Here is a 114,663-nt window from a genome sequence, read left to right as displayed (position 1 = left end):
AATTTTCTCAAACCATATTTATATATTGAAATCAAATTAATAATGAGAAAAATTCTTTTATTTTTATATTACAAAATGAAATTTAATATGAAAATCTTATATTTTAATATAAAATTATAATTAAATAGATGTCTTGATGACAAATATATTTATAAATAAATTGTAACCTAATTAGATTGATAAACATGTAAATATACATAGTACTTATTTAAATCAATATTTATTTACCAACAACATTCTTACAGTATTTGACCAGGTCAAATACTCCTTCGGACAATTGACCTATTTGCCAATCCTGCCTAGAGGTATCCATTTAAAGTTTCTTGCCCTGGTTCTAAATTTATTTTAGCTTGGATCAGGCCAAGGCCCAAGTATATTTAAAATAAATTTTTAGGCCCGGTCTGGGTATTTTTTAAAAAAAAATTCAGCCCCTGCCAAGATATATTTTAAAAAAAATCCCGGGTGAATAAAATTTAAAATCAATATTTTAAAGTGAAAAATTTATTTAAAGATGAAAATTATGTATTAAAATCATATTTTTTTTTTTTGGGTCTCTCAGCTGTTACATTGTGAATAAAAATCTTTTTCTATCAATTAGTTATTCTTAAATAATTTTATTGCCTCTTCGTTAAAATCCTCATGACAAATTAAGTCTCAAATCTTAAACAAGTATGAGATAAGATATTAATTAAATCACCGAAAAAATAATTTCCTTTTAATTACTAATGATTTATCAAAAATTTATTGATAAAACATTTATAATTTTGTTTTTTGAGTAGATGGCCATAATTTTATACCAAAATTGGCAAACATATAATGTGTGCTATTATTAATTTCATTATGATTATTTAATATAAGCACATATTTCTACAATTTCATCTTTTTTGTTACTATAGGCTTTAGACTAGGATGCTCGCTTACACATTCACACTCTTGTCACCTATGCAACCTACCCATTCAACCTAACGCCAGACACGGTCTAAACTGCACCAGCAGCCAAGAACGCTATATCTGCCATAAAGCAATTAATAAAATCATACAACGCTTTTAATAAGGCTAAAACACCCAACATCCTTGAACCTACCAACCGCTCATTACAAGATGGCTTAACTTGCACCACCTGGTCCAATGGGAAATCCCTTATTTGGGATGCAACCTGGGTATCATCCTTTCCTTCATCAATTAACACAAACCCTCTTACTTGTGGGGAAGATAAAAAAATTAATAAATATTCAAAATTAAATAACTTTATTTGGAAATTTTTAACCACAATTATACATGCTTTTTAGGAACATTTTTATTATTAAATTAAGCTCTTTTTAAAGCCTTCGATACTATTAATATATATTTTTATTTAGTCATTTTATAAATATTTACATATTTTTATAGTGTTGTTTTAATATTTTAGTGTTTTATCATTTCTTTTTAAAATTATATCAATAACAATATGATATAATTTGTGTAAAATAATACATAGCGTTAAAATACTAAATTAAAATAATATAAAATAAAATAAATAAAATATTATATAAAAACCGAGGTGGGACTACAAGTTCCCAAAAAACATGTGTAGTTATATTTTAAAATTATGATTTGGAGGTTTTGTTTTAAGAAATAAAATTCTTTAGGTTCTGATGTAAGGGCTCTTATCTTATCCCCTATATTTTTTAAAAACTTTAAAGTTCCACTTGGCATATGTCCAAGGGAAGAGATGACAATCGGTGTAAAAATATAATTTGTGAATTTGGAATATTTCATTGTTTTTTTTTTCTCGGCTATATCAACCGGATTAGAATTTAAATTTTTTGGGAAAGAAGATACGCATGTGAAGTCCCAAATTAAGGATTTCCCTAAAGACCAAGGCACGGAAGTTAAACCATCTGGTCTTAAGCCATCATCTAACGATAAATTTGTAGGCTCCAGGATGTTTGGTATTCGGGCCCTGGTAAGAGAACGGCTAATAGCTAAATTAATTGCTGCATGCCTTGCATGCCTGCCTTGACTATATATACAATTTAGACCATGTCTCCCTTTGGAGTCAACTAATGTTTTACATTTGATGCATGTATGTGGTTGAACAATGTTACATCCAAGTCGATGGCCTATGGCAACTCTTAGTTGTTCATCTGATAAGAGGTTACCTAGGTTACGACTTGGTAATGCTTCCAACCATTCATAGCCACTAGTACAGTCAGCATTCTGTAATAGTTGAATATACTCCAAAGGGGGGTTTGATGAGATTATTTTAAAAAATTTTTTAATTAAAGGTTCGAAAAGAGATTGGTGTGTTAAGATCGTGGGTAAGACAGCTTCAGGTGGAGCTAAAGATGTCCAGGCTGTCAAGGCTGAGTTTAAAAGGTTATCTTTAGGAGAGATAAAAGAAGATATCATGGCGTTATTCATCAAACGCGATGCCAAAAATGAGGAAAGAGATAGAAGGTTTAAAGGATATAAATCTAAACCACCCATTTTCGAGGGTAATTGTGAGAAACCCCAATTAAAATCTTCCAATTTAATATTTAAAATATTTTCTAATAAACTTCTAAAAAATTCATGAACACGATTAATAATTTCATTATTTAAAAAAAAGGAAGAAGATCTAAAAATATGTACTATCTTTGGTAAAAATAAATATTTTTTTAAAAGAAAAAAGCTCTGGTGTGAAGGAATTTCGTTTAAAATAGTTTCGAGTCCTGATAAGCCTTCGAAAAATTTTTCCACGAACACCTCACAGTTGGAAAAACTGCTTAAAGGTGAACCTAGAAGATTAATTTCACTTTTTTTGATGATTTTAAACCCTTGGACTTTGAGAGTATTTGAATTTAAAAAGCATATTTCCGATTTAGCTTTATTTAGAGTAAGGCCTATGTTTAGAGAATTTTTCTCTATATAATCTATCGCTGCAAGAATATTTTTAGAAGGTCCGCAAATGGTACCATCATCTAGATACCATATGTTTAAATCTAAATTAAAAGAGGATTTTAGACAATGAACTAGGTTATGTATACCTAAACTAAAGATCAGAGGGCCCAAAGGGTCTCCTTGTTGAATACCCTCGTCAGAAGGAATTGTATATTCCCCGAATTTGAGAGGGGTTCTACAGCCATAAGACTGTTCAATAAATCTTGCATAAACTGGGAATTTTTAATAAAAAATGTTTTTCTGGATAAAGAATTAAAAGCATTTTTAAAATCAAGCTTACAGACTACGGCGTCTGGAGGAGGATCTTCGATATATATGCGAAGAGAGTGAGCGGCTATTTCGCATCCCCCTTTAGTACCAAAGCCTAGTTGATATGTTTGGAACATTTTTGAAGCATCAGGTTTGATGCGCTCAACGATTATCTTAGCTAATAGTCTCCTAAAAAAAGACCCTATTGCGATTGGCCGAACTCCACCATCAGGCTTAGTAAAAGCAATTAATCTAAATATATCTTTATGAGGATTTTTAGGGTTCGTTTTATAATATTTTTTCAATAACAATATTATCAAAATTAAATTTTTATTTTTGAAATATATTTATAGTTGTATGGTCGTTAGAAAAGAGATTCAAAATATTGCATTTAACACATTCAATAATTGTCGTTCAAAACATATATATATATATATCTATGTTAAATTTAAAAAACATCTTTTCTTTTATATACCTCAATATATCGATATATATAAATCCAAAAAATTATCGGGGAGAGGGTAGTTCATCTCCGAACGAAATACACCTCTGTATATTATAAATAAAATTTCATTTTATTCTAGTGCATTATTTGGGAAGGAATTTGTTAAAAATTTAAGAAATAATTTATGTTCATTAGCTTATTCTATTTTTGAATAATATTTGATTTACAAAATTATCTTCAAATATATCAAAATTTAAAAACAAAACCCCAACCATAAAATTAAATGATTTCAAAAACCCACCGTAAACGGCAGAATTAAGAAAATCTCTGATTAAAAAATTGGTCGGGAGTATAACCAAAATTCGATTCGAATAACGAGGAATACGAATAGCAAAATAAATTATCGTTTTGTTCAAACGAATTATGCGATTTGAATAAAACAAATATTAAAGCAATAGTTCGAAAAACAATCGACACATTTTAGTAAGAATCATTTTATATTTTTAAAACCAACTATTCAAATCGAATACTATTAATATCCGTTCGAATAAATAGGGCAAATTATTCGACCAATATATTTTTGAGTAGGCCTAGCAAGGAAGTTAAAATTTTTTTTGTTGGAGTTATAAATGAATGATGTTTAAATATCTAAACTTTATAAGCAAAAAATAATAAATGGTTGATAATTTAGGCATTCGATTGATTATATATTAAAAAAAAATTTTAACCAAAATTAATGTTATAAGAAATTAACACATATAAACCTAACCTACATATAAAAATAGAAAAGATAAAAGAAAATAGGAAAAAAAATAAGAGTAGACTGCTGATATAAAAGATAAGGGAATCTTTTAGGCGTGAAAACTTATGGACAAAAGCCCGGAGTGAAGAACACGGTCAGGATCAAGGATCATTAAAAAAATATCTGTTCATTCCAAAGATCGTAAATACCTATTTGAGACATGTTTTTGCTATATTATAAAAAAACTCTTCTGGTTTTTACACCTAATTTAACCTGAGTTTATAATTTTAAATAATTATTGACGATTTATTTTAAATGATAAATGCTAATATCCTTGTTCATAACCAGAGGAACTTAGGGTAGGCATATCGATTCGGTTTCTTAATCAAGAATTTATAAAGAACATGAACACTTGTTTGCCTTATTATAAAGTCTGTTTTTTTTTGGTTTTGACATTTCCTGCTTGGAGAATATTGGTTTACAAGGGATAAATGTTGATCGTTTTAGAAATGTTAATAGTGTTTTCTAGATAAACTAATTAGGTTTCGGAAAATGAATAAAAGCTACCAAATAAAATGATACTTGTTATCAATTTAATAAAATAATTATATAAAAGAAGGAGTGTTATTAGAAAACGACCGGGACTAAATACCGTATAAAAAAAAGAGTGGTCCATAACCGATATGACAGCTTCACTACATGGGAGAGCCGGATCAAGATTTCACATTAATACAGAGTCCGATCCAAATTAGAATCCTGTCACAATATGGCACATATCCAGAATGGAAAAAAAAATAGGCATTTGTTAAACAAAAAGATCAAGAAAGGTGTAGAACTAAAAAAATTCCTGGAAATTTGGTAATAGATCAGAGTCGGTAATTTCGCTAAAGTGGAATAGTTACAATTGAGTTATATTTAAAAAAAAAATAACGATAAATATAGTTTAGTTACTTTCCAAAAATAACTTTCTGATAACATTACATTGTTATTTATCAAAAAAAATTAGCTTTTGCAATTTTAATCGATTTAGATATGTTGAGAACCATATTAATCTGAATGCTTCTAAAAGACACCCTTGCACAATATTTATTACAATAATATATTATGAATAAATATTAATTTTATGATATTTCCAAATTGATTAATTATATTAATAAATTTTACATATTTAGCACAGAGTTAAGTATTTGTAAGGTTAAATGGACTTTCAGTCAATTGACTAACTTTTCCCTATATATGCGAAAATAAAAATTAATTTACAAATTACATATTGTATAATGAGATATTTATTTATATAGATCATTTTATTAATGATTGTTTCGTTTCATGATTTTTGAGTGAATTGTAAAGAAGATTATTTTATCCATGGCCGAATTCTTCATATAACGCTTTTGTTGTCAATCAATTCCGAAATCTCTTCATCTTTTTGAATCAATCTACTCGTCATTTTTTCCCTTTTTATTTTTATATCATAATTATTTAGGGGGAGTAAGACAGAGGGCGGTGATAGAAGGTAAGTTAAAATTTTACAGAACATGTGTGAGGGGTAGTGTTGTTAAACGGCTCAATTTGAGCCGATTTTTAAAAACCGTCTAACTCAATATTTTATTAGGAAAAATCAGAGTTGTTAAAGGATCTAGATATAAAAATGTGGTATCTGTATCTGTATCTAGATAGATTTTTGATTAAGATATCGGTATCTAGACGATGTATCTGTATCTAGATCCATTTAAAAAGTATCTTTTAACAACTCTGGGAAAAATATTATGCAAGCCTAAAGATTTTGCTCACAGATGGCACGTAGGATTGAACATCTGTTGACGAAATCTGGACGCTTAGGCAAATTTCCTGGCTATAATGTTGAGTTAGTCGTTTTAAAAAAATACTAGTGAAAGATATAGAAATTAGCGAAAACAATTTATTTATCTTTTGAACGTTCGGAAAATATTTGATTGGTTTTCGATTTTAATCCCTAAATTTTTTTTTTATATAGATATAGGATGATAGGTTGACTTACTCGAATTTGGGATTCCACACATGGTACACCAGCACTACGGCTCCCAGAATAGAGAAGAACAAAAATCCGGCCACCAAAGGAACGAGCCAAAAAGCGTAAGTGTAGTATGTTTTGATTGGATTCACTATCTTCATTTTGTTCAAAAAAAAAATGGAATATTTAGATATGACATTAGGTAAATGCTACTTTTTCTTGCAGTTATTCTCATGAGAAATTCTTGAAATTAATTTTTTTTTATCCCATGTGTCACTATAGTTTTTTAGGTAAGCGGAAAATCATTCCCTGGAAAAAAAGATCTCCAGTAATAATTCTTAGAAAATAATTCCACGGATGAGGATTTTCTATTTGAATATTGTAATAAAATGGTATGCTCTCATTATTTATATGTCATAGGCTGCGCTGCAAACGCTTTACATTTCTACCGTTAATTAAAATGAGCATATCGGATTGGTGTAATATGGGTAGAAATACTATTGATAAACTCACTGGAGCAAAAAAATAAATTGCGAATTTCAAAATATTTACAGCCTTGGGTCGCTTTACTTGTTTTTTTTTTAAATTATATTGATACTGTTCCATTTTGGTATTTTGGGCAAAGTCCAATCCAACCATAATTATCCCATGCAGACATAACCTCTAACTAGATCCAAATCAATAAGAGAGGGCAAGAGAAAAACATTTATTTTTGACTAAATAGGTTAATTTAAAGAAACGGAAATCTCTCCTTACCAAAATCGTTTTAAATTATGGATCTGTAAGTCCGCGACCATAAATTCGGGTTGGGAAATTTTTTTTTAAAAAAATTTACCTTGAATTAGAATAAAATAATAATTAGTGATTTTCTATATATTTAAATCTCAATTTCCGCCTTATTTTGAAACCGATAATTTATGTAGCGATTTTTTTATCTTTGCGCATAACTGAGTATTTTTTAATGTCGGGCGGCGCTCGCGTTTAAAAGGCCGGCAGTGTTAAAAGATAGGGGATAAAATTATTACTTTTAACATTGCAAGCTAAAGCAGTGCTATAAAAGTGAACCAGGCAGGACTTCGAGAAATTCGTTACAAACAATTATTATTAGTTTTTCATAGTTTTTTTTATTGAAATTTCTTAGATCATCAAGGAAAATCCTAAAGAATATAAATAAAATGTCATTAAAATAAAACATCGATAATTACTAATTTTAATCATTGTAAAAAAAGTCTAGTTGAGTAATGGCAAGAAATTGGAAAATTTGACTAAATCTACGTGCAGAGTCAGGTCAAGGATTCAAGAGATTTCACCAACGAAAGCTCAAGCAAGATGAGGTCAGGTCATAATTTCTGGCAGAAATCTTAACCAATATCAATGAATCTAATTCCAATTATAGTTTTGAATAGTGTTGTTAAATTACCTAACTTTAACCATCTCTATTGTGGCTTCGTCAAGCTTTTAGCCTAAAAAATCAACTTGAAGATTGCTTCGAATAATTTTGGTTATAAACATGGCTATGCGGTTTTATGGTTGACTAAAGTTAGGTAGTTTAACAACACTAGTTTTGAAAAAAATAAGGATCTGGTTTCCACCTGAACAAGATACGCCTTCATACTTCTATTATAAATATTATAACAAAATCTAGAATGATTTGAAATTTATCAAACCTTGCACCGCAATTTAGCTTCAATGATATCCTGAGAACGTGATATACAAGTTTGAATAGCCCTGGTAGGAATATAGGAGTCGGAATTGGCAGAATCACTGGATTGATTGCCATTGAGTCTTATCACAAATTTCAAGTAAATTTTATTGACACCTACAGGGAACCATTTCCATAAGACGTCTTGGATTCTTTGTTAATTAATCATAATTGTCCCTATTATTTTATAACTCGTGTATAAATGATTTGGAAATTGATAATTACTTAAGATTTTTGATATTTTAAAAAATAAGTATATTTACATTTTATGGTGATTAGTAATAATTATTTTTATATAGGTATTTTATGGTAATCTTTTAATTTTGTACAAATTATTTTAAGAACGCGTGTTGGAAATCCTCATAGTTTAACATTATTTTGAACATTAAATGTGTAAGCAATATGTTGTTTCAAATTTTATCTAAAATTCCTAGGAGAGAATCAAAAAATCTTTAAAAAAAAGAAATCTTTGCTCAAAATTTTGGATACTTAATTACACAACGAAAAATATTATCGGTAGATGTTAAATCAAATTGGTGTTAAAGTCTAAACAATTTTACTAAAATTTAAATTTCCCTTATAGTGCGCGAACAAATTGAGCGTTTCAAAAGCCGCGTTGCAAGCGCCAATAAAGCCTTTCAGTAAAATTACCGTTTGGCGTTAATTAGCAACCATTTTAAAAAAAATGGCAAACATCTTTTCTTTATCATTTTATCTTTTTTCATTCTCCGCTTCGTAATATCATATAAAAATGTAAACATAAACAACTTACTTATAATCCTAAAAAATGGAAGAATATATTTAGAAAATTAAAGAAATAAGAATGCAGACGATAATATAATTTTCAAAGACAAATCCTTTTTTTGTTAGAATTTGATTGAAATTTCGAATCGACGGATATTGATAAAAATGACAACCTCAATTTAAACAAGGAATGCGATATTATATATAATAATAAGGGGGCAAGCCAAAAGTGAACATTCAAAAAATTTGAATAACCTGATGGGTTGAGGGTAAGTGATAGGTGACAGCTGATGATTGAAAGGTTCGGGTCGACAAAAATCAGGGATAATACAATAGAGATTCATGAGGGACGTCATTATTCCAACGAACGTTTCAGGATTACAGGTCGAGTTATTGTCCTGCGTAAATATAAAAATACATAAATATTTTTAATCATTGTATTTTTCTTTATATTCCTTCGATTTTTATTGCTTCATTTATCTTCAATCTATTGAATGATTTCTTTCCCCTAATATATCGATCATTTGATTAACCATTTTCAATACCAACATCTATGAAATTTTTTAAAACAAATTAGGGAAAATCAAACGATATCGATAATCGGCAGTTATCATAATCGAATCGGATTCTAAAAGGTTGTATGGGTACATTATCACCAAAACGGTATTTATAAAAATTAAGTTGATATCGGCTGAAAAATCTTGGAGTTCCGCATCTTAAAAGAAAATCGAATAAGATGATATTTGATTCGCGACTAATTCATAACTCACTAGAGAATCATGTAGTGGATAAAAGGTCGATTCCCCTTTTTCCAGAATAAGGATTGCCATGCTTTAAATCAATTATTTTTTTATCAATATAAATCACGATTTAAATCAATTATTTTTTGTTGTAACTTAAATAATTATTAATTTTTTTTTTTAAATCAAAATATTTTTATTATATTGTAAACGATTGTATATTAAAAACGCCCAACTCAATATTTTATCCAGAAATGAATTACAATTAAGCCCGAAGATTTTTCCCGTAGATGGCACAGAGGTTTGGACATCTGTTAGCGAAATTCCAAGACTTCGGCAATATTTTTGTGGCCAAAATCTTGAGTCAGCTGTTTTTAAAAAAAATCGACTAAAATCGTGCCATTTAACAACACTAGGTAGAACAGTGACGATGCGGGTCTAGTTTATGACTAGGACAGCGATTATTTATTTATTTAGACACAATTTTTGTGATTCGATTTATCCATAGAGCTTTGAGATCAGCTCGAATTCCATCTATTCTTGAACTTTCTGGTCTTTATAGATCTGATGGGAAAGGTCCTGATGAGATTTTTCAAATTCCTTGGAAGCGAGGTCAATTCCTGGTCCGGGATTACTCGTGCTCTGATCCTCAAAATATTGAGATTTATAAATTAGCAGAATTCGTTACTTGTTTTTTTTCCTAGTGAAATTCTTAATTATAAAACGTTTTATATGAAAAAAAAATTGGGATTGAATGAAATTGATAGATATTGAATAATCACACTTTAAATTTATTCTGTTTCCATGATAAGCCTTTTATTCTTCTTAAAATTCACGATCTACAATTACGGTTGTTAGAGCCTAAAGTTGTGGTTTGTTGCACAGCTCTAATAATCAACCATTTCTTTATGCCAACGTTAAAATTAAGTTCATATCATTTTATCTTTACTTAATAAAATAAATTAACAATTTTATATATTTGGTTTCCCAATGGTTATTTTATATGATAATAAAAAATAATTTATCTTAAATTTTTTTAAATTTTCTTCCTGAATATATTAAATTTCTAAACGAAAATATTACGTGATTAAATTATACTAATTTTTATATGATATTTGAAAATAAAATTGACATATCCAAATCAACTGTTTAAATTTAATAATATAGCTTACTCCTAAAATCAATTCTTGTTTAATTGACCAAACAACAATACCATAATATAAGCAATTTAGATGAAAATTAATTATTGATATAAAATTTTATATTATAGCTTAATTATTCATAGCCAATGATGCTGACACTATCTCAAGAAAACTTATTAAATTATACAAATCAACTCGATTCATAACCTGTTTCTATACCATTTATTTAATATTAAAATCTTTCACGAAATGTGTCGACTTGTTAGTTTTACTCATATCATATTTTTTTAAAGTAAAGTTTAGATTTGGTTCATTTAATTAAATCATACAAGTCATTCCACCTTTTATCAGCAATGGAACATTAATTTATTATTTTATCATGTTATAAAAAAAAACTAAACAATTATTTAAAGAAAGAAAGAGGAAAGAAGGAGGGAGAAAGAAAGAAAGAAAGAAAGAGGGGGGGGGGGGGGGGGTTTCTTTCTTTTCCTTCCCCCTTTGAGATACAAAAAAATTCGTTCTTATATGTATAAAAATATAGTATCGTTACATATTTATAATAAACTTCAATATATAATTATTTGAGAAGTCCAGCTTTATAAGCTAGGGAAAAATCATTATATTATTATTATTGTTTAAATTTATAAGAAAATCTCAAATAAAATAAATATCAATGTTAATTTGATACCAGGAAAAATGAATTCCCAGAGTTTATCTAAAAAATGTTGGTTCTAATCCTAATGCTAGCTTATAAAAAATTTTCCTTCCATTCTAGATTTATTACCAAATTAAATAAAAATAATCAGATTGTTGTTAGATAAATTATTTTCGTAATTATAATGTATTTAAATTAAAATAAATAATTGAAAAATATATTAAGCCTTTTTTTTAGCAAATCCAATAGAGTTAACAATAGGTCTAAAAATTTAAACAAAAAAAAATATGTTTGATGCAACGACATATAATAATACCTAGAATGATGATGCATTTCGTTTAAAGTGTACATCAATTAAAAACAGCTGGGGACGCCATTTTGATTACCCCTATCATTATTAAAAATTTTTAAACGAGAGGCCAACTTATTTCCTATGTCGGACGCAACCTTTATTAAAGAATTGTCTGATCGTCGAGATAATAAGGAAGCTACAATCTAAGTAGTTTTTAACACGAGAATAAATTACTATACGGGTTACCAAAATGGCGACTCCAGCTGATTGGCATTCAACGACGCTTTCGTATGCATTATTTATGAATGCATAGTCCGTCTAGGCATTATTGTATGTGATTGGTTTGATGTGACAAAATAAATGTGTCTTCAATTACATACATATATTATGGTATGTATGAAATGTCAATATTATGACATGTATGAAATGTCAATCAAAAGTGATCTTTTGAAGGAATTGGGTTGTAGTTAAAATCAGATGATCTTTTGTTCAAGAGTTTATACTTAATATGTTTATATTATGATTATGATTGTTCAGGGATCATTTATTTTTCCATGACATATAAAATATTTTTATTATATTTAAAAAAAAATCATGATTTAATCAAAAAAAAAATGATTTTTTTTAAATTAAAAATGTGTATATTACTAACCCCAAGAATAGACTTTTTATTTTGTTTATAATAATTAATGATATATTTAATTTTTTAGCATATTATAAATCTGAAAAGTCATTACTGATGAATCGATAGAGCGTTGAGATTTGTCCAACATCACGATGCACGGCGGCGATTCGCCGAAGGCCGAGGTGGCGTTATCGGGAATGTCCATCTTTTGGGACAAAAGAAAAAGCTCCATGTCGCGGAGAGTATCGTTAGTTGAGCCAGCAACCTTTTGAGAAGCTTTAACAGAATAAAAACACTCGTATATATTTATTCTGGTTACCTTCTAGCCTAGATCTAGACAGTTATCCATTACTAAGGCTAGGCTAGGCCCATGTTAGTTTAGACAGATATCTTAAAATTAACATCGAAACGATAAACATTAATTCATGATATAATCATGGAAGTCACGCTTTAGAGACATATAAAGAAAAATTCAAATGGATGATTGAATAGAGTCACCCTTAAAAATTGAACCCAAATACTGGCTATAAACTACCCTCCTCGCTATTAGGGTTGTAAAAAGTCTCGATTTGAAGAGATTTATAAAAACGGCTGGCTCATTTTATCCATAGATGGCTATAAGGTTTAGGCATCTATTAGCGAAATCTCCAGGCATAGGCAATATTTTTCTAGGCTAAAATATTTAGTTATCCGTTTTTAAAAAAATCGGTTCAAACCGAGCCGTTCAACGACACTATTCGCAATAAAATCCGGTGGACTTGGGCCCACGATCACCAATTACTCCTATCAAATAAAAAAAAATTTATTTCCTCTTTACAATCAAGAATCTCATTTTCCTATTAATTAAATTTTTTGATGATTATCATTTAAATAATTTCTAAGCTGGTCTGCGGACTCATTCAGGCTCAAATTTATCTACTTCCTGGATTTGGGTGTGTCGTGCCACGCTCTCGATAGTCTACTCTCGAGCAATGACATCCAGCAGTATACTACTAACTTTAGTAAACTGGTATTGGATAAATCGGGTCATGAATGGGTTAAAAGCTTATCCAAGTTCGTTCGATAAATATCATTTAACAACCAAGTAAATTCATGTTATAGCCATCAGGTTTGTTTTGGGCATATCCCTACCTTATAACTGTCAAAGATGTGGATTAATGATTGATGCTAAAGCTAGACATCCATTCCATTGTCTCGTTTCAACAGATACAAATATATAAGGGACGAATCAGTTATGAATAAGGTTTGACGGGCATACTTCAAATCCCGATGATCCATTAGGAATCAGAGGAAAGGAAATCCTTTAAATATCAGTATTTCGTCTAAAACAATATTTCAAAACCTGTCGTAGTTTCAACAAAGTTTATCCGAAAAATAGGCAAAATCCCTAATAAAACTTATACGCCAAAAGTGCAATAAAACAATAATTTGCTTTGACTACGCTACCATTTTAAATTACTCAAATATTCCTGGCCATCAACTGAGGAGGATGTCTATTCATTTTAAATTATTAAAATGTATAATTGACGTTTGTGGCCCTGTCACATTTGTTAAATCATATAATTTGCTCATATGTTCATTTAAATTTTTTGCTTCCAATAAAAATTGCATTTCTTAATTTTAAAGGACTGGGAGAGATAAATTATTTCACCGGAAGTTGGGCCCCAGATGGCCAGATACCCCTAAATTGGGAAATACTATTAAAAGCTTAGTAACTTTTTTTCATAAAGTGAATACGAATTTTAAGTCGGCTGACTAAAATAAAGGGAAACATAAGTATAATCCGTTGTTAAGATGGCGAAATAAGGGTAAAAATATAAACGTGGCGTGGTAAATGTATATGTGGGCTTATGGTTCAGAGTTTGGGTTCTTAGAATAAAAAGGATTTTACTTCCGGTTCCTATGGAATTTTTTTTAAAAAAAAATTCCAGTTCCAAAATCTTTTAGCAGGTCTAGCAATGAGATAGAGATATGGTTTCCATCAAATATACCAGCTGTCATTTTAATAAGGTATTTTAAATCATTAATTTTTTTGTATTTTAAATCAGTTTTTTGTAAAAATATGAAAAAAAGGTATCATTATAAAATACAAAAAATTAATTCAATGGTTACAAGGTGTAGTTAGGTATAATGAGCAAAACATATTGAAGAAAATGGATATTATTTGGTATAAATTCTTATGTTGGGAATGCTTTATGGATTACAAAGTGTAGTTATTAGGGATAATGCGCAAAACATATTGAATAAGATGGATATTATTGGTATAAATTCTTATTTTGGAAATGATTAAAACTCATGTATGGATTTAACATATATTTAATAAACTCTAATGTTTTATAAGTAAGTCGAACAATTATTACCATTCTTATTACTTCCGCTTTATCAAAACGAATCGTAGTGACGGTAAGATATAACATACTAACAGATAGTATGTGCAGAAATCCTAAAGTATCGACAAAGCAATTTATCCAAAAGTTCTAAATATCAGCCTCAAATAATCTTTCTAAAGATATACTGCTTTAAATAATAAAAATCCTTGGGAGGTATTTAAAAGAATCATCAAGCATATCAGATTGTGAAACCAACTCAGAAGCTCTTAGTAATTCCATCTTAAATGTCTAGATACTAGGTTGGTTAATCCATCTTTGGGTCAAATTCTACAGAAAGATGGTCTTCCCCCCCCTTCCTCTTTTAGCCTAGATCGATCCAAATTTAGAAATAGGCTTAGAATTTTAAATATTTTAATGATAAAAATCTTATACTTTACAATATATATAATTTTTTTTTTATAGTTGAAATTTGCGTTTAAAAATAAATTGCTAATTATATATTTGAAGTATTGTTTATTAGTAGTGTTGTTAATTGGTTGGTCGTGTAAAACCCAGACCCGGGGATTGGTTCTAAAAATCGACTAATCCAGCTCTGAGCACGAACCCTGAGCAGACACGTGGTTTATACATATGGTTTAAATTTATTAGTACATTACAAAATGACTGCATTTTTCGATATAATTTTCATAAAGCTTAGAAAAAAACCACGGAATAATTCATACTTTTTATTTTGGGATGATCTATTGGAGGCGACATAGATACTGACTGACAAATGAAGAGGGGGGGGGGTCATCTTAAATGGTGATCTGATTAGGTGGCATGTGGGAGCAAGTAGTGGAGAGTTATGAGGGAGTACATGGGGGATTTAGTTTATGCGCGAGAAATCCTGAAAGGAGGGAGAGAAGTTTGGGAAAAGTGATAACAATGTTTAAGAAAGAAGCTGAGACGCTGGAGACTTACAAGGGTAGTGCTAAAAGTTCGGTAAATTATTTATTAGTAAGGAGATGTGATTAGGGCATGTCACTACTCAAGACCCTCAAAAATGGAGAGAAGGAAAATTACCTAGGTAAACCTAGAAATCGCTATTAAACGAAGAAGAAGAAATCGCTAATTTATTTCATGTAAAATATAAATGCGATAAGAGGTATAGGAATGGTTATTATATAATACAAATATATAATAATAAAACAATAATATTTTTAAAAATTGTAGCCGGAAACGCGAGGGAAGGCGTTGATCCTTCTATCCCCGCGGGTAATACTCCTGTTACTGGTTGTAAGACTCGCATAAGTTTGGGCAATATTCAAAAGGTATTTGTAGCAAAATGTCAAATGATTTATAAGTGACGAATTTTGACAAATTATTATTAAGCCTGATTTGGTTGGATCAAAACGACCTGATTGAAATTTTAGCCAAAATCATATTATGCAATCCTGGAGATTTTGCTCGCATATGGCAGAAAAGGTTTGGACATTTGTGTGCCAAGATCTCGATTCCTACAATAATGTTATTTTGGCTAAAATCTTAATCAGGAATCGGACTTTTCAAACGACACTAAAACTATAAAATTATTATGTTCAATTGAAAAAAAAGTTGCCACATGTAGTTTTGTTAGGTTCGCTTGGAAATATTAACGCTCAAAATATAATGTTCGGTTCGCTGGAAAATATTAACGCTCACATGTTGTGCTATTCGGTTTGCTAAACCGTTTTTTATGCGTTTCGATGATGTTCGATTCAAAAGCCGCTCTTAAATGTCCAAATGGAGAAACCGATTTTTAAACCGAAAGAAAGTGTAACATTGAGAAAGAAAAAAAAAAGCAAAAGACGCTCTCATTACATTGGTTAAAAAAATGGTCCAATAAGAAAGCGAGTCAATTTAAAGACGATAAATATAAAGTTATTTATATGATAAAAAAAGGTATGGAATACCCGTTAAGAGAATCCTAGCGCATAGAAAGGCAGTGAGGACGAGGTACCAAAGCATAACTCTAATGTGATCCCTATAAAATATCATAAGGTAAATAAATAAATAAAACGGAAATGAGGTTTTGTATACATTGATTGTTGTTACTTATGTAACAGTGCTCCACATTTGCACTGAGGGTCACTATGCCCCAGTCCGAACAATGCCCTCAAAGATTTTTACCGACTCGTAAGTTAATTTTATCTATAATTTGTCCGGCGAAGCCAAGTAAAAGATTTTAATTTTTTTACCCACGTGTAAAAAATTTGTCCAAAGTTGTTCAGCCCGTTCCAAAAATGGCGAGGGCCGACTTCTAATAAATATCATCTGTTAGGAATCCGAAATCGAACATGAATTTTTAATTAACAGTAATATATTAGTTCTGCAAGCATCTATTCTGATAAGCTCCCATTCTAATTTGGATCTGTCAGACATTTTCTCGGACTCGGTCGGGCCGGATGTAAAAACTGGCCCGAGATGCGGGGTTCCACTTTAATGTTTAATAAAGAAATGTTTCTCTATTCTAAGGCCATCTTGTTTACAGACAAAAAAATAAATAAATTGTCGGGAGAGGAAAAAAAATCCTTAATTTTTAAGTTCTAAATATGGCGTGCATAAAATATGGGCCATAAAATAAATTATTCATTCTGAAAGTTAACGGTCACGTGATCGATCTAAACTAATCACAAACAGCTTAAATTTTTTTAAAAATTGAAAATAAGGCAGGAATAAAATAAAAAAAAATACATTAAAATACAAATAAAAAAAGAGAATCGATTTAAATCTAAAGATTTATCGATTTAAATCAATTTGATTTAAATAGTGCCTGCCAACTAGTGTTGTTAAATTGCTCGATCTGAGCCGATTTTCAAAAACGGCCAACTCAACATTTTAGCCAGATAAATAGTGCCTAAGCCTCAGGTCCAACCTTTGTACCATCTATGATAAAAATTTTCAGGCTTGCGTAATAATTTTCTGATTCGAGTTAGCCGTTTTTAAAAACCGACTCGAGTTTTTAAAAACCGGCTCGAATCGAGGCTGTTTAACAACACCACTGCCTGCCAACCCTATAGATATGAGTGAATTTTTAATAAAAATAAATTTTCCTCACGTACCTATATTATTATTTTTTTAAATTAAATTAAAATACCTTATCTTTGATATAGGTAGTTTAATTCGTAAAAAACCTTGAATCAAACGATTAATTATTTTTTAATCGAAAATTGGCTCGAAGGCTTTAAAGGGGTTGGGCTTGGCGAAAAAACAATTTAAAATTATCAATCGATTAATATAAAAAATAATATAGATTGATCTATATTACTCATTTCGTTTCGTTATACAAAAAAAAATATATTATGCGTAGAAGTCATACGCCGCCATTTATTTTATTTTTCATTCGTTTCTCAGCTGTACAATTTGCATGAATATGGAATTCGAATTTATAAGATGCAGAATCAAATTTCATAGAGTCATAAAAATAATATGTATATATATAATATATCGAGTGATGATCAGAGTCATGACACAAATCTTGACAGCCGCCAAAAAAAAAAAATTAAATCGGATATCTGTTGCGTCACTGGGATTATTATTCACTTAAAAATGACCCGTATCTGTTCATTAATTTTAATATACTTTTTTTAACTTAGCAACTAATGCGCTGGAGCGATTGCTGAATCCAAAAAAAATCAATTTTAAAAACAAAGGGAATAATATATATCGTTTTCTTAAATTATCATCTTTGATATCTTAGCCATGATACACCACATATCCCATTAAAGGGGAATAATATATATCGTTTTCTTAAATTATCATCTTTGATATCTTAGCCATGATACACCACATATCCCATTAAATTTTAATAAAGAAAGTGACTCGTCATTATCTAGAAAGAAAGAAAGAAAGAAAGAAAGAAAGAAAGAAAGAAAGAAAGAAAGAAAGAAAGAAAGAAAGAAAGAAAGAAAGAAAGAAAGAAAGAAAGAAAGAAAGAAAGAAAGAAAGAAAGAAAGAAAGATTTTTATAAAAGTTGTTCAGACTAAATATTAATTCTAAATGATGAAAAAAAAATCTCCATTTTATAGTATATAAAAATATTGACAATATTTATGATAATTTAATATCTTCAAAATTAAATTTTAATTTAATTGTGAAGACCTGGGGCAGGTTTTGGCGGGGTACATATTAGCTATTTTTTAAGCAGGGATTATTTTGAATATAAAAAAAATTCAACTAAATTATATAAAAATATTAGAAGGCCACTAGTTTCTCTAGGGCCACAAATGATAATATGAAAATGATTGACATATTTTAGGCAAATTATATGACAGGTTTTTGTCAGTGACGTGAATATTGAAAAAGAAAAGTTATTTATAATATTAGAGATAACACAGTTAATTTGAATATAAAATTTGTAAAAGTAATTGAAATGTTTAAATTTGTAATTAAATTAAATGACAATTATATGAAATAATTATCGATGGTGTGTAAAATTTTTAGTAGTATTAAATAGCGAAATCGAAAATGTATTGAGGAAGGGAAGACAAAGAGAAGAGAAAGTTTTATTAATTTTTACTTTATATTTTTACGTTTTTAATTTTATTTATTTTATGTTATTTTAGAAAAAATTTTAATTAACTATATATATTTTAATAAATTAATTTGTCATCTTCAATTCTTGATTTCAATGACTTAGTAATTGAATTAAACAGTTTTAAATGATAACAAGTTCTTGGCGGTGATATATATAATATAAATGAACCTAATAAATTTAACATGTTAGACAATTTATTTTCATTTATTTACTTTGAATTAACACTTTTATATAATTTTTTTTGTTTTAAAAAAAACCTACAAATAAAGAAGGTCATTAGTTATGACACGTAACGCGAAAGGATAATAGAGACCCCGGGTATCTTTCATAATTCTTAAATTTCACCTTATTTTTAAAAAAAAACTAAAAGATTTTATTTCTTAAATATTAATTTATACCGTAATATTATGTAAAGAATAAAACTACGTTTTTAAACATTTTGGTATGGACCATATAACCCCGGTCTCTCCTACAATATTTTTTTTTAAATTAAATATAATTAAGGTTAATACTATAAGCAATGAAAATATTTTTATGGAAAATCGTCTGCTTTTTTTTAAATGAAAGAAAACAAGGAATATTTTAAACATATTTTTTAACTTTAAAGCAGACGATATATAATTTAAGGAATCATGTGATTAGATGCTAATAATTGCAAGAAAACATTTCTAATTCTTATAATATTAAAATTAAATTTAATATAATTAGACAATTAGAAGGATTTTAGGTGAAGACACCATTTTATTCTAATCTGGATTAAGGATCATTCCATGCCAAATCCATCAAAGAAGCACGATTCTCTACCAACTCTGAAAAAAATAGAATGAAAAAAGATATTGGGAAAGAAAGAAAGACCATAAAATTAAATATAAAATTTTTTAGGTCAAATTGCAAAATCAGCATATTATAATAAAATTTTAATAATATTATAATAGAATTAAGAATGGTGTATGCTAAATGAAGTAATTCAAATTTATATTTCAATAATTCTTGCTGACACAGCCCTTTTTGCGTTGGATACAGTGACGTGAATTGACAAGAAATTCGAACGGCAACTTTCTAAGCCAATGTTTTGGCGAATATGGAAATATTCTTTAAGATAGCTCGTGAGATGGGTAATTTTTTTTCCTATCTCCTTCGGGAAGGAAAGTGCCTCGAGGCCAAAATTTCCTAGGGTGACAACAGGAAGGAAATTAAAATTATTCAGCCCTGAATATTTGTTTGTTTTTCATTTCCGCCGGATGTTAAATTTCGCTGATATGTTTATATACAAGTGTAATTCCGGATACCCCTTTCCTTGGAATTAGAGTTAAACCATTTGGTCCCTTACTATCTAAGTTATTAAGACCTAATGAATAGAGTGCATGGTGTGTTGGCTCCTCTTAGAGCTTTGGATATTATATTGTTGGCTGCGCTATACCTAGGATGGTGGCCTTTAGAGAATGGGCAATTTCTTATCATTTCACGCTCCATAGCCTATTACCTCCCATCGTTTATAATTAGTATGGGAATTTAACTGATAAGTATTCACGCAAAAATAGATCCATGTCTCAACAAAAATTATTTAAATATAAACTTGAATTATAAATATTTGATTTACACAACTTTTATTGTATTATAAAAATATACATTTTAATGTCATATTTAAAATCTGGTAACTAACATGCATGCTGTTAATTGTTATTTTATTTTTTTTATGTCAAAAATAAATTAGTATTGATTAAGAAAATATTTTATTAAAGAATGGTACTTAATTTATTACTTAAAACTCGGCCCGAAACGTCCCCGGTCTATCATGGGCCAAAAATATTTTTATAAAAAATATATCGGGCGAGGCCGGGTCGAACTGGACAAAAAAAATCTAACGGGCCAGGAAACTATTTGGGCGGATAATTAATATATAAAATGGCAGGTAGCACTTCACAAATCTTTGATTATTCCTAAAATTTTGATAGGTCATCCTGGCCATTAAAGTTTTGATATTTTTGTAAAAAATACTAAATCTATGAATAATATAGTTAAATTCACAAAAAAAAAATACGCAATTTATTTATACGAGACAATTACTAATGCGCAAAATCGATTTTTTAATGGTTGTCGTAGAAATAAATACCCATAGAGGAAGAGATACGAGAGCTGTAATTGATATTGTAAATAATAAATTAAACATATACACTAAAAAATGTGCAAGAAAATTCGTGTAAAAAAATTTTACCCGAGGAAGGCCTTTGGTCGGGCCTGATCTTCAGTTAAATTTTTATAGAAAAAAAACTATAACAGGCCAGGGCTAGAAAAAACATCGAGCAGGGAGGGCAACCTGCGTAAAAAATTAATAATGGGGCTAATACGGACCGGGCATTGAAGAACTCTATAAATTTGATTTATTGTTTAAATAAACATATACTAACGGCCCTTTTTGATGATATATTAAAATAACAAAAATCTCTACAAAATTCTAATTATTAATTTATTTTTCCCGGCCTTACAATATAATTATTTTGAACTCGATGTTAATAAGTGTTGAATTGAACTATTCGTCCTCTAGTTCATAATATTCGGGTTCAACGATGACATCTCGAGTTCGTGACTTGTCGAGTTAATATTGTTTGAGCAAAAATATACAATATTTGTTAATTAAGAAGGGAACAGTAAGAATAAATAATATATCAATGTTAATATTGAACTATTCGTCCTCTATGCATAAAAATATTAAATGAACAAAAAAATATTATATATTTTCTCCCAATCAACATATTCATTTTTAAAAATTTTAGCACGTAAAATTTTTAACATAACAAACGAAAAACGCGAGTTAATCTTCCCAAAACAAAAAAATACAATTAGAAATTTTTAAACATAATTATACATGTTTTTTAGGTACATTTTTACTATAAGCTTTTTTTTAGAGCCATCGATATTTTTAAAATTTACACTCATTTTTAATATATGACTTGTTTTGCTATTTGTTTATTAGGTTTATACTTTATTTAGGCTTATACTTGCATAATTTATATATTATTATATAATATCACTATCATATATAATGAATAAAATGATCAAATATTATAAGTTGATTGATTTTGGGTTAATACTTAGATCGTTACTCGTATCTATAGGTTCGGGTCGACCAGTTCGACCCATTTGGTTGGGTTAGGTCTGGTTAGTTTTTCGACCAAACCCCAGGGTCGTGGTCATGTAAAACCAATCATTTAACAACAATAACAATGGACATCATTGGATTTGGGTAAGTTGTCGGCTGAAAAAATATTCAAACAATGGGTGGTGGAATTTAAAATACTTTTTAGGTGAAAATAAAGTAGAAGATTTTTTATTTTCACAATACTCTGCATATTTTTCAAGTATTCGAATAAATTAAATAAGGAGGCACCCAACCAATAGAATAATTTTTAAAAACATGGGTGGAGGGGGGAGATTGACATATTTTTCTAAAACCTCAGAAGGGTCTGGTTAATTTTTTTTTTAAATAATAGGCAGGCAGGTGTTGGGTTAAGACTGGTCCATTGCAGACATATAGGCCAAACAAATTTTTTAAAAAAAAAACATTTAAATCGTATAACTAATATTTATTCAAAACTAGTGCTCAATAAACTTGAAAAATTGACTGATAGCAAAAAGAATTAGAATAATTATTTTCAGGGATGTGAACCCTCCTTCTAAAAAATGGGTTCGGTTTCAGTGAAAAACCTTTGAACCGGGTTGGGGTTCAGGGTTCGAAGTCCAGAAAAAATAATGACTCATTAAACTTAGTCAAAAATAACAGAATTTCTTTCAAAATTTATTTTAATTAGTATTGCCATAAAAATAATTTATCATTATTATAATATAAAGAAAGAAAGATAGAAAGAAAGAAAGAAAGAAAGATAGAAAGAAAGAAAGAAAGAAAGAAAGAAAGAAAGAAAGAAAGAAAGAAAGAAAGAAAGAAAGAAAGAAAGAAAGAAAGAAAGAAAGAAAGAAAGAAAGAAAGAAAGAAAGAAAGAAAGAAAGAAAGAAAGAAAGAAAGAAAGAAAGAAAGAAAGAAAGAAAGAAAGAAAGAAAGAAAGCTCTTTGTCTTACTATCAATTAACAAACAACAATATCCTAAAATAGATATTATTATATATTATCATCATTTATAAAAAAAATAAACTTTTAAAATCTGGTTTGCTGGGTAAAATTTAAAATTTTTTACGCAAAATAGCCGACTTTTAAATAAAACAAAGATTTGACAAAAAAAATGTTTTTTAAATTAATATTTTTATTTTGAATAAAAAAAAACAATTCTTTTAAATAGGAAATCTTTTATGAATGAAAATTGTAAATTAGATATTTTTTAACATATAATTTAAAAATAAATAAAATGAAGGTTTAAAATAAAAAGAATAAATTTTTTTTTAAAAAAAAAAGAAGCTTGCCCTGAACCCTAAATTTTAAAAAGTGGTTCGGCAAAATATTGAGGATTCTGGTTCTGGGTTCTCATACCTGATTATAGATGACTCATTTTTTATGAGATAAATATATATATATAAAACTAGTGATCAGTATAGAGGAGATGGGTTTCTCTCATAGTATTGAAGGGTGTTAGACCTACCATTAGAAAACCTTTGTTTACATATTTTTTGTTGTAGAGATGAAAAGATTTGAATAAAATAAATGAAGAAAATAGAGAAGAACGTATATTTTTTTGAATTGAAAAATATATTATTTTATAAAGGTTAATTTTTGTTATATTCATTGAAAGTTTAATTTTTTTATAATAGTTTACATATCGGACATTCTAATTTTTTTAGATATAAAAATAAAAATTTTATAAAAATGATATTAATTCTTTTCACTGATGAAATAAATTTTTAATAAATATATTGTATAAATTAATTGATTTAAAAGTAAATCTAATTATTAAACTATTAGATTTAATTTATATGGCATTTTTTTTCTTTATTAATAAATAATATTTTTAAAAATAATTTTGTATTTAAATTTTTTTTTCTTCCAATTCTATCATTTTTAACTTATACTTAAAAAAAATTGTCAGGAGAGAATGCCAGCACTGCCTTAATTATGGTCAAAAAAGATTGTTTAATTTATTGAGATTGCTGACATATAATTTTGCTAGCGTTGTTCATTTTTTCTCTCAAAAGGTTAACCTTAATTCACTAATCCATGGTTTAATAACGTTATTACTTATCACGAGTAAGACCTACATTTCATTTATTAATTTTAAAGATAATAATTGGATTTAAAGTTTGTATTTGATAATCATTATAAGGATAATTATATAAACCACAAAAAATAAAAGAATTATTAAAATCTACTTATATTAAAGTTGGCAAAACAAATTGCTTGATGTCTTTATGCAGGGGTTTCTGTCATAGATGATGGAAAATTGTCATTTATGCCTTGTCTTAAGGTTACTTGACATTTGCAGAGAATGAATTATTGACATGCATTGGTTATTGTTGTAATTGTGGTTATATCCAAATTTATAGATTAAGAAAAACGGAAGATAGTCAAATTACTTTTAAACAAAATTACGAAGCTGAAAGATATTCAAATCTACTCAAGAAAAGAGAATTAAATCTCGATGCAAATTAGACTATGTAAATGTTGATAATGGAGAAATTATGATTATTTTTGTATAACTTAGATTTTAATTTTTACTTTTTAATTTTTTACTTTTATTTTTCTTATATTAATTTAATTTTCTTTTATTTTGATTATGTTTTTCACTTTGTATTTGATTATAGTTATTTAATAAAGATTAATAATCAGATTTTAGTATATATATTTTTTATTTCTATTTGATTAGGTTATGATTCCCAAACAAAAAAACTCCCATTTGAGACAGTTATCTTTGATTTAAAAAGAAATATCTTGCTATTCATGCAATTTTTGCAATAATTTAACCAAGGTAGAGTCCATTTTTCAGATAAAATTAAGCTAAACTCATGTCTTGAAATTTGATTTGATGCCATTTTCTTTATATATTACAAGAATTCCTGAGTGTTATTTATTAATGCAAAAAACACTCATAAGCACCATCTATGTTTTGGGTGATCTACAACACACTTGGTTGAATTATAAATTATTTGAAATATTTCATCATAGAACAATCCATCATGGGTTGTTGACTATAGCACAATTTACCTCTAAATTCTCCCTTTAGACCTTGTACCAGATGAATTATATTTTGAAATCTTTTCTGAAATGAAGAAAATGACCAGCTCTCTGGCATATATATTTTTACTTTACTTATTTGGGGGGGGGGGGGAATACTCTAATTTATAGCTCAAATCATCCTCCTTTTAATCAAATTTAAAAAAATTTAAAATTCCCAAATAGAAAATTCATATCATTCTCAATAGAATTTCAAGTAAAATATTATTATAAATATGCAATTTTTTTTCAAAATAAAAATAATTGTTACTAAACATGGGCATAATGGCCTCAAAAAAAATTTTGCTCATTTTAATAACAATAAAAATGATAGTATATTTTAAAATTGGTCCATGTTCCTAGTGAGAAATAGTTAAAATAAAAACTTTTGAAGATTATATATTTAAAAAATCCATGTTTAGTGAATTAGGGTTATATAAAGATTTTGCTCAAGTTGACAGAGAGTGTTGGAGATCATGGACAAAATACCAAAGTTTAGGCAAATTATTTTGTAAAACATTAAAATTTCACTAATAGGCCAAATTAATAATTTAATCACTTATATTCTTATTAAGATTGTAATCAATTATTTTAATGCTCATGCACAAGATTTCCAAAAAATTATTTTTGTGATAATTTAATGAATGTTAGATAGCGAAAAATAAATTAATGTGATCAATTATATATTAATATTTTAAAAACAAAATTTAAATCATTGAAAATGTATTTTCTATACGTGACAAAATCTATAGTTCAAAGTATAAAAAAAATTTCAACATACTTTTTAAAAATAAATCCTTTATATATTTGAGTTAAATTTATGATTATAATAAAAAAAAATTTTTTACTTTCTTTCGGGCAATGCTGCTTTCAAAAAAAAATTTTTTTAAATTAATTAAAATAAGATAATCCATTTTATATAGAAAATAAAATATCGAACATCTGTAATTATTAACAATACATTTATCATTTATTATTTATAAAGAATATATATTGTTGAATTTTTTTATTATATATTAATATATAATAATATAGGCCAATTTTTGTCAAATCTTATAATTATATTTTAAAGCTCATATTTTAATGCCATAGATGGGCGCGGAAGAGTATGGGAGTCACTCAAGACTCCAGCCTTCTTAGATATATAATTTACATATTTTTATTTATGGTGATATGTGATTGCGTCAGCGTCTACATGACAGGATTTTTACTGGATGCAAACCCCCTTCAAAAACCTTTGCCTACCCCCCTAAAAAAAATCTCTGACTTCGGCGACGGTGTCTCCCTATTATTATTTTTACCTTTTAAATATATTGATACTCTTTTCAGAGAATTTATAAAGGATAACTTAAATTAATCTTTCTCTACTACCAACTATCGATATTTTGTGAATGTAAAGAATTTATTTTTTAGATAATAAATTCAATTAAAACCTCCATTATTTACAATGAATTAATTATTATGGCATTATGAGCTTGCTGAAATGATAGCAAAAAGTTTTACTTGGAAAACAATGTGTATGATTGTTTGCAATATCTAGATTTGGTCGATGAATTGCATTATAATAATTCTATTATAAAAATAGTCATTTTTACAGCAATAAATTTTGTCCTATTTCATCTAAAATTTAATAGATAACCAAGAAATTAATCTTACCACCATTAAAGCAGCCTACCTCTTACCCCCATTAAAGAGCCTACCCCCTTCAAATAAATAGGATGCGAACTGTTCCTACCCCTCCCGCTCATGTAGACGCTGGATTGCGTTTTAATTTATTTTAGTTTCTTCCAAATTTGATCTGCTATCTTTTTGAAAAACCCAAAGGCCAAAGTTAGTTTTCGGCTAAAAACTTGATCCAGATATTCTTTGACCTGCTATTTCTAGTAATTCTCATATTTTTTGATTAAGCCGTGTTTTTCCCTAATTTCAGGCTTTTCAAAATTTTATTTTACAAAAAAATTCTATCTCTAGATATAAATAATCATATTCTAAGATTTGTCCGGATCTTAACCTTTGTAAATAACATTTGTATAGATGATATAAATATTAAATTACATCACATTAATAAAACATTTAGTAAACAATTTTATATATTTTATCGGTTACTATAAATTTATATTTAAATTTATTTATTTGTATATCCAAATTATATTAACCAATTTGTTTTAATTCAATTTAACTCGCTTACATTATAACCTATTTTTATATATATTTATAGAACAAATTTTTATATTTGAAAGCAGTTTTAAAAATGTAGTTTTATATTAGTTTTCATATTATAAGAAAATGATAAATCTTACTCTATTGCTGATAAAGAAAAAACATTTATTAAATATATAATTCAATTGGCATTAAATTAAGACATAACCCAAAATCACATTAAATCGATTTAAATAAAACTTTAAACTATATAATTCACACATTTGTTTATTATACTTATAAAAATCTTGAGGATATTAATCATTTATTGCAAATTTTCGAAAAAAAAGACAATTTAACTCTTAATATTGGGCAAATAATTTGTCGATATTACAACCAATATATTTTATATAGTAATTCGTCGAAATAAAATTAATTACGCATATATAATTTTAAATATAAGCGTTTGATGAGCGAAGTTCAATTTTATATAATCTTATTTCTATTCATTTAAAAATAAAATTATCAATTTTATAATAATCCAAATTTTTTTTAAAAAAATGGTTATTTTTTTAATCAGCTGTTACCTTTATCACATTTGAATTTTTTTTAACCAGTCACTACTACTGTCCTATATAGAATACTTTATTAACTTGAATATTATTATTTATAAATAGAGTAAGCATAATGTTGTTATTCATCATCATCATCTTATTCTTAATTAACATTACTATATCAAATATAATAAATCTTTTACAGCAACATTCAATTCTATCCTTATCAAATGTAAAATGTGTCCAAAAACGTATTATATCTATTTAAAATCTTTAACTTCTAATTTAATGGGATACTTGCTTGTAATATATATTATTTTATATAATCTAATATAATTATAAATCTAATAATTTATTTTAGATTGTTGTATTTCATAGGTTTGTTAAATTATTATGATTATAGATTAGATACAAAAAGTAAAAATCATCAAATATTATACATTATATACATAGATATAAAATATTTAATATCTTTTTAAATTTATTGATTTTAATGTGATTATTTGAAGTTTATTTTAGCTTTATAATTTTTTTAGTTTAACACAATTAATTGATTATTTAATTATTTACAAAAGTTTTTATATATTAAAAATTAATAATAAATTTTTTTTTAAACAAATATAAATATTTTTTTATTCACTTAAAACCATTAATTATAAACAAGGCTAAATATATTGTGTTAAAAAATATATAATATTTATTTAAATATTAAATGAAATTTTAAAAAAAAATTATTCGTAAAGTTTTGAAACGTGAACGCGTTCAATTTTTGTCGATGAACGTTTAACGCGAATGCGTTTGATTTTTTTTAGAAATGTTTAGCACAACGCCTACTTATATCCTCATTTAAGGATTACACCCAAATTCCTAACAAATACCGCATTTAAAAAATTGCTGAACGAAAATGTATAAAATTTTGGAACACCTTCGAGGTTCATAATAGTTTTTCAAAGTGTGGTTAACAGAGTATGCTTAGTTAATTGACAATATAAACTCTTTTCCCATAAATTACTTAATAGATATAGCAGACTGAAAAATAATTCCAAGAAAAGACTTAATGATACTATGTCCACACTCATAAATGCTCCCAAAGAGAATTTAAAATGATAAAGACTCCCATTAATTGGAGTAGATAAATCAATTAATGATGCATCCACTGTAAGCAAATATTAAAAAAAATAGAATTCTCGCAAACAAGTGTTATTATGAAGACTGATTTTCCAATAGGATAAAAAGATACCATTAACGGCGTTTATTTATTATAACATTCAAAGCCCGATCTCCTCTAGATATCTATACAGGGGCGAGATAGGAAATATTTGAGATGTTTTAAAACTGTATTTGAGTGTAAATTAGGTAGGAATGTATACAATAGTAAAATAGGAATTAGAAGACTTATGATCATGCCTAAATGGATAATTTGGCAGAATTATGAAAAAGTAGACGAATAGATCATTTTTTAAATGAACGAAAACCCCGTTAGAAAAAGTAAATAATTTTTCCAGTTTCGGGACAGAATAAATAATTTACAAGATATTTATTTAATTTATTCATTGTCAAGTAACACAAAGTAATTATAATTAGTTGCTAATAATTCGAATTGTTTTGATTAAAGTTTTTATAAAATCATCTAGACGTAAATATTAGATTAGTTAATGTTAAAATTTGATAAACTAAGTCATTTTCCAATGTAATTCGTTGAGAGTTGTTGGCCTTCGTTGGGATGCAAATCTCTATAAACTCCTGAATTATTCAATCTGGCTCGATACAGAAAATAAGCTAAAATTGTAGAGAACATAAAAAGAATCGGCAAAGTTACCAATAAGATAATTTCTGCTTGTTTATTTCTGTAAATATTCTGGTCACTACTATCATTTCTATAAGCGAGCGTTGACATTTTAGTGGTATCTGACTGTTGAGGGATCAAGGGAGTGCTAATGTTGGTGTTTATTGCGCCATCCATGAACCATTTATTGGTAATGTTGCCTATAAAGTGTTTGATGGATAGGATGCGCTCCGTCGGAGCGCTTATGTTCCCCTTATTTGTTAAATTTATCATTCGAAATGGAATAGAAGGGGCTGTAGGAATAATCCTCTTTTTTATAACAGGTACAGCTATAGGTATCAAATCGGAATAATTGTTCCTAATTGCGACACAATGGCCTCTAAAACAATACTTTTTTATTGTTACGTATTTTTCTTTTCCATTTTCCGTCGCGTTCAATTTTGACGTATTAGTGTAGCATACAATGCCATTAGGCATATTAAATTTAACTTGAGCTTGTTCAGAATCATTAATACTTTTACAATAGCCATAGCATTGTTTGGTTTCGTAATATCTTTGCCCCGTTAGTCCTGGCTTATGTTTCACGTTGATTTGATTGACACAATACGAGGGGTTGTAATCGAAATATGACGTGTACTTTCGACATTTCTTATAAGATTTGTTATAAATTTTTAAATAATATATATTAATCGTTAAAATTTAAAATCGATAATTATTAGCTGTCTAACAGGATAGTTGTCACATTGAACTGCCACTATTATTAGATCAAGACTGTAATCCACTTTGTTGAGCGTTGAGTTTTGTGGTTCTGATTCGCCGCAATACCTGCCACCGAATGAGGAGTAAGGATTTGAACAGGTCCTTATCCATTTTTGCAAAGGTATGCTGCCATAAACACAAGAGGATTCGCAAGATTTGTACATTTTCCAAACACTCCATTCTCCATTTATAGGTCTCGGAATGACTGAAAAAAAATTATTATTTCTTATAGGATAAAAACTGTAATTCCTAAATGACAACCAACTTGCTTAAGAAGATATTTTCCGAAATATTAAATTATATGGTATTGAATAGGTTATCCTTATTCTCGCAGAATCTTTACAATTTAATTTGTGTTTTTTATCAATATATATGCATTAGATATATGTTTCTAAAAAGTAAATATGAACGACAAATTTCTAGTCTAATGTTCTAGCAAATATAGAAATCTACTTTAGGATCATCCGTAAGATGAGTAATTTATCTTCTTCAGGGAGGTAAATGCCTCTCCGAATTCTCCAAACATTGATATGACATAAGGAAATTCTATTTCTTTTTAAGAGTGCGCTCAAATGTCAAAATTGAGATTTAGGAAATCGAGTTTAATGTGTAAATGGGTACCCACCCAATTCTCTATAATCTACTTAGAGTTAAATTGGAAGACAAAATTTATAATAAGCATGGCACGTAAAATTAATAATTTTTACATCTATCTTTTATGAAGAGTGTATCGTTCAAAACATCTCCCCCCATATCCTTGTTGTCGTAAGAGGTACAAATACCCTTTTTGCACCAACTATTATTACCGCAATAGCTGTATTCCAAAGCCGAACCAATCGGTGTGTAAGTATAATATAGTGGGTTGTCATTGAAATTAACTTGAAGGCAGTATAAAATTTGGCAACTTTGGCCTACCATTGCCCGGTCGTAAACGGATAAAGGCCCGTTCGCTGCTTGGCATTGTTGGTCCAAAGATAGGATGTTGGATGGATCTATAATTTCGATTTCGCTCCTTAGGTATGATTCGTATAAATAGAATGAGTCTAACATGCAATGAAACTTGGGATAACGCTTCAGAGATGTTAATTCTATAATTTATGCCAATTAATATAAAATTTTTAAAAAAATAGATAGACTCAAATAAGATTGGAATTGGTTATTTAAAATATATACACACATTCCGTACTGCATTAAATATTTTTACAAACTTTTATGCTGTTGTGTAAATGCGATCAAGGGTTTAAACTCTTCTTCAAAAAAGATGCGACTGCAAGGCGACCAATAATGTAGCGAAAACGAGGGTGAAGTGTTCATTATGTATTGATAAACCGAACATTCCTTTTTATTAAAAGTTTGATCATGATCTAATCCTATTCTAATTAAATTACAATTGTAAGTATTATATTGTTTATTTTTCAAATAAACTATTAAACCAATTATAAATTTTTTTAAGAAACTAAATAACATTCATTTTAAAAAAAGATAATTTTTACGTGAAAATTTATAAATTCATAAATGTGAAGTATTACACGTGGGATATTTCGTGGACACCAGTTATATACATGTTGTAACCCTTATCTCCCCCGGCTTCTACAATAGAGCATGCGCGATTGTTATTACAAATACTGTTTTGCCAGGAAGCTCCAGTTATGAATGGTTCATTGTCGTTCCATATATCCACGCTTTTTTATATTATTATTTGTTTTTTGTCAAAAGATTTACAACGTGTTATATGATTTAAATGGCACTATACTTATCATATTGTGGCATGTTCTCTTAATATTTATTTATCATTTGAATAACTAGTCTTGGATTAATAATGACATTAATTCATATATTTTCTTAATTTATTATATTTCGGATATCTTAATTTAATTCTGTAAAACTCAAAATGGGGTTTTGACTAAACTGCAAATGCCGAGGTAAAAAAAAATCTTTGTTAAATACTTTATTAATTGGAGTAAGATTCATTAGTGATATAAATAACTTATAAAAATTAAATTAATAATACTTGTATTTATTATATTAAAATAAATAAATATTTATTCATTTTTATTATAATAATGAATAATTGATAGAAAAAATAATATTGGATATTCTTTATTATTAATTTATTTTTGTTTTGGAATCTGAAAAAATAAAATATTTTAATTCAAGTGTGTCAATGGTGTCTATTTTATTTAATAAATTAAAAATAAAATCAAGTCATAAAGGTAAAGTTAGTTAGTCAACAAATTAAAAAGTATTACAGTTAATTAAATCCTCAAAAAAATCCGTAATTCCATTAATAAGCACAGTTTTAATAAGGAAATTAAGGGCTTATTACAAGTATATCCTCTTTTATCTCACAATTTTTAAATCCTTAATCTAATTATATTAAAGATATAATTTTTAAATTTTATATAATATTAAATCTCAAGTTAACATATTATGAAATAATTTAAAATGTAATTGTAATTATTATTAATATAATTATATTTAAACTATTTATTACGAGATAAAAGGAAATGCAACTATTAATGCATGTTCCTTTATTATTGAATATATCTAATAATTAAATTTTTATAAGTTATTTAAAGGTAAAGTTAGTCAACAAATGAAGAAGTATTACAGTTAAATATATCCTGAAAAAAATCCATATTTCTATTCATTAAGCAGTTTTAATAAACAAACTAAGAGCTTATTACAAGTATATTCTCTTTTATCTCACAAGTTTTAAATCCTTTAATCTAATTATATTAAAGATTTAATTTTTAAATTTTAAATAATATTAAATCTCAAGGTAACATAATATGAAATAATTTAAAATATAATTGTAATTATTTATATAATTATATTTAAACTAGTGTTGTTATACTTTGATTAATTCCAAAATGGATGTGTCAAGTTTATATCCAATAGAATTCATTCCAATATCTGGCTAAGCTCTATTGGAATTCGCTAAAGTTATGCGACATAACAACATTACTATTTATTATGAGGTAAAAGGAAATGCAACTATTAATGTATGTTCCTATATTATTGAGTATATCTAATAATTAAATTTTTATAAATTATTTAAATCGTATGAAAATGAATCTCACATCAATTAATAGAGTATATTAGTGATCTGCATCGGGCCTAATTTTTTAAGCCCGGCCAGGCCCGAATATTTAAATTTAGAAATTAATTTTTATAATCACTAACGATATATGTTATTTGGCGTCTACTTTCTCCAAATAAAATCACATATTTTAATTTTACATAAAAAATTTAATATTATATTGATAAATTTAGGATATATTTTAAAAAATTTCTAAGGCCTGAACCGACCCGGCCCAAATCTTCTTAACGGCCCTGACCGAAGCCCGTTCGGGTCGAGTTCGGGCCGCCGGGTTCGAGTCGCCGGATTTGGGCCGGGCCTATTTTTGCAGATCTCTAAAGTATATATCTAAAATTACCTAAGCAGCTGCAGTTTACCTAGGCATTTTGTAGTTTAGTTCAAACCGCTCAATTAATATCGATTTTTATTTCCCAATTATTTAGAGAGAATTATTTTAATTTTATAATTGTAATTCATAATATATATATATCAGAGACCTTCAGGTCTTGCCGGGCCGTATTTTTATTTTTTAAATATATCCGGCCTAGTTGAGCCTTTTTTTTTTTAAATACACAGGCTGGGCGGAAATCTTAAATCGCCATTCTTAGCTAAAAAAGATGGTTAAAAATAAACAAAAACATACTTAAAAATAATTGAGTATCACATAGAACTATATATCATATTCATTTTACTTAGCATATTTTCCATTCACACTTTTTTTTTAGATTTCTCAAGAAAATATTTCTAGTAAAATATCATTCAAATCAAATAATTATTTTGGTTGGTGATATTAAATCAAATTGAAAAGGAATAGAGATGCACTCAATATTCAAAATACAAAAAATTTTTTCACTTAAAATGGCTATCATTTTATCTCTCTTTTCCTCTATCCCAAATTCAGGCAATTACTCATGTTGCCTATGGAAAGAGCGCAAAATGGTGGATACTTATTACAAAGTGACAGGATATAAGGGAATTATTATTATCTAGTCGAATACGAAGTGTCATGAATCAAACTCCCTCCTTTACGACAAATGGGGAGATAAAATCATTTAAAAAGTTGTTATGTATGGATTGTGTATTTCGTTGAAAAACCAGCCATAAAATTCCGGTTAGGTATATTACAATTTGTTTTAAAAAGTAAGGCAGTAGGAAAAGAATTTGTACACCCTGGGCGGAAATTTGTTCTCTAAAGAAATCTTGGAGGAGTGGGCTGTGCTAATGGCATCCCTGCAGGTCTCTCATATTTATATCGAATTCTAATCATAATTTTTACCCTGTATAAAGAAAAGCAATATTCCATCTAGGTGATTCGGGCTCAGCTTTAGCGAGATTATCGTAAACAGATTTTTGAAAAGTACAAAATTTGGTAAGATAATCCGAAAATTGACCATTGGTCTCAGGTTCCATAATATCGGTAAGTGCTTTCATCAAAACTATGCGCAACATTATGGTCACCGCGTTACCCATGGATTCATGCTTGAACAAATGATTCATCATGTTAACGGTAGTGGTCATATAATGACCTGCCCGATTGATATCCATTTCCATATCAGAGGCGCTAAAACGATACGCGTCCATGAATAACGCCAAATCAACTTTTAGTCTCAACTTCTTACTGGCATTAAATGGGTTGATCATATCGACAACTTTGTTAACTGGAGTCATTCTCTTTTTAATTTTTTTATCTTTTAACATATAAGAGTAAAATATAATAGTGTATATATGTATATGTATGTAAGTTAGTATTATAAACAGTAAAGTCTTGTTATTAGGAACCAGAGGGGACAAAATTTTGAAAATTGTATTGTATATAGTTCTCAGATTGCATTAAAAAATAATATGTATATTTGTATACATAAGCATAGACAATTATGGGCATAAAAATTAACCCCTCTTAATTGATTGGGAAAGAAGATTAGAATATTATAACAAAATAATAATAAGAAAATTACGATAATAAGTTTTCTTGATCCATTCTTACCGCTTTCAGCAGCAAATCTCAACGCTTTTTTTTAAAGAATAAAGGAACGGATTTGCGAAAAGACCGATCAGCCCAAGGAATCCCTATTTCTTACGACAAAGACTTACTTCTGCGATTATTCGTTCTAAACTATCTAAGTTTTATTTTTTCCACAATCTTAAATGCCTCCTCATACTATATTTCCTTCTTTCTTTCTTTCTTTCTTTCTTTCTTTCTTTCTTTCTTTCTTTCTTCTCTTCTCTTCTCTTCTCTTCTCTTCTCTCTTCTTCTCTCTTCTCTTCTTTCTTTCTTCTCTTTCTTTCTTTCTTTCCTTTATTAATAAAAAAATTCTGTATACAGATTCATCATTACAACCAGGTATGTATTATATAACAATTTCAAAAAATAATTTTCTTGAACAAACATAACTCAATTACAAATTTTTATTTATCTCAAAAAACTATAAATTTGTAAATGGGAAATTGTGGCGAATAAAAAAAAATAAGATATAAAAACAAATTTATTTACTGCGCATGCTCGGGGGATTCCTGTATTAGAAAAAAAAATTTATTAAAAAAGAGATTAGAAAAAGAAAATAAAATATTTACCTACATGAGTTTATCTCCATTTAAGATTTTAGTGGGTGAATAAAAAAAGACTGAAGATTCGTTGCTAACAATATTTAAGTGATGTGTCCAGGGAACCTCTATGAATGTCAATAGATCGCCTGACAGGAATATTATGTGAATTATCTAAATATATATTATTATTATTATCAACTTTGTCAATATTTCATTATATAGTGCTATTTATATATATATATTTATTGCGAAAATGACGATTTGTTCTTAAATATGGTATCTACAAAATCATAAATATAATCAATTCTTGACAATTACAATCATATTATATCCTTTAGTTGGAGAATTAATCTTAATGTGATATTTTGTCGCGATAAAAATATATATATATTAATATTAGTATTGTATTTTTTTTTTATCTAAAAGGATTTTTAATTGGCATTTGTTTCTAATATTATATAACAAGCTTTAATCATAAGCCTAATTAAATAATAACCTCATTTCACCTGCAGCATTCATAAATAAAATATAAAACGCATGAGAGATGAAAATCCTGATAAATTACTAATATATCTTTCATCTTGCTAGTTTACTCAAAATTAAACATTAATCACATGAAAAGCCAGAAAAACTTAAGATTGAAAGAAAGAAAGTTGTTGTTTTAATTTTTTGATAAAAATTCATCGCATATTTTTAACACGTGATAACCCATCCTCTTTATACAATTATCATTTATTGATATACTGTGACAGTTATATTAAATTCTTAAATAAGGGAGTAGAGGTGTAAGGATATAACCCTTTTCCAGAAATTGATGGGAAGAGAAGAGAAGAGAAGAGAAGAGAAGAGAAGAGAAGAGAAGAGAAGAGAAGAGAAGGTGCACCGTCCTCCCTCTTATCAAAATCCTGGCGATGTATTATAATCTATCAAAGGCATAGTAGAAACTCTTAAATTCGGAAAAGAATTTATATTTTCAGGAACTCAAGTTTATGATGATACATAATTAATAATTTTTTTTACGCTCTCAAAATTTGACGATATGCCCATTAAAATACTATTAGTCGGAATTTCATATGAATGATTGGTTTCGTAGAAACATGGGAAATCAATATCGTTAGCCGAGTATCTTTGATTTGAAAATTTGGACATTACTTCAATTTCAGTGGCTTTCATTAAATTAGGAACGAGTGTCAAGTTCTGAGCCAAAAATAATTTGTCAACTCCAATACTCAATTCCAACATCATATGAGAAGGACAAGCTCGAGCTGCTTGTGACGCCTTCAGTATTTTGAAAGGAGGGTATGTGGTTATATTTGCGAATTGAAAAGCTTTAAATAAATATGTAATTTTATTAAATTAGCATTGTAGGGTATGTTTATTTGTATAAAAATTTTTATTTAAAAATACTTATCTTTATATACATGATAGGGGCAACGTGTTTTTACCGGAAATCTGTTATACTTTCAACTTTAAATCTCAGCATGTTAAGAATACCCATATTAGGAATTGTAGATAATTTTATTTTACCGTTAAATTTTGAGTCATTTTAATAATTTATGGGAAAAATCCATGGAAAATAGTGTATAAATTATATTGAGCTCAAAAGTTGATGGCAAAATTGTACGAAATTCATAGGGTAGGTATTCGAGCATACATTTCCGCCGGTAAAATCAGATTTTTAAATTTAAAAACACGCGCTCAAAAAATGATTGAAAGTTGAAAAAATAACACACTGCCGCGAAAATATATATATCCTGAAATGTTATTAAATATAATCTTTCTATTTGGAAATTATTTTTTAAAATTAGAATTAAATTATAATCAAGTTTACAACAAAAAAAAATATATTTATGTTTTACATTGATGATGAAAAATTTACAATTTGAATCCTTCGCGCCATTTTTAACTAGAGTTAAATTGATATAATGTCCCAAGTGATTAATTTGTTGAAACTAAATTGATTTGTTAAATCGTATCATAAGGTGTATAATATATAATTTTACTGTTATTAGATTAAGAATAGAAATTTGATAAATAACGATTTTTAACAATAAAGACATATTTTAAGCGTTATTAAATATTATTTAATAGAATATTCTAGAATTTATTTAGTTTTATGTTATTTGATAACATGTGTTATTGCTGTGAGGAATACCCTAAAAATTCAGAATTAAACCATTATCAAGTAATTTTAAAAATGATCGAGGGCATGAGCTCGTATTGGAAAACATATGTTATTAACTGGTCATACCCCCGCCCCCCCCCCTTATATTTGTTAATAGCTAGTCATAACCCCTTACCTATATATTATATTAAATTATATTGTTTTTAAAATTGGCAAAATGTGTTTATTTATGTCTTACACCCATAGACCTATATTAACATAGACTACCCAACGCACAATTCTATAATGTTTAAAAAACATCTTTCTTTTGAATGTCATTTGCAAAACTAGGGTTGTTAAACGACTCAGTCGAGTCGGCTTAACCCCGACTCATAGTGGACTTGTTTTTATAACTCGAGTTCTGTACTTGAGTCGTGAAATCAATAAATTAACTTAAATTTTATGAAACTAGATTGTTTATATTAGTGTTGTTGTGCTCGAATATGAGTAACCGTATTAGATATTTATATTTAACCCCCCCCCCCTGCCAGGTCGTACTCATTTTACTATATATTAAGGTAGAACAACTAGGGCTTATTTGACATCCATCCATCATCATATCAGTTATTTGGTGCTGATATCTTTAAATTAAATTTCCTTTTACAAGTTTAAAAATATCCATATCAATACATGCCCTGAGTGCTTATTTTATTGGATAAAAAAAATACGTCCGTTTAAATGGACGTCAAGTTTTGATTGATTTACATTTTTCCACATTATTTTTATAATTCAAATGGCTTTAAAAATGATAAATAAAAAGATTTGACAGATTAAGAAAAACAAATATTTAAGATAATAAAGTTTTATGAAAACGAGAATTTGAATTAAAGGAATTTTCTTGAGATTATATGAATTAAATTTAAAAAAACCACTTATAATTGGCTATTTTTAGGAGGCAAAAATGGAAAGGAGAAACTGAAACTTTCCGAAAAATCAAAATCCGAGGAAAAGAGATTCTCGAATAACTTTGTTATCAAAGACAACCGCCATTTAACTTATTGAATATGCTCTAGGTAACATTAGTAATTTAAATTTTTTTAAAAAATACAAGATATGTGGTAAACCAATTAGTTTGAAAATATATGGTACACAAGACAATTGCAGATTTTGACGAATCAAATAAAAGAATGGATGCTGCTTTATCCTTCTAAATAATCCACCTAGTCAAAGTAAACTGCAAAAGTTCCAAAAATGGGTTAGGCATGGTGGTGTGAATATGAAAAAGACTTTGTATGGTTATATGATGAAGAGAGCTTACTCCCGACCACTATAAGTGCAGAGTTGGGCAGTACCGCGAATACTTCTAAGATACAAGATCCTTTATTCCGAAAAGATTCTCGACAGATACTTTTTAATATTCATGTCTAAAAAATTTACACATCACAACATAACCTTATTTTCTTCGTGTAATCTTGTATTAATATCTTTATTTTTTTTTCGCCATATATAAAATATATTGAACAACCAAAGTCAGCTGGAAAATTTACAACTCACATTGAAGATAGATAGATAATAATAACCGCATCAAAACGAAATAAAGTAACTAGATAGAATATCATTACCAATTTTATGTAATATTTATAATTTATAGAATGATTGACACTCATGATAGTGAAGAAGGTAGTAAAAAATGGAAATATTGAAATAAGTTCCCCTGTATCAAATCAGTCCGCTTAAAATTTTAGATGGAAAATAAGAAAAAATGGCAATGCACGAATGTCAGACCTGTACAAACAAAAAAATGATAAAGGGTTGAACTCTATGAATTTTGTTAAACATATTTAAAGTGTATTATTTATATAATAATTTTGTATTATAATAGTATATATTATTTATTTATTTTTAAAAAATAGATGTCATTTAAGCATTTATAATCAATATAATAAATCATATCTAAAAGAAGCAGAAAAGAAAACCAACAAACTCCACCACCATAGAAAAAAAAATGATTCAACTCAGTATATCAGCTTCATATAATGCCATTAATAACAGAAATTTATTACCATGATGGAAAGTTATATAATTTATATATAGACAAATAAAAATATTATGCAAGCCTAAAGATTTTGCTAATAGATGTCACATAGGATTGAGCATCTATTGGCGAAATCTTCATGCTTATAGGCAATATTTTCCTGGCTATAATGGTTGAGTTAGCCAATTTTAAAAAAATCAGCTCAAATTGTGTCGTTTAACAACACTAGTGTAATGAATCCTTCTTCCTAAAATAACCCATTTGGCTAATTATCTCTCATGTTTTTTATAATGATAAATTTTTTTTAAAATATGTATGTAATTGTTCTCAAATTATTATCATAATACTTACGATACCAATAATAAGGTTTTAAATGTATAAAAAAAATTTATTTCGCAATTACTATAATATAAATGATGCAATATATATATATATACTAGTCTATTTAAAAAAAAAAAATTAAATACATTTCTATAATCGTATAGTTGGAATGTTGAATTTTTTTTTGGCTAAAGATAAATAAAATTTATTTTTAAAAAAAAATTCGAGAGTAAAACATTGATTCCTTGGGGATATAAAATATGTTTCAGAATAAATAAAAATAATGATTTTGAGCTCATTTAAAAAAATATATATATAATTTATAAGAGTTGAACAGTTGCTGACCAAAAGAATCTCATTCCATTTTATAGTTTTAAAATTGCCATCGGAAAATTAAATAGAATGTGGACAATAGTAATACGATTGAGGAGAAAAAATAAATTTAGCTAATTTTCTCTGCTGGCACAATATTTTCGTACATATTTTCGCGAAATTTTTCGACATTGGGGGGCCTCTTATCGTTTTGATTGGACAAATTTATGTTGTCGAGATTCAGCTCCTTCGGATAGTAAGAACTGTAAGGGCGGCGTCTTTTAATTTTTTTATTACATAATAATATATATGTATGGTAACATCGTCAGCTATATTCATCGTTTTATTAGAGTTTGGGAAAAAAAAAACATTTCTAATTCCTAATGTTATAAGTGGGTTCTGGTTCTTAAACTTGGAGCGATTCCGAGGATTCCAAGTAGAGTTCAAATTTTGTCAAAGCAATTAAAATTTTTTTTAGCAAAATGAATATATATGTCGCATCGGAATGTGGAATCTAAGTGCATCGATTTTAATTCATTTACCAGGACACTAATTATTTAAATTACAATTTAATAGAAAATATTCCAGCATGCGTAGAGTACAACTCCTACGAATTTCAGACAATTTTATCCCGTTAACCTTTGTAAATTTTTTGTTAAAACTTTTATGAAAAATTATTCGTAATACAAATCCTATCAATAAAAACTATTCTAAATTTTGTTTTGAAATTCGGTGTAAGTATCTATACATGAAATACATTTCCGATCAAGTCCGATTTTTTTAAATTTTAAAAATCAACCGGTAAATGTCGATAAATTTCCAAATCCTCATCGATTCCATATCCCATTACGATATATAAATATATTAATTGCACCTTTGTTGGGACCGGTTCCTAAAAAAAACTGTATTCAACCTTATTCTATATTAAACATTTACGCTTTTATATATAAAAAAAATGTCAAAATATTATTCATCTTTATATTCGCGCCAATAATTGGGCGCCATATTTACTTTCTTTCGCACATTAAATTTCCGTTATTATTGGTTTTAGAGATATCGTCGCGAAGTCGAGATTCGGTAGATACGGGATACGATTTGGTTCCTGGGAAAACTATAATTTATATTTTTGTTACATAATATCAGAGTTGTTAAAGGATCTAGATATAAAAATGTTGTATCTGTATCTGTATCTAGATAGATTTTTGATTAAAATTGATTAAAATATCGGTATCTAGATATTATTTTAGACAATGTATCTGTATCTAGATCCATTTAAAAAGTATCTTTTAACAACTCTGCATAATATGTTATATTTGAATGTTTATATATATTTTAAAAGGTTACGCTATTTGAATTATATATTTCTTACATTTTATATTATCTTATGGAGGTCAATGTAATTGCATATTGGTAGAAGTTAAATGACATAATTATAAAAGACTATATATAGGAAACAATTTTAAAGAATCTATTGTTTTGACTATAAAATAATACATAACTTCTTTTTATCTTAGTGTATACAAATTCATAGAGAGTGCTAAGCTTCATCGTTGAAATGAAGCGTAGGAGTTAAACGAAGTGTGTAAAATAAGGCATGATTACCATTATTCTCAATGTGTAAATGGCCCAGTTAAACCTAGCCGACATCAGAGTTCAAAATAAGTTAAATTTGAAATCATCCAACATTTGTTTAACATTAAGATTAGTATAAATATTACAAATATACACCGTTGATTATCTAATCAATTCTGGTATATTAATATATTTCTCGAGACTTATTTTTTTTTCTAGGGCAAATAATCGTATTTTTTATTTTATTATATAAATGCAAAAAAAAATGTCAATTTTTCATTTGTACCAAAAAAAACGACAATTCTTGCCCAATTTTGGGTAAAGAAACAGAGCGAAAAATTGGGAATCTGGCTTATATCTCCTAGAAAATTTTCAACGTAAATTTGAAATTGATATTAATAGATGCTAGGGAAATAAACTTATCATCTATTTTAAATCAGAAATCTGCAAGCCCGGCCCTAAGCCTAGCCGGGGTAGACGGGCCGATACCCTATATTAATTTTTTTAAAATATACCCGGGTTGGTTTAGACTTGAAAATATTTTATAAAAAAATAACCGGGCCGGGCCGTATATTTTGAAACCAAATATTTGAAATCGCCATTATTAGCTATAAAAATCAATATTTTTTAAAAAATTCGGGCCAGTTCTGAATTTATAAAACCCGGGAAAAAAATTCTAAAAATGGAGGAAATATCATCTTTGTCCCCCAATCTGATTTCCCGAATAAAATTTCCTGTAGAGATGTGAGCGAGATTCCCAATTTTGCGCTGTTCCTTTCTTCGCTATACCGCGCTCTTACTAAATTTTTTTTGCCAATCAACTCTAACCTTGAATTCGCAGTGGCGCGGAGATCGCGATTTAACAGCTGATCGATTTTTTTTTTAAAAATCTGTTTATGAGGATCAGTTTTTTTATTTGTCAATATTAATTTTAATCTTCAATTCCAATTCGATTCAAAAAATAATAATCTAAGAAATAATGATTTTAATAAAGAAGAATTGGATCTCATAAACAGTTTTTTTTTTTAAAATCAGCTGTTAGATCGTTATCGCCGAGCCACTATGGATTCAAGGTAAAGTAATTTTTAAAAAAGAACTATCAGCTGTTAGATGGCTATCGCCGAGCCACTATGGACAAGGTAAAGTAATTTTTTTTAAAAACTGTCAGCTGTTAGATCGCTATCGCCGAGCCACTATGGATTCAAGGTAAAGTAAATTTTTTTTAAAAACTATCAGCTGTTAGATCGCTATCGCCGAGCCACTATGGACAAGGTAAAGTAATTTTTTTAAAAAAACTGTCAGCTGTTAGATCGCTATCGCAATCGAGCCACTATGAATACAAGGTAAAGTAATTTTTAAAAAAGAACTATCAGCTGTTAGATGGCTATCGCCGAGCCACTATGGACAAGGTAAAGTAATTTTTTAAAAGGAACTATCAGCTGTTCGATCGCTATCGCAATCGAGCCACTATAAATACAAGGTAAAGTAATTATTTTAAAAAAACTGTCAGCTGTTAGATCGCTATCGCCGAGCCACTATGGATTCAAGGCAAAGTAAATTTTTTTTAAAACTGTCAGCTGCTAGATCGCTATCACCGAGCCACTATGGACAAGGTAAAGTAATTTTTTTAAAAAAACTGTCAGCTGTCGCTATCACCGAGCCCCTATGAATCCAAGGTAAAGCAAATTTTTAAAAAAGAACTGTCAGCTGTTAGATCGCTATAGCAATCGAGCCACTATGAATAGTAATCTTGAAAAAAAAACTGTCAGCTGTTAGATGGCTATAGCCGAGCCACTATGAATTAAGGGTAAGGTAAATACAACATTTCTTTCCGTACGTTATTTATTATACGACAAAATTTTAATTTGATTTTGAAAAAACTTTTATCGTCGAAATGAACCGATTCGATGGAATGGGCTAGGGCCTTTTTCCGGATAAATAAGATGGAATTTTTGCTTCTTTCCGATTCGCCACATTTTTTGTCCGCGTTGTTATCCACTTTTATTTTTCTAAATAAAAAAAATGGGCATTTACAAAAATAAAAATAAGGAATCAAGAGAAAGAGATGCACGCCTTCTTTAGCCGATATGGGTACCCGCGGATAGCGGTTAAAATCGAAAGTATCAGCTGATCATCTCTCTTACAAACAGTTAAATAAACAATTTGCCACCCCCCACCCAAGAAAAAAATTTATTGCGAACAAAAGTATATCGTAAGTATTGATTAAATTTTTTATCAATTAATTTATTATAGGTTATGTCAATCATTATATTTTTTTTCTGAAATTATTATAAGTTTAAAATTTTTGTACTATTTTTTTTTAAAAAATATTAAAAAGACATATTTAAAATGTGTTACTTGAGAACGGACCCGATACTTTTAAAGGAAAACTTGGAGTTAGATTTTTTGACGATATTCGTTTTATTTATTCGCGTTTCGCTCCTCCATTTGTCGCCTCTTAACCCTTTTAGGTGGGAAATGAGGAGGAAAATTAATTTATATTTTTAGAAATTTCCTATTTATATTAATTTCCTCTCCTTAAAAAAATTTTACCCGTGTATATGGATGGAAGCGTAGGCCTATTGGTAGTAGGCCATAAGGGACTGTTAATTTGTGCGTTTTTTAGTTCGAAACGTTTATCCTTGACGTTGGACGAGAATATCGAATCGGCGGGATTAGGTATTTTGTCGGCGATGGGGAGCGAACTGGCTTTACCTTCTTGGCACGCTTTGTATCGCACAACAATAGAGAAAACAATAAAGCTCATTGTTCTTGTATAAATTTTGTCAAAATTTATGCAGTCATTTGGAAAAGATGTCAATCAGTCAAAGTCAATATGAAAAAAAAAGATTTGCTAAAATTATTTAAAACCGAACCCAATGCAGGTACCTTCGGGAATAATCATTTTATTAAAATTTAGAATATATCTAATAAAATAAATTTGAGTTGGGTGACAAATGCCCTTTACTCTCAACCCTTCCCTCACAACAATATAACTTATCAATCCAAAATAATGCCTTTGATAATATTAAATAAATATAATAAACATTACTACAATTCCACTTTATTCATGTATATATAACATATAAACATATTAAATCTTCCCCAATCAATCCCGTCTTCATCCAATATCTTCACTCCATATAGCAAACAAAGAAACTTTTTAAAAACAACCCATGTCATAATTTCGTTTTCCTCCCATCCACCAGGAAAACTAATTTCCCTGTCAGAAAACAACTGACATTTGATGTATTATATTAAATTTATTTCTTCTTTTTTTCAACAGCTACAACAGTTCTTATATAAATTTTGTTAAATTTTATGCAGTCATCTGGAAAAGATGTCAATTAGTCAAAGTCAATATGAAAAAAAAGAGATTTGCTAAAATTATTCAAAACCGAACCCAATGCAGGTACCTTCGGTATAATCATTTTACTAAAATTTAGATATATATAATAAAATAAAGGTGTATAAATTTGGTTGGGTGAAAAATTATGAATATGATCACGAGATGTTTCAATATTTAAAGAAAGAAAGAAAGAAAGAAAGAAATTGAAACTGAAAATCAGATACCCCAGATAAGACCGAAAGATCATTAAAAGAAAAATATTTTATTTTTATTACACAATCATACCCCATACCCCCAAAAAACAAGCTTAATTATATTTCAAACTAATTTGTAAGGGAAAGGAGAAGAGAGGATACGTGAAATATAAAATAAAGGATTTTAAAGATGAAGGTGTTTAAATTTAGAAATCGGGCCTAATTAGCAGACTCCAGGATGTTTGATAATCGGGACATCGTGAGACTACAACTATATTAAATTAATAACCACATAGCGTGAGGCATTTAGACAAGGTGTCATTTATATGACAATGAATCGTCAATCTAGGTTAGTATTACTGTTATCAAGGTTAGATACCATTTTTTAAAATTTTAAATACAAATGTTTCTAATTGTCATTCTCTCTCTCTATGTTACCCGTGAATTACAAATAAGGGTACTATGCCATACCTCGAAATTTGTTGATGTCAAAATTGAGATCAATGGCGGCCCGAAAACTTTCGTTGCACAACTTCGTCCTCCTGAGCTTTTGATTGGTGGAAGCGGTATGATTTACGGCTGTTTCGTCGGAAGAATCGTTGTCTTTAGAATCGTTTTCGCCATTTATATCTGGAGGAGTTAATGCCTATTTTAAAAAAAAAGATTATATACGAAATATTTATTAATGAGTGGCACAAATCACTTTGACATCGGCGGGATCCTCACGTTTGAGACAATTAACATCCACTCCCGTCTTCCTGAACACGCGCACATCGACCATTCGGTATTTTATGGGAGGTGCATCCGGGAATGATTCGTGATGAGCGGCCATTTTCATGGTGGCCGTAAGTCTGTGCATAGCCTCTACATTACTCAATCCGATCAGACCTTCGCCGTTAACCGAAACTATTCGGTCTTCCGCCTTCAGTCGATTGTCCTGAAAAATATGTTTTATTTAAATGGCCAAATTTAGCATTATTATAGTATATAGAAAGATGCTTATTACAAAGAGAGCTGTTATCTTTGGCTGCTAAATGAGTGACTATTCAACAATCGCACAATCGCCTCAACTTTCCCAAAGTATATATTTTAATGTATGGATGTTCAAAAGATTTTTTTTTAACTAACATTTTTAAATTTATTGTAAATTTCAAATTTATTTAAAAAAGATGGTAAAAATGAGGTAAATTATGCATATTTTACAATAAGGATTTTAGTGTATAAAAAAATTAATCTTTTCACATGAGTATTTCCTTAGGTTTTTGAGGGCAAGAAAATAAATGAAATTAGAAAATATAGATGGATTGATAACGCCTAGACCCGCGCGCCGCCGATTACGCCGCCGTCAATTTTTGATTTGAGCCGCGTTGACAGGCTCGCAGGCCAATTTTTTATATGATGGCGGAATATTTGTTTTTATAAATGCTATTTCATTATATTTTTATATTTATTTTTTTTATTATATTAAATTTATTATTTTTAACATTTTTAATATATTTAAAAAAAAAAAAAAAAATTAAATATGAATTTTTTAATTGATATCAAATCATTTATATAATAAATTTTAATGAATTCTCAAAGCGATTTAAAACACCTTGTTTGTAAAACTATGAAATAATTCCTTGTTAAAAATGAACGAACTAAAACAGCAATGACATAGGAATTGTAGACAAGGCTCAAACATAATCATAAAATTGCAAAAACAGCTGGAAAGCATTCATCCTAAATAAAAGATTCTTAATAGACTAAACAATAATGGTTTTCCTTAGTCAACATCCACTGTATCAGAAACAAGATGCAGCGCTATTCCTTTTACCTAGAAAAAAAGCGACTGGAATTCTAAGAAACTAGCTATGTGGATTAGTAGTTTCTTTAAATACCCGCCATAAAATAAGCTAGCGAAAAAAAATCTTTTCTATAACTGGATTAATAACGTCAAAACATCTCCTATAATATTATAAATTTGTCTTAAACATCAAGCTTATAAATCGAAAAAAAAATATAATTGACGTGGAAAAAAAATACATAAATTTATAAGAGTTCCACGAGGAAAAAGAGTGCACCGCCAATTGATTAAGCGGCGAGGCCGACGATAACCGTCTATAAAAAAAAATAGACAAAGAGTCATGGCGGACTTATGTCTCGGGTGCCCTGGTCTAATAACGACCAGTGTTTGTAAAAAGGCTTACTTTTTGAGCCGATTATTTAAAAAAAACGGTCAACTCATATTTTATCCAGCAAAAATATCACGCCACGCTTGAAGATTTTCTTCGTAGAAGGAACAGAGGTCCCTAGACATATATCATCGAAATTTCGAGGCTCAGGCAATTTTTACTTTCCTGGCCAAAATCATTGAGTTTTAAAAACGTTTTTAAAAATTCGGCTCAACCCGTGGCTGTTTAACAACACTTAGAATCGACTATTAAAAGATAAAACTTATTATTTAAAACCTGAAATCTTAAAATGAAACATTATTAATAGTATATATATATAATCTGCATCATAAAACGATCGAACTTCTTATACATTACATTATTATTTCACTACACGAATACGTATTTGAAGACAAACCTTTCTCGAACATATGATATTTCTTTTTCGTTAATATCTAACTAAGAAAAAAAACTCATTCAAAAGATCACTTTCGATTGACATGTCACTACAACAATGACTAACATAATAAGCTGCTCCGTTTAGAATGACCGATTTGACAAAAATCCCTAAATCTCGCTCTTGCAATAATTTGCCTTCGTCGTTTCCGCCGATTTTATGATTTTTTGTTTCAGGATTTTTACTTTGTTGCTGTCGCAAAATGGCCGTCTTACCTTGTATTTTTTTAAAAAAATTTATTTGGAAAAATAATTTTTCTTTTTTTTTATATATTACTAAATTAAATTTAACAAAAAACAATTTCTTTCCCTTCTATGAAATCATAGGTTTTTGAAAATCTTTCTATTTCTCAACTTTTAACTATCATACACAACAGTTCTATGAAACCAAATGTGCCTAATTTTCCTCGTGGAATGAGAATAGATTAGCTGTGTAAATTTAATATTAGTTCCCAATGGTTTTGGTACATTTTTCTTCTGAATAAAGCCAGGGATGTGAACCCTAACCCGTGTTCAAGAATTTTAGATTTCATTTAATATAAATTTTGATAACAGGAACTTAATCGTACCAATTTCCTAAGTGGGCCGAACCTGCCCCAGGTCCATTTTACCCCGGGATGAGTTGTCCTTTAATCGGTTTCTATTTGTCCTGTGGTTTCAAAATGCCCAACCAAACAATTTTAAATTTCCTGAACCTGGGGTTTGTTTGGGTTCACATCCCTGGAATAAACAATATAAAATGTAAAAAAATTATCATTCTGTTTTTTATCTGTAAGGGAATGTTTTTTTTTAAAAAAAAATCAAATATTAAATATTTAAATTTTATTTTCTGGATCCATTCGTTTGTTTTTAATTGTTAAAGAAATAAACTGTTCCTTCCTATTCCCATTCCAGTTAGATTCAGGAGTAAGGGGGTGGCTGCGAATTGGTTTCTCACGTTGCGCATATTATTTTATAAATTACTGAGTCCGATAAGGGTTTCTTTATAGTCGGACTTCGGAATTGGCCTTTGAGCATTCATAGGAGTTCGTTCCTGCTCGACAAATCGAAAATGTCGAGTTGGAGGCCTTTAAAATTAGCCCTTAACATCAACAAAATGGGAGATATCCCAGATTTTAAAACTTTTCTCCCTGAGGAATTATATAAGTTTTAGGTTCTACTACCGGTTATTCGACATCTTTTTTGTCAATTTTTTTCTTGGCAACTTGGTCCCATCACTTTTTTTTATTCCCTAAACAATCTTCTTCTTCACCTACCCACTTAAAAAATACTTTAAATCTTCCCCATCCTTCCAAAATAATTCCCTTCTAAAATCCTTTAAAATTAGCATTTAAACATTTCGTCCAATCACTTTTAGTCTTAGCGTTCTCTGATTTTAATTTGTTGTCATTTGTCCTCTTCGCCGTAGCCACCTGCGAGTGTCAGTTTTCAGAAACAAAAAAAATCATCCCACCTGTCCTTAATAAGGATTAACGACGTTATCTAAAACTCCGATAACGTTCAACGTAGTAATATCATTTATTGACTACCCTCACTTTTGAAATGACAATCTTTTTATATATAAATAATCGATCAAAAAAATGTTGTATCTGTCTATTTATAACTGACGTTTATGGACGTTTTTCCATTGATTTCGGAAAAGAGATATATTACATTTTTTTTTTAGAATTGTTGTGTTGTTTAAACGGGTCATTTTGAGCCGATTTTTTAAAACGGCTAACTCAGTACTTTATCCAGAAGAATATTACGCAAGTTTGAAGATCTCGCTCATTTTTTTTTTGCGAAAAAGAGCCATCATTTCGCGAATTTTTCTATCATATAAAATAATTGAAAGTTTTTGTTTTGAGTTTTAATTTCAGTCAAATTTTAGCATTTCTAAGAGTAACGATTAGATCTAATTCTGAAAAAAAAACCAATTTGTACAATATAAAAATTGTATTTATGAAACGTCTAAACATCTATTAGCGAAATCTGGAGTCTAAAGCAATTTTTTTTTCTGGCGGAAATAGAGAGTTAGCCGTTTTCCAAAAGCGGCTCAAAACCAAGCCGTTCAGGCAACGCTATAAAATTGTATCACGTGACATTATCATTATGGTGACCGCGGAATTATTGTCGGAAAGTATCAGGCGTAGTTATAAATTTGCAGAGTTGTTAAAGGATCTAGATACAAGTGTCTAGATCCTGTATCTAGATATAAAAATGTGGTATCTGTATCTGTATCTAGATAGATTTTTGATTAAATAATCTGTATCTAGATTTTATTTTAGACGTTGTATCTGTATCTAGATCCATTTAAAAAGTATCTTTTAACAACTCTGTAAATTTGTAAATAATTTTTTAAAATTTTAATAAATATTAAATGGCAAAAATAATAATTAATATGCTCAAATTTAAATTTTAAGCTTCGACACCCCCCAAAAAGATAATGTTTGAAATATTTCGTGGTATATTGCGAAATAGATAAGTTTTATTTTTTAAAAAATGTGTGAATAACCTTTAACGCTGACTCCCAAGGAGTTGAAGAATTGTGTGTTGCCATTGAGAGGGGATTGATGGAATAAGGGGATCCTGAAAGCGAGCAATGACATTTGGCTACCATTTTTATGGCTCCTCTTGTCTTGGTTCACTTCCGCCTTAGGGTCGTCTTCTAATGGTATTTCCTTTATTTTTTTTGAAAAAAATATAATTAAACTAATGTGCGTGATAGGGAAGGGTCCATCTCGACACTTCGCATTACATTATTGTAAAATACAGTTATAACGTTAAGGATGGGGGAGCGGGTGTGACTCGTAGTACGCGTCAATAGATTCTGGTCTGGGTTCGGTTTAAGATGGATAGGATCGGACCGTTGGCATCCAATAGTTCTATCTACCGTACATTTTAATCTACGATGATTAACATCTAGTCTTCTTTTATCTCCCTTATTTTCCCAAAATATTTCGTAAACTATTAATTATTTTCTTGATTTAATACAAACTTTGATGTCGTCATTCTTGTAAGGGGGGCAAGTGAGTGTTCCCGTACAATGGTCCTCCGCATCTGGGTAAATATAAACATATGTTTTTAATTTAAAAAAAAAGACAAATGAATGAAAAAAAAAGGTCGTAAGATTATTTATGGACCGAACCCTTAGAAGTGCTTATAAATTATAACTGATGATTTAATAATATGATAAATAATCGGATAGGATTTTTTTAGTATTAAACGTTTAGCAAAAAATAAAACTAGTGGAATATTTTGAATCCACGATATCCGGCGACAGAATTCTACGTTCGCGTCTTCGATATTCGAGCGTGATTTGTCCTGAAGATATTCCTTCCTTAAAAATTCCCAGGCACCTAAGCAAATATTTCGTAAAATAATAATTTATATTTAGATTATTTTAAATGCTGATATTAAAATTGCATGCTAGATTTAAAGAGCTCAAAGATGTTATATTGTTTCTTTTCCTTCTTTTTTTCTTAAACTATTTTAATTTTTTTTAAAACTAAGTTTGGAATGGAATGGGAAGAGAACGTTATAATTTTTGGCGGGTTTTTTTTCCGAATCGAAAATGGATGAAAAATATTATGATATAATCCTAATTAGTGATCTGCATCGGGTCTAATTTTTCAAGCCTGGCCCGAATTTTTTTAAAAATAGAAATTTGTTTTTATAATTATTCAAAATTGTATATCACATGGCGTCCAGTTTCTATAAATAAAATCACATTTTTTTTATTTTACATAAAAAATTCAACATAAAATTGATAAAATTAGATATATTTTAAAAAAAAATTCCAAGGCCCGACTGGATCCGGTGCGAATTTTTTTTAAAAATATTCGGCCCGACCCAGCACCAACCGAAGCCCGTTCGAACCGGGTCGGTAATTTTGCAGATCTCTCATCCTGATCACATTTTGACCGAAATCTGTATTGAAACATCGTAATAAATAGAGAGACTTTATAATCGAATATAGTGAAAATTGGGTAATGAAAATAAAGAAACAAATAAAATGAAAGAAAGAAAGTTAAAAACAAAAAAGAAAAGACATAAAATGGCACTCTTAACTCTTTAAAGCTTTTCCCCTCGAGAGAAGCGCCATTGATAGCGGATATGACGTCACCGATTTTTATCGGGATTTCATCTCTATACACTAGCCCGCCATTTTCTATTTTGTGTATCATAAGACCACCACCGCCGCCGCCTCCTATTCCGACCTTAGTGCGAAAGGATGGGGGAGGGATCACGTGGATTCCGAGATGGCGGCCACCGTTGCTTCGAGTGTCGGTATTTTGGATCGTCACTGTCAGAGGATCGTTTTGCTATTTAAAAAGACAAAATACTCTTTTTAAAAAATTCATAGCAACTGAGTCTCGCTAATTTGAACATGATTAAGTCATGTTTTATGAGCGAAAAACTATTATAGTTGGGATATACCCTAAATCAGTAGAAACCCGTTTAGAAACCCGTTCGCTAAGCGTTAAGGCACAATTAATATATTTCCCATTTGTTAAAAGTTGACCGAGGCTGGGGTCATTTTTCGGCTAAAAATCGGTTTAGTCATTTTTTAGCCGGATAAAAATGAAGCATTTACCCAACATGTTTTCCTTTTTAAGTCATGTCATATATTTTCTTCAAACATATGATACTCTTCTTTGGTCTGATTAACCTCGAAAGAAAGGAATAAATAAAAAACATATGTTTTTTCCCAAAATGGGGGCTCTTATACTAAATAATCAAGATATTATTTATCTAAGGTTTTATGCCTGGTTGAAACTATTCTTTAAGAAAGAAAGAAAGATGAATTCTTAACGTAATTTTGCCTTTTATGTTTGCGCCGTACTAGCGGAAACCGGGTTCATTTGGCTTACTCTGAGGCGGACCTAACGCTTCGCCTTTAAAACGTCGCTATAACTGAACAAAACCATCGATAAAATGGAGCAGCCAGCCATACATTTTATTATTTTTTATTTATCTCGACCAATAAAAAATTCATTTTACGTAATATTCGCATTGGTTGTTCAATGAGAGATTATCGTAAGACGAATTTTGATAGACGCTTCCTCCATTATTCGAACAAAGGTCGAATAAATTTTCGTAGAAATTCGGATGGAAATGTCTGGAGGAACGGCGAGCGCTCAATATAAACGTAGAGGACGAACGTTTTCCCATAGTCGGAGCTTTAGATTAAAAAAGAATTCGAAATATATTGTCATTAACATTTATAGGCTCGGTTTCATTTTATATAGCGCGCACAAATTTAGCGTTTCGACGCGACGTTTCAAAAAACGCAAATAATAAATTTTTAAATGGACAGCATTTTTTTTTTGTGTGGGGGGGGGGGGGGGTTTAAAGGTTCCAATTATAAACTTAGCCGTGTTTACGCTTTTTTTATACGCGTTTTGAACAGCTGCGTTGAAACGCGTGTTGTTAAACGGCTCGTTTTGCGCCGATCTTTAAAAGCGGCTGCCTCGATACTTCTTCCAGGATAATATTAAGCTAGCCTGAAGATTTTGTTTGCAGAAGGAACATAGGTTTTGGACATCTATTAGCGGAAAGGCAATATTTCTTTGGCCAAAATATTTGAGTCAGCCGTTTTTAAAAATCGGCTCGAAACGCGACGTCTAACAACACTAGTTGAAGCGTTCAATTTGTGAGCACAATTACTCCTCTATTTTGCGTATTGAATTCCGACGGAAATTTAAAATGAGTTCTAAAAGTTCACGGCAAAATTGGCTCAAATTTCTAGGGTGAATACTCTACACATGCCAGAATCCATTTCCGTTTTTTTTAAACGGCTCTCGGTAAAGGATTTAAAATCCAGAGATTCGGAATCCCCGCCGGGTGTAAAAAATATTTGTATCATGTTTGGAATACCTACCCTATGAATTCCAGACAATTTTGCTGGTTAACATTTGGAAATCGTTTATAATTTATAATAAAAAAAATATGTATGGGAAAAATCTAACATAAATTACAATCGACTTCAAAGGTTTGCCGTGAAATTGTCTAGAATTTATAGGGTAGGAATTCCGATGGGAAATCCATTTCCGGAAAAATAAAAATTTTAAAATTTTTTTTAAAAAAAAACACGCGCTCAAAATAAAAAACGATTTAAAGTTGAAAAAAAAAAATAACGCAATGACATAAACAATCACATAATATATAACTTATCTTTAAGGAGATATAAAAAAAATCTCTACATATCAATTTCGGGCCGGCCCGGCTAGAAACCGGCCCGATCCGGGCTTAAGGTCGGGCCTGCAGGTCTCTGAAATATATTAATCAACATTATGATTTATGGGTTATCGATCCTTGTTCGTCATTAGGTTTTAACATTACGAGTGGCCGACAAGATTCATCTCCGATTATTAAAATGTTTTTTTTTTATATAAAGCGTAATTTATAGTAAGATTTCATGAATACTTTGGGTTTTAAGAGTGGAAGGATGCGAAGATATTATAGTGTAATCTGCAAACGGGTCGCTATTCCTTCGTAGGTACAATTCTAAAAGCAAAAAGAGGATGTTCATTAGATTCTCAGTCAATTATATCATTTTATAAATGTTCTTTCTTTCTTTTTCTATCTCTTACGTAATTTCTTTATTCTCTTTCGTTGCCGAACTTATATAGGTGAATCTCGACACTAAAGATCAATAAATCCCGAAATGATAATTAAATTCCAGGCCGCTTTAACTTTAGGAATCAATAGAATCGATGATATCGTAATCATCGATATCTATATTCTTGTTCGGCCCTAACAAAGCACTAAAAAGAATTTGGGACCCTATTAATAATCACGTGACAGGCGGTTATGCATAATAGAAGGGCTGACGTGCCGTATTATAATTTACCTTTATTAGTGGAAGAGGAAAGGGTGTCTGTGTCGTCTTTGATCTCAATTTCGGACACGTAACTAGGGAACGCGTATATCATCTCCGCTTCGTCCTCCGCTCCCTTCCCCTCGATTCTGGGGTATAATGAATCAGGTGTTTCACCTACTTTTTGGGGTAATAGGAAGCTTGCTGTTTCACCTTGTTCCACGTGATTCATGGCGAGGGGGGACTTCCTTTTCACCACCTGGGAATACAGGTAATCGAGGTCGTCGTCAAAAAGAGTTTGATTGTCCATTATCGATTTCCTGTCAATATGATGATCGGCGTTATTGTTAATTATTGGAAGAGGAGTCGCCACGCGAATTATTGATCGATTGTCGATTCGGTTTGCATCAACATGATTGGTTACGGGATGGGGGAGGAGGGCCCCATTAATCGGTTGATTGTCGATTATTGGTATCTGAATTATTGATTGATGATCGATTTTTGGACGCAGCGATTGATCATTGGTGGCGGACCGGAAGGAGGAGGAGAAGGAGGAAAAAGTGGACGACGAACTTTCGTCAAAAAACTCGCTGAAAAATGGGTTGTTTTTGTTGAAAGTGTTTTTGACGACGTTCGCACTACTACCTTCATTTTGATTGGCCGTAATTTTGGAAGATGAATCTCGAGTTTCCGGTTGGGTTGTGAATGTGACGAATACCTTTGGATTATAAATTAAGGTGTTTTATTTAAATGAGAATACTAGAATTTCGAAAAAAAATTGGCATAAATTTGAATTTATCGTTTGGGGGATGGGGGGAAGAGGAGGGTATTTTCTACATTTTTTTAAAGATATAGTATATTGAATTTATATAAAAAAATACGAGGTAGATATCGCTTAGGCTATTTCTAATCTGGAAATTCAATCTGATTTGAATATCGGATACTAACAGATATTTATTCGAAAAAAAAATGGTGGTCGAATCAGAAATTTTTGCTTTATTTGTCGATAACTAGTGTTGTAAAATGGCTCGTTTTCAGCCGATTTTTCAAAATGGCTAACTCACTATTTAGGCCAGAAAAATATTATTTAAGCCTCGAGATTTCGAATGTCTAGAACCTTCGTTCCTTCTACGAGCAAAATCTTCAGGCTTGCGTAATATTTTTGCTGGATGAAATATTGAGTTAGCCCTTTTAAAACTAGTGATAACAGATGAATCAAAAAATTTGTCTTGTGATAATCAGGAATGTACCCTCCTCTAGTGTTGTTGATTTGGATTAGATTTTTCAAAACCGGCCCGATTAAGATTTTACCCTAAAAAAAAGTATTATAGCATCGAGATTTAGCGAACAGATGTCCAAGCATTTCCGCCAGCTATGGGCAATGTTATTTCGGTTATAATCTAAATCCGGCCGGTTTTTAAAACCGACCCGAATCGGGCTTTTTACCAATTCTAGTACCCTTCCCCCGCCCCCAACACATTTCGATGAGTGAGAGGTCATTCATAATAATACTTCTTTCATTTTAAACAATTTGTATTGGCATTTGGGATCCAAAAATAAAAATTTACCCCGCTAGGGGTGAGAGGGTTAAGTGTTACATTATTTTCAAATACTTCCTCTACAGAACCCTAATCTCATCTAGCGTGATTAAAATGAATTCTTAGCGGACCGAAGCGGGATGCGTTTCGCGGACCATGTACTATTTAAATCGCGTGGGAAATAGGCGCGAAAATATTTTTTAAAAAATTTTTATCGATCGCTATTATTCGAACACGTGATTTTTTTTTAAATTAACCTATCATAAAACCTTTTAAATATACGGCGCCTAGCTTGTAGATGACTTAACTAACGTAAATAATTTAAGGCAATATACATGATCGTTGTCATCCATGACGTCGAGCACCATATCGTCCAGGTCGAAAAGTGCGCCATCCGCATCCGTCAAACTTTCGATCTCCGGCCGCTTCCCATTTTGAGGCGCCAAACCGTTTATTTTGTTCGGATGCTTCGTGGCGTTCCATCGAATCGAATTAAATTTTTAAAAAAAATAAAATTATAATAAATTTCAATCGGTTAATTTTTTTAAAAAAAAATTATTTCGGTGAATTAAAAAAAAAAAAATCTAACTAGGTGTTTTTTAAAAAAAAATAAAAAACTGTTTTTTTTTCATCGGGAAAAAAACAAATATTATTACATCACTACTACAATATTTATGAAAAATCGTAAAACATTCATGGAAATAAATTCGAAAACAATCGAAACCAAAATAGAGTCCTTAATTATTTCGTAGCGGTTTGTGGGGTAGTCTGAACCGGGGGAGTGTTGACCGTTGACCAAATCACGATCAATTCTTTTTTCATCTTGTTATAAAAAGTAACTTTTATTTTATTTTTTGCCAACTTTCTTTCCCGTTTTTTAATGTTTTAAACGATGTTTTTTTTGATTATTTTTTTTTACATTCAAGTAGATATAGAGCAGCAAGTTTTTCTTTTTAAAAAGATGATAATTTTTTAAAAGATAAGATAAAAAACTTTAAAAAAACTTTTCAAAAACTATTCAGGTAAATCTAAATGTAATACATGTATATGTGATTTATATCTCATTTGGAAATAGCTATATATATTTTCAATTATAAAGGCTCCTTAAAGATAAGATTTAAAAGTGTAAAAAAAAACTTTAAAAAACTTTAAATAAAACTATAACGAACAAATCTAAATGCAAATCATGTGAGATTATATTTCATTGATAAAATTTAGAAAACTATAAAAACTTTAAAAAACTTTTAAAAAACTATTACGGTAATTCTAAATGTAATACATGATATGAGATTATATTTCATTTGAAAATAGCTATATATATTTCCAATTATATAAAGCTCCTAAAAATTTAAAAGATAAGATTTAAAAGTGTAGAAAAAAAACTTTAAATAAAACTATAACGACAAATCTAAATGCGAATCATTTGAGATTATATTTCATTGATAAGATTCAGAAAAAAAAACTATTAAAAACTTTAAAAAACTTTAAAAAACTTTAAAAAAAACTATTACGGTAAATCTAAATGCAAATCATGATGAGATTATATTTCTTCATTGATAAGATTTAAAAAAACTTTAAAAAAACTATAAAAAACTTTAAAAAAACTATGGTAGATGGGATTATATTTCATTTTTTTTTATTTTCCATTAAACAAAGCTCCTTAAAAAATGAATACTCGCCTTTTTCGATGATAAAACGTACTATCCATTTCAAACTCAAAATAAAATTTTATATGTAATCGATTATTATTTTCCTCGCGGAGTTTTAAAAAAAATTTTTTTATTTTATTTTATCTCTTCTTCCTAATCAGGTTTGGTTTAGTTTGGTTTACAAAATTAAAAAAATAAATTTATAATCTACGTTTCATAATCACATTCTTATCATCTTTTCTTTACATTATTTTTTTTTTATTATTATTATTTTTCTTTCTTCGTTTTTTTCTTTTCTTTTCATTTTACAAGTATTATCATTGAGCGCATGCGCTAATTACGAAATGTTTTATCTTTAAAAATATCGAGCCAAAAATACTATCACCCACTCATCATCATCAATAACATATTTTTTTTATAAAAAAAATATATAAGAAATATTGATAGGTAACTTATTGATTGATTGATTGATTGATTATTGGCAATCAACAATTGCAAATTTTTTTATTATAGATGCAATCGAAGATGCCATCCGTTTAAATCAGAAACCGGCAGTTGATAAACCAGGTCAAATAGGTCGCAAAATTATCCGGGTCTTATAATTGAAGAATAAGAAAAAATGAGAACCCTGGGTGGCCCTAAGAATATTTTGTACTCTTAAATTATAGGAATCAACCGGAGAATCATAGATTCAGTGCTCATATTCTCCATTTCCCTTTATAAACAATTTATAAAAAATTATGCAATATCTTATAGACCCACCCAAAAAAACCGGTCTCGAGTATAAAAATAAAACGGGTCGAGTCAAATAAACAAATCCGGGCTTGGGTAAGGGGTATCTAAGCGGATAATTTTTAGACCGTTTTCTCTCGAGAAATTTTATATTTTGGGAAAAATTCACTTTTAAAAATAAACGTGTAGAAAAGATTTTAAATAAAATAAGAAATGATATAATTTTTTTTTTAAAAAAAAAGAATGGAAAAGATGAACATAAAAAAAATATCACCCATTCGCTAAATAGCGAATAGTGTTGTTAAACGGCTCGGATAAAAGCCGATTTTTGAAAACCGGCTACTCGAGATTTCGTTAACAGATGTTCAAACTGTTGTGCCACCTATGAACAAAATCTGAGACTTGCCATAATATTTTTCTCATTAAAAATCTAGCTATTCGCCGTTTTTAAAAATTGGCTCAAAATGAGCGGTTATAACAACACTATACAAATTACTAATATCTCTCTCGCGCCAAAAAAAAAATTCGAATTGATGTATTTATAAATTATGATTAAGGTTCCTTTTTAGGATTTTTGATTAATATAAATAGTATTTAGGGGGGGAAGGGGCTATATAATGAATTAAATATAAAGGATGGAATAAGAATAGAAAAGAATGGAAAAGAATAGAGAGATGGGGATAAAAAAAAAGATATCACCGTTCGCTAAATCGAGATGTTACGAATTACTAAATTCTCTTAGCCGCAAAACAAAATAAAAATATTTTTTTTTGAAACAATAATTATGGTTCCCTTTTGGGAACTCAATTATAAAATAATTGTATTTTTTAAATTTACAATATTTTTTTTTATAAATTTTTTTATTAGTAATTAGACTCAAGGGGGGCTTCTTAAATTTTCAAATCATTTAAAAATTAATTTTAAAAAATGACAATAAAATTTATTTTGAAGATGATAAAGAGAAAGAAAGAAATATTTAAAAAGTGGGTCAAAAAAAAATTACAAAATAAATTACAGGTGTGTGTGAAAGTACAGATATTTATTTGTAAAGTTATTCTTTATTTTCTTACAAATTTTCTCATTCGATTTTTCCGCCTTTCCATTTTCGAACTTCGTTTCTCCAAATTTTAAATAAAGTTTTTTTTTCTTCTTTCCCGACAAATCTACTAATTTTTCTACTTTTCCATTTTCGAACTTCGTTTCTCCAAAGTTTTAAATAAGGTATTTTTTTCTTTCCCGACAAATCTACTAATTTTTCTACTTTTCCATTTTCGAACTTCGTTTCTCCAAAGTTTTAAATAAAGTTTTTTTTTTCTTTCCCGACAAATCTACTAATTTTTCTACTTTTCCATTTTCGAACTTCGTTTCTCCAAAGTTTTAAATAAAGTTTTTTTTTCTTCTTTCGCGACAAATTTTCTCATTCGATTTTTTCGCCTTTCCATTTTCGAACATCGTTTCTCCAAAGTTTTAAATAAATCAATTTTTTTTAATTTTATTTTCTATATCAAAAATTTTTTAAATTGTTTTCTTTTTTTAAAAAAATTCGTTCGTACACATGAAAGAGAGATAATTATAAAATAATTGTTAATTAGAGTAAAGTTGTAAAAAAATATATATTTTATTAATAATTATAATTTTGACCAAATACCCTAACCATCTGAAACAGGTCCACTTAACCCCGTCCGATGAGAAAAGACCGGATGGGCTCACCTTGGTTTAGAGGGAAACCCCCTTATTCGGAATTTCAATTTTCCTTTAACCCAAACATTGATCCAATTTTAACAGCTGAAAGATCAAAAATTAGAAAATATACCACCATTTTTCTGGTTTTCACCCTATCCCAACAAGTTATTTCTACCAACGGGTCCCCTAGACTATCATTTTTTTATAAAATTTTCTCAAATTAATGGTTGATCATGGATCCTTTGTTAAAATGTTACAATCAGCTGTGTTTCTAGACAACTATCTTAGTTTCCTCGGGTCTCAATAATAGCCCCCTTTTTTGACCCCCCTTCCCACCACTCGTGTTCTTTAAAAAAAACATGTTTTGTTTTATTTTGTTTTTTTTAAATTGTTTAATATTATATTCTTGTTAGTTTATTTTAATATAAATATAAAAAAAATGGATTTTATGGGGAAAGTATAAAAAAAATTAAGAAAATAAAATAATATTCAATTACAAAAATAAAAAAAATTAAATAAATATTCAATTACAAAAATAAAAAAATCAATTAAAAGGACTAAAATTTAAGTTTTAAGTTTAAAACAAAAATATCATTTACTTAGGTTTATAAAAATGCAGAGTTGTTAAAAGATACTTTTTAAATGGATCTAGATACAGATACATCGTTTCAAATAATAATCTAGATACAGATATTTTAATCAAAAATTTATCTAGATACAGATATATTAATCAAAAATCTATCTAGATACAGATATCTTAATCAAAAATCTATCTAGATACAGATACAGATATTTTAATCAAAAATCTATCTAGATACAGATACAGATATTTTAATCAAAAATCTATCTAGATACAGATACAGATATTTTAATCAAAAATCTATCTAGATACAGATACAGATATTTTAATCAAAAATGTATCTAGATACAGATACAGATATTTTAATCAAAAATCTATCTAGATACAGATACCACATTTTTGTATCTCGATACAGGATCTAGATACTTAGATCCTTTAACAACTCTGTAAAAATGTATTAGATTGGATCGATATCATTTAATTAATTTCTTCGGCGGCATTTTTTAAAAAAAATCATTTTTATAAATTTAAAAATTACAAAATTCTTAATAAAAAACCAATGACGTCATACAATAAAACCGAGGGCCGACGTTGCATTCATAATAATGCATATGGAAGCGTCGTCGAATACAAATCAGCTGGATCCGCCATTTTGGTAACTCGTTTAGCGATTATTCTTCACGTTAAAAACAACTATTAAATAGATAACTTTGCTTCCCTATCATCTCGATGATCAGACATTTCTTTGATAAAGCTTGCGTCGAGACATAGGAAATAAATTGGCCTCTCGTTTAAAAATTTTTAAATAATGATACGAGCAATCAAAATGGCGTCCCCAGCTGTTTTCATTGATGTACACTTTTAATGAATGCATCGTTCGTTAGTCTAGGTATTATAATATGTCATTGATAAAAAAACGGAATTTGGACTTAAAGTTCCCCCAAAAAAATAGTAATTTAAATTTTTTTTGTTTATTTTTTTTAAAAAAAATAAAAATCCTTGGATTTTTGATGTAAGGAGCTCCTATTTTGCCGCCAATATTTTTTTTAAAAAAAATTTAAAGTTCCGCCATATGTTCCAAGCGGAAGAGATGACGATTGGTTAAAAAAAACATAAATTGTTTAATTTAGAAATATTTTTATTTTCTCAACTATATTCGACAAAATTAGAATTTACATTTTTTTTGGGAAATTAAGAGACGCACGTGAAGTCACAAAGGATTTACCTAAAGACCAAGGTATAGAAATTTAATCATCTGGTGATACATTATCGAGGCTCTAGCAGGCGCATAACCAAGTGAGGGTGGAAGGGAGAAATCCCACCTCTGTTCTCGTAAATAGCATTTTGAGCTAATAAAAATGTCACCCAACACGCCCTCCCTATCTCCTCAAATATCATTGTAAGGAAGAATTTGAAAGAAAAATTAGTATAAAAGTTAATAACTTTAAAAAAAAAAATAACGACTATAAATATATAGCCAAAAGGGCACCAGGCCTGGTTTATGGGTCACACTGGTTTGTTTGTTTCTGATACGAATATAGTATTCAGAGTTGTTAAAGGATCTAGATACAATACAAGTATCTAGATTCTGTATCTAGATATAAAAATGTGGTATCTGTATCTAGAAAGATTTTTGGTTAAATAATTTGTATCTAGATATCATTTTTGTCATTGTATCTGTATCTCGATCCATTTAAAAAGTATCTCTTAACAACTCTGATATTATTATTGAATAGCTATTTCGTAGACTTGCAGAGTTACCATTTAGGCCGCATTCATAGTGGGATCTGATCCTACACGATTTAACAGCTGATCGATTTTTAAAAATCTGTTTATGAGATCAATTTTTTTGTGATAATATTAATTTTGTCTTTAATTCTATACATGATAATAACCTAAGAAATATTAGTTTTAATAAAGAAAAATTGATTCTCATAAACCGATTTTAAAAATCGATCAGCTGTTAAATCGTATCGGATCAGATCCACTATGAATGTGGCCTTACATGGCACGACTGGGCCCGAATTTTTCGTCTCAGCCCGGGCTTTATATATTTAGGCCTAGCCAGGTCTGAATTTTTTTTAAAAATATATTATATTTATTTTTAATTTTTTCATATCTAATAATGACGATTTAAAATATTTGGTTTTAAAAATATACGACCAAGCCCAGATATTTTTTTTTAATTTTTAGACCTGGCCTGGGTAATTTTTTAATTAAATTTTTGGCCCGACCCAAGTATATTTAAAATACAGCCCAGCCCATGTACTTGGGTCAGGCGTCACCAGCAACAAAAATAGAAATGGAGATATGTATAAACCAAACCAAGATAAACACTATATTGTTGATTATATCAACTAGCTGAATGTTAAATTCTAAATATAAAAAATAAAATTATTCTTTAATCTATTTTCCCAAAGGAACTATCCCAAAATTTTTCAAATTATTTAGAAATTTTTATTAAATTATTTCAAAATACACACCAAACACATCATATTATAACTAGAAAATATGCTTACAATATCATTTATATAAATATGAAAACTAAAAAAGACATTTAAAAAAATTTTAAAAATCAGAATGACATAAATATTTCCCTACCCAAATGGCAATCCAAAATGTTGGACAGTATATAAAATTAAAATAAGATTAATATTTTTATATACTGATTAATATAAAAATATAAATATGAACAATAAATTAGAGGTCTGCAAACCCGCCATGGTCCATTAAGATTTTTTGCATAATTTACTTGGTCCACTATGTTAAATTTTTCCTGGTCAAACTCATTACATTTTTTATTAAAAATTTTAATGGGTTAACCCATTATAACTGATTTAAATCTACCATGCCCCATTAAATTTTTGTAAATTTTCTGGCCAAGCCTGCAAAGGCTTTTGGATGAGCCAAGCTCTGCAGATCTCTACATGAAATGTTTAGATTGAATTATCTAATTTGCATATAACAGTTGCTAGGATGTATATATAATTACTGAATATTAATTTTAAATATAAAGATAGAAGTATAACAACTAAAATTAATGAATATTAATTTTAAATATAAAGATAGAAGTAAAACAACAAAATTAATGCAAGAATCCATGTGTTAAGTGAATGTTTAATTTTTTAAAGACATATAAAAAAGTATCCATATCTATATCTTTTGTCAAGAAAATAAAGATTATTTTATATCTTGTAATATATTTTTAACATTTTAAATAAGATAGATAATATATCTTAAATTATGATGATTTAATTTAACCTAATATGATTTAAAGATATTTTTAGAAATTTATGCAATATAGTAATAAATGTATGATGAAAATTTATATAGAAGCTTGATAAAAGTTAAATTAAATATATAATAAATTTACAATGAATGATAGCTTTTGATATTTTTGAATTGATTTTTCAATTAACTGAGAAATAGTTATTTGACCATCTCCACAAGGTACTATCAAGCTCATTGATCCAAAATTCACACTTATTTTCATCCTATAAATTTGAAATTTTTAAAGCATATTTTATCGTCATAGTCCAAAACCAAAGTTTTTTTCTAAGCGTTGTTTCAAAAAAAAACATAATTACATGCTCGAGGAACACATATATTTTAACCGTCAACCAAGCAGACTTTGATTTTTTTTTAAAGAAAAAACAATAAAAAATTACATGTTTCCAACTAATATTGGGCAATATAAAATAGGTAAACTTAGTAGATTATGGATTTAAAGTAATAATATTACAACGCATAAATTTAATAATATTTTATATAATATTGAGGTGCCTAAATAGTGTTGTTAAAAAGCCCAATTTGGCTAAAAACGGCTCAATTAAGATTATTAACAAAACAATATTGTGTAAGTGGTGATTTTGCTCATAGATGGCAGAAAGGTTTAGGTTTCTAATCATATGAACTTTCGGACCAAATAGTCGAATCGATCAGATAAATTTATTTGGATCAGAATTAAATACATTAGCCAACTGCGGGGTTTCAGTTAAAATAAAATCTTGACACAAGTGTAGTAGTTTGATCTAAGATTCTTATTTTTTTAGAACTAAATAATAGAGAAACAACAATTATTTTCTTTTCTAAATAATTAGAAGGGCTAAAGTATTTTATTTACTTTTTAAAATAAATAGATTGGACGTATATAATAATTAAAATCATTTAGGATTCATTCTTTAAATATTGTTTATATAATTTCTATTATATTATTTACTAAATTATATATTTTTCTCCTAATTTGAAAAAAATTATGTTTTATATAATTTAAAAATACATTTAGTCATCTAGTTGATAATCCTCTATTATATAGAATTATTTCGAAAATATTAAAATGCCACGTTTACAGGCAATTGACAGTTATAGAATATATTTCAGATAATATTTTAATTAGACTTTACTAATCAATTTTGATAATAAACATTAACAATGTCCATTCAATTCTTTAACGCCATCTATATATTTTTAATAAAAATATTATTGTATAATTAAATATCTTATTATTTCATCGATATCTTTTTTTGTCTTTTTTTACTTGTTTTTAGGAAAGAGTTATATTGATTCTTCTTTGAAAAACAGCTTTAAGTTAACTTTTTAATACGAGTATACTTTTGATATTATTACAAATTACTATTATTTTAAAATATAATATACCAACTAGAGGCGGTGGGACAATAATATATAAAATCTTAATTGTTTTCATTAAAACTCTAGTCCATATTTTCTAGTTACATTTCTAATATGGCATCCTTGCCGTGTAAATAACTCAAGGCTTCAATATATTTGCATAATTATTTCTTATAAAGATTTTTAGTGTTTTTGTTTTATCAATATATCAAACATAATAAATTCTGATATGAGTTTACATCATGAATGTCATGGCTATGACTGCAAATTCACCAGCATTATTTATTGGTGTGGCTATTTAATTTAAGATTAACTCCTGCTGCTTAGAGCATTTGATTTCATAATTTAGATGAGCAATAATTGCCATGTCTAGTCGTTTATATACCATTAAAAATGGAAGATAATATTTTAGGAATTTAATATATCACAATAATTTTCTCGATTACTTATCCAGCTTCCATAACGATTAGTCGTTTATATTCTCTTCTTCAAGAATTGTTGATTTTTTATGCTTACAAATTTTTCCTTATAAAATGGCAACACAACGTTATATTAGTTTTATGACCATTTGTCAATTTAGGTTGCTAAGATTTATATTTACTTTTGCTGTTTGTAAAAACCATTATCAATTGATGTAGAGTATAAATTAATTGACCTTTTTTATCACTTGTTATTCTTTAGACGCAAATAATTTTATATCCGCAAGCGAAAATATTTAATATTAAAACAATCGGCTTAGCCTTAGCTAATTATTTTCAACCAAATTTTATTGTCTAATTAAGTTTAAGTCAATTTGTTTTTTTAGGTAAGCCTATTATTTTCATAATTATAACCAAGGTTGCCAGGTCTCCCCCCATCTGTGGGAGACTCCCGCAATTATTTAGTTTACACGCAGACTACCGCAATTAGAAATCTTCTACAAAAATCTGCCGCAAATTTTTTTTAAAGTATTTTAATTTTTTTAATATATAAATAATAATTTTGAGAGACAGTATTTGATTATTTTTATATTTTTAAAATAAATTTTAAATATATATTCAAAAAATATATCTAATGTGTAAATTTCTTTCTGTCATGTTTTATGTATTTTATATTTACTAGTTTGCTTTAAAAATTATCAAAAAAGTTGAAAAATAAATATTATTACAATTGTCACTTTCTATGGTGCATCTTCACTGAAATTTAAACTTAACATGTTTAATTTAATATTATATTATTGTACTTATATCGTTAGTTAATATTTTGGGATTTTTTATTTGAAGTTTACATTAAAATTGATTCAATTTTTAAAATTTATTGAGAAAATCTAATATATAAATTGAATCAATCAAGGCTAAATTTGTGCGTTAATTAAATCATTTAATTAGATGGAATACGATAAAATTAAATCGCGCGATAATTAATGAACTCTCGGATGCGTAAACGGAATAAGAGACCTATTGATGGGGAAATTCGCTCAACATTGTCAGGTTTTGTAAGAAACAATTTTTATAAAAATTTAAGAGAAATATATAAATAAATCTTTTAGAAAAACAAGCATTATTTCCTTCTCCAAACAATTAGAAAAGTCAAAGTATTAATTTTCATTTTTTTTAACCCTTCAATACTCTGGTGGGGTATTTGAAACCCAGGCATGCTAGAAATGATATTACATAAAAACAGTTATTATGATCTGGATTCTTCAGTTGCTTCATCAAATATATCTAAGAATTTTTATTACCAAATTTCATATATCTCGGTTGATTAGTTTTTAAGATATAAGCATTTTGTGACAGATTGAAGTTTGTGAGACCCCACCAGAGTAGATTTGTAATTTTTTAAGAAATTATAAATATATACTAATATAATTATAAAATTTATTAAAACAAAATTTAAATACCTTTTATTTTGATTGAGATATATGAAAAGACTTAAACATTTTTTTTGGTGGAGCTATTGTAATCTTATTTTCACCATCTGGCTCATTTCTCAAATTATTTTTATCGTATACTATGATTTTTATAGATTCTTGATAGTGAATAAAAAATTATTTAAGTAAAAAAGTAAAATATTGTTCATATTAAAATTAATCATTGATATATATTTTTATATTTATAAATTAAATATTATTTTATAATGTGCAATTAATAAAAATGAAGGTTTTATATATATGTTTTTAATTAATAGTAAAATCATTACATTCTAATTATTTTAAAGATTATCATCAATCACATTTGATTGTGATAAGTGTCGGTAATAATTTTTATAAACTTTAGTATATTGTCATTTTACAACATTTTTTTAAAAGATTTTAAACTTGTAAATTATAATGCCTAGAGAAAAATTTAATCCAAAATATTATTATACATGACACATCAAATCTGATATCATATTGGCAGTGCTATCTACCCAAGTCAGTGTGGAAAGATGCTTTTCAATAATTTAATTTATACTATATCCTTATAGTGTAACTTGAGTGAGACGAATTTAGAAAATATATTAATTGTGCGGCTTAATAAAAAGAATTTAAGTAAAAAAAGTAAAATATTGTTCATATTAAAATTAATCATTAAAACATATTCTTATTTTTTTATTTATAAATTAAATATTATTTTGTAATGTGCAATTAATAAAAATAAAGGTTTATACATGTGTTTTTTTAAATTAATGATAAAATAAAAAAAAATATTTTCCCTATACATAATTCGAATGTAGGTTTGGATACAAAAGTGTTCAAACCGGTTCTTAGAGGTTAGAACCGAACCGATAACCTTAAACCGTTATTTTATCCGAACCCGAACCGATATTCGTTTCGGTTTGGATCCCAGATTTTGATAGTGAATAAAAAATTATTTAAGATGTAATATCATCTTATTTTAGTTGATTATGACAATGTAATTGGAAGAATTTATTTATGATGGTGATATTTTGTATTTTAAAATTATTTTAGACATATAGTTGATAATCCTCTATTATATAGAATTGGTTACAAAATATTTGGTAAAATAGCACTTTTACAGGCACAATTGGCAGTTATAGGATAAAACAGTTAATGTCTTTAATACAATTCAGTAATCAATGCTTTTTATAATAGATATAAGGAACAATTATCATTCAAATCTTTATCGCCATCTATTTATTTAAAATAAATATAATATTATAAAAAATTAAATATTTTATTATTTCATGGATATTTTTTTTTTCTTCACCATTTACGAGCTACCTTTTTGTTATTTGAAAAACAGTAAATTTTTAATACGTATATAAAATCTTAATTGCTTTCATCATATCACTCTGTCCTTATTTTCTAGTTATTACATAATTCACTTCTAATATGGCATTCTTACCTTGTAAATTAACTCAAGGCTTCAATATATTTGCATAATTATTTCTTCAAAAATTTTTAGTGTTTACGTTCTATCAGTTTATCTAACATAATAAATTCAGATATGAGGTTACATCGTGAAACCAGAATCTATTATATGAGTGGCTATGTAACTTAAAATTATTACTCCTGTTGCTGAGTGTATTTGATTGCATTATTCAGATGAGCAATAATGGTCAAGTGTCTAGTCGTTTATATACCATTAGAAATGAAAGATAATCTTTTAGAAATTTAATAAGTAATTTACTTGATTATTTCTCTAGCTTATGATACATCTAGGTCCCACGACCATATAGTCTTATGATTTGGATTAGTCGTATATATTATCCTCTTCAAGAATTATTGATTAGGTCATGCCTTCAAAATTTTCCTAATTAGTCAATTCCATAAAACATTTTCTAAAATGGTTATATTAGTTTAATGACTTTTTGTCAATGTAGGTTGCTAAGAATTATATTCCTGTGTGTTTTTCAAAAACTATTAGTGTTATAAATGAGATTTATATTATATATTATCAATGTCATAAATGTCATACATATATTATCAATGTTATAAATGTCATAGATACAAATCAATCATATTAATATATATCATTTGCTAATACCAGACTTATTAGTATAATTAGCAATTGAGGTTAACCTCTTTTATCACTCGCTATTCTTTAGACAAATTTTTTTAAACATATTTATTCGAAAAAAAATATAAATACATTTATTTTGAATTTAGATAAATACCATAATATCTTTATTAGTAGGCTCGACTAATTCCTGAAATTGAGAATCTTCTTCCATGCATTATCCGAACCACATATCGATGACATGAAAGAAAGAAAGAAAGAAAGAAAGAGAGAAAGAAAATTTTGGGAAATATTTCTAATTAAATATATACCAGGGTCTCTAGGGTCACTATTCATAATGTAGGTAATTTCTCCCCCACTATCTTTAGATTAGCCAAATTAGTTTTTTAAAAAAAAGTATTATTAAAGGTGGGATATCATGAAGTCGTGCATCAAACTAAGATTATCATCAAAAGCATTTGCAAAATAATATATATTTTCGAAATGCATTTTAATAAATAAATTATAAACCAATAATTAATGTATCTATATTATTAAAAACCAGGTTTTCATTAAAACTCAGATCGTCATCCAAATATTATTCTTCGATACAACAGTTAGATATAATGTCATTTGAATTAACTACCCTACAAAATATGATCCATAAAAAAATCCCTGATTCGGAAAATTATGGATGCAACTATCTACCACTTACCTATTAATCACATTTCCACAGCCTTTCGAATGATGATAAGGATAAAAATAAGAATCACAAAAATAACCATCTCATAGGGGCTAATCTAATATTTATAAAACTAGATATGTTAAATCCGCCATATGCCTGGCAACCTCTTACAATAAGCTGGCTTTACGAGTAAGTAATTTATCAAGCCCTGCTCCTAAGACATTGCTCACATAAACTTACATCATGATATGATTTGTGATTGGAATAATAAAAAAATTTTACCAGAAATGAAAGCAGAGAATATAATATTTTATATCAATAATTTTACCATTTCTTGGTTCCGCTATAGTGGTAACTTAAAAAAATTGTAATATGTAAGTTAATAATGTTACAATGCACAATTAAAATTTTTTATCAAATTTAAGAATAATTTTTAAAATAATATTTATCTTCTGAAATATAATAAAAAAGATGAACAGGTTAGCAAAAATTTGGCTTGATACATAAAGAAAAGGGGAAAGGGGGGAAGGGATTTTTTAATTTTTCTTATTGCAAATAATTTTATTTAAAAAATGGCTTCAATTTATAAATAAAAATTATATACGATATGAAAATGAAATATATTTTAAAATAATTCAAATAAGAATTTTTTAATTTTAAATGAGATAACATTGGTTTAAAAAATTATAAATTAAAAATTATTAACAATAAAAATAGATTGTAAATTTTTTCTCGCACAGTTAAATTAAATATTTATTAATTTAATAATAAAATTTATAATGTTAAACTAATTAGTTAGTTTTAAAAATCTTTTATTAATTTTTTATGATTCTTAAATAAAAGAAAAATAATTTAATTTTATTAAATTTAATGAATGAGATAGTAAAGGTGATCGCTAATATGTTTGAGATTAAAAATTAAAAACTTTCGAGATAGTCCAGTTTCTTAAATATTGACGCATCTACGATTGAGGATTTTTATAAAATAAATACTTTTACTCTCATTATCGATACATTAAATGAAAGATTTATCAGTCACAATTTTATTCTAAACAGCTTTTATTTTCTTTTGCGGGCTGAGTCTAAACTGTTGATTACACTTGGAACACGAGAGGATATTAAAAAATCTCACTGATGATTTAGTAGGTTCATATGATAAGTTACTTTGTGATGTCGAATTTTGGTATAAAAATCTTAACAGAATAGGGTATTCTTTGAGACCAAAAAATGCTCTGCAGGCCCTTTCCATGTGTAATTGCATTTTAGATTCCCTGCCTAATATCAAAACATTATTAATTATTTTAGCTACCTTGCCAACTAGCACCTGCACTAATGAAAGGTATTTTTCAACTTTAAAAAGGTTAAAAACCTATTTAAGAAACATAACCGGTAAAAAACGTTTAAATGGATTAGCCCTATTGAATATTTATGAGATTATTTTAGATAAAAATTTGATTCTAGATGAACTAGCAAAATCTCAGAGATAAGTAGATCTCTCTTTTAAAATTCAAATCAAAAAATAGCAATAAAATTTTTATTAGTTTTAATATATTATCAATATTTTTTTGAAAAAATGTATTATTTATAAGATAATATCATCATATTTTTTAAATACCATTATTTGCTTAAGAATTACACAAATTTTATATAATTGTAAAAAAATACTTTTTTTTAAAATAGAGTCTTTATACATTATAATTTTTAATATTAAAATCTGTATTATATAAAATATCAACATTTTGAAAATATTTTAATTAATAAAAATATATACATGATTAAATAAAGGAATGTAAAATATATAATAAAATACCCTAAAATTTTGTTTTATGAAAATGTAAAACAATTTTATATAACCTCCCCCATGATAAAATCTTGGCTAACGCCACTGATTACTTACAAATAATTTTTGAAAAAGATGTATAGTAAATGCTTTGTTTTGTTTGATAATTAATCGGATTAACTCTGAAAAACCATTTATCAGTGTGATGAATTTTAAATTAAATCGGAGAACGATGATGATTGAAAATATTGAAACATTCATTTTTTATTAACATTGTTGAAAAAAAAAATTTCATTGTGTGACCATTAATTATTTGAAATGTGGATTAATTAAGTTTCTCTTTTTATCATACTTTTTATACTTTATTAACACAAAGATTCATTAATTTTTCAGTTTCTGCCTTGCACCTTAATATTAATTTATATATAATTTAATATTGATAAAAGTTGTAAAATAAGAAAGAAGAAAAGAAATAATCGTATTAAAAAATTATAAACCAACAAATTCAATTTTATTTTATATTATCAATATACAAAATTTTTTATTCGTAAATTTCACCTTATTTTTTATACAATTTAAAAGAACAAATGTATTTTATGTATCTAAAATATGTATTAATTCTTTATGTGTTAATTATTAATTGATAAAAAGATAAACAAATAAATAGTTTTAGGAATATATTCAAACTGAATTCCATGTTTAATTTCTCCAACAGTTATAGACACTATTGGTGATAGCCTTTAAAGGATATCTATTATATATCAAACATATTTCTTCATTAAATTTTGTATATTTTTTATTTATATAAAACCAGTTAAAATTTAAATTTGTTCTAAGAGAAAAATTCCTTTTAAATTTATATTGGTGTAAATGTCGGAATAATATATTTTTGATAGAACAGATAACCTTTAACTGATTTGTTTGAGAGATTCCTATCCTATGGATTCCATATCCAAATACGAAATATAATTTAATTTTAATATCCTTTATGTCCAAATAATTATAGAATTAAAACCATTTGAAATTGATTAATGAAGCTTATTATTAAAATTACATTCTTATTTGTTGATAATTGATACAGCTAATTTCGTGAGATGTGTAAGCATATATAATTTGTTTATATTTTAATTTGCCACTTTTTATAAAACCGAAAAAAACATCAATCCATGAATTATCACTAGTGGAAAATTTATTTATTGATATATAATATGTGAAAAAATAGATATTTACAATGGTAAGAGTCAGTTGGCAGGATTTTTGTGAAATATTCTTAATCAAAATGTACAAGTTGGAAAGTATTCATTTAATAAAAATTTAAATATACTAATTAATTTCTAAATAATAAAATTAAATCTATATATTACTTAATGGAATTATAAAAGAAATGATCAAATTTTTCAGGGAGCTATAGCCCCTAGCGACGCCATATCTATTATTTCATGGATATCTTTTTTTTTCTTCTCCTTTTACGTGTTCTTAGTAAAATGTTATTTTTTTCTTCTTTGAAAAACTTGAATTAAATTTTTAATACAAGTTATTTTTGTTATTATTACAAACTATTATTTCAAGACATAATATATCAACTAGAGGTGATTGCCTTCAACATATCATTCTGTTGTTTTATTTCTAGTCACTAAACGTATCATTTCTAATATGTCCTTGCCATGTAAATAACTCCTGGCTTCAATATATTTGCATGATTGTTTCTTCTAAAGATTTTTAGTGTTTTTGTTTTATCAATTTATTTAACATCATAAATTCTGATATGAGGTTACATCGTGAAATCAGCATCTGTTACTTGTTGTGCATGTTCTTGAATATTATCGTCTTCGGTAGCCATATAAAATATTTGAATAATTTTACAAAATTAAAACATGGCTTTATACTGGCTATAAAAATATAATTAATGTAAAAAAAAGAAATTGAATCGTAATGCAGGAATTTTAAAAGAAAGAAAAGAAAGAAAAGAAAGAAAGAAAAAGAAAGAAAGAAAGAAAGAAAGAAAGAAAGAAAGAAAGAAAGAAAGAAAGAAAGAAAGAAAGAAAGAAAGAAAGAAAGAAAGAAAGAAAGAAAGAAAGAAAGAAAGAAAGAAAGAAAGAAAGAAAGAAAGAAAGAAAGAAAGAAAGAAAGAAATTTTCTCTTCACATAAAATAACTAATGGGAATATAATATTTTATTTAGTATATATATAATATTAATAACTGAAATAACCAAAATATTAATTTATATTTTCAAATTATCATCTAAAAAATAATATATTATCAACAATTTCATTGTTGAAATTTATCCTTCTCTCTTCCACAACTCTTGCAATAATGCTGAAATTTCGTTCACTCGAAGCTTTTGATGCAATTGCATGAATTTTTTTGGCTAATCTTGCTAATTTTGGCAAATATTTTTTCATGCTACTTCCACCAATCTAGGATATGATCATCATAATTGATATCCTTATAATTACATAATGACCATAATATAAAAGAAAACCCATCTGTTATTTCAGAGAAAAGAGTGGTATGTTACATATTAACAGCTTTCGTAGCCTTCAATCTCATTAGTGTAATACACCAAGGAAATACATAGAAAGCCAACTGAATTTATAAATGATGTAAAATCCTTATTACAATTATTGTAAAGATCATTACCATGAATCATTTTAAATATCTTCTTCATAGCCATATATTAAATTTCTAATTAATATTGGATTTGTCACACTAAAGAAGTAACAGTGTGATCCAGTTTTATAAAAATGAAATAAAAAGTGATTTTTAAAAAATATCATGATATTTTATATAAATAAGTGTAGGAATTACCTATAATAGTCTTACACTTTAAATCAGTTATGTCAAGAATATGTATATATACCAATTTCCGATTTTAAAGAAAAAACAAAATTAAAACTCTCCCCAAGGTGTCTAGGAAATGGAATAAATGATTAGTTATATTTGTCCAATTAAATATCCTTAAAATATTCTAAATTTGAAAAAAAAAAATTTAGGCCCAAGCCTGGCCCTAGTAAAAAATTTCCAACTAATGATATTGCAAGTTACTAATCATTTTTTAATGTAATTATTTTTTTTATTTTGCGTGTTCCAAATTATAATTTTAGGAAATTTAAATGAAATTAATATTTATTTGCATTTAATAATATATATAAATTTCTTGATCAAAAAGCCAGCGTCTGATTTGGTTACATTGATTTAAAATAACCAGCAAACCACAACATTCCGCACTCACGGAAGATTAGCAAATATACGGTTTCTAATTCATATCGTTTGCTCCACTCTAAACCTCTTACGGTAGGAACGTTTCAAACTTTTTAAAGGACTATATGAAGACAGATCCAAGACAAGGCCGATTGCAAGAATTTATCTTATTTTACGACTAATTCTTTCTCTGAACTATTATATAAAAAAATAATTATATTTAAATTCGCACAAAAATATTATATCCATTTATTTTAAAAATATAAATATTGATTGAAAAAAGGAAAAACGTAAAAATTTTTGGAATAAAGGCGATAAAATTGTTGATAATAGTTATATAGACTTTTTATAAGTTATTTGTATTTCAGTGAGAGCGAAATAATTCAAAGATGTTAAATTAAAGTATTTCTGATTTGCCTAGTGAATGGCGCACTTCGATCCAATTTCGAGATTTTAAATACCGGAACCAAATTGTGATCCACATATAAAGAACGATTCGGACCTAGATTCAGAATCGATTATATTTGGTTTTTAATATACCTATCCGAAAAATTTCATTCTAAATACTGACCCAGTCCTCCCTTGATACATTTGGCAGTCATTTCAAAATACTAGTTACAGTTATTTTTTATGAAAAATTTGTAACTAGTTACTTTAACAACACTATGTAATGGGTCAGTGACTATGGTAATTTTTATAATGAAATATAAAATAATTTTTCCAAAAATGATTTAAATCATGAATTAGTCACATATTGATTATATGCAATGGTAGTTAGACATGTAGTTATTTTTTTTTAAAAAAAAATTCAATGGCTAAAACCTTTCTGCGAAATGGTAAAAACGTTATTTTTCTAAAGAACCTATATAAGAGATTATTGTCATAATAACCAGCTGTGTCAGAGACAATAAAAATTTTATTAAGAATTTTTTAATTATTAATTTTCCTATATTCACATTAAAAATTGAGAGTGTCTATATTGAATGACAGGATTATATATAGGTGTAGTAGTTGAAACGATTAGAAAATTATTATATTTATGCAATTAGATGTGCCATCACATCTGACCTTCGTTATTTGTCTTTTTAAGAGTTTTAGATTTTTTAAGTCTAAAAGAACTAAAGTGCTTAGAACTTTTTATTATGCCTAGGATTAACAGCTTTTGATCCAGGACACCCTGTTTTGGTTTGTTATAAGTCGTGATGGCATTGTTACCTTTCGTATTTTTTTCTCTTTTACTTTTGTTTCTTTTTCTATTTTTTTTATTATTGTCTCACTTTTTAGGCTGTTTAATAGTTCTGTTTGGTAATAAGTTACATGGGGATGCAGCTTATAAATTGAACAGTATGAAAGGTTTCGTTTTAGTGAAACTTTTGGATGATAAAAAATGAAATTTAACTTCTAATATCACTCCTTGTGTGTGTAAGTAACAAGGATTTGTCTACTCATTTATAGATATAGAAAACTAAATTCCCATATTATACATATTTCAAAGTTGGGTCAGTTATTAATTTCGATTGATAATTCGATTTTTAAGTTTAAATGAATTGAATATTGATTTAAATTAAAATCAATCAGTCATGAATTTTCTGGAGAAGGGTACACTGGGGAAAAATTTAAAATATTTATTTTCCAAAAGGATGTTAAGATCTCGAAATTATATTTCTACTTTTGGATATTGATTTGTTATAAAAACTTTCAAATTATTTAGTAAATAGAATGCACGAATCAACCTCTTTTATTTGAAAAGTTCGATAAATGAATTAGAATTATTATACCATAAATTAATCATAATATTGTTATAAAAAATATTCAATTGGTTTAGTAACAGAAACATAACTTCCAAATCCAGGATACTCACCATAGAAACCATATCCAGGGTAAGTAAAGATATAATTTATAAAAAAAATTGGTGAAGATATAAAATCCCAAAATTTAGTCACCTAAATTATTTCACTGAATATTACAGATTTTTATTTTATTAAAGATTAGCCGTTTTCTATTATAAAATACGTAATGGCCTTTAAATAAATTAATATGATTTAAATTTTTCCTATTCTTTGCATATCAATTTTTCGGCTATTAACTCATGCTTATTGATTGGAGGTAAATATAATTTTTAAAATATCGGTCCAGTAAACGCTAGACTTCTAATCAGTACTACCCTATAACTAATGATAAAAATACCTTCCTCAATATTGTAGAATTCTAATTTTAATAATACTACTCAATTTCTGCGGCATACAACTTTTCACTTTATATTTGATATTAACTATTGATATCCATTTATTTTATTTAAATCCTTTGTTATCTTTAAAAAATATTAGCAAAAAATTTTTAAATAGATTCATCTCAAAATATCATAGCTATTTATCCGTAATAAGGATATCTGACATAACCTCCCATACACACCATCATATGGGAAACCGTTATTTTTTTATTCTTCTTTCTTTCTTTCTTTCTTTCTTTCTTTCTTTCTTTCTTTCCTTTTCAGAACTTAGGATTTTAAATATTAACAATTGAAAAATTTTTAAAAACCTCCAAATTAAATACTAATTATTATGCATGAATCTACTTTTTTTTTATTAAAAAACTATGATAAATTAATGATTATTATACGATAAATTAATCACAAAATTGTTATAATTATATAAGAATGAACAAATCTTCAAACAGCGGGATATTTGTCAGGGAAATTATTAAGTTCTTTGATAGATCCCCAACCAGATATATAAATGGTATAACTCCACACCGCGGCCTTCAAAACCTATTAAACAAAAAAATGATGTAAAATTTATCTTTAATTAAGTTATATTTGGCCAATAATTTATGTTTAAAAAAAAGTAAAACTTACCACCACAAGGAGTAAGAGTATCGAAGTGAAATATTTCATTCTTATCGCGAGTGTGTCTAAATTTTATTTATGAAAAATAGAAATAAAGAGATAACTACACATGATAAAACTACTCCATGATAACAACTAAAATGTGAATATCATAAAAGTAGGGCTGTGCCGATCCACGCATATTTCACTGATCCGATCGATATTGGCTCAAAACCGATCCGATATTTATATTGATTTTTCACCACCTCCCTTTGAACCAAATGTAAATTAAGAAATCACTATTTATTTATGTAACAAATTGAATTATGCATTTATTTTAATTTTTATTCATTTCTAAAATTAAGAATATAATTTAAAAATAAAATAATATTATTATATATTTTAATAATATATCAGAATTGTTAAATGGCTCGTTTCGAACTTGATAAATTAAGATTTACATAGGGGTATACGTGCTGACCCTAAACTGTAACAGAATTAACAAGTGATTATGCTAAAATTGCAAGAGGCCTTAATATAATAGGATAACAAATGGAAGGAATAATATTTTATTTTACACTATATTTTTACAAATTATTTTGGTGTCTATTGTATTTAATTCATTAATATAAAAAATGGAAAGATATTCAAATAAACGGCTAACTCAATGTTTCAGCCAGAAAAATATTCTAAGCCTAAAGATTTCGATAATATATGTCTAGAACCTTTGTTCCTTCTATCAGCAAAATCTTCAGGGTTGCGTAATATTGTTCTGGATGAAATATCGAGTTAGACGCTACATTTTATGTTGGTGTGAATTATAAAATTGTAATATTTAATATATAAAATTGTAATATATTCTATTTTTATTTAAATAAATATGAGAAACTCTAGATTTTCTGGCAATAAAAGAATAAAATTGGTGTTAATTATTTAAAAAGATTTAAAATAAATAAAACTTTGGGTGTTTCTTTCTAATTTTATTAAAAAAAACTTTTAAAATACTATAAATCTTTTTAAAAAAATTAATGATATTTAGGGGAGGTGTTGTGCATTTGCATTGTTTAAAAAAAAAATATTGAATTTTAATTTCTTAATGCCAAGATAAAAGACGTCTAGATAAAAAAAAATACTAAATTGTTCAGGGATAAAACTGAAACGTTTAGATTAAAAAAAATGATCGACTCAGAAATCGGTCTTCGATTTTAAGGAAAAATATCTGTGGAAGCAAAGTAAATTCTGAGATTTTTAGTATTTTTTTGTAAAAATTCTGATCAAGTGTTTATTTAATTCTGAGCGAGATAATATAACCATAAAATATTTCTTATTTTTTAAATTGTAATAAATGAAAAAAATGTAATAAAATAATTGCATTTAACAAATCCACTAGTTCTAATTATATACATAATGTAAGGTAAAATAACCAAAATGATATATTAATTATTTTTTTTATATAATTAACCTAAAAGTAACGAAGTCTATTTTAAATCTAGTTGCTTAAATGCTCCTTTTTTGAAAAGTAACGATAGTGCGTTACTCTTAAGTAAGTAACGGTAGAGCGCTTCTCTTAAAGAAATAGCGAAGAGGTAGCTGTAGAGCGCTACTTTGGAAAGTTTAACCAAAATACTGCCCTTTTAAAAGGTATAAAATGCTATAAGTGTTATAATAATAATTCAGGTTAAAAGAGGAATGGTATGAACCATGGATATGCGAGTAAGAGCAAAATAATCTAGCTTAAAAAAATTTGGGTAGGCAGAGACTCGGGTCGAGTTTAAAAATAATTAAATATATATATATCAGAGTTGTTTAAAGATACTTTTTAAATAGATCTAGATAAAGATACATCGTCAAAAATAATATCTAGATACAGATATTTTAATCAAAAATCTATCTAGATACAGATACCACATTTTTATATCTAGATACAAGTATCTAGATCCTCTGATATATATATATATATAACCAGGGTCCGATTTAAAATTAAGACTACAGTGCCTCCGCTATAAATAATACATAATTTATTTTTCTTTACCTTCTTGAGAAAAAGAGAATTGATAGATATTCCTTTTAATAAATTTTGAAATAATATATTATCTTCTTAAATAGTTTTAAATGAAAATGTTTGCCTTAATGAAGAGAGTGATAAAAAATATTATAAATACTAAAAAATATTGTTTGTTAGTAAATATATAATTAGTTAATAAAACATTTATTTTATGCCAACTAATGTATATTAGTTGTTTTTTTTGTAATTTTAATAAATAATAACAAAAAATAATCATAAATATTATCTTAGAATATAGAAAGACATGTCACTGAAAGAACGGAGGAATTCAATTTTACAAAGGGAATAATATATTCCTATTTGCCTGTGCAAAGGGTAAATATATAGGATCACTTCTCGTTTAAAGTGTTTAGATCAAATAATTGTGATAAAAAAATTTTTTAATCACGCGATACGATTAGTGAAGGCCCACGGTCCTGCCTTCGGTCCAAACAGGGACGAAACACGCGGACCAGGTTATGGTACTCAAATAAAAGACCAGTTCAACCCGTAGTTTTAAATTAAAAGTCATGGCTGGTTTTTAATTATTTTTAGTTATATTTTTAAAAAAATAAATTTACATTTTCCCATAATAAATAATACAAATATTCAATTTAAAAGTAAAATCGCTCTTTTTTTTGACAAACTGAATCATAAAAACAAATAAGTTAGCTCCTCTAAAATAGTAATATATAAAATATAAAAAAATAATACTAAAAAAATTATATGAATCTTTCTTTCTTTATTTCTTTCTAAAAAGATCGGTCATTCGACCTTCTAAATATGACCCATTTTTATTTTAGTCGCTTCATCCATTTTATAAATTATTACCCCGTATCAGAACCAAGTTGGTTTCAGAAGAAGAAGAAAAATATTGTCCTTGTTGGATTGGGACTCAGATAGATGTCTGTAAAGTGATTTCTCACTCAACGTCTATAGCAACTGAGCCACCGGCGCTGCTAGGAAATTACGACGCGATCTAATATTTTAATAAAACAGATAATTAAAATAAAAAATTAATAAGGTTCAAAAGCTATACATCACCCTAAATACAGTGTTGAAAAAAAAAATTAGGTAAAAAAAAGGGTGGAGCTGAGGGAGTGGATGGGGCAGGCTTAAATGCCATTTATGATTTTATATACTGTATGAATGTGTTAAAACTTTGTATGTTTTCTTTTTTAAATTAACTTTCAAGTATATGTCCCTTTGGAGGTACGCTTAGACTTGGGCAGGAATTTATTTTATGATCATTTTAAGAAAATGGGATTTATCGGGGGGGGGGGGGGTTGGAATTATCCGAATCTTTGAAAGAATCTTAAAAAAAAACTCTGTTAAAAAAATTTTTTTTTCTTATAGAAATGCACAGCCAATAAACTTAATATGACTATTCAATCACTCAATAATAATATCCCCAATGCTGACAACTGGGAAAAATTCTTCGACTTTTGTTTTACCCACTTGAAGGCTCCATCAACAAAATTGAACTAAACAAAACAAATTAAGTGTCATTAAACAACCCAATCCCTAACAGCAATGCCTCTTGCTCTTCAAGACCTAACTATAATCATAACATCCCAAATTTAAAGGCTAAAATTATCAGCCGTAAAATTAACGCATGTAATATTAAAGCAGCTTTAAATTTAGCAGTGTCCAAAGGCACCATATCCCCTGACAATTTGGACACTATACTCTTATTACAATCTATACATCCCCAAGATTTTAATAAATTACCACCACCTCTATCCATTCCTACTCCACCTTTAACTGTCATAGAAGTTACTAAGGCAATAGTCTCTTTCAGAAAAGACTCCTCAGGAGGATGACGGTTTTAGAGCTATATATCTTCAGGACCTTACCAAATCAACAACCACCAACATTGAACTTATACACAATATAACAACTCTACTTAATCATATTTTAAACGACAACATACCTTCTATAGTACAACCTCTTATTCACGGTGAACGCTTAATAGCCTTAAACAAAAAAGATGGCGGAATACGCCCAATCGCCGTTGGCTCTATTTTCCGTCGAATTATATCTAAAACTATTTATTAAAAGCAAGCTCATCGAGCGATTAGCTCCCCATCAGCTTGGCTTCAACATACCTTCCGGTTGTGAACCAGTCTACCACGCCACACGTATCCAACTTCACTCCACTAAAAACTGCATACTAAAAGTGGATTTTAAAAACGCCTTTAACTCTTTAAAACGAGAACACTTTCTCCCTATTTTCTGCGACGCTTTTCCAGAATATTCCCCATATCTTTTTGCCTCTTATAACAATTCATCCTACCTTAAATTCAACAATACAATAATTGAATCAAGGCAAGGCATTCAACAGGGTGATCCCCTTGGACTTGCCTAGGTATACAGTCGATCATTGAATTGATAAATCGTGAGACAAATTTGACCCTCAACGTTTGATATTTGGATCATGGAACCCTTGTTGCTGGTCCATATGATGAACTCTTAAAAATAGCGCCTATAATAAATAATCTAACCAATATTACAGGATTGTTTCTTAATAACAATAAATGCGAATTTTATTAACCAGATGAAACCTTTATCGTTCCTCATAACTTCACTCTTATTAACCTATACGGGTTCACACATCTTGGATCTCCAATAGGCGCCAATAAAGCAATCGAATATTTCAAAACAAAATTTCTTTATAATTTCCACCTTTTACATAAAATCCTTCAAGTCCTTCCCTCCCATCAAGCTTTTTTCCTTCTCAAAAAATTTTTCTTTATCCCAAAAATCCAACACGCCTTCCGCTCTGTTCCACTTTTCTTATACCCGGAAATTCTCACCCAAATAGAATCAACAATCAAAGACTCTTTAGAAGGCATCCTTAATATAAAATTCAGCCCTAATTCTTGGATGCAAGCCTCCTTACCCTCGAAATTTGGTGGCTTAAGATCACCCGCGTCACTCAGCCTTGCTGCCTTTTTAGCCTCTGAATCAAGCTCCCGCTTAATTATTCTCTCACTTAACAATAACCCCACAGACCCCCACGCCCTAGCAATCTGGAAAGAGAATTCCTTCTCCGCTCCATTCCATACACCAAGAAAGCACTGGGATCTTCCCTTAATACGCCACTCCGTTGAATATCGAGTGCTGCTTCTAAGGGATCCCCATCAATCCTTTCTTCACATTTATTATCTCCCATTACAGTTGATGCATCCTTAACAGTTGATCACCTCTCTCTCCCACAACCGCAAGTTCCGCAACTTTTGCCTTCCCTATCGGGCTATGAATGGTTAGAAGCTTTTCCCAGCTCAAAATTAGGACTTCTCTTAACAAACGAAGAATTACGCATAGCAATAGGTATCCGTCTTGGTTGTAATATACTGGCCAACTCCACATGTACATTATGTTCTCAACCCGTTGATTGTTTTGGACATCATCCTCTTCATTGTCGATTCTTTAAAGGTAGACATTCTCGACACAGTGCAGTTAACGGCACCATTCTCCGTGCTCTACGCTCAGCTCAAATTCCAGCAACCCTCGAACCCTGTGGCCTCTCAACCGAGAATAATATACGGCCAGATGGGCTGACATTAATACCATGGAGTAAAGGAATTCCATTAGCATTGGACTATACCTGCATCCACCGATTTGCTCCCTACTTTAATAACAACTCATTCATGCGAGCTGAAAACTCGAAAATTAGTAAATACACTTCCCTAACCAATTGCAATCTCATGCTAATCGTATCCGACACGACCGGTTTTTTTGGCAATCATGCCCTAACCTTCTTTAAAACCCTCGGTAAAAAAAATCCGCGTCATCACTGGTGACCCTCAGGAAGGCTTCTATCTCAGACTGCGCATATCTATTGATATGTGCAGATCTAACTGCATTGCCATCCATGGCTCTCTTTCTTGACCTCCTCCCACCCAACATACAATTAACTATACTAATTATTTTTTTTGTTTTATTATACAGTTTTTTATATTGATTTTATACAAATAGTTTACATGACATTTTTAATATATATTTTTAAATTACGTATATATGTTTTACCATTAACGTTCATAATAAATTGGATATTATCTTCAAAAAAAAAATATATATAAATTGAATATGGTTATCAAAAAAAAAAATAAAAAATATAAAAAGTATCTTAAATGCGTGTTTTTATTTATTGCTTTGAGCAGTAATTGATGCAAAGCCAGATTAAATATTTTGTTGTATAAAAAGGGTGGGGAATGGGAATATTGTAATAATATAAGCACTAGATCATTGCAGACAAGTAACCGATCTGACAAAACCGGATAGTTCGACAGCCGGGTTCATTATCTTATAATAAAATTTTCATTTGAACGAATCAAACTATTTACATTAGAATAAAAAAATTTGGTATTTGTGTTCGATTCAAATTTTTCTTTGAAAAAAAAATTTTTTTTTTTTATAATAATCTGGTGACAAAAAAACATGCAATTAAATTATTAACGAATGCGTATTATTTCAATTTATAAATGCCAGGCCAAATTTTATGACCAAAAATTTGTATATTAAAAAATTAAGGACTGTCCCAATCAATTTTTTTTAACCGTAAATTGAATTTTTAAACATAAGATTATTATAATAATCTGGTGACAAAAAAACATGCAACTAAAATATAAACGAATACGTATTAATTCAATTTATAAATCACAGGGCCAAAAATTTGTCATATTAATAAAAAAAAATTTAAGGACTGTCCCAATCAATTTTTTTTAACCAAAATTGAATTTTTAAACATTAAAATTATTATAATAATCTGGTGACAAAAAAACATGCAATTAAATTATTAACGAATGCCTATTAATTCAATTAATAAATGCCAGGCCAAATTTTATGGCCATCGTTTTATTTAATTAGCTATAAAATTTCCTCTGTGAAATAATTTACAAAATACAGAAATATTTTAAAATTTTAAAATTTAAAAATAAATTATTTAGCTTTTAATTAAGATTAAAAATATCAATAATTTACTACTTCCTTTATTTAAAACATATCGGTCTAAAAATTTTATTTTAATTTAAAACATATTTTTCAATAAATCATTTAATAAATTTTATTTCAAATATGCCCTATATAATTTATTTATATTCATAAATTTTTTTTACTAATTTTCCTGGAAAATCTTAACACTTATTTCCTGTAAAATGGATAGAATCATTCCTAATTTTGAACGCAAATTGAATTGTGTTCAAATAAAATAATTTTTGAGCATATCGGACAAATTGTACAAAAATATTTTACTCTACTAACCTAATTATGCTATCAACGAATAATAAAAATGTTTATATCTTTTTAGAGCAAGATTTAACGTTTTATTATGAGTGTAGAACACTATAAAACATTGTTAAGATTTAAAAAAAAGGTTTTAATACCTTTTTTTGGAAACTTGCAATCCTACTTCTGTCTTTTACGACTTGTCCCTCTAGGGAATGACGGGCGATATGTGTATAGTTTAGAGCCTTTCCATTAAAACAAACTATCTACATCATGGGAAGTAGGCTTACTATTACTTAGATTTTTCTTCCCTATAAATTAAGGAAATTTTTAAGATAATCTATTGCTTATTTACTAAGTCATTATTATAAAAAAATTATATATTTGTATATCATCAAATTATTCTATATAGTGATGTATTTTGCATACATTTTTGAGATATATAAGGGTGTATAGGGGTTATTTTTATAAGCTTAAATCGATATGAGGGGGAAGATTCTTGACCCTTCCATTGGCTACAAATATGAACTATTTTCTTCTTCATCTTGTTTAAATTAAATATTTTTGTAGATTGTTAATGTTATGACTCCGTTTTAAACTTAAATATTTTGTACTAAAGTAACTAATGATATTGCAAGTTACTAATCATTTTTTAATGTAATTATTTTTTTTATTTTGCGTGTTCCAAATTATAATTTAAAGAAATTTAAATGAAATTAATATTTATTTGCATTTAATATTATATATAAATTTCTTGATCAAAGGGCCAGCGTCTGATTTGGTTACATTGATCTAAATTAAACAGCAAACCACAACATTCCGCACTCACGGAAGATTACCAAATAAACGGTTTCTAATTCATATAGTTTGCTCCACTCTAGAACCTCTTACGGTAGGAACGTTTCAAACTTTTTAAAGGACTATATGAAAGCAGATCCAAGACAAGGCCAAAAATTTATCTTTTTTTACGACCAATTCTTTCTCTGAACTATTATAAAAAAAATAATTATACTAAAATTCGCACAAAAATATTTCCATTTATTTTAAAAATATAAATATTGATTGAAAAAAGGAAAAACGTAAAAATTTTTGGAATAAAGGCGATAAAATTATTGATAATATTTATATATATTAGACTTTTTATCAGTTATTTGGATTTCAGTGAGAGCGAAATAATTCATAAATGTTAAATTAAAGTATTTGTGATTTGCCTAGTGAGTAGCGCACTTTGAACCTGTTACGATATTTTAAACGGAACCAAATTGTGATCCACATATAAAGAACGATTCGGACCTATCAGAATCGATTATATTTGGTTTTTAATATACCTATCTGAAAAATATCATTCTACCACCTCCCCTGATACATTAGGCAGTCGTTTCAAAGAATATGACTAATTACAGTTATTTTTTATCAAAAATTTGTAACTAGTTACTTTAACAACACTAAGTAATGGGTCAGTGACTATGGTAATTTTTAATATGAAATATAAAATAATTTTTCCAAAAATGATTTAAATCATGAATTAGTCACATATTGATTACATGTAGTGCTGTAAGGTAACGTCAAAAAAGTAACGAGTAACGGTAACGCATTTCTTTTTTTTGGGTAACGGTAACGCAAAACGTTACTCGTTACTTTAAATTTTTTCTTAAAAAAATATTAATAAAAAAACATATTTTAATGTGCTATAAAATTACTTTTATTTATTTTTAATATAAATAATAAACCGAGTTTTTAATTCATATCAACCACCATTCCTTTCATTCTTATTTAAATTTTCGCTCGTTATTTTCAATCAAATTTTAATCTAACTAATATTCAATCAAAATCAAAGTATATATTAATATTATTATTCTATATTATAATTTATTTTAAGAATATATGCCAAACTCTATATTAGTTGAATCTTCTGATGAAGAAAATTTAACCCTTCCATGGCCTCAATTTGAGACATATTTTATTCCAATAAAGAAAATTAAGGGTAAAAATCGACACTTTGTAAATGTAGATTATGTCCTAACACAAATATATCAACCTCAATGTCTTGCAGTTCCAATTTAAAAAAACATATGAAGGTAAAAAAATGAAATAATATATTATTTTTAGATTTTAATAATGATATTAATATAATATACTATTATTTTAAACATATGTATTATAAAATAACCATTAAAATAAATATACTTTCATAATATTTTAAAAAGCTTAATCATGAAATTTAGATATAAAACAATTGAATTATACTATAGTATATAGGGCTGGGAACTAACATTAAAAACTTAAGATTAACAAAATATCTAATGTATTGGGTTTAATCAATATCTTCTATTTCTTGTGTTAGGCTTGCTATTTGTTTAATATCAAATTGTTAATAAATTTAAAGAATAAGATAGTGATTTTAATATATTATTATTTTAAAAATATGTTAATTAAATAAATTTTCTATCATAATATTTGAAAGCTTAATTATGAAATTAAAATATAAGCAATTAAGTATATAGTGCTGGGAACCTACATTAAAAACTCAAGATTAATAAAATAGGTATATTTTCTATTTCTTGTTTTAGTATTGCTATTGGTATAACTTCAAATAGTTAAATTGAATTTAAAAAACTTTATTTTATGTATTTTTAAATATATAATGAAACGGAAGCAATTTGTTTTAGAGAACAGAACCTGGATATTTTTCCTGATTCCTTTTTGATAATTCTGAATTATGAAAAAAATAAGAAATTGAAAAACCTTTGGCCATCAGAATATCAATTTTTAATTTTTTAGTGAGGGATTCAAAATGCAGTTAAATTTTTAATCTTCTATTATTAAAAAAGCTTAGTTATTTTTAATAAAAAATTCAGTAATAAATAATTTTTACATTCCTCATGTTTGAAAGAAATAAATGAAAACTTAAATAGTAATAAAAGAAAAAAAATTGAAACCAATCAACTCACAATCATTGATATGCAGAATCGATCTACATCAAAGATCAATAAAACTCAATTAACTGTTGATGAATTAGTTTTTAATTTTGTAATTGAAGAATTACAACCATTTTCAATTGTAGAAAGCCCTGCATTTATTAATATTATCAAAAAATTGCAGCCTTCAAAAATGTGATATCAAGGCCTATCCTTGTATCAAAAATTAACAAAGCTGGTGAAACCATGACAAAAAAATTAGTGATTTATTGCGTGTTCCTGAAATTGTTTGTACAACTGTGGATTCTTGGTCAGCTTATCATCGGTATATAAAATATTCTTGTAGATTGATAATATTGCCTTTTAAAAAGTTCTTATTTAGGAATGACTGTACACTGGCTACACCCAGACACACTTGAGAGGGTTTCCGCTTGCCTAGCTTGTAAAAGGCTAAATCAAAAACACACATTTGATTACCTAGCAAAAATAATCTTTGAAATTTTTACCACTTATAAGATACAAAATAAAGTGACCAAATGCATTACAGATAATGCAAGAAATTATATAAAAGCTTTCAAGTAAAAAATAATTATAATATATTTACTAAAAATTTATTAGAGTATATGAACAAGAAGAAGAACCGGATGATGAAATAGTTCATCTGCCATTATGTGATCTATTTGAAAATCATAATGATAGTATTGTATACCTACCCAAGCATCATTCCTGTTCAGCAACTTTAAATCTGATTGCAAGTGTTGACATTGAAAAGGCAAATAACGATGTACATTTTAAAGCCATTTCAAAAATTACATTTTCTAAATGTAAGCTATTGTGGAATAAACATATCAAATTGTGCAACCATTTTTAAGGAAAACATGGGAAGATATCTTATTAAACCGGTTATAACAAGATGGAACTCTTTTTATAACTCCGTGAAATTAATAGATAGTCTTATTAAGGAGAATTGCCAAAAATTTGATGACTCTTATGATAAATCTGAATTGCAGAGATTTTCAGATAGCGACAAGTCTTTCATTGATGAATTTTGTATGATTAGTGTAAATTAAGAAATATTATATGTATATATATGTTTTATAGGTTATGGACCCAATTGCTACGGCTCTTTCTATTTTAGAGAGCGAAGGAAAAATGTATTTGGGATATCTCACTCCCACAATAACCATTATAATATTAAAACTTAAAAAAATGGCTTTAAATCATTTTAAGTTTTGTAAGCCACTTATTAACTCAATCCTGGAAGGCACAGATAAGAGGTATACATTTCAAATATTGCTTTTATTTTGATTTTATTTTCAATAGATTCAAACACATCTACAAAGATGAATATATACTATGAGCAATGATTCACCCACTCTTTAAATTAGATTGGCCCTGGATAAAACAGAGATGAATAAAAAAGAATGCAAGATCTTATTTCCATTTTGAGAAAAGATCTTGATAGAGAAAGAGCAGACCTGATTCCCTTTTCCAAAACAAATATCAAAATATTTTCTGATAATTTTTTTTTTGATGAGGAAATTAATGAAAATCCTTGTGAAGATGTTTTATTAAATTTTTTTCAAAATAATGATACTTCTTTAAATATTTTTAATAAATTCCCTGAGTTAAAATTTTTATTTAATATAATACCACCCTCCCATCCTCTGCTCCAATTGAACGTGTGTTTAGCACGGCGAAGGCTGTGTTGAGCACTAAGCGCTCTTGTTTGTCTGATGAAAATTTCGAAAATCAATTATTGATAAAAATAAATAAAAAATTATTACAAAAAAATGTTATCTTATGATTATATATAATATATGAAAAATATTTGTAATAAGATCTCATCATTTTATGTATAATTTTTTATAGTTTTGTCTATATTATATATTTGTAAGAAGAAATAAATATATTTTTGTATATAATATTTAATTTTTTTAAGTAACGAGTAATACGTTTCTTTTTTAAAAAGTCAGTAATGCGCGTTCCTTTTTTAAAAAGGTAACGCGAGTAAGGGTAACGCCCTCTTTTTTTCCAATGTAACGAGTAACGGTAAGGCGTTTCTTTTTTGAGGTAACGTTTACAGCACTAATTACATGCAATGGGAGTTAGACATGTAGTTATTTTTTAAAAAAAAAAATTTAATGGCTAAAACCTTTATGTGAAATGGTAGATGTTATTTTTCTAAGAACCTATATAAGAAACTTAGCGTATTATCGTCATAATAATCAGTTGTGTCAGAGACAATAAAAATTTTATTTAGAATTTTACAATTATTAATTTTCCCTGTATTCACATTGAAAATTGAGAATAATTATGTTGAATGACCGGATTATATATTGGTGAAGTAGTCGAAACGATTAGAAAATTATTATATTTATGCAATCGATGTGCCATCACATTTGACCTTCGTTATTTGTCTTTTTAAGAGTTTTAGATTTCTTTAGGCTAAAAGAACTAAAGTGCTTAGAACTTTTTATTTAGCCTAGGATTAACCGCTTTTGATCCAGGACACCCTGTTTTGGTTTGTTATAAGTGGTTGGTGGCATTGTTGCTTTTCGTATTTTTTTCTCCTTTTTCTTTTGTTTATTTCGTTTATATTTTTTTTTGTTTTTTTATTTTCTCACTTTTTAGGCGGTTCACGCTACTTATTTCAAAGTTGGGTCAGTTATTAATTTTGATTGATAATTCGATTTTTAAGTATTATTTACCTCAAAAAAAGTTTAAAAATAATGATTATGATAATTGTGACATTGAATATTGATTTAAATTAAAATAAATCAATCATGAATTTTCTGGAGAAGGGTACACTGGGGAAAAATTTAAAATTTATATTTCTACTTTTGGATCTTGATTTGTTATAAAAACTTTCAAATTATTTAGTAAATAGAATGCACGAATCAACCTCTTTTATTTGAAAAGTACGATAAATTAATTAGAATTATTATACCATATATTAATCATAATATTTTTATAACAAATATTCAATTGGTTTAGTAAGGATATTCAGAAATGTAGCAAGTTGCTGCAAGCTTGAGTTGAAGTTGTGTAAAGAAGTTGATTAATATATTATCGATGTTAATTAGATCTCTCACTTAGAATTCTTATTATAGTGGAATCTAAATAAAAGAAAGAATAAATTTATTTAAATAAATTAGGATAAATATATATATATATAATATACAAGAAAGAATAAACTTTATTTAAATAAATTAAGATAAATATATATATAATATAAAAAATTTAATAATGGCGAAGCGTCAAAAATGAGAGTTTTTAGACCAACAATCAATCTACCTTTTCTTGGAACCTTCGGGCACCTATCGTCTCTCTGTTACTCTTGTTGGTTCTTGCAACATCTCACCGTAACGATTCTGAGCTTCTTCCCTAGCCGCGTCTAACCATCTTCTGGATTCCACCGTCATGTCTATTTCTCTAATTTCTATTTTAATGATCTTATTCCCAATTCTAAAATACGAAGCCATCTATAACAAATTTAACTATACATGTATAACAATATATATATCACCCTCACTATTATTATAATTCTAACTCATGATATCTCTGTCAATTACAACTTTATTGGCTTGTTACTGTATATGATTATCATCATGTCCTTCAACATCATGTAAAATCAAGATTCTCATAATTGTCACTTGTTACCACCAACAAATCGATTATGTTTATCAACAATTTTAAAATTCCCACAGTTATGATTCTCATAATTTAACCAGAGTTGTTTAATAACAACTCAATCATGTATATCATCAATATTTAGAATCAAGATTCTCATAATTGTCACTTGTTACCACCAACAAATCGATTATGTTTATCAACAATTTTAAAATTCCCACAGTTATGATTCTCATAATTTAACCAGAGTTGTTTAACAACAACTCAATTATGTATATCATCAACATTTAAAGATTCTCATAATTGTCACTTGTTACCACAAACAAATCGATTATGTTTATCTTATTTTAAAATTTCCACTTTTAATAACTGACCCCTCTAGGTCTTAATTGTTTAATATGTCTGAAACATACTCCGGCTTGTCCTTCAATTTCTACTTCTACCTTTCTTCTTCCTATATTTCTTCTTACTATACCTTTCCCCCATTTAATTGGACCATCAAAAAGTAGTATCAAACTAATATACCAACCTTAAATTTCTCACAATAAGAAATATCTTTTTGCTTTACTTTTTCTTTCAAAAAATCTAATTCAGTTCTTGTTTTTCTACTTAAAAGTATCTCTGCTGGAGAAGTCCCCCTGCTAGTCTTAGTATATATGCTAATAATAATAACTACCATTTTCCCTCTCCATATTTTTCTTTTTTTAACCAACTTTTCACGATAGCTACCATTCGTTCAGCTTGTCTTACTTCTTGGATAATGTGGTGGAGATAATAAATGTTCAATCTTCCATCTATCACAAAACTTACCAAATGCTCTACCTCTCAACGCTGGACAACCATTTGATACTAATGTCTTCATTAATCCATATTTACTTACAAAATCTTTTAACCTATTTAACGCTACTTTTGTAGATAGGCCAAATACCTGTTGACAATCTATCCATTTTGAACCAGCATCTACCATAATAAAGTACTTTTTCCTTTCAAATTCTAAAAAATCTACGTGTATTCTTTCACAAGGCACATTTGTATCTGGCCATTTATCTTCCTTATCTTTTGCCGGTATGTTTCACAGCTCTTAGCTAATTCATCTATTTCCTTATTCATTCTTGGCCACCAAATGTATTCTCTTGCTTTATTCTTCATTCTTTCTATACCTTGATGTCCTGTATGTACCGCTGTTAAAAGGTCTCTTCTTAACTTACTTGGTATCACTAAGCGATACCCTCTCATTAAATAATTGTCTTCTATATTCAGTTCACTCTTAATGTTTTTAAAGGACTGATCTTCATTTTTTCTTTATCTCCCTTCAGACAAGCTCTAACTCTCGTTAATTCTTCATCTTGTTGAGAAATCTTAGCTACCAGCAGCGTCTACATGGCAGAAAATTTGATGGAGGCAACCCCCATCCCAAATCTACCCCTACCCCCCTAAAAAATTTCGCGGCCTTCGGCCGCGATATTTGCCTTAATCAAGAAAATCTTATATTAAGTCACTATTTATACCCTTACAAACATTCAGACCTGCTTTGGAAAAAAAAATTTACAAACTGATAACTATTGTTACTATCCGTTTTCAATTAACTTATATTTAAGTAGGTAGTGCAATCTTTTCATAATTTGATTGATAATCAATTTATTTTCATAAAAATTAATATAATAGTATTAAATGAGATAACATATTTACATTACTATAAAAAAATATCAAAAATTTAGTAAAAAAATATAAGATGAGTAATTTTAAAGAGGTATAGCTTGATTCTATAATTACTAATACCTTTATATTAAGTAAAAAAAACAAAATGAGTAATTTTAAAGAGGTATAGCTTGATTCTATAAATACTAATGCCTTTATATTAATTAAAAACATTCATATAGATATAACTATTATATAAAAAAAATTTTTATGTAAATATAACTTTTATATAAAATATTAGAATAAAGAATATAGTATATTTTGCACAAGAATTATAAAAACATTTATGTAAATATAACTATTATATAAAATATAAAATGAATAGAGTATATTTTGCACTGGAAATATAAATTTTTTTATGTAAATATAACTTTTATATAAAATATGAGAAAAAAATGAATATAGTTGCACTGGAATTATAAAAACATCTATGTAAATATAAGTTTTATATAAAATATTAAAATAAAATGAATATAATATATTTTGCACTGGAATTATAAAAACATTTATGTAAATATAACTATTATAAAATATTTAAATAAAATGAATATAGTATTATATTATGCACCGGACTAGAATGATATAAAAAACTATTAAATTAAATTTACATTATTAAAAAGGCGTATATAATTAGCTGTGAAAAAGATATAACTTATTTTATTAATAATTTAGTTAATCTTTTAGACGTAGATGCAAATCGCGTTATAATGTCGTCTATTTTAAATCTTTCAAAAACATCAATTTCGCTGGATATTAGAAGTAAATTTTCTAAAAAGGGGTCAGAAATTTTATTCCGCATTCTAGTTTTATTTATTTTGACTTTGCTCATCACTCTTTCGGCTGAACAAGAAGTAGTTGGTAGAGTCAATAAATATTTATATAATAAATATAAATTAGAATAAGAATTTAATTTATTTAAAAGACGATATGGTAGTATAAATGAATATTTTATCCATTTTTTTGTATTAATTATGTTATCGTTATTGATATCTTCCTCGGTTTCATCGTTTACAATACCTTTAATTATATATAATTTTAAATAAAATATCAATAAATTACTTTCATCAATATATAACCCATCATTCTTTTTTATTTTCAAAAGATCCTTGCAATAAATGATTGCTTGTGAATCCAAATATAAAGATCGAAAATCATTATATTCACGAGCAATATCTTGAGCATTTAATTGGTAAGTATGACAAATTTGAGATATTTGCCACCCTTCTATTCTATCATTGGCTATAATTCCAGCTGGTGTAAAAAGAGATATTTGAGATAAAAAATTTAAACAATCATAATTAAATCTTTCATTTAAATCATTAATGATTGTATCAAGCACAGGGAAAAATATTTCCCTTTTATATCTATAATGCTAAATAATAATTTTAAATCTTTTTTTATTCAACTTGTTTTTTTTTTGTTTAACATAATTATTGAATGCTGTTTGATCAAATTTGAATATTGATTTTATATTATGCAATTCCGTTGTAACATTATTCTTTTTCAAATAACTGTTAGATAAGGAATGCAATTTTAAAAAAATATTATCCCCATTAGCTACATTTTAAAATTATTTATAGAAATCGTAACTAATTTTAACCTCTTAGTCTTTGTAATTTATTTTTTGTGTGTTGTATTAATTTAGTTACCATAGCCAAATCATTACCAACTGCCTGCATTTCAATACAAGCCTCATGTGTGCATTTCAATATTTCTTTCAAAATAAATAGACTTAATATGAAATCTTCATCCTTAATTCTTGTTAATAATCCATCGGCAATAGAAGAGGTGCTTGGGTCATTAGAATCTTTTAATTCATTTAATGATGCTATAATATGTTCATAAACATCTAAAAAAATTTCTACAGCTTTATAAGATGATGACCAATTTCTAAAAAAAGATAAGTTACATTAAAAATATTATATTTACCTTGTTGTATTTTTTATTCTTTTAAGAGATTTTTTAGACTTTGTCATTTGATATTTAACAAACACTCCTTGACGTCTTACCCCATTCATGAAATTATATAACTCATCCAATATTCCCATTACCTTTTTCATTTCTATTTTGCATCCACAAACATGAGCAACTACTAAATTGAGCCTATGTGCATGGCACCAAATATATATGGCTTTTGGAGCCTCTTTCAATATTAAAGCCTGCATTCCTTTGTATACTCCTCTCATATTCCCTGCACCATCCATACTTTGCCCAACCATATAATCAAGAGGAAGACCAAGATCTTTGAACTTAGAAAAAACATGTTTCTTTATATTTTCCCCGGTGGTTTCTGATGTTGTAAAAACATGGATGATCCTTTCTACAGGATGTGGATGCGGATCATCTTCTATATATCTTACAAGTAAAGCAATGCATTCTTTTTTAGACACATCATATGTTCCATCTAATATGATGCTATAGGCACAATTCTCTTTAATTTTTTGAATAATACATTTTATTATTTTTATCTTAATGACTTCAATAATTTTTTTCACATGGCCATATGACAATAAATTTATATAAGGTCTTGAAATTTTATCTGATTTTTTTCTCCTCAATTTTTCGTTGTTATCAATGTATGCCCGTAAAGTTGGAACCGTTTTTGCCATTAATTTTATGAGGCACATAAAATTACCTTCATTCGAATTAGTGCCCCAAAAGGCTATGTTACATTTTATAAGGTATATAATGGCATCAATAATATTATGAACTATATTACGATTTTCCATTATTATATCAAGCCTATTTGATAGAAAATGATCTTGAATACGCTTATTTGCAAGCCAAGTCATGTTGGTGTATTCACAATCCTTATGAATAGAAGATGACTCATGTCTCTCTAAGTCACGCTTAAAATTTTTCCAATTATTTACTCCAAGTTGAGTCCAAAAAGTATTGGATTTAGGGCCACCAAACATAAGACAATAAAGACAAAAGACTTTGTCTAAAGTGGTGCTATAGGATAACCAATTTCTTGGTTTGAGGGAACCATCAATATTAACCTTTTTATAATAGGATATATTCATGCTCCTATTTAAAAGTAGAAATAATGGATGCGTAAAAATTAATAAAAATTAAATTTTTTAAAAACCTTTTGTGAGTAACAGGATATTGAAATATATTTGAACATGGCTGACATGGGCCTATGGAAATTATGAAATTAATCAAGATATTTGTCATTCTAAAGAATATGAAATGAAAAGGGTCATTAGGCTCCTTTTTTTTATATAATTGAATAATATTTGGGCCTTTAATGTTTGAAATATTTTGGCTTGCATTGGGATTGATAATTGGATGAAAAAAAGATATAATTGGGGAATTTTCAATAACTTTGTGTGTTTGCTAATTATTATTAAAGAGTGTATAGTTTTATTTAAATTAAATACCTCATCATTCAAAATCAGCAGATCACTGGAACTGGGCATTGTATGAGAAGATAATATAATTTGGGAATCTTCAGTAAAAGATTTGTGCTAATTATTAAATAAAGAATAATTAAAATTTGTTTATTCATGAAAATATCTGAATATCCTCATTTATTCCCTTCAAAATTATAAAAGAAATCTTATTTAAATTAAGTACCTCATTATTCAAAATCAGCAGATCACTGGAACTGGGCATTGTATGAGAAGATAATATAATTTGGGAATCTTCAATAAAAGATTCATGCTAATTATTAAATAAAGAGTGGTTAAAATTTGTTTACTTATGAAAATCTTAATTTTAATAAAAATTTTATTCTTAATTAAGATATAGAAAAGTGGAAAATATTTCATAATTTATTCACTTCAGAATTATCAAACAAATCTTATTTAAATTAAGTACCTCATCATTCAAAATCACCAGATCACTGGAACTGGGCATTGTATGAGATAATATAATTTGGGAATCTTCAGTAAAAGATTTGTGCTACTTATTAAATAAAGAATAATTAAAATTTGTTTATTCATGAAAATATCTGAATATCCTCATTTATTCCCTTCAAAATTATAAAAGAAATCTTATTTAAATTAAGTACCTCATTATTCAAAATCAGCAGATCACTGGAACTGGGCATTGTATGAGAAGATAATATAATTTGGGAATCTTCAATAAAAGATTCATGCTAATTATTAAATAAAGAGTGGTTAAAATTTGTTTACTTATGAAAATCTTAATTTTAATAAAAATTTTATTCTTAATTAAGATATAGAAAAGTGGAAAATATTTCATAATTTATTCACTTCAGAATTATCAAACAAATCTTATTTAAATTAAGTACCTCATCATTCAAAATCACCAGATCACTGGAACTGGGCATTGTATGAGATAATATAATTTGGGAATCTTCAGTAAAAGATTTGAGCTAATTATTAAATAAAGATTAATTAAAATTTGTTCATGAAAATATCTGAATATCCTCATTTATTCCCTTCAAAATTATAAAACAAATCTTATTTAAATTAAGTACCTCATTATTCAAAATCAGCAGATCACTGGAACTGGGCATTGTATGAGATAATATAATTTGGGAATCTTCAATAAAAGATTTGTGCTAATTATTAAATAAAGAGTAGTGAAAATTTTAGGCAAATGACTTATTTTATTCTTAATTATAATATATAAATTTTTTTTTAACAAAAGTTGAAATATTTAAATATTCTTATAATTTATTTCCTTCAAAATTGATAAAGGGCATAATAAAAATGTACCTATATATTAAAAATCTTATCTTTAATAAAAATTAAAAGTATTATGCTCAAATTATAGATGAAGAATTGGTTTCTACTAATTCACAAAATTTAAGGTTATTTTTACTTATATTTATTGTCATGAATTAAAATAATATATATAAAAAATTACTTTTTGGAAGTAAGATGTTATTGATTTTTTTTGTAACTTGGTTTCAACCCCATTTGTGATATTGAATGGAATATCTTTATTTAAGGATACCCAATTATTATCCTTTTTGATAGCTATCTTTGTAAATTTGATATCAGATAACTTGACATGAGGATGTTTATGTTTATAATGGTTATTTATTTTGTCACTTCTTATTTTAGAAGTTTTACAATTAATATAGTCACATTTGACTTTATATATTGTTTTGTTACTTGGCATCTAGAATAAAAATGAAATAAATATTTAGATAATATTTTTTTACTCACTGATGGCCATCAAGAATGATGGAGAATCATAATTTTATCCTTTATTTGACGGTGGATGGCTGAATCTTAAAATTCTCCTATCTTATGAGGTGTGATTCAGAAATTAAATTTATATTTGTTTAAATGAGGGTGTAATTTTAAAATTTTCCAGTGGTTTTACAAAATATATTAAAGAAATATATATTTAGATATTTTAATATATGTGCACAATAAATTTTTATTCATTTGTATTATATTTTTAATCTAAAAAATATATTAAAATCTTTTAAAATAAATTCTTATTCATTTGTATTTGTAATTTATAATCAAAAAAATATATTCTAGACCCTTATTGTTTTTAAATTAAAATTCATAAATATACACTCTATTAACATATTTTATAAAAATAATGAAAAATTTACTGATTCAATCATCATCATATAAAGGAAATTTATTATGCACCCATCATTGAATAAAGAAGAAAATTCTGATTACCAGTCATTCATAATGGACTATCAGCTATTAACTTATATTTTTGATAATGTTTTCTTAAAAGATTCCTATTATATTATATGTAAGCTTAATGCATGGTCACAAAAAATATAATATTTTTTGTTATTTATGCCAAAACAATCATGGATCAATATTTCCTCCATTATACACTTCACAATTGATTTCTTTATTTCTTAGTGTCCAACAATTTTTAGAAATGTATGATGCTTTGAAATCATAGTTTCTTTAAATTAACAATCCTAATAAATTTTGCAAATAATTGAAAACAGGCATATTTGTGATTTGCCCATTCATTTATCTTCAAATAAAGTCTGAGAAATGATATATTTTAATCATTGAAATTAGAGACCTTCACTGGCATTGATTTCTTCATCCAGCCTAGGTCATAAGTAAAAATAATTTTCAGGCCCAGTTCATGTTTAATGGAAATCCAAACCCAAACCACATCATAGGTTTCAAAGATTATTCCCAAGCCATATCCAAAAATTTAATTTATTGTTAACAAAAATAAACAATATTTCAGTATATGGAATCACTTTGTCAATTCATTTAATTGAAATCTTTTCTTAAATCAATAATCAAATGAGAGGAATAGATTATCTGTTCATTCTCCCAAGATTTCTATAAATATTTAGAAAAAAGGCCAAATATATTATGGAAAATTTGATGTTATATAAAATTTATCTAATAATGAAATAAAAAATTTATCAATTCTTTTAACAAATTTTTTATCACACAATGGTTTTCACCTCTCACTTATAATTTTGTATATAATTTACACTTACCTCAAAGAATCATTTATCATAAATAGAAATCAATTATGGGTCCAACCTGATTGCCTCACAAAAATGTGGTAATATTTACCCCATTGAAAATGATTATTTAAAAAATTATTAGCAAAAATAATTGCCATGGTTCAAAACCCAGATAACTTATTAAGTATACATATTAAGATTAAATAAAAATAGCTTCATTCTTTATTATATTTATTTATCTATCATCAAATTAAGGAAAATGCAATTATATGCTTAAAAAATTACCTTTTTAAAATCCAAAAATGTTTCTTTATATTGTTAATTGAGTAGGATTATCTTATCATAAAAGGGATTCTTTATTCAAAAGGTCCTTATTATAAAAAAATATATATTGATAATTTAAAATTGATACTGTGAAAATCTAAATCCCATTATGTAAATGAATTTTCTAAAAATTTAAAAAAATAAATATAGTGTATAATATTTATAAATTGACAGATATCTTTTCTTTAATTGACATTTTTCAGAAAATCAACGATAATCATATCGATTATTGGATTTAAAAATATCATAATACAAGTCAAAAATTACCCTCCAAAAATCAATACCTACCCCCCAAAAACAAATGCCTACCCCCCAAAAATCAATATCTACCCCCCAAAATTAATACCTACCCCCCAAAATGCCAATATTTTTTGGAGGCATTTGTCTCCTACCCCCCCGGCCATGTAGACACTGGCTACCAGCTCTAAAGTTATCGGCCTTTCTCTTGTATCTATCTTTAAGGCTCCTATAACATTACTATTAAGTTCTTCTGCTTCACTATATTCTAAACTATATATTGTTGGCTCTTTGTCTTTGTTCAAAGTCCTTATCAAACAATCTCGATAAAATATCGGTAAACAATTCTGTTTACCTGATCTGAATCTTATTTCAAAATCAAAATTCCCTACCAATATAAGCCATTTCTGTAGTCTTGGTGAAATCATCAACTCCTTATTGTTTTTCTTAAAGAGCCCTACTAAAGGTTGTGATCAGTATATAACACAAATTTTCGGCCTAACAAATACTCTCTACATTTGGTCAAACCAAACTTGACAGCTAATGCTTCCTTCTCTATTGTTGAATAATTCTTCTCAGCATTGCTAAATTTTCTTGACACAAATAGGATAGGCTTTTCTATATTGTCAACTATTTGTAATAAAATTCCTCCTATACCTTCATTAGAAGCGTCTACTGCAAGAACAATATCTAATTTCTCATCGAAGCAATTTAGTATAGGTTCACTTACCATCTTTATCTTCAATCTTTCAAAACTTTCCTTTTGGGCTGTTCCCCATTCAAACTTATTATTTTTCTTTAATACATAATGGTGTAGCAATTTTAGCAAAATCTTGTATAAAACAATGATAATAATTCGTAGCCCCTAAAAACGACTGTAATTCAGATTTATTATTTGGCGCTCGCATATTCACTATCTTGTCTATATTCTTCGAATCAGAGTAATTTCATTTCCTTTAATAAAATGACCTAAATACCTTATTCCTTGTACTCCAAAAACGCTTTTCTTCATATTAGCTCTTAAGCCAATTTCTAATATTATATCTAATACTTTAACTAATTTAGTATTATGTTCTTCTTCGGTTCTACCTGATATTAAAACATCATCTAAATAATACATTATTCCATCTAAACTTTGATGGAATAAAGAAGCCATCGTTCTTTGAAATATCACAGCTGATACTTTCAATCTAAACGGTAAACGACAGAACGCAAATAATCCTCTGTGTTGTAATAGTTAACAATCTACTTGTTTTCTCATTCACCTTCATCTGTAAATATGCATTCGAGAAATCTATCTTCGAAAAAAAGGTAGCTCCTCTCAGGTTCGCTAATAACTGTTCTATCCTCGGTAATGGATAACTAACTGTGATAATCCAAGGATTTAACGAAACTCTATAATCTATGTATAGTCTTAAACTATTATCTGCTTTTCTTATGGGGACTAACGGTGTCGCCCAGTCGCTATGCACTATAGGTCGTATTATACCTTTCTTCAACCAATTATTTAATTCCTTATCAACCTCATCTATCCAAGAAAACGGTAATCTTCTTACTCCGCAAAATTTAGGCTGGTAGTCTCTTAATAATCTTATATCTACTTCAACATCTTTTAGCGTACCTAACTCCTCTTTAAAAAACCTCCATGTATTGCTCTAAAATTATACATATTTCATGGCTGCATTTATCTTCCACAATCTCTTCCTCTTCTGGTATCTTCTTAATTCTCTGCTTGTAGATTTCAACTGGTGTTGCCTCAATAGAATTTATACCTCTAGAACTATTATTCACTTCGTCTTTATATTCAATTAAAAACTCTGGAGTTCGATTTCTAAGTTTATCGAGAACTACATCTTGTTTATCTACTATATTAGGAAACTTAAGTTTATCGAAATCACTATCTATCGTCTTATTTTCATCATTCATTATCAAGATATTTTCAATAAAGATCGGATTTAATATTTTTATATCTCCCCAACCTAAAATTGGCTCAATATTCAAAGTAGTTATCCATAAAGTTATACCTCTATTAATTCCAGGTAATCCTGTTCTGTAATAACCTAAATATTTCACTACGCTACCATCTAATTGTTTGGCTCTAATCTTTTTAATAACAAATTTTTTTCCTGGCCAAAATTTATTAAAATTCTTTATACTCATCAAACTAATTGCTCCTGTATCTAATTAAAAACATATTTCAGCTTCCTCAATCTTTATCCTTATTCTCGGGCATCTATTTTTCATTAAAAAATCCTCTAATTCAACCTTTAGTACGTCTACCAAAGTTGCATCTTTCGATTTATATATATTAAAATTTCTCCTTTCTCTCTTTATATCTCTCATTCTATCTCTACTTCTCTTAATACCTGATTTAAAATTAACAAAATTAAGAAATTTATTATTATCACCAAAATTATCATTAATATCATTCGAATTATCATTAAATTATCGTTAAAATTATCATTAAAATAATCAATAAAATTATACTTAAAATTAGCATTAAAATTATCATTCAAATTATTAATAAAATTATCATTCAAATTATCATTACAATTAACATTTCCTTCTACTAGTCATTTCTTACATCTCTCTTGTGTGTGTCCATCTTGACCACACGTATTACATCTTAATATCAAATTGTCTAATCTGCATCTAATAGATACATGGCCATTCTTGCCACATCTCTCGTACTTTAAATCTTTCGTTAAATCACATTGTCGCGACATGTGACCCGGCTGGCCGCAACTAAAACAAATTATTTGTCTACAATTATCTTCTTCTCTACATCTCTCAATATATTCTTAACCTTTTCTAATTCTATAATCTCTATCTTAATATAAACTGTACTTCTCCCTATGATTAAACCTAATGTAAAAACAAAAATCATAACCACAAAAACTATTAAAATTATATTTTCTAAAAATAAATTCCAAATACTCAAATTACACAAAATAAAATTTGAATATCTCGACAAAACGTACTTATAATAAGATAAATTTGAATATATCGATAATAAATAAACGAACTCATAATAAGAAATATTTGCATAAATAAAATAATATTGTCTAGCTATCTACATAATCATGAGAAGAAACATAACTTCCAGATCCAGGATACTCACCATAGAAACCATATCCCGGGTCACCACAACCCCATAGACTGAAAAGCCTCCAGCACTCATAACGTTTTACAACCAAAATAAATTTTCAGAAAAGATATAATTTATAAAAAAAATTGGTGAAGATATAAAATCCCAAAATTTATTGTCACCTAAATTATTTCACTGAATATGACAGATTTTTATTTTATTAAAGATTCGCCGATATTTTAAAATACGTAATGGCCTTTAAATAAATTAATATGATTTAAATTTTTCCTATTCTTTGCATATCAATTTTTCGGCTATTAACTCATGCTTATTAATTGGAGGTAAATATAATTTTTAAAATATCGGTCCAGTAAACGCTAGACTTCCAATCAGTCCTACCCTATAACTAATTATGCAGATAAAAAATACCTTCCTCAATATTGTAGAATTCTAATTTTATTAATACTACTCAATTTCTGCGGCATACAACTTTTCACTTTATATTTGATATTAACTATTGATATCCATTTATTTTATTTAAATCCTTTGTTATCTTTAAAAAATATTAGCAAAAATTTTTAAATAGAGTCATCTCAAAATAGCATAGCTATTTATCCGTAATAAGGACATACGCCATAACCCCCCATACACACCACCATATGGGAAACCGCCATTATTTTATTCTTCTTTCTTAGATATTACATTTGAATTATAGCTCATTATACTATGACTTTCAAAAACTTTCTTTCTCTCTTTTTTTCTTTCTGTCTTTCTTTCTTTCTTTCTTTTTTTTTTCTTTCTTTCTTTCTTTCTTTCTTTCTTTCTTTCTTTCTTTCTTTCTTTCTTTCTTTCTTTCTTTCTTTCTTTCTTTCTTTCTTTCTTTCTTTCTTTCTTTCTTTCTTTCTTTCTTTCTTTCTTTCTTTCTTTCTTTCTTTCTTTCTTTCTTTCTTTCTTTCTTTCTTTCCTTTTCAGAACTAATGATTTTTAATATTATGATTTGTTATAAATCTTATTTATCACAACATACAATTGAGAAATTTTTGAAAACCTCCAAATTATATACTAATTATTATGCATGAATCTACTTCTTTTTTTTTATTAAAAAAGTTTGATAAATTTATTGATTATTATATGATAAATTAATCACAAAATTTTTATCATTATATTATATATAAGAATGAACAAATCTTCAATCAGCAGGAATTATTGCTCATTAGCAGGCTTCAAAGCTCCCCAACCAAGTACAAGCACTGGAGGTTGCAGCACCGCGGCCGCCAAAACCTATTAAATAAATAAATGATGTAAAATTTATCCATCTCTTTTTAATTAAATTTAATTTGGCCAATAATTTATGTTAGTAAAAAAGGTAAAACTTACCACCACAAGGAGTAGGAGTATCGAAGTGAAATATTTCATTCTTATCGCGAGTGTGTCTAAAATTAATTTTTTTTTTGAAAAATAGGAATAAAGAGGATAACTACACATGATGAAACTCCATGATAACAACATCATAAAAGTAGAGCTGTGCCGATTCACGCATATTTCACTGATCCGATCCGATATTTGCTCAAAACCGATCCGATATTTAAATTGATTTTTCACCACCTCCCTTTGAACCAAATGTAAATTAAGAAATCAATATTTTTTTATGTAAAAAATCGAATTATGCATTTAATTTCAATTTTTTTTTATTTCTAAAATTAAGACTATAATTTAAAAAATATAATTATATTATATATTTAATAATATATCCATTTTATTAGTGTTGTTAAATGGATCGTTTTGAACTTGCTTTTTAAAACGGCTAACTCAATATTTTAGCCAGAAAAATATTTCATAAGCTTAAAGATTTCGACAATATATGTCTAGACCTTTGTTCCTTCTATAAGAAAAAAGTTTTCAGGGTTACGTAATATTTTTCTGGATGAAATATCGAGTTAGACACTACATTTTATGTTGGTGTGAATGATAAAATTGTAATATTTAATATATAAAATTATAATATATTCTATTTTTTTTTAAAAAATATGAGAAACTTTAGATTTTTGGGCAATAAAATAATAAAATTGGTGTTAATCATTTAAAAAGATTTAAAATAAATAAAACTTTTTAAAAAGATTAATAATAAAACATTTAGAAAATATTATAATAATGTATAAATAAATATACATGACATAAAATAACAAAAAAAAAGTAAAAAGATCGGATCGGTTTTTAAGGGTATTGGTACCTATCTGATATTTAATATAGGCACAGCCCTACATAAAAGTATCAAAATTTGTTTCAAAAAATAATCATTTAAAAGGTTAGTGACGATGGTAATTTTTTAAGAAATATAAAATAATTTTTCCCAAAATGATTTAAATCGTGAATTAGTTCCATATGGCTAAATGCAATAATGGTACTAGATAGGTAGTTATTTTTTAAAAATTAAGAACTTATATAAGTAACTTAGGGCATTATCGCCATGATAACCAGCTATGTCAGAGACAATGCACAAAAATATTGTTTAGAATTGTACAATTGTTTTCCCTGTATTCAGATTTAAAATTGAGAGTGTTTATGTTGAAAGACCGGATTTTATTTAAGGTATTCCTAAGAGATTAGAAAATAAATATCTTTTATATGAAGGGGTTATTAAATGGATTCATGATCTAAATTATAACTCTTTTTATATCCACAATATTTTGATAGTTGGTAGTAGATCTAAAATAATTTAAGTTATTCTTTTTAAAATTTATGAAAGAAGTACCTGTATAAAAGGAAGGGTGTAATTAAAAATAGGAGAAGATAGCCACAGAAGGCGGCGAGAATTTTTCTAGGGGCTTAGGCATAGGTTTTTGAGGAGGGTTTGCATCCAGTGAAAACCCTGTCATGTAGAGGCTGCCTAAAACGATCAGAAAAAATATTGAATTTTAATTTCTTAATGCCAAGATAAAAGACTTGATTGTCTAGATAAAAAAAATACTAAATTGTTCAGGTATAAAACTGAAACGTTAAGATTAAAAAAAATAATAAATCAGAAAATGGTCTTCTATTTTAAGAAAAAATATCTGTGGAAACAAAGTAGATTCTGATCAAGTGTTTCTTTAATTCTGAGCGAGATAATATAACCAAAAAATATTTCCTATTTTTTAAATTGTGTTTAATGAAAAAAATGTAATAAAATAATTGCATTTAACAAATCCACCAGTTATAATTATATATATAATAATGTAAGGTAAAATAACCAAAATTGATATATATATTTTTTTAAAGTTTTAATTTTCTAAATATTAATGTTTTTATAAATAATATATCACTTAATTTTTTTTTTATATTATTAACCTAAAAGTAACGAAGTCTATTTTAAATCTAGTTGCTTAAATGCTCCTTTTTTGAAAAGTAACGATAGTGCGTTACTCCTAAGTAAGTAACGGTAGAGCGCTTCTCTTAAAGAAATAGTGAAGAGGTTGCTGTAGAGCGCTGCTTGGAAAGTTTAACGTTTAACAAAAATACTGCCCTTTTAAAAGGAATAAAATGCTAGAAGTGTTATAATAATATTTCAGGTTAAAAGGAAAATAGTATAAACCATGGATCCGCGGGTAAGAGCAAAATAGTATAGCTTAAAAAAATTCTGGTCGGCAGAGACTCGGGTCGAGTTTAAAAATAATTAAATATATAAATATCTGAGTTGTTAAAAGATACTTTTTAAATGGATCTAGATATAGATACATCATATAAAATGATATCTAGATACAGATATTTTAATCAAAAATCTATCTAGATACAGAAATCACATTTTTATATCTAGATACAGGATATAAATAATTGTATCTAGATCCTTTAACAACTCTGATATATATATATAATATGGGTCCGATTTAAAATTAAGACCTATACGGGGCCTCCGCTATAAATAATATATAATTTCTTTTTCTTTACCTTCTTGAGAAAAACAGAATTTTCCTTTTAATAAATTTTGAAAAAATATTATGTCTTCTTAAATAGTTTTGAATAAAATGTCTGCCTTAATGAATAGTTAATAAAAAATATTATAAATAATACAAAATATTGTTTGTTAGTAAATATATAATTAGTTAATAAAACATTTATTTTATGCCAACTAATGTATATTAGTTTTTTTTTGTAATTTTTATAAATAATATCAAAAAATAATCATAAATATTTCTTAGAATATAGAAAGAGATGTCACTGAAAGAACGATTCAATTTTACAAAGGGAATAATATATTCCTATTTTTGACTTTTCATATATAAATATATATATATGATCACTTCTCGTTTAAAGTGTTTAGAACAAATTTTTGTGATAAAAAATATTTTTAAAGACGCGATACGATTAGTGAAGGCCCACGGTCCTGTCTTCGGCACAAACCGGGACGAAACACGCGGACCAGGTTACGGTACTCAAATAAAAGACCAGTTCAACCCGTAGTTTTAAATTAAAAGGCCTCATAGCTGGTCTTTTAATTATTTTTAGTTATATTTTTAAAAAAATAAATTTACATTTTCCCATAATAAATAAACAAATATTCAATTTAAAAGTAGTTATTTTTTTTTGACAAACTGAATCATAAAAACAAATAAGGTAGCTCCTCTAAAAAAGTAATATAAAAAATAAAATATACACAAAAAAATAATACTAAAAAAATTATATGAATCTTTCTTTCTTACTTTCTTTCTTTCTTTCAACTTTCTTTCTTTAAAAAAATTTTTTTTTTTCTTATAGAAATGCAATTTATAAAATGTATCTTAATTGCGTGTTTTTATTTATTGCTTTGAGCAGTAATTTATGCAAAGACGATTTAATATTTTGTTGTATAAATAGGGTGAGAAGGGGGAATATTGTAAAAATATAAGGACTATATCATTGCAGATAAGTAACCGATCTGACAAAACCGGATAGTTCGACAGCCGGGTACATTATCTTATAATAAATGTTGGTTTGAACGAATAAAACTATTTACATTAGAATAATAAATTATGGTATTTGTATTCGATTCAAATTTTTCGTTGAAAAAAAAATTAATTTTTTTTTAACCATAGATCAAATTTTTAAACATTAAATATATTATAATAATCTGGTGACAACAAAACATGCAATTAAATTATTAACGAATGAGTATTAATTCAATTTATAAATGTCAGGCCAAATTTTATGGCCAAAAATTTGTCATATTATAAAAATAAAATTAGGACTGTCCCAATCTATTTTTTAACCGTAAATCTAGTTTTTAAACATAAGATTATTATAATAATCTGGTGACAAAAAAACATGCAATTAATTTATTAAAGAATGCGTATTAATTCAATTTATAAATGCCAGGCCAAACTTTATGGCCAAAAATTTGTCATATTAATAAAAAAAAATTAGGACTGTCCCAATCAATTTTTTTTAACCATAAATCGAATTTTTAAACATAAGATATTATAATAATCTGGTGACAAAAAACATGCAATTAGATTATTAACGAATGCGTATTAATTCAATTTATAAATGCCAGGCCAAATTTTATGGCCATTGTTTTATTTAATTAGCTATAAAATTTTCCCTGTGAAATAATTTACAAAATGCAGCCAAAATATTTTAAAATTTTAAAAAAAATTATGCCCGGCTTAAAATTAGGATTCTAGGTTTTAGCCAATAAAAAAAATTCCTTGGGGAAATTAGTTAGAGGCCCTAGAAAATCGTTTTCTCTGCATGTCTCTGAAAAATATAATGCATTAATGTTTGGAGAAATTAACGAAAATAAATGTTTAGAAATCATAAAAATTTTGTCAAAAGCTAAATATTTCGCTTATTGCATTTATAGACTTAACCAAATTTTTCGCTAAGTGGCGAGATAACTTTTTGGCTTAGCCCCCCACCAAATATTTATTGATCGATAATATAGGATGCTCACAGAAAGAAGCAAGGGATATACAACCATTTAAGAAAATTATTATACGTCATTTATTAAAAAAACTTAATGGCAAAATTTATATATGGGCCATTCCACGTCAAATCGATCACGATTCGGCCGGCCCCTTTTAAAATTGTAAAGGCGTTAATCGTATAATAAACATACCTGAGAAGCAAAGTTAAGTAATAGCCGTATTATTTTGGCTCAGACCAAGTCTAAGCTGATTTATTTTGGCCAAGACCAAGCTTAAGCCTATTATTTTAGGTTATGGCTAGCCATGAGCCGATTTATGGTATGAAAATGTTTAAATGTGAGATGTGACAATTTTCATCCTTCTGAATAAAATTATTATAAATGTTAGATGCATAACAATAGCCAACAATAATCAGCTTATACTCAACCTAGGACAATTTAAATCAGCTTCAGATAAGTTTAACCAAATTTCATCTTAGGGTTAATCTTAGTCAAAATAAATCAGCTAGGGCTTAGCCTTAGCCAAAAAAGCTTTAGATCTTAGCTAAATATTATTGGAGTAAACCTAATACAAAAAATATTGGCTAAGGTGCCGTTTATGGAGATTATTAAATATTTTAGAATGCGGATTGCGTCTAAATAACAAATGATAAAAAAGGTTAATTAATTTATACACTGCCTCAATTGATAATGGTTTTTAAAAACCGCTAAAACAATGTATTTCTTAGCAACCTACATTGACAAAAGGTCATGAAACTAATATAATGTTGTGTTACCATTTTAGACACTATTTTATAAAATAAACTAATAACGTCGGCCTAGAATTGGACTGCTCCACTTGCGCGAATGTTTAAAATGAGAAAATCAACATTAAAGTTTAAAATCAAATATTGGAAAAACTTATTGCTCAATTTGATTAAAAATATCAGAGATAATTTATCATTTTGTTACTTATTTATAGCCTTAAAAATTTTTGTTTAAAAAATTTAAATATAAAATTTATTTAATAAAATCAAAATGCAAGTGGAACAAATATAACACTTTATGATTTATTTTTTAATGTTCATAAACCTCCATTTACATTTTATTAATGTAATTTAATAAATAAATTAACTATATCTTTTTTTTCTTTTCTATTTTATTCATACAATAAATAAAAATGAATGTAAAATAAAATTAATATTTAATTAATAATTTTTTCCATATATTCTCTATCAGCTCTGGGTATAAACTCTAACATTGTTCTAATATCTTTTTTAGTCTCATCGTTAATTTTACCATTCGTTCTCGGGATCAATTTAATATTTGAAAATTTTATTGTAACTAATTCTTGATCAAAATTTAATCTAAGTGTTTTCGAATCCTGTTAAATTGATACTTTAATCATATTATTGGATTTAAATGATAATCTATATTGCAAATAAAAAGGTTGAGTTTGTGAGATTTTTTGATTAGTGAATAGTATATGGTTAACTTTGAATTTTTTTGATGAAGAATGGAAATCGAAATAATTATTTGGGGTCATTTCAATCACCTCATATGAGTTTTTGCGATTTGCAACTCTTATTAATCCATAAAAAGTTAGAGGGCTATGGATTTCATGTTTTCTTAAACATCTTTCAATTTGACTATGTATTGAATCGACCTCCTGTAAAATCGAATGGCCAGGTGCACCATATTTGATTTGAATTGATTTGATTTGACTTGTCGTATTATTAGCTAAATAATGTTTTAAGGCATAAATTATAATGGAATTTTTATTTTGGACCACACAGGAATCAGCCCATAGAATTAGATGAGGGATAGTTGGAAATTTTTTTAATATACATCTACTAATGTTATCACACTGCAAGAAATAGCATTACCAGTTCTTCCAATTTTCTTGATGCCAAATAGCACAATACTAGTGATGTTAAAAGTTAATTTTGAAACATAACTAGTTACAGTTACTAGTTACATTGGCAAAAACATAACTAGTTACAGTTACTAGTTACATTTTTACAAAAGTAACTAGTTATTAATTACAGTTATTTTCAAAAGTAACTAGTTACTTACTTTATACATCATTCATATGCGCATTATTTATTTATTGAATGCATTTATTTAATATAAAAAAAATTGGGATAAACAAAGTTTAATCAGTTATTTAAAATAATATACAATTTATTTATTAAAATTGAATATTTACATCGAATATAAAAATATATATTTGCATTGAAAAAAAGACATTTATTTTTCATAAAAATTAGAATCTAATAAATGTTTATTTGCTTTTAACAACAAATTAATTTCAAAGTTATTATATAGGAGACATGCTCGTTTATCTCCAAAAATGAGCTTACCTAGACAAGCGCTCTACGGGAGCACTTGATGTTAGAACAACATTATATTTAATAAAGAGTAATTTTAACTTTGGAAAATCGTTATATAAAGAAAAAGTGTTGTTATTAGATTTGATAAAGTTTTCTATTAGTTCATTATCCAGAATATTTTGGCGCTTTAGGTCAAAAAATCCAACTATATCAAGTGATGTTGCAATCATTTTTTAAAATTTGAGTAATGTACTTATGCTTTTGTTAGACTTGGTTCTTGTAAGTAATGGTTAATAATTTAATATTAAATTCTAAAATAATCAGTCTTTGTTTTTCCTTATACTAAATTTAAATTTTTTTTTATTACGTATGATATGAAGTTCCAATGCTTGTTACTTGGCGGAAAAAAATATATTGTGCTACATTTGTTACTTGAATTTGCTTACAAAATTATGAAGCCCAGCAGCAATGTAACAATTTAAGAAAAGAAAATCAATTTGAACGGAAAAAACACGTGGACCAGGTTACGGTACCCAAATAAAAGACCAGTTCAACCCTTAGTTTTAAATTAAAAGGTCTCATGGCTGGTCTTTTAATTCTTTTTTGTTATATTTTTTAAAAAATAAATTTACGTTTTACCATAAAAAATAATACAAATATTCAATTTAAAAGTATAGTCGCTATTTTTTTTTGACAAACTGAATCATAAAATCAAATAAGGTAGCTCCTCTAAAAAAGTAATATATAAAATAAGATATACACAAAAATATAATACTAAAAAAATTATATGAATCTTTCTTTCTTTCTTTCTTTTTTTCTTTCTTTCTTTCTTTCTTTCTTTCTTTCTTTCTTTCTTTCTTTCTTTCTTTCTTTCTTTCTTTCTTTCTTTCTTTCTTTCTTTCTTTCTTTCTTTCTTTCTTTCTTTCTTTCTTTCTTTCTTTCTTTCTTTCTTTCTTTCTTTCTTTCTTTCTTTCTTTCTTTCTTTCTTTCTTTCTTTCTTTCTTTCTTTCTTTCTTTCTTTCTTTCTTTCTTTCTTTCTTTCTTTCTTTCTTTCTTTCTTTCTTTCTTTCTTTCTTTCTTTCTTTCTTTCTTATCTTTCTTTCTTTCTTTCTTTCTTTCTTTCTTTCTTTCTTTCTTTCTTTCTTTCTATCTTTAAAAAAAAAATTCGGTAAAAAAATATTTTTTTTTCTTATAGAAATGCAATTTATAAAAAGTATCCTAATTGCTTATTTTTATTTTATGCTTTGAGCAGTAATTTATGCAAAGCCAAGTTAAATATTTTGTTGTATAAAAAGGGTGGGGAGGGGGAATATTGTAATTATATAACCACTAGATCATTGCAGATAAGTAACCGATCTCACAACACCGGATAGCTCGACAGCCGGGTTCATTATCTTATAATAAAATTTTGGTTTGAGCGAATCAAACTATTTAACATTAGAATAATAAAATTTGGTATTTGTGTTCGATTCAAATTTTTCGTTATAAAAAAATTAATTTTTTTTATAATAATCTGGTGACAAAAAAACATGCAATTAAATTATTAACGAATGCCTATTAATTCAATTTATAAATGCCAGGCCAAATTTTATAGCCAAAAACTTGTCATATTAATAATAATAAAAATTAAGGACTGTCCCAATCAATTTTTTTTAACCGTATACATCAAATTTTTAAACATTAAAATTATTATAATAATCTGGTGACAAAAAAACATGCAATTAAATTATTAACGAATGCGTATTAATTTAATTTATAAATGCCAGGCCAAATTTTATGTCCAAAAATTTGTCATATTATAAAAATAAAATTAGGACTGTCCCAATCAATTTTTTTTAACCGTATACATCTAATTTTTAAACATTAAAATTATTATAATAATCTGGTGACAAAAAAACATGCAATTAAATTATTAACGAAAACGTATTAATTTAATTTATAAATGCTAGGGCAAATTTTATGGCCAAAAATTTGTCATATTATAAAAATAAAATTAGGACTGTCCCAATCAATTTTTTTTAACCGTATACATCTAATTTTTAAACATTAAAATTATTATAATAATCTGGTGACAAAAAAACATGCAATTAAATTATTAACGAAAACGTATTAATTTAATTTATAAATGTTAGGCCAAATTTTATGGCCAAAAATTTGTCATATTATAAAAATAAAATTAGGACTGTCCCAATCAATATTTTTTAACCGTAAATCTAATTTTTATACATAAGATTATTA

At 27.5% G+C, this 114,663-nt stretch overlaps 3 protein-coding genes and 1 long non-coding RNA gene across 8 annotated transcripts; all 4 read right to left on the bottom strand.

Annotated features, from left to right (window-relative positions):
• Positions 1 to 5,515: 5,515 nt before the first annotated feature.
• Positions 5,516 to 26,219, bottom strand: LOC135931708 (uncharacterized). The gene is made up of 7 exons (XM_065468979.1): positions 26,135 to 26,219; positions 16,510 to 16,580; positions 12,361 to 12,524; positions 9,050 to 9,192; positions 8,016 to 8,202; positions 6,376 to 6,503; positions 5,516 to 5,812 (listed from the first exon to the last, which is right to left on the bottom strand). Exons 2-7 carry the CDS (start codon positions 16,562 to 16,564, stop codon positions 5,737 to 5,739), a joined length of 753 nt encoding a protein of 250 aa, XP_065325051.1. The 5' UTR covers positions 16,565 to 16,580; positions 26,135 to 26,219; the 3' UTR covers positions 5,516 to 5,736.
• Positions 26,220 to 40,790: 14,571 nt separating this feature from the next.
• LOC135922924 (uncharacterized) lies at positions 40,791 to 65,176 on the bottom strand. The gene is made up of 17 exons (XM_065457458.1): positions 65,004 to 65,176; positions 57,322 to 57,453; positions 55,482 to 56,166; positions 55,055 to 55,135; positions 53,630 to 53,808; positions 52,697 to 52,950; positions 51,872 to 51,984; positions 51,624 to 51,685; positions 51,141 to 51,306; positions 48,714 to 48,862; positions 46,741 to 46,974; positions 46,509 to 46,683; positions 45,048 to 45,221; positions 44,853 to 44,958; positions 44,376 to 44,503; positions 41,934 to 42,033; positions 40,791 to 41,200 (listed from the first exon to the last, which is right to left on the bottom strand). Exons 1-17 carry the CDS (start codon positions 65,121 to 65,123, stop codon positions 41,053 to 41,055), a joined length of 3,006 nt encoding a protein of 1,001 aa, XP_065313530.1. The 5' UTR covers positions 65,124 to 65,176; the 3' UTR covers positions 40,791 to 41,052.
• A 29,038-nt stretch (positions 65,177 to 94,214) lies between these two features.
• On the bottom strand, positions 94,215 to 101,109 carry LOC135922668 (zinc finger MYM-type protein 1-like). Of its 4 annotated transcripts, none has more exons than XM_065457111.1 (16): positions 100,999 to 101,109; positions 100,872 to 100,956; positions 99,336 to 100,452; positions 99,035 to 99,292; positions 98,643 to 98,726; positions 98,454 to 98,537; positions 98,211 to 98,297; positions 98,018 to 98,101; positions 97,775 to 97,861; positions 97,579 to 97,665; positions 97,284 to 97,534; positions 96,122 to 97,222; positions 95,793 to 96,082; positions 95,599 to 95,749; positions 95,252 to 95,556; positions 94,215 to 95,209 (listed from the first exon to the last, which is right to left on the bottom strand). In XM_065457111.1, exons 4-16 carry the CDS (start codon positions 99,290 to 99,292, stop codon positions 94,845 to 94,847), a joined length of 3,234 nt encoding a protein of 1,077 aa, XP_065313183.1. In that variant the 5' UTR covers positions 99,336 to 100,452; positions 100,872 to 100,956; positions 100,999 to 101,109; the 3' UTR covers positions 94,215 to 94,844. The 4 variants fall into 4 exon arrangements, with proteins under 4 accessions (XP_065313183.1, XP_065313190.1, XP_065313193.1 ...); XM_065457118.1 differs by having other exon boundaries at positions 99,336 to 99,420; XM_065457121.1 differs by lacking the exon at positions 99,336 to 100,452.
• A 4,206-nt stretch (positions 101,110 to 105,315) lies between these two features.
• Positions 105,316 to 108,251, bottom strand: LOC135922141 (uncharacterized). Of its 2 annotated transcripts, XR_010570754.1 has the most exons (5): positions 108,160 to 108,251; positions 106,988 to 107,122; positions 106,687 to 106,941; positions 105,613 to 105,668; positions 105,316 to 105,516 (listed from the first exon to the last, which is right to left on the bottom strand). It is a non-coding gene; the product is annotated as an uncharacterized LOC135922141 (long non-coding RNA). The 2 variants fall into 2 exon arrangements; XR_010570755.1 differs by lacking the exons at positions 106,687 to 106,941; positions 106,988 to 107,122.
• Positions 108,252 to 114,663: the final 6,412 nt, after the last annotated feature.

This window comes from Gordionus sp. m RMFG-2023, chromosome 1, assembly GCF_954871325.1.
Source record: "Gordionus sp. m RMFG-2023 chromosome 1, tfGorSpeb1-WG-v2, whole genome shotgun sequence".
Taxonomy (NCBI): Eukaryota; Metazoa; Nematomorpha; class Gordioida; order Chordodea; family Parachordodidae; genus Gordionus; species Gordionus sp. m RMFG-2023.
Note: the sequence above shows the minus strand (reverse complement) of the source record. Positions and strands in the feature narration are given on the sequence as shown.

Bases quoted from the DNA above. Each gene is read 5' to 3' on its own strand.
- LOC135931708 (XM_065468979.1), bottom strand. From the start codon at position 16,564: ATGCTTTGGTACCTCGTCCTCACTGCCTTTCTATGCGCTAGGATTCTC. The intron at 12,525-16,509 runs GTATTCCATACC...ATTCTGTTAAAG, and splicing joins CGCTAGGATTCTCTTAACGG to CTTCTCAAAAGGTTGCTGGC. The intron at 8,203-9,049 runs GTTATTCAAATT...TAATTAACAAAG, and splicing joins ACTTACCCTCAACCCATCAG to AATCCAAGACGTCTTATGGA.
- LOC135922924 (XM_065457458.1), bottom strand. From the start codon at position 65,123: ATGAAAATAAGTGTGAATTTTGGATCAATGAGCTTGATAGTACCTTGT. The intron at 55,136-55,481 runs GTAAATTATAAT...TTTTGCTTTTAG, and splicing joins TTCCTCTTCCACTAATAAAG to AATTGTACCTACGAAGGAAT. The intron at 51,307-51,623 runs GTTTGTATTAAA...AAAAAAATAAAG, and splicing joins ACAAGAATGACGACATCAAA to GAAATACCATTAGAAGACGA.
- LOC135922668 (XM_065457111.1), bottom strand. From the start codon at position 99,292: ATGCCAAGTAACAAAACAATATATAAAGTCAAATGTGACTATATTAAT. The intron at 98,298-98,453 runs GTACTTAATTTA...TTTAATAATTAG, and splicing joins TGGTGATTTTGAATGATGAG to CATGAATCTTTTATTGAAGA. The intron at 96,083-96,121 runs GTAAATATAATA...ATCTTTTTTTAG, and splicing joins AGAATAAAAAATACAACAAG to AAATTGGTCATCATCTTATA.